Below are 139829 nucleotides of genomic sequence, written 5' to 3'. Positions count from 1 at the left end.
ACCGCAGATATTAACCAGCAGCAGGCAGGCTCACGCCTCTGCCCACCTCGCCCCCCGGCAGCCCCACGGCCCCCTCCTCGTCTCTTCCACGCACACCACATTAGTAAATTGTCATCGGCTTTGCAATGAATCCGTGACGGGTGCTTTGCCAGAGTGAGCTGGGAATAAAGCAATACCCAACACGTGAAATAAAAGCCACTGTGGGGTCCCCTCCGCCCCGCCTGAGCCACCAGCGGGGCTGGAAAGATGCAAGGAAAGAGGAAGGGGGGGAAAAGAGCAGCAATGACCCAGCCAATGCTCCCACCGGGGTGGCTCGAGGGGCTGATTAGGCAAGGACAAACTTTGTCGTGTTGAACCAAGGCCCCAAGGAGCTGGCTCGTCTCACCAAAACCACCCTTCTGCTCCCTCCCCTCCTGGGAGCCGGGCGCAGCACCCAGCAGCATCCCCGGTGCCCCCACGCACGCCAGGAGGAGGAGGTACGGAAGCTGCTGGAATTACTCGATCCAAGCCGGTGGCTGGTATGTCGTTCAAAGGTTCAAAATCATTCTGACAAAGGTGAAAATCTCATTTCAGACCAGGATGTGCTAGGCAACATCTCCGAGAGGCGGTTAACACCTGGACGGCCTTGTTCAGAGAGGAGGAAGGAAAGGGTCTCCAGGCTATTTGGCAGCCGGAGCCTTCAGTAAACACTTATCTCACATCTTACGTTTCAGTCGGAAGTTGAGAGATTTGGTTCATTTTTCACGGGGAACGGGAGAGCCGAGCCTGGCAGCAGAGGAGCTGCCGCCCCCCCGAGCCGTGCTGCAGGAAGGTTGGAGCAGGCGATACAAAGAGGGACCTTCTGCCCTGCCCTGCGGCCTGCAGGCTAAATAAAACCTGCTTTCCTCGAAGCCAGCCCGGTCCACAGCCCGCTCTGAGCACCGGCTTGCTGGATATTTAGCTTCTTTCACCCCTGGGAAATGTATTTTCATGTGACACAGGGGGACACACGGGAGGGAAGCAACTGCACTCGGTGCTAACTCACCCCCCCCCCCAACCTCACAGCGAGGTTGAATTAGCTCAAAAAGGGCTGAAAAGCTCGAGATCAGCCCGGCCCCACAGCAAAGGGCCCCACGGCAGCCGGGAACCCAACGGCCACTGCCCGAAACCCAGCTGTAAAATCGCTTTCTGAAGATGATGCCTGGATTAATTACCCGCACATACACACCGACGTTTTCATGAAAAAGGTTATTATACAAAATTTTGGGGAGCGATAAAAATATAAATAGGCCTAAAGGCACCACAAAATGATGCCATTTTAAGTGCATTTATTTTTTCCTTTAAATCTGCGGGGTGGTATTTAAAGATGAAGGGAGGGGGGGGAGGAATACGTGCTGCTCTGTCCCGGTGCCAAACACCCTACAAAGCTCCGGTGGTCTCCCGAAGCCAGCCAGGGGCTCCAGGTCCCTGCTTTAACGACCTCTCCACACCTTTTATGTGCCACCCCGCTGAAATACATCAAGCATTTCGTCGTGGCTGCAGGCAGCAAGCGGTGGCTACCAGCGCCCGAGGAGCGCCCAGCCCTCGGGCTCCCCCCATGCAGAAGGGTTTCTCAATATTTGCCTTCGCCATATCAAAAGGTGGCCGCAGCCCGAGTCCTGCGGTAGCCGGCAGCTCGCTGGTGGTCCCCAAATAAGCCTCCAGCTGATCTCACACCAAACATCCTCAGGTCCTTGTGGGCAGCCTCCGCGCTGCCCACAGAAACCTTCAAACGAGCCCCGTGAACAGGAGCGCCACAGTTCCCCCCAGCCACCGTCCTGCTCCAGCGGGGTCCGCCCAGGGGGACGGTTCTCAAAGTAAACTCAGTGTTCTTGGGGTTTGCCCAAAATATGAACCAGCCAGGACAGACAGACGCTGGAAAGGCAACCGAGAGGGAAAGAAGGAGAAGCCGCAAGCCCTGCTGCGCCGTCCAAGTCACGAGCCTGGTGAGCTCCCCGTGGCTCCATGAAGGGGAAGAGGATTTTTCCTGGATTGTACAACTCTCAGTCAGCAGCCTTTAGGGACCGAGGTGGCGGACAAAGGTGACATTGTCCCTCGCTCCCCCTTTCCTTCCTCGCCGGGAAAGGTGGGACAAAGCCCAGCACAAGCTGGGCTCCCTCGTGAGATGCTCTGAGCCCTGCCTGGGAAATGCTTCCAGCACCCTGCGGCAGGCCTGGGGACAGCAGGGTGCCCTCCTGGGGACACGTGGCTTCATGGACCAAGCAGCTCCTGCGTGTTCCTCCTCTTTGGGAGAGCCACCCGCATCTATCCCACGGGGACAGAGCTAGGAAAGCGTGAGCAGCCGTGCATCCTGCAGCCGCGGTGACAACAGGCGACCACCACGGGGCTGAGATGTCCGTGTGTCGGGACGGCGAGCAGGGTTCTGCTGGCCAGAGCGAGGGAGAGGGAGTGGAAACGTCTGCCTGGCCCAGGAATGGCGAAAGCCCTCAGGCTTTCGTTGTGGGCCAGTTAATTACTGCTGGAAAAGCCATCAGGAGACCCTGCGAGTCATTCGCCTCTGTTTACCCTGGCACGCGGGGAAGCGGCTGGGGCCTCCACGCCGCACCGCAGCACCCGGAGCACAGCAACCCTGCTGCAGAGCCCGTCTGCTCCTCGGGCACAGCACGGCCACGTCCCCTCATACTGATGCTCTTGTGGATGAAGAGTCTGCTGTCACCTCTGTCCCACGAGGGGGACCAATGAAAGCATCTCAGGATGGAGCATCACCTCCTGTCCTTCGGCTTGGGAGAGCAGGCTGCACTGTCGCTGGGTGGGGGTCCTTCAGAAAGAACCGAGCCACAGCCCAGCAGGGTTAGCACTGTGCTTTAGGGGGTGCAACAAACGTTTTCTCTTACCCACTGCTTTGTTTCCCTCTGCAACGTTCAGTCCAGCCTCCTGCCCTGGTGGGGACTTTGCACCTTCCTCCACCGTCACCAAATTCCCCAGGTTTTCCGTAGGGTGAGGGATGAAGCTCCAGCTCCTCTCCCTGCTTTACAAAGCAGCGGTGTCCACCTCCACGTTACGCAGATGGGGAAACCGAGGCAGGCAGGGGAGGGGGCTGAGCTCTGCTGTAGAGCTGGAAGCACCACGGCATGCGCCAGCCCCACGCGATGGCTTTGTTTGGCCCCAGCTCCCAGGAGAGCTCCGCTTACCAAAGCAAACAGCTTCACCTAATCCCACCCAGCAGCAACAACAACGGTTTGTTAATTAAACAGCCTCCCTGCTGCATCGGGAGCGCTCGCCCGGGAGCTGCACCGGCTCCACGCACGCCCGGGTGCCCTTGGACACCGCTCCTGCTCCCTGCCACAGCTGTGCTTTCTTCCAACCAGTTCTGCTCTGTCATTTTGTGCTTGGGAGCATTGCAGCCACGGCAATCCCCAGGTGACGGCAGGGCAGAAGTCCCACCTGCCTCCCCCGGGCTCCTCCGAAAGCTGGCCCCGTGTCCCCATGCGGGACCGACAAGGAACAAAATAAACCTCGTGCAACCAGGGGGCATTTACCAGCTGCTCAAGCCGGAGGCTTTTTTTTTTTTTTAAGGCCAAGAGAGCGCAAGAACAAGCTGCTTTTTTCATCTGAAGCCTCAGGAGCTGATGAGCCGGGAAACGAGAGAGTTTCTGCACTAGGCGGAGGGGACAGCGCTGCGGTCTTTAAACATCTGGTTTGCAGCACCCGGGAGTCTGCTTTGGCTGCCAGCCGCACGGCCGGAGCACAGGGGGGTCTTAAAGGCGCTGCAGCCTCCAGTGCCGGGCTGGGCTGGCAGCGCTGCTCGGCCCCTGCAGCCCCCGAGCCCCCCACTCCATCCTGCCCCAGCTCGGGGAGCCCTGGGGGTGACACAGATCAGGAGTGGGAGCTGTTCGCATCCCCCAGCTTCTCCTCTGTCCCCACGGGAGCCTCCAGCACCCCGAGCTGCTGATGCTCAGCGAGATTTGCCGCCCTGCTGCCCAATATTCCTCGTTGAAATAAGCTGTCATCACTCGGGGCTTAGCGAGAACTGCAGCCCATGGGGCAGAAGGACCCCCGAGAGCCAAATCCCCGAATTCAGGCCCCTCAGCAGCCAAAAGCAGCCTAGACCTGGTGCCCCTGAAAGCGCACAAAGCCACTGACCCAGGCAGCCAGACCCAGCCAGCCCAGGGACAGGAACGTGCCGAGCTCCTCTGCTCCCGAGAGAAATCGGGGGACAGACATCAACAGACAGGTCCCCGAGGGCAAAAATGCCCGTGTCACAAGCTTTGTTTTCCCCACCACTCCTGGACACACGGAGGCTGCCCAGCTCCGTGCACACACACGCGGTCAGGGGCCAGTGGTCAGCAGGGACCCCGGAGCATCCCGCATCCCTCGGGTGTCCGGATCTTGGTCTTGCTCCTTCCTGGCCTGGGGACAGAGCGGAGATGGATCTGCAGATCCAGGCGCTTTTCCCTCCTCGCATCAGGGAACACGCATGAATTTTAAAATTTCCTTGCCAAGTATCAATTGTGCAGATGTTGAATTCTTGGCAAGGACCACGAACGTGCTCCCTGAGGTAATAAGGAAAACTCTCCTGAGCACGGACTCTGGCTAAAAACATTTCTGAAGCCCTGTACCCACACACCGGGCTTCCAGAGGGGTCCCTGTAAGCAAAACCGTGCATGGGAGCAACCCCCAGCGCGAGGCAGGGCGGATCCTTGCCATCTGTGGGATTTCCATCTTGTACTTTGTTTTCCGAAGGTGTACGCCTGCTAATTATTTTGGTCCTGGCCCCACACGAGCAGGGATGATCCCGAGCCAGAGCATCACCTCCGGGGCTCCAGCCGGCTGGCTGAGATGAGTCACGGACAGCTTCCCAACAGCACCCGTGGGGAGCGCACACGCACGTGAACGCACGCCCCTCCCGGTGTGGGGTGGCCCCAGCCCCGCTCACCGCTGGGATTTAGGACCAGCAGGAAAAATAAGAGGAGAAGCGCTCTGCAGTAAAGCAACCTGCTTGGCCGGGTGACTTAGCTTGCATGGGAGCAGCTAATTTTCTTGAAAAAGCACAGAAAACAAGAGAAGCCCCACAGAAACAAGAGGGCAGAGGCGATGTGGGTGAGCTGCACACCCCGGCCAGGGCTCAGCACCCCGTGGTGGTGCCCGCCGGGTCCTCCCGGAGCCAGCACGCCCGAGAGCCCCGCAGCCATCCGTCGGAAGGGCAGAACCTGATCCTCTCATTATGTCAAAGCCTTGGCAAGCTCCCCCCCCCCCCCCCGTCGCATCCTGTTCGCCGCTTCGTATCCGGCTTGGGAATTCCAGGAACATCTGCACGCGCCTTTCGCCCGGCCGCGCAGCTGCGTGTCCGTACCTGCAGCGCGGGCGCGCTCCCATCCCGCCCGCCGTGCCACCCACGCCCGGGGCCGGCAGCCCCACGCCGGCCCTTCCCCTACATCCCGCTGCCCCCCGGTGCTGTTCTGTCCCCAGCCAGCCCCTTCGGCGCATAAATAAATCAGCTAAGCCGTAACCATCGCTCCCCCTAAAGCACGGCGCAGACATCCGGAGAGGAGCACGTACGTCCACTTTCTTCCCACCCCCTGAAACAGAGCTCGTCCTCCCCAGGCCCATAACTGGCTGAAACATGAGCATCGCCCCCAGGTCGCCAGTGAGGAAGATGAGGGTGGCTGTGGGTGTTGCACACACGCAGCAGATGGGTGCCACCCCACGGCCCCACGGAGCCCTCAGGAGGCACTCAGCCAGGGCGCACAGGGTGCTCGCAGGCCCTGCCCCACGCAGACTTTGCAAAGAGAAGCTGGAAAACGCAACAGACCCCGCGCTGAGCACCCCGTGGTGCTGGGCAGAGCACCAGGACCCTGCAAGTCGCCTGCTGCCGCACCTGGGAAATACTCAAAGGGACCCTGCCCTCCCGTCCTGCTCCTTTCCAAGAGCTCCAGCAGCTTTCTAGGTGGGAAAAAGCTCCCCGTGGAGGCGCTGATGGAAAAGGGGCCTGGACGGGGCGGAGGAGAATGAACAGCCCCCCCCCGACCCTCGCCCGCCGCGGACGGACCTGGCAGGGCTGTGTTTTCCTAGCGCCTGCCTGAGTTTTATGGAGGACCGGAGCTTACCTGGCATGTGCAGGCTGAATAATAGCCCCTCGTGGCGGTGTGCTGCTGGGTGGGACCGCGGGGGAGGCGGGCCCCAAACCCCCCACCCAGACACCTGCAGACACCGCCGGGACCACAGGGCTGTGGTTGCCCCGCGGAGGGGTTCGGTGGCCCACACTGGTCCCGTTCGGAGCTCAGGCTGGCCTCACCGGTCTTCCCCCCCACCCCAGCCCAGTTAGACCAGTGTAGCCCCATGCGGTGCCCAGCTGGGTGGACGGGAAGGCAGGACCCCACAGCCACAAGCAGCGCTCCTTCATTAAACCCACGGACATCCCAACGCCGTCCCTCTCCGTGGAGGTTTTCCAGCTTTTGCAGCCTTAGAGAAAGCTTCACCCCCAGCACTGCCCCAGTTGCCATCCCCCATTCCCAGTGTCCTGGCCCGAGCACGGCTCTAAAGCCCCCCAGCCCCTTGGTCCTTCCTTTGCAGCTGCATCTTGCCCCGCACCACCACTGGCCTGCTCCTCCCCAGCTCCTGCTCCACCACGCACACACATCGCTCTGTCCCTGCTTTTGGGCAGGAAAAACCTAAATTGCACGGTTCCCCTCTCCCCCCGGGTTTCTCCTCCAAGCCCCCATCCAGCCTGCTGACACTGAGCAGCACAGCCGTCTCCGTCCCAAAAACCAGAGAAGCTCAGGGGAATCTCAAGTCCCTCGGGGGTTCTTTAGGAAGGAAAACGTCTCCGTTTGAGATGTTGCAGACTACGAGAGCAGCCCCGTCTCTCCAGAAGGCCCCTGCCTGGATTTGCTGCCACCTCCGTGGTGCAAAGCAGCCGTAAAAGCTGCTCCTGCCCCCGGCTCCTCGCTGGCAGCAGCTCGGCGCAGCTCTGGCAAGCCAAGGGCACGCTTTGGCACCGAGAGCCCTGACCTGGGGATGGCGTGAATGGGGCTAAAAACCGCTGGTGTGAAAAGACGTATTAAAAACAAAAGTAACTACCCAAATGCTGCAGGGGGAAAAGCTGCGAGCCAGGGCATTGGCGAAGGGTTGGGAGCAACTGCCTGCAAAGCAAACGCCGGTGGGTACGGACGGGCTTGCTGTGCATGTGCAGGGACAGACGCCCCTGTGCAGACACACTTCCATACCCCTGAGGTGCACGCCTGCCCCAAAAACCTGACACCGTATTTTCTATTCTCTTTACACAGCAGCTGAGCGCGGCTCCATGCGAGCAGCAGTTACCCTGTGTTTATTTTAGCGCTGCAGCGAAGTTCAGTTTTTAACGGACGGGCTGTTTTTGGTGGCTCCAACTCGAAATTCTGTTTAGCAGAAAAGAAGGGGAAAAAAAATGAGGGAAGAGGGGGAAGAAGAAGGTTTGGGTGAAATTTAAGAAGTCCCGTAAACTTTGCTGAGCCCTGTCGAACATCCCCTACAGCCCCGTGCTCCCAGCGGAGCAGCCTGGGCTGCCAAGCAGGCAAACAGACCCCGATATTTTTGGGCACGGTCAAGCCCTGCAAAAACCTCCACTTGCAAATTGCAAGGGCTCAGCCGGTCACGACGGCCTCATCCTGCCCCAAAACTCCCCAGCAACGGCACAAACTGCCAGGACAGCACCTACAGCCTCCTTGGAAGGAGCTGGATGAAGCCGTGGGGACTGACACGAGGCCAGCAGGCAGCCCAGGGCAGGGCACGCGTTAAATGCCTCCGAGCTCCTTCCCAAAGAAATCCGCCTGGAGCAGCTCAGCACAGCGGTGCAGCCCACAGTGAAGCCACCCGTGTCCCCACCGCGTCCCCACTGTGTCCCACCGCTCACGTGGACCACCGAGCATCGGGCAGGACACAGCACCTCCAACGAGGATGCCAGGGGTAGGGGAATGAAAGGCGAGAGAAACTTCACTTAATTGAGAAACTGTATCCAGGCCTCGCTTGCCTAAGGTCATACAGAGGAACGCGAGGCTCCTTTACAGCGCGTTCATTCCCCTGAAACAAAAGTGAATAGAGAGGACTTCAGGCAGGAGAGGAAAGGAAAAATAAGGATTCAGATGACCTGGGCTGGGATGAGATCTGGTGACTGCCCAAGGACCAGAGCGGGCGCAGGCTCCTGCCCCGTCGCCAGAGCAGCCCCACTCGGTCTGCTCAGCCCAAAGCCTCGACCCCGGCCACAAACCCTCCTCGGTCGGCAGCACCGGGCTGCTCGGGGAGGAGCAGCAGGAGCCGTGTGGGCACCTCCTGGGCAGGCCATGACGGCCACATCGTCTCCCACGTGCTTCTCCTTAACTCCCCTCGTTCACGGCTGCAGACGCTCGGTGCCCAGGCTTGGTGCGCTTGGGGACACCGAATCCCACAACGCCTGCGCCGCATCCCCAGGAGCAGATGGGCTCTTGGCTCCTCCTTTAGCACGCAGGCTCCCAAGGAAATCGGTGAGCTGCAAGGAGCCCAGATCCTTCTGTGGATCTTGGCTTTAGCGACGGCTCTCCTGGCAGGGATTCGCAGGCACGAGGCTCTGCGCCCCGGTGGGGAGGGCAGCGCCGCGCAGCATCCGCCGCCTGCCCCCAGGGCTTCCCAGCAGCAAGGAAAAGCGACCCCAGGCTGCTGCGCTGGGGGACGTGCCCTGAACATCCAAAAATGCCTTTTGCTCCTCGACCTCCTGCCCTTTCCTCAAGCACAGCCTCCGAACCTGCCTGCTGAGACACGGCCTGGGGCTCAGGGTGATGCTAGGAGGGAGGGAGGGGAAGCACGACGCGGGACTGCGTTTTGCTGCCATTTACCTGCCCTCTGTGCTACCGAAAGTCACTTTGGGTCCGTGTTAGCTCATCTGCAGAGATTTCCCTTCTGATAAACCTCCTCGACACCAGCAAGACTCCAGCGCCGAAGGCAGGGTGAGGGCTCTGCCATTCAACCCTTCTGCGCCCTTCCTCATATTTCAAATCCACCTTTTTCCTCCAGGAAAAAAAAAAAAAAAGAAAGTGATCTTCAAAGAGCAAGGAGCAAGGACAAATCTGGCCGTGCACTCCAGCACCAGGAGGCAGGGAAGGAGGGAGCAGCACACGAGACAGCACGGAGGAACAGCAGCACACGGTGACGGCTCCGGGGCTGCCGGGTTTGGGAACGCAGCACAAGCCCCTCGCAGCACAGCAAAGCCCACCAGCGTTTGGCACTTGCAGAACCCTGCTGCCCTGTGGTGAAAACAGACTGGTTTGGGGTTTTTTTTTTTGCCCGTTTTATTCTCCTCGGAGGGCAGAAGGAAGCTTGTGTCACAACAGCCCACCCCAGCCAGTGCTGTGCGAGCAGATGTCACCGCTCGGGACGCGCCCAGCCCCTCTGCACTGATCCTGTTCACCCGTTTCAGTGATGCCCATAGGGACCAGGACCATAATCAAGTCCGTGTGATTATCTGCAGGGCTTCAAATTCCCACTAACGATGCAGTGGCATTCGGGGCTCTCACTGGAGAATACTGAGCTCTTTCCGTGCTTTTGGGTGTAAGCAGCACAAGGGCATCAGCAGCTCTCAGTGCGAGGTCCCTCCCGTCCCGTCTGGATTTAGCTGCTCGCCTCAGCTCTGGGAAAAAAAAATGCAGAATTATCCCTAAAAACGGCAGCTGCCCAGCTGCATTTCGGGGCAATGTGAGCCCCCAGAGTGGAAGTGAAGCCCAGTGGAGACCCCTTGCCCTATCCTCGGCCACACTGCACCGCCGCACACCTCACTCGAACGCCACCTGCACCGGGATAAAGGCGCTTTGTGTACCGCCGATCTCTCGGCACGTTTCCATACGGAACGCAATCACGTTGGACTTTTCTGAGCAGAGCTTTGAAATCCTCCACCCCTCAGCTCCCAGCACGACCGCAGATGTCGGCGTGACACTAACGGGAGGCTGGCACCCGGGCACGGCACGGGACGGGCACCCACCGGTGGGAGCGGAGCAATGAGCACAGAGCTCAGCCCGAGCTCAGCTCTCGGGGCAAGGCAGCGCTGCAGAAAAGCAGCAGGACAGGGGCCCGGGGTGGCACACAGCCCCTCTGCCATCCCTGCAGCAAATCGCAGAGGTGCCAGAGCAAGGAGGCTGCTCCCACCCGTGCTCACACCCCTTCCCCACCTCCCGAGGGACCGGGATGTCGGCCCGATGCGCGCGGTCCTCGCGGCGCTCACGCTAGGCACTGCCTGGGAGATTCGCGTGGATCCCACTCGCAGGGATATAAGGTTAAAGCACAGAAAGAGAAGGCAACCGAGAGTCTATCCAAGAGCAACACGATTTGGAACTTTGTTTGGAAAAATTAATAATTCTGCAACATTTCAAGAGAACGGAAGTGGATGGAGAGAGAGAGAAAAGGCAGTCTGGAAATGCAGAAACTCCCTTCGACTTTCTATCCACAATCAGAAGCGAGGCTGGGAAATAAAGAAACACAACATGTTGTTGATGACTTTTCCATTGAATATGAACATTTAAACCCCCTCTTTGTATTCCAGCCTTTGCTCGCAGCCTCAGCAGGCCCCACTTCTTTTTCCCCTTCCCTCCCTCCTTTTTAATAATAATAAAAAAAAAAGTTATATGACTTTAATTAAATGCACTTATTAAAAGGGTGAAATATTTGGAGAGGCTGTTTTTACGCTGGAGGCACATTTTCCAGCATGCTGCAGAGTGTCTGCATCCGCCCGCCCCAGGCAATTTTTAATGCACAAATAAATCCCCACCTGAAGTGCTGACAGGTTATTATGCAGTGTGGCAGCCAACTAAAGTAAACACAGGGGCAGAGTTTTAACCTCTTGCAGTCGCTGAGCCTCTCCCCCGCCGAGGCGGGCTCAGGTGTAAATGACCAGCAGCAAACCCCTCTTCCTGCAGCTCCTCCCCGCGCTCCCGACGCCTCCGTCCCCGACCCCTTTGCCACCCGGGGGGGGACGAGGTGCGCTGGCACTGGGGCATCGTCCCAGCCCGCCCGCGCTCGCCTCTCCGAGCATTTTTGGCTGGCACATCCAGCGGGGCTGCCCACATCCAGCAGTGGCCGCGGCGCTGCAGCCTCCCAGTGGTGCTGGGCACGTTGCAGGGGTCTGGGGCCAGCTGGGGACCCTCCCACTGAGCCATTTGCCTCTTGCTCAGCACCACGCCAGCCGTACCCAGCCACGCTGCAGAGGAGGGGACGGGCGATGCCCATCCAAGCACCCCAGGGCGAGCCACGGAGGCAGCATTTTCAAATTAGCTGCATCCGATTTGCATTTATGTTTCAAAAGGCAAGCCCGGGGTTTGCATGTGCCCTTATCGGCGGTAAAGATCGAGCAGATAATCGACAAACTGCAAACAAATAACCCTCCGAACGGGAAGGGGAGGGACAGAAAGACCCACGGAGGGCAGGTGCCAAACTTAAGTAAAATAGCTGCTTTTTTGTTAAGAAGACACCGGGGACACCTGGAAGCTCCCCCAGATGCAGCCAGCAGCCCTGCTGGGCTCTTCCCACGTTTGGGAATTAAATCCAAGCGTCCCCATCCAGGCACCCAAACGTGCTCAAATCCCAAGCCTCCCACCACCACAATTAACAGCAACTAATAACTGTGCACTCAAGCCCTGCGAAAGCCAAACCCTAGGGGTGTCTTCAAAGTTGAACTGCCAAAAAAAAAGAAAAAAAGCAACTCTCAGAGGCAGCGGTCGCTTCTTGAAGTTGACGCACCGAGCTCTTCTTTTGCAGGGCTGACAAGGTGCTGCACCAACCCCCTCCTAAAGGTCACAACTACAGGACGCTGGCACAAAGAGCCGCATCCCAATCTCTTGCACGTCACTGCAGGAGGGGCTCTGCCAAATACGTTATTTACACAGAAGAGCGTGAGCTGGAGAGAGACCGAGGAGGCAGGTCAGCCACCTGCAAGGCTTCGTCCCGTCGTCACACAGCCCAACAGCAGCAACTCCTCTTCCTAGGGCAGGCCGAAGGACCTCAGCACCATCCTGCCCGTGGTTCCCGCACGGGTCACTTGGCCAGCCCGCAACGGAGACAGGCTCAAACAGAAACGTCTCCCTTGTCTTAAAAAATTAAGGCTTCGGCTTTGCTTCCACATCTGACAAGACGCCGCATGCTTTGCTAATCCTTGGAGGAGATTAACTTTTTATTTAGAATTCTTTCCTCTAAATGTGGCAATTATGAAGGTGGTTTTTTTTTCTTTCTTTCTTTAAGCCCTTGGCAAAGAGAACACTTTCTCCAAGTTGGCTGCAACAGTTTAGTTAAGTGTGGATCCTGGTCTTGATTTCCCTTTCCGAGCTAACGCGCAGCAGCTTCTCGTGCAAGGGATGCTTGCTTAGGGTTAGCCTGTGGGACAGGAGCACCAAACGCCTCCACCGGCGGGGCCGCTCGCAGGGCACAGCTCTACTGGGGGGGATCAGGTGGGGGAATCCCCCATCTGCAGGAAGGTGCCCACCCCGTCACCGGTGCACAGGGGATCGGGGAGACCCCTGTCCCATAACTGCCGCCTGCCATCCTGCACACACAAATCCACAGCTGTGCTCTGCATTTGCGAGGGGAAGGAAGATGCTGTGCCAATCCCCGGTGGAGGTGAGGAGGCAGAAACGTTCACTGCTCCCAGGAGATCGCTCTGCTGGCAAAAAGTGGAGCATCCTTGGGGGACAAAAGGCACCTTCTGCTCTGGGGGAATCCCAAAATCCCACAGTCACACTGAAGAGAACAGCTCTGCTGAGCTTGGGGACAGCCCTCGCCTCTCCTCTGCCTCAGGAAGGACGCAGAGGAGCTGGGAAACGTGGTTTTTATCAGCTGTACGTACAGTCCCAGTTCTCATAGGTGGTTTTCGGGGCCTGGCATCACAGATTCAGCACTGACGGCTGCTCAGAAGAAGCCTCAATGCAGCACCACTAACGCGGGGACAAACCTGGGAGACCCCTGGGTGCAGGGGGCATTTGGACACATCGGGACTCAGCCAGCACATCGGTTCCACCAAACAACAAAAAATCAACGCAGCCTCCTTAGGCCATATATATTTATACATGCACATAAACCCAAAACCCATGGCGACACCGTACTTTGCACGCAAGCACGGGGCCCACTCCCACACAGACAGCGGGGCGCTCGGGGGGGGGCTCTGCACCCAGAGCCACGCTGCGGGGCGGCTGCTTCCACTCAGCAGGCAGAGAGTGGCTCCAGCAGCGGCAGAGCAGTTTGCACGAAACTTGAGGAAGGATGCCCCGAACGGAGCAAAGGCAAACCCTTACTGTATACACGCACCAAAAAAAAAAAAAATTGTATCGAGCGCCTGTAGCTGTCAGAAAGCATTTCTGCAGCTTTGGCAAGACAGACACAACCAATTTAGCGCGGCCTCACGGAGGTGTATTAGGCTGTCAGTCTGGATGATACGAATTTAATCACTCGGAGCAGATCAAAGCTCCGCAGCACTATCGGTGGCAGGCCGGACACGCGGGGATCAGCAGAGGATGAGCGCGCCCCGGCAGCGTGCGGGAGCACCGAGAAGCCTGCGCAGGGTGCAAAACCACCCCGCTGTGCTCCCGGGATGCCCCCTGCCCACGGGGACCCTCCCTCCGTGGGGCACCGGAGCTCCACCACGTCGCCGGTCCCCGAGTTCCCCTGGGGGGCACAACAGATGGCCGGGCACCACCGTGACCCAGCTCCCCGGTTAACCCACGTGAGCTGCCAGGGAGCACGGACACCCCAGGAGCACGGGCACCCCAGTAGCACGGGCTGCAAACAGGCAGCATTTGTCCCCCTGTGGGCTTGGCGGGTCCCCTGGCTGCGTCCCCACCTTATCTGCGCCGCTGTGCCCAGCCAGACCTGCAGGTTGCACGAGGGTCTCTGCCCCTGGGACCTCAGAAACCAGCCCAAGGGAGTGGTCCTGAGCCACAGCCCATCTCCGTCTCAGTCTCACCTAGATCCCCCCCCCGAGCTGTCACAGGTCAGCCGCTGTCCCCGTTGCCAAATGGATGTCCCTGAGGCCCCCCCTCCCTTGCTACTGCCTGCAGAGGAGGGGGAAAGGCAGCGGGGAACCGAGGGACAGGTCACAATTCAAGCACAGCTGGAAGGAAAGTCTCCCATCGCTGCGGGGATTTAATCTACGTTTCCCGGGGATGGATTAGCCTTCGACTACTCCGTTAATTTTTACCGAGGTTCGCTGGGCAATTTTTTACCAGGGTTTGTTCAGCGGGAGGGAGCGGGCAGGCTGGGCCATCCATCCAGACGCTGCGCGCTGCCTACGGCGCCGGGAAATTGTAATGGCTCCGAGAGGGCCGGGGAAACAAAGCATCTCCTGCAGAAAGCTGCCCCCGGCTGGGGCCCTGGCAAAGCCCAGCAGGACCCCGCTCGTGGCCGGGGGCTGAGCCACCAACCGAGGAGTCCCACCCGTGGGACTGCTCGTGGGCACGTACCAGCACCGCGCAGCACATGGTGCAGTGCCCAGGGCATTTCAACGAACCCAGCAAAAGGAGGAGAAGCTGGCGGGGTAGCTGCCTGCCCCCCAGCACACGGCAGGCTCTGCCCTGCCCTACAAAAAGGCACCGGTGACAGAAGGTGAGAAGTCAGAGACGTCTCCGGTTGCAGCAACGAGCAGAAAACGGCGGCAGCGCGATAGCACGGGGAACATCTCCCGGTGCTGGCAGCGATGCCGTGCAATGCCACCAGCTTTCTGGAACATGCAGAAGCTCAGCCCAGGCTCCAGCGGCCACCCGGGGCTGCAGCGAGCTTCCCCCGGCCGCGCCGGCTCTGCCCCAGCGCCAGGCCAGCCCCTTACATAAACCTAATTAGCAGGGCTCCGCTTTCAGCGCGGCAAATGGCTCCGCTAATCCTGGATTTGTTCTCCTGGAAACAAAATTTAATCGTACAGTGCCAGCCAGGCCGCTCACGTGGCTGAGGGTGAGAGCAGGCCCCAAATCTCTCTGCCCCCAGTAAGGAGCCGGTATAGGTACGGCAGCCTCGCGCACGGCCTGCCCGTACGCATTTGGGATCTCAATCCTCTAAAATGGCTCCAGAAAGACCTGCTGCTAAACAAAAAAAAATAAAAATCTGAAGAGATTTGGGGAGAAAGGCCAGCCCGGTGACTACCCCAGCGCTGCCCAGACTCCGACAGCTCCTGCTTGGGATGGCTGAGGGGTGGCGGCCACCTCTGGTGGCCGGTTGTCACCTCTGGAGGGACCTGTCACCCCTTACAGAACGGGCAGCGCTTTGCTCCTCGCCCTCCTAGCAGCCAGGTTATCACCAGCACCAGAGCGTGGTGACACAAAACTGTCTTTTCAAAGAAAAAAAGAAAAAAGGTGCCAAGAATTGACCGTACAGACGACTGTGTTCACATTCCTCTGCATTTGCTGGCGGCTTGTAAAATTTCAGGGCTGTGTTTTCAAGCCCGAATCTGCACAGAAAAGGGCTACAGTCGCTCAGTAAAAAAAGTGAGACTACGATGAATTGATCCAGCTCCGGTGTCTCCGATTTTAAGAACAAATAAATATCTCCAAACTTCTGCTAAGCGTACAGTTCTAGAAATTGGTGTCACCGTGGCTCTCCCCACTGGGGCTCAGAAGGATGCGGGTGCCTGGACTGTCGTGGAGCAGCGCACCCCGAGCAGTGACACCCTCGGCAGCATCCCCAAGCTTCTGCGTTAGCACCGAGACCCCCATCCACAGCACAGCACCCCCCAGCTGCACCACGCGTGCCTTTGCTGAGACACGGATCCATCCTGCCCGGGGCCGCTCAGCCACGAGGGCACGGACCAGGCTGGTCCCTACTCGCATCGTCCCCGAGCACGGGGCAGGGACACCTCCATCCCTCCTACGGCACCGCACGGGAGCGGGACCAGCACCACGCCGCGTCTCACACCCACCTGGGAAGCCTGGCGCTGCCCCGTGGGGTTAACCAAAGCCCTTGGCCCCCCTTCGCTCCCCGCCACTGCCGATTTCGGAGGCAGGGAGCCAAGCCTGGGCTCTTTGGCAGCCCGGTCACGGAGAAGCGCGCAGGGTGCTGGCCCAACACCCCCGGGTTTCATTTCCTCCTCTCGTTTCTCTGTAGTGGCTATTGAGCCTCCCTGAAGGAGAGCCTTTGAGCCAGCTCGAGAGGTAACACAAGCCCCAGGAAGGACAGACAAAAGGGATCCCGTACAGTCAGCAACTTCATTTCAAGTGCACGGGCTGGGGGGGGGCGGGGGGACTGCCGGAGCTCTGTGCAGGTACCAAATGGCTCAGGGGGTGAACAAAGGCAGCGTTGGCCGAGCCCTCGCCCGTGGCTGGAAGCAGCAGGATGCTGGGGAGCTGGTGCCCCCCCCCCGGGATGCACCGTGCCAGCTCTCGTCCCCAGCCCCTTACCGAGGGTATAAATTCTTCCAAGAGCCGAGCTGCGAGAGCAAAGCCCCAGGCTCCTAAGCTCAAACCCAGGCTCCTAAGCTCAACACATGTAATTATGGGCTAATTATCTTACGGGAGGAGGAAGGGGGATGTGGAAGGGATAAGGGAGCACAGGGTCGCCGTGCGCTTCTAAAGGGTTCCTTTGGAGACCAAGGAGAAAAGCTGCTGGCAGATGCACCACATCCTAAAGGCACGGCTCTGGCATTACAGGACAGACCTTGGCAAAACGACACAGAAATAGGTTTTAACTGAAAAATTAGCAGCTCAGGGGAGAGAGAGGCGGTCTTAGCTAGAGGGAAGCAGCCCATCCAGCACTGCCTCCGATGTGCCCTCAGCCTGCAGCCCCCAGCCTTGGCAAGAGCTGAGCACAGCAGCTCCAGCCCGGGGCAAACCCCTCCGGAGCAAATCCACCACTGCCAGGGCTCAGGATCCGGCCCCAGCATTATCCAGGGCTGGTACCAGCCCGGAGCCAGCTCTGCACACGAGGGGGGTCCCAGTTCCTTGGACTGGATCCTCTCGGAGGTCAGCCCCAGCACCGCCCTCGTGCCTACGTGATGGGTTTCACAGGGCACCAGCTCGCTACTTCGCTTTTCTCGAGCCAAGCGCGAACGTTTTCCTTCCTCGTCTGTGGAAAGGTGAAGCAAGGACATCTGCAGCCAAGCGTCATCCAGACTTGGAGAGCTCTGGCAGCGGCGCTCAGTTCTGCAGCAATTTTAAATTTATAACCGCGCTCATGGTAACCTTGGAGAAATGCAGAAATTGGACTCCTAATCCCCAAAATTAAAGAGCATCCAGAAATCATAATTCGGGAGTTTTCTTCCTTCTGAGCTTTCCACTAGAGGACTTTGTTTCTGGCTTAAGAAGGTTGGCTTTCACAGACAGCCTGAAGTAAGCATTAAATCCAGCACTTATGCACGGCTCGGCATCCCAGAAGGATCCCGAAGGCCTCTGCAAGGGAAACCCCACCTCCCGGGCAGGCTGCGCGGGCTGTCCGCGGCTCCTGGGATATTTCAGACCCGCCTCGCCCATTAGCTAGAAGCAGCAGCAGCTCCGCGAGCCTCCTCCCGCTGCCCGAGCACGAAGCCACCCGGCACCGAGGTGTTTCAAAAAGACCCAGGGGCACCTGAGCCCCGCCACGAGGCGAGGGGCAGGGGCACGCGATGCTGCCCGCTCCCGAGGATGCTCCCCGCTCCCGGAGCCGTGCCCCGAGCTGTGCCTTATCGGCGGCGGCACAGCAAACGGGCAATAAATCGGCCCCCGCGGTGCCTCTGGTGCGCCACAGCTGTCGCCCATCGCCGCAGGTCGGCTCGCTTTCATCCAGCGGCACCGTGTTTTGCTCAAACCCTGCGGCAAGGGTTTGGGAGCGGTAGCGAAACAGCGGGTTCAGGAGGTTGTTGGGAACTTTTCCCTCCCCAGCATCCTCCCGTCGGGCACGGAAGGGCAAGCTGGGTTCTTCGCACGTGCTCCACCTTCGATGTCCTTCCCAACGCGGTGGCGACGGCTGCGAGACCCCATCACCAGCTCACCCAGGTTTGACCAGACCGACATTTCCAGCACGGGCTCTGCAGGGCACTGGGCAGTCGGGGGAAGGAGGGCTCAGCCCTGGCTGCGGCTGTGGGAGCATTTCACACGGATGGAGACCACCCGCCCATTCCTGCTCCCCCAAGACAGGCACAGGGCCAGGTTCACCACCCGTGGCCGCTCCAGGAGCTGCAGCAGAGCCCCACACCCCATCACCTCGCCCCTGATGGGTGCTGGGCTCTGCTTCCTCCACCCAGAGCCACCCGCTGCCCCCGCTCCCAGGGGACACGAGTGCCTGGCCAGCTCTCCCCTCCCCGAGCAAGCAGCGACCCAAAAAATATTAAGCCAAAAAAAATTGAACAGCTTAGAACAAATCAAGCCAAAAAAAAAAAGGGGGGAAATCAGAACCTCCTCTCATGACCAGACCTTTTCCTTGACCAAAGTTTCTGAAGACGCGGCAGTATCAGCATTTAACTAATTCAGCAATAGCAGCAGCCTGTCTGGAGGGAGAGGTCACCGCAGACCCGTCCCCTTCCAAACCCCGGTGGCGGGCGCTGGCTGCGAGCCGTGGGGAGAGCTCTGCCACCGCGGGCAGGAGCTGGCCGTCCCCACGGGCCACCTCTGCCACCAGCGTCACCCCCGGGCCGGTCGCACGCCCCGCCTGGGCACGGGCTGCCCGCGTCCTTGGTGTGCGGAGAGCAAGCGGCGGGTTATCTCCCCTCGGCAAACAACCGGGCCATTAAGCGACGGGACTGAGACAATATTTAATTACCCCCGATCGTGGGAAGGGGGCAGCGAGGGGGAGGCAGAAACTGCAGGGGAAATTCCACGGCCGGAGATTAAACGGAGCTGCAGGCCGGCGCTGACAGGTTAACACACGGGTGATGTGCCAGCCCTGTTTGCTTAACCGGGAGAGCTCCCCGGCAGCCCGGAGGACGGACGGGGGCCTGCCACATCCCGAATGCCAGCGCCAAAACCGGCACGGGACGGCGGGGTGCTTCTCCTGCGTGGGGCCGGACCCCGTTTCCCAGGAGGGCAGAGCCGGTCTGTGCCTCCTCCTGCCCTGCCGGTGGGGATGGAGCCGTCCCTACAGCGCCAACCTTCAGCACCGGGTCCCCCACAGCTCTGCGGGGCCAGCCCAGAAGACTTCCCTCAGACGTGCCCCCTTTGGTTGTGAACACCCCGAAACCTCTCCCAGCAACTCCTCCATCCCCATCAGGCAGAAGAGCGGAGCCCGAGGACGACTGGCGGCTCCCCAGGCTGCCCTGCCCCGCTGCCAGCCCTCCTGGGGTCCCCGGGGGAGTTCGGCAGCCCCGGCTCGCCCAAGCGATTAAGAGAAGCGACCAGGTTGCATCAGGCAGACAGGAACGCGCTACGAGGGGCAGCGAGCACATCGGCCCAAGGTGTTAAAGAGCCCGGCAGGTTGTTTATAACCCGCCGCCAGCGACCCATTACCCCTTTAATCCCCTGCTAGCGCTGCTCTTTATGAGCCAGGGCTCCCACAGCCGGGGTGGCCGCCGGGTCTGCAGAGGGCCAGGGGCTCGGGGCAGGAGACCCTAAAGCATGGGGAAACCCAAGGACCCCGATGGCACTGCCCTCTCCTCCCCCCCGGAGAGGCCAAGCAGCCCTGGTCAGCCCCCACAGAGAGCTGGAGGACCACGTCCAGGGGAGGAATCGACAGCACATTGCTGCTCCGAGGGGGCCTCCTGGTGAAATCCGGGTGCTCTTCCCCAGGTCCCATCCTGGCCAGCCTCAGGACGGTGCAGAGACCCACACAGCCTCCTCCACCACCCCTGTTCGGATGCTCTCGGCAGGCCCCAACACGTTTAAGATCAAGGTTGGATGCATTATAGAAGCAGCTCTGCCTGCATTTTGGGCTGCAGGGGAGCAGCGGGCAGCTGAGCTCCTTGCTGCGCCCAGAGATGGTGCTGAGCCCTCAGGGCAGGGCTGCGGCAGGAGGGTGGGAAGCCCCCCCGCGGCTGCCACCCCCCAGACACCGCGCCCTGTCGCCTCGCAAACGCTCACACCTCCCAGAAGCGGCCAAAACCTCCTGGGACAGGTTCGGGGAGCTGCAGAAAGCAGGTTTTATTTTACGAGCATCCGGATGAGCGCGGGCCAAGAAGGGGAGATCAGCGCAGAGCTCGCTCTACCTGCACTGACATCACAGCATCCCTCGTCCAAACGCAGGAAGGGGTGCCAAAAAACATGGAAACAGAACACAGCCCTTACAGGGACACCCTGACCCGCACGTCTGGGAGATGCCCCAGCAGGAGCACGCAGTGCTGCCGCTCAGCACCCTCCTGCCTGCGTGCTGTCCTGCTGTCCTTTGGTTTAACCCTATAGCCTGCGGTTACTCGCCAGATATTCGGTTCCTTTGCTGCCAGCACCAGCTGCTTCCCCTCAGCCAAGTCCCAGCAAGAGACCACAAACAAAAAAAAGCCAGACCTGCCTCGGCAGCGACGAGCTGAGCCATTCCCATCCGCAGATAGCCGTAAGCAAAGCGCCTCCCAGGACCAAAGGGATGCCATCACCCCATGCACTGCCCGCACCGAGCTCCATGGCCAGCTACTGCCATTTTCCACGCTGACAGCGGATCCCAGGATTACTTTGTTAGGTGCATGCACTGCTCGGGTGGCTTGACACAGCGCAGCAGTCCACACAAACAGGCCAGCTGCAAAACCCAGCACGCGGCAGCCCTGAAAGCAACAGGTTGCATTTCCACGCGAACAAGTGCAGGGGGATCCAAACCCAGCCCCCCCACAAAAAGCAGACCTCAGCAGGGACGGAGCAGCAGTGTGCTGGCTGCAGCTCAGCAAGCAGCGACCGCCCTGCGCAGCAAGGAGGATGTTGTCCCAAAACACAGAGCCCCTTGGCCCTGCTCTCTCTGCTTCCACAAGCCTCACGCTTTGCTCCGAGACGAGCTGTGTCACCACCGAGGGGAACCTGCTCCCCTCTCGGTCACAAATTTGCCCGAATTTTGTTTTCAGGCATTTGCTTATCACCCCCAGCGCGCCTCTTCCAGCCGGGGCCGCTTCACCTCTCCCCAGCTCAGCCCCCAGGCAAACATCAGGAAAGGAGGAAAAAGGACAAAGCCTCGCCAGGTGGAAGTCAGGGAGGAAAAAGTGATGCTGTGAAAGTCAATGTCTTAATGGATTTGTAATCGTCGTGGTGCCTTGCTGTTCTCCTGAAGAGGCTGGATGTTCTGCATTGTCGTAAGACCCGAGCCCGATGTTCTGTTGCAGCCAGAAGTTTTGCACAGGGGCTCTCGAGTAACTTATGCGACTTGCGAGTCCCAGTCTCCTTAACCAGGAGGCTTTAGGAAATCCCACCTCTAATCCCTGTGTTGCACTAGCTGCTGCCCTTCCCTTCTGTAAAAAGGGGATAATGCCTTCCTGCCCCAGAGGACCGTTGCTAACCCAGGCTTGGAGCTGCTCAGACCCTGCGCAGCCACGCGCGGAGCTTTGTGATTGCTGCACGAGCGGCTGCTCCCCAGCCCGCTGCTTCCTTGGCATCCTCTGCCCGAGCAAAAACACAGGGTTCCCGGCTCTCAAGAGGGGAAAATCGCATCCGGAGACACCTGCACACACCGAGAGCAGGGTCAGCACCCTGCCCATCCCGACCACGGCACTGGCACGGGAGGAGCAGCGCAGCCGGCTCGGGCGCCCGGCCAGACCTCGGAGGGGGCAGCTCCCCGAGAAACCTGCAGCTGCTGCCGAAGTTTTGCATTTTTATCTTTGGCTTCTCTACTATTTGCCACGGGAAGTAAAGGCCCAAACCCCAACTCCCACTGTTTCCATCCCCGGGTGGGAACCCAGGGAGCAAACCGCCCCGCCAGCGCACAGGCACGGAGCAGCAGCGCCGCCCCCCCAGCCGACAAAGCTCCGGGGTCCTGCCGGGCACCCCCCAGTAATGCCAAAGGCTCCCTGGGGCTTTGTGCTCTGCCCCCGGTTTCCTCCATGCCTTCGGATAAGTTGCTTCATCCTGCAGAGCCTCAGTTTCCTCTCTTGGAGAACGAAACAGAGCCAGCCACCGCCGTACCTGCCTGCCCAGAGGGGTTACCAGGCTGCCAGGGCTTTGCAAAACGCTTTGAAACCGTGACACAGAAAAGCGTGAGAAAAGCACAACACGAGGTTGTTTTTACGATTAAGAAACTCGGGCTGAGTCACAGAGTCGAGGCGGCGTATTCCCAGAGCCCGGAGCACACATGGGGCACCCACCAGAGCAGTTCCCAAAGCAGGCACGGCGTAACGGGGACCCCGGCACCTCGGGGTTCCCAGCAGCACACCCCAGAGCATCCCCTACAAGGGGGACCCTCACATGAGCAGCACCCCTCAATGCCCATAATGGTCCCACAGATGAACACGCCCAACCATATATACAAAATGAGCTATTTTATCACGGGGGCGTCTCCTACAAGAGATATCCCAAAAGCTCAGCTTGCCCCTGCAGAAAGCTTAGCATCTGGGGAGCGCACAGAATTTTCCTTGCCCTTTAAATCACTTCTTCTGCCTCCCTCCTGCCCACACCCACTCATTCAGCGATATTTATTATTGCTACTGATTTCCTAATCTCCAGCACATGATGCAAGAGCAGAGCTCAGAACAATGTTACATATTAAAACCCAGCCACAAAGCAGCGATGTGGGAAAGCTCCGCTCTGCACAATAAATAACTCGGAAAAGCAGGACGGGGGCAGCAGGTCGCCCTCCCCCAGACAGGGGCATTTGCAGCAGGCACAGCCCAGACGGGGCAGGGAAGATGCCGGAGGTAAAACCCACGTTGCTTCTCCCTGCTGCCCTGGGACCACCTTGCATTAGGCACTGCCCGTGGTTAGAGGGAGCAGCCAGGCTGGACGCCTCAGGGGGATCTCTGAGGCGAGCTGGAGCTTTCTGCCCTTCCACGGGAAGGATTTCACCTAAAATTAAGAGGATGCTGGGGCAGATAAAGGTCTTGCTGCATGCAGGCAAGACCAGCTCTGCTGCTGCAGCCTCAGGCTCCAGCTCAGACACCAGCCCAGCACCGGGCATTTGCACCCTCTAGGTTTTTATTTATTTATTTCGGTTTGGGCATTTACTGAAGTTTGGTCCAAACCCCAACCTGCCCTTTTCTCCAGGGAGAGGTGAACACCCCCGCAGCTGGCCCGACCACGGCTCCTTCCCAAGAGCAGAGAAAAGCCCGAAATCAAAGAAAAGGACCTGCAGAAGATGAGTTCAATAAAAGCCTTTAGAGCCTTGGTGCCGTTCCTGCAAATCCAGCAAAGCTCCAAAAGGAACAGCGAGCCACGGAGTTTGGTGGCCAAAAGACGCCAACAACAAAACCCCTGGAAGAAGCCAAGCACGGCAGATGAAGGAAAACAAAGCAGAAAGAACGGAGGGAGGGAGAGGGCGAGCGGGACGGGCAAGGAGGGCACGGGATGGAAAGAGAGAGCGGGTTCTGCTTGAAGCAAGATCTACAGCCCGCTGCTGAAGCTTCCCGCTTGTGTGCCAGGCACTCAGGAATACTAATCAGAACTGAAAAAATACCAAACAATTAGGAAGGAAAGTCTCTTGGCAGGGTTTCTCCTGGAGACGTCGGGCTGGTTTTGTTTATGAGCTAGAGGAAGTGGTAACCGCTCCTGTTTGTTCTTCTAAAGAAAAGAGAAAGCTTCAGTGTTTTAATTTCTCTGCCGAAAACCCTGGAGATTTCGCCTTAAATGGATCAGAATGGCCGATCTAGATTCACCCTCAGCCTTTTGTTACAAGCAAATATTTTAGTCATTTTCTCCCTCCCCTTCCGCGTGGGGAAAGAAAGGGACAGTGGACACAAAGCGGGCATTTTTGTTCCCGGAAAATATCAATGAAAAGAGCATTCCTGAGGACGAGGGCGCAGCGCAGTCCCGAGGAGATGTCCTTGCAGAGCAGCTGGGCAGATGCACCCCGAGGAAGGGCAAATATATAAAAGCCGACCGCCCTTTGCATTATAAAGGCATGCGAGGGAAGGCACGGAGAGCTGAGATAAAGGTTGCAAAGAGGCACAGAGCAAGGCCAGGAGGGCGCCAGGACGGGGCGGCAGCGCGGGGCGCCCGGCACGGATTTACCCTAGGGCACAGCTTCCAGCTCAGCCGCTGCAGGGTCCCTGCACAACCGCTTCATTTGGGTCTCAAGCAAGTCATGTCGGGAGGGTTTGAGCTCTCATCTAGAGAAATTAAAGTGGGTTTACTGCTGTTTGTAACAGCGAGCAGAAGGCACGAGGCGTGCAGGGAAGGAGCGCAGCGTGGCGGGCAGAGGCATCAGCAGAGGCAGGTCCTGCCTTGAGGACAAGCAGGTCCCAGGACAGAGCCGCAGCTTGGCCTCGGGCCTTCCTCACCCAGCAGCCCAGAGGCAGAGGGGTGCCGGAGTCCACGGCAGCGTGAGAACAAAGCTCGCGAGCCTGTGCCCAGGGCATCGGCTGTCAGGGGCCTTGAAAGCCTCAGTGCTCGGCATGCAGCTCGCCCCAGGGGGGCAGCCAGGGGACTGCCGAGCATCACAGCGCCGCAGGCAAGCTGTGAAACTCGGGGCACAAAAAGCCCAGAGCTTTCGGGAAGTTGGGTGCAGCACCAAAGCACCTTCACCATGGAAACCCAGCTCCGGGGCTGGTAGCACCGGGGGGAATTTGCAATTGGCTCCGGCTGTGGAGGAGGCAGCCCGGACAGCGAAACCTTTCAGTGTGAGTGGTGCCCACCGAGCAGTCTGTAGCTGCTCTGGAAGTGCTTTTTGAGGCAGCCAAACGCGCAGGTTTGTCCAGCAATAACTCACCCGCTTCCAGACAGCACGATGTGGAAGCGCGGAGCCAGACAGCGCTCCCGGGGAGCTGGAGAAGGCAGGGGAAGGAAGGTGAGGAGGGGAGAGGCAGAGCAGGAACCTTTCCAGGGGGGTTTCTCTGGGGGAAGCAGCATGTCAGGCCATCCCTGTGTCAGCCACACTACTCCAGGGATGCTGGGCGGGTGGCATGGTCAAACCAGGTGGGGGTGGCAGATGCCTCAGCATCGCACCCCGAATTTGCTCGTTACCCAAGCACCAGCCTCTTGCTCTCCCAGTGCCCTCCTGCCCCTGTGCAGGACGCCCTGACCCGATTCCCGGGGAAGGTCCCGAGTTACCAAGCGAGGTGCCCTCAGGACCAGCCCTGCCCTCAGCACCCACATTTCCAGGTCTCACTCAGGGATCTGAAGCTTTTCAGACAAGAAATCTATTAAGCGGGATGTGCCAAGAGTTTTTGACTAACGTCAGATTCACAGGGGTCACGCTTACAGCCCCAGATCTGTTCTCTCCCCAGCCTCGTCCCTCATCGCCCTGACGCCCTGCTCTCCGTGTCGCTGCCTCTGGGCATGAACCCCTACAAGCATCCCCGGGGGTTAGGAACTGCTGGTTGCCCCCAGAGCTTGAGGCAATGAGGCACAGGGGTCCCTACATGGCCATTTGGGCACTCAGTCACCGGGGAAGCGCTCTTGAAAGATTTACTTCGGATCTCAAAGCACCACCGAGCACTCCCAGCAGCGGACCAGCCGCTGCCCACCGCCCATCACATCCTGCGGCACAGAGCAGAAGGACGCTCCCGGCCCGCAGTCCCCTTCCGCCCTACCTCGCAAAAAAATAAAAATAAAATAAAAATTAAAAAAAACCACCTTTTCCACCCCAAACCAGGCTCCCGGGGCAGCCTCCCCCCCAGCCTCCGCGGGGCTCCAGCGGCGGAGCCACAGTGCCACCCAGCGGCAGCGCCGCCCTCCTGCTGCGCTCCGAGCCGCCCCCGGGCACGACAGGGGTGGGGGGCACCTCGCTGAGACCCCCCCCCCAACCCCGGCCGGCCTCGTCCCTGGCTGCAGCAGCCCCGGCCCCCCCCGTCCTGGGGATGCTGCGCGCCCCGGGGTCGCTGCTGGGGCGCAGAAGGGGACGAGGGCGCACGGCAGAGCCGGCCCCTGGAAGGGGTTGGGGGCATCGCTTTTCCTGCCCTAATAACCCCCCCCCCGTCTTCCAGTCCAGCCTGCCTCTTGCTCTGAGCATCCGCGAGGAGTTGGGGCTGCTGCGGGAGCGATAAATTCATGCCCTGGGTGTGCACCAGGGGTGGGGGGCGCCCCTCTGGGTGTCAAATGCCCCCTCTGCGAGCCAGCGCTCCTCAGGGGCAGCCAGACCAAATCCCCCGAGGTGCTGCCGATATTTACAGGAGGGGGCAAGCGGCAGAAGAGAAAAGGACCAGGACCGGCCCGGAGATGTTCTGCAGCCACCCAGGGCTGATCCCAGCAGGGGCTGTCTGTGTGCAGCCCCCCCCCAGGAGTTTGGGCATTCAGCACCTGCAGCTCTTCGCCCAACGCGCAGCCGTGCCCCAGCAGGAGCCAACCCAGCCTCCCCCAGCAGAAGGAAAGATCACAGGAAGGAAACCACGGGGAGAAGTTCTCCCACCTCTCAGTCAAGCAAGAGACACAAGCAGCCTTGCTCACACTTTCTCCTAACCTCAGTTTTCTTTGGGTGGGTTTTGTATGCTCTTTTTTTTGGGGAGGGGGAGGCTTCTTGTGGTTTGGTTTATTTGGTTGGGGGATTGTGTTGTTTACTTGGATTTTTTTTTTGTTTGCTCATTTTGAGCAGAGATCCACCTTAGAAAGTTGCTGGATAAAACTAGACCTATGCTACCCTTCCCTCGCCATGGTCACGTCTGTGACCACAGCACGCTCTCCACAGTCACTCTTTTCTCCCACCATCTGAAGCACCTGAAGCAGACTGAACCTAAGAACCCCACATAACACACCTCAGACAACAAGCCCAGGCCCACACCCCACTCATTCCCTCCTCTCCCTTCTCCTCCTAGCCCCCCAGCCCCACACCACCCGTAGCACCCGAGGCTCTGGAGCCACAGAACCCAAAAGGGGGGCGCAGCCGGGGGTGCTGCTGTCCGACAGCCCACGCTGGGAGCCGCACAGCCGGGGGGGGGCTGCAGGACCCGGCCCTTTCTGAGCCTGGGGCAGAGGTTTCCAAGCCCCGTGGGGAGGGGGGGGATGCTCAGGGGGCCCTTGCCCTGCTCTCCGCCACCGGCAGGCGGCAGCGCGCACCCGAGCGCAACGCCAGGGGACGGATCCGGAGTCCGCTTGCCCTGGGATCTACTGGCCCCGGAGCAGGAGAAAGGTGAGGAAGGGGTCAGTGCCCCCCCCCAAGGAACAGGCCACAGGTCGGTGTGGCGTGGCAGGGTTTTGCGATTTAGGTCGTGTTAAAGGGTTTGCGCTGCTCGGAGCTGGAAGTAGGGATCGCTGCAGCAGGATCCCTGTCTGTCCTGCAGGGTGCAGGGAGCGCAAAGCCAAAAGCAGGACCGATGCCACCACGCGAACCATGGTGGCCACCAGCAGCAGCCTCCCAGGACGGTGACACCTGCCCAGGGCAGCCACGCTCCCAGCAGAGCTCAGTGCAGTCACTGCTCACAGCAGAGAGCCGCCGAGCCGACGGCCAGGGCGCTCATTTACCTTCATCCCTCAAAGAGAGGAAGATGCCATAGCGAGGCCAAGCTAAGTACTGAGCCGCATCGTGATAGTTTGGGGTGGAAATCTTTGCCTCGCCTTAGCCCCGGGAGCTCGGCACTCAAGAAGCTGCAGCACTACCAGCAAGAGGGCGTGCGTGCTCCTCCCTCCTCCCCGTGCTTCAGAGGCAGGGACGGGAAGCCAAGGGATGAAGGCAAGTGCTTGGTACATTCAGATGCTCAAGGGAAAACCCACAGTCCCAAGGGCCTGCGAAGAAGCTGAGATGCGTAACAGCACCAGCCAGACACAAGGGAAATTGATTTGAACAGCCCGGCCCCGTTCAGCTGGCTGGGAGTTTGCAGTGTGAAACAAATCAGCCACTTGCCTCCTCCGCTTTGCATTTGCCTTCTCCATCCATCCTGAAAAGCACGCGGCTGGCAGAGCTGTCTCTGGGGAAGGCTCGCCACATCCTCTGGGGTTCCCACTCAGCAAAAGGGAAGAAGAGCACCTTTACATCTCTGCTCCCTTTAACCAGCCACCCCAGCACAGATCGCTGCTCAGCTGCTGCAGAACACATCCACAGCTGCACTGCTCCTGAACGGACCCCGGCACAGACCCCACAGCCCTGCCAGCCCCCATCAGGCTCTTTTTGGACTGACTGAACACCAGCAAGCAGGAACATCGGAGCCCTAGCCCAAAACAGAAGTGTGCTTTAAAAGTCTGCTTTAGAAGTTTTTCACAGCAGCAATTTCCCTTCTGTTCATCACATTTCTCAGCCTCATTTTCCCAGGCCAACACTCCCTCCAGGAACACACACCAGAAAGCAGTCCAGGCAGGGTGAGGCACAGCATCTCCCCAAGAAAGTCATTTCTGCTCTGTGCCCCAGAAACCAGTGGATTGTGAGGCTTGAGCCATCCCTCCAGGATAACACCAGAGGCGCTTTGGGGCGCACAGCCCCAGGGAAACACCAAACTGCACCCGCAGCACCCTCCAGGACAGGACAAACCTCCCCATTCTCCAGCACAGGAGTCACCAGCTCATTCTCCACCCAAGTCAAAAGATCACTGCACTTATTCTTCATCCTCCCAGGCTTACACAAAGCCACTGCTACTCCGCAAAGCCCGTGGGGCACGATGCTGAGAGGAGTGCCCAAAGCGTCAGTGCTGATACAAGCTGCCCCCCTCAAAAAACCAAAGCCCTGGCATCATTTGCTGGCAGCCCCCTGCCTTCCCCAGCACTTTCTGTTTCAGGGAGGCTTACAGCTCCCCTCCGAAGGGAGCGTGGCCACTTCCAGCTCATCCCCTGCACCCGCTCAGGACCGGGAGCCCCCCGCAGTACCCTCGAGACAAGCCGCACATTGTTCCCAGTAAGCCTCACAAACGGCAGCTCCCCTGCACGGCTGGCACCGGCGGCTTCGACACGCTTTAAAGTGCGGAAAAGCAGCAGGGTGCCTCCATTCCGGGGAAGGAAAGAAAGAAAAACCTGCTTGTGGGCTGCCTCCCTTCAACTCCTTTCTCCATTATTCACCAGTAACTCCAGGGAGAAAGCTCTCATTTGGGATGAGATTTCAGGCTTAGATGGCGCTCAAAATTGGTGGTTTCATTAAAGTAAGAGGGAAAAGCCACATCAGCTCTCAGAGCTATCCCGTCTCCTCCCCTGTTTACCCTGAAGTAGCAGGTAACTGGATTTGGCATTTTCCCCAAATGTGGGGAAAATACACCTTACAAGAAGCCAGCTTTAGTTCCACAGGAAGGCTTTTTTCCCCCTTAAAAAAAATAAAGGAAAGCAGGTATTCTTGACTCACCTAAGACCAGCAGGACTTGTCTTACACAGGTGCACAGACTCCGTCCTCCTCCAAAGAGCCACGATGCTGAATAGAGCAGCCCAAATAAGAGGGGGGGCTCTGCAGCCCTGGGCTGTAGCTGCTGCTTTCCCACATCCGCGAGCTGGGCGCTTTCATGCAACAAAGGCAGTTCCACAAGATCCGTAAAAACCGCTGCACTAGCAGGATGATGCCAAGAGAAATAATCCACCAGATTCGAGGCGAAGCAGGTGTCTGTGGCCTTCTGGCAGCAACACTCGGTCCCAGACAGAGGCAGAAGGGAGCATCCAAAACCCTCCGCAGTCCACAAGGGCTCCAGACTCGAGATCCCAGCAAAGAGGAAAACACCCCAGGACAAATCCTCCTGCTCAGGACTGTTCGCTTGGCTGAGGAGAAGTCCCAAGCCTGCACACGGTCAGGTTGTTTGCTCCTTCTCGCTTCTAGGTGCGAAGACACTCCAGCAGCTATTATTGCATGTGCCTCTTTCAGGCACAGAAAGGTACCAAAACGTGCAGAGAAACGAGCGTCAGGACAAGGGAACAGCTCAGCCAGCATGCACCTTGTCCTCCAGGTGCGCCGCCAGCTGCAGGAGCAGGGGGCACCGAGCACATCCCACGCACAGCCAAAGTATTCCCAAATTCAGCGTTCAGAAGCCAGGACTGTGTGCGGATGGAGGCTCACAGCACGGGGCTTGTGGCGGAGAGCAGCTCCTCAGGGAGCAGGCAGCATCAGACGATTCCCCGCTCTCATTTTCCTGTCCCAGTTCTGCCAGTAGTGCTCACGCTGGTTTGACACGCAGGGCTAACACCCGAAATCCACGCGCAGAAGGGGACAAGCGCTTCCTCGCGGGGCACCACGTCTCCTCCACGCCGCAGCCGGGCAGGGAGCCGATCCCCCTGCTGCTGCTAGAGTTTCCTGATGAAATTAGCACCTGCAGCCGGGAGCCAGCCTCCAGCAGCTGTGCTGAGCTCTCCCAAAGCTCAGCTGGAAACCACCAAGAGCCCTCGGAGGAGGCGGCTGAGCACAGCCCCCCGCCGTGCCTTACCTGTGGGCACAGCCTGGCCGCAGGCTCATGGCAGAGCCAGCATCTTCCTCCTCGCTCCCCTCTTCGAAAGGGGAGAGAAATCACCGAGACACAGTCCCGGTGACCGGCGGGCACGCAGGACGGGTAGTGCTCGTTGGGACCCATTTTGATTTACAGCTCGTGCACCAGGTCCACGCTCACAGGGCACCGCGTGTGTGCACGCACACAGCTTTATTAGGGACGCGTTAGCGCGCGCTGCCCCGCTTCGTTAGGGCGCCGCTGTTCTCCGGCACAAAGTCCGTATTTGTTTCCCTGCAGGGGTGGAAATAAAGGGGGTTTTGTGTTTTCTTCCTCTTCTCTTTGCAGGCTGGAGTGAGTTTATTTGACACTCCGGCACTCTTTGTGAGCTGAGTGCCCGAGGATAAATGCTACCCTTAAGAGTTACTTGGCGTTAGACAGAGGGACCCTCTTCAGAGGAGAATGGGGGCTTGTTGGGATGGGGCGGGGGGGGCACGGGGAGGGGGCCTCCGAAGAGTGCCTATGGAGCCCTCATAGAAGGGTCTCTGTCCTGGGCCACAATAGAGCGAATTCTTAAAGATACCGGGAGCTGAAAGGAAGGAAGGAACTTTCCTCCCTTTTATAAAGGATTTTCAGGAACAATTGAAGAAGCTGTAAGAAGGGGGGCATTATTCCCCATCCGGGCTGCCCCCCTCCCCCTCGGCTGGGGAGGTCGGACACGGGGCCACAGGGACACCCAGGAGGCAGTGCCACTGCCACCACCCCGACCCCAGAGCGGGACCCACTCCTCCCATGGGCAGGTGCCAGCTGCTGGAGCCACTTCTCCTCCCTGCATCCTCCCCAGGTCCACCTGCAAGCACGGCTCCAGGCTAGAAGGGATCCCCTGGGAAGATGTGACCCAAAGCGATGGGCCAGGAGCAGCAGGATGCCGCTGTCCTGCCAGTAAATGCACGCACCCTAAGTCCCCAGGTCCCACAGAAAGGGGGGGCACGTCCAGAGAGCTGCCAGGCAGCTCCAGGCGAGCAGCTCCTCCTGCCCAGCCCTGCAACAGGGAGCTGCCGGCTCTCTGCAGCCGTGCTCCATCCTACACAGCCCAGGAAGAGGAGCCAGAGCCCCAGCAGTTCTGCTGGGGAGCTGCAGCTTAGCACCAACTGACCCCAACCGCTTTCAGTGACCGATTTCAGCTCTTTCTACCCCATTTCTGCTGGGGACCAAGCCTCCCCCGAAGCACAGCTGGGCAGGATGCTCACGTACTATGCTGTACATCGCAGCACTTCTGGCACCTCACAGCAGCAACCGCAACCCAGACGGGGATATTTTCCCACCCCAAAATCAGCCCTGCTTACCACACTGTGAGCTCAGGGGCAGGCACCAGCTCCTCACCCCACTGGACTTTGTTATTTCCTCCTTCACCTCCACCTTGCTGAGGAGATGCTGGCACCACACGCATCAAAGTAGGCCACGAAGCTCCAGCTGGCCGCAAGCAGGCTGCTGGAGCTCACGCACAGCCCCTGTCCAGCAGGCAGAGGCCAGCCTCCAAGGCTGCTTTCGGTGGGGGCAGCAGCATTCGGTCACCGGTCCCACCTGGGACACCCAGCAAGAGCCGAGCAGGGCCTCCTTGTCTTGGAAGCACCAAAAAGCTGCCGCCAGCTTGAATTCCCAGAGCTTACTTCCAAGCCCATTGCATCGGAGAGAGGCATTCGGCCACGCCGCCAGGGAACGAGCCCGACGGCCTCTTGGTGTCACTGGCACCCCAGGTCCCAGCCGCTGGCAGCGGGTTCCTCTCCAGCGGTGCCGCCTGCCCAGCCACAGTGCTGGGCTGAGCTGCACAGAGGTGAGCGGGGGGGTGCCACCTGCCCAAAAAGCCACAATCCTTCAACCCACAGATCCTAAAGGAGTGGTCCCTGCACCTCCTGGCTACCAGCGTGAGCCCGCGCACCAGAAGTGCCTTTTCACACCACCTTAGGAAAAGCTTTCCAGAACTGAGACCTGCTCAGTTTCAGTTGTGAGACCTGAAGGAGCCCCAGCAGGAGCTGAAGGGGACTTCAGTGCCACCATGAAGCCTCCATCCACCTGGGCAGGCAGGGATGCTGCCACCCCAAAGCAGTCTCCTCCTGACCTGAGGCATGCAAACCATTCACAGCAGCCCTGCAAAGCCAGACGAGAGCCCTCAGACAGTACCGCGCGCCACGCAACAACCTTTTGGCCCTGAGGACCAATTCGTGTTGCATTAGAGGCTGTCTTGGACCAACCTGAGAACAGAGCCATTGCTGTTTGTTCCTTTTGCAATGCCACGGACAGCTTTGCTGCAGCCGTACCAGCCAGACACGGCTCTGATCCCCTTCCAGGGAGAAGAGCTAGGGGAAAAAACTGCAGTAGGAGCAGGAAGAAGCTTGGCTAGATAACATTTGCTCCTGATCTGAAACCCATTCTGGGCTTCGTTTTTGCAGGAAAGCTGCACAGCCACCCAAGATCAAGCACATTTATTTAAAGGCTTCGGTTTTAGCCCTCCAAAACATCCGTGGCTTGGCAGGCAGAGCCAGCCGACTGCAGGAAAAGCCTTACCTTCCTAGCATGGGTGCAGCCCAGCCCCGGGGCTGGGGTATTCACACCTCATCAGCTCTGTCTGGGGGAAGCCACTGGCAGATGAACCAGAAGGGAGAACAACCTCCCCCCATAACCACATCCATCCCAGCCCCTTTTCCTCTTGCGTGCCGGTCCAGGAAAGCGCTGCCTGCAATTCAGCTGCTGCCACAGGGGGGAAGGAAAAAAAAACAAAAGGAAAAAGGGAAAACCCTGCAGCTCTGAAACCAGGCTACGGAGCGGGACACGAAGCCACGCTGAAGCCAGGCTCTGTCCCCAGGGACTAATAAGGCACCGCGCTGTAAACCCTAATCTCGTGTTAAGAGTTTCCATCAAAACCGAGCAGTATTTATTAGGGAGTTACAGGACATCATAAAAGTGTTTTCACGCAGTGTTTACACCAACACGGGGGGCTTTATGCTCCCATTTGCCCCTTCATTACTTTTTTTAATACATCTTTCTGATGAAATAAGCTATCCCGAACAAGGCTGCCCTTTGTAATGCACTTATAACTTTCTGGCTGGCCTTGGTATCTGGCAAAACGTTGTGCTTCTCTTGCCCTCTCCTTTGTTGCTTCTCTCTTCTGCTCAAAGTTCAAACAAACAAAAACCCCCCAGCAAGTCGCATTGTGCTCCTGGCATTATCCCCCCATTGTCTGGGGCTAAGGGAGCCGGAGGGAGGGGGAGCACTTGTGGCCAAAGACATTTGATCTCCTAAAATTTAAGGAACTCACCATTCCTATTACAGGAGGACCCCTAGACAGAAAAGCCCGAGCCTAAAACCCTCCACAGGCCAGATAAGCCAGCTGCTGCTGGAGAACCCCCATCACCAAGGGGAAGCAACGCTGCTGCGTTAAATATATTTGAAACCAAGCACAGGAGGAATGCACACCGGGGTCCAGCCCGCAGAGGAGGCAGGTCTGAGCCCAGGCTTCCAGATTTCACAGCTGCACTTCACAGCAGACAGAAGCATTCACTTCGGAAAGGCTCAGGTCCCAGCACCAGTCCACAGCACCCCCCAAGCTCCGCACAGAGCAGCGGCGCGCTGAGCCCCGAGTCGGGCACGTGGAGACGAGACAGGTACCCAAGTGTTTCAGAGACTATTCCTAATAACTCCACAGCATGCAGCTGAATTTATAGCTGGTTCTCTATGTGTTTGTGATGCCCGCTGCAATGTCTTTGACCGCCAGCCCTCCCTGTTTCAGGGCATCCCTCCTCTGCCAGCCCCAAAGGGGTGAATCCACTTTCCCCACATACCAGCTCCCGCACGGGGCTCTGCCTGGGTCTTGCACTGGAGGCAGCCCAGGCTGGCTGGGTGAACCTGTGGGCTTAGAATTAGGTCCTGGCAAAGCCCAGGAGATTTGGGGTGGGACAATTTAGGTCACCTCCCCGACACCCCCATCGCTGCAGGCGGGAAGAGCCGTCCTGGACCCACCAGCACTGATTTACTGGCTCAGAAGTGGCCAGCAGCAACACCAACATCCCAACCACTGCCACCAAACCTGCCAGAGCACAGCCCCTGAGCCCTGCGGAGAAAACAGGCGGACACAGACCCCATCCCAGCAGCTGGGGGCTTTCCCCGCACCCCCCCCAGCAAGTTGGTGCCGTGCACCAACGGCAGACCAAACGGCAGCAGCGCAGCCCTCCTGCCCTGCAGCTCGGGAGACACCAGGACAGGAATGCTCCTGGAGATAACAGCGAGTTCACTTCCTCCTGCCCGTGAAAGAAGTGGATTGTACTCCTCTCTGCGGGTGTTAGGCTTGCAAAGTGCCTTTGCACTTTCAGTTACACACCCTCAGCCCATCGGAAAACTGTCTCCCCATCATCAGGGGGCTGCAGAGCCCCTGCCGGAGGAGCTCAGCCTCGCTGCCGGCCAGCAGCACCCCAGGAAAGGCTGCCTCCAACAGCCCGAGTTAAATTTGGGGGTGCCACATCTCAGGCTGGTTTCTGTTTTACAGACTGCACATGGAAAGCAACCGGTGAACAGCTGCCTTTACAGAAAGGGCAAGCCCAAGGAGTTTTAGCCCTTTTTGCAGCAAACCCTTTGAGAAAGGAGAGCCCAAGCGTTGCAACACCCCCCTTAGCCCACAGCTCCGCCTGACCAGCACAGGTGGGACCCCACAGCTGTGGGGGGGGTCGAGGTAAACCAGGGAAACAGGTGAAGATTTTCCCACCCATCCCTTATTTTAGGAGGGAACTGAGAACACAGATATCCCAAAAATACCATCCCAAAACATCACCTGCCTGACAGCAGGCAACGAGCTCGGGGAGGAAGGTGTCCTCACACGCGGTGTCTCAGCCTCGGAGCCGAAACCTGCCCTGGGAAATGCCCGGCAGAGGCACAGCTCCTTCCTTCCCCAGGCCTGAGTCACCGCACACCAGCCCTCTCCCCCCTGCATTCATCCCCCCAGCTGCAACCGTGATTATAAAAAGATGTCTCAATCAGCAGGAGAGCCGAGCGATCCCTCCGGTCTCCAAACCCTCCGGAGGAAGCGCGTTCCGAGCCAGCAAAGAGCAACGCTAACAATGTCTGGGCAATAAAAGCGCCTCTTGTTCATATCAAAGCAACCTCCAACATCCTTTCCCCAAGCAAGCATCCCTCGCCCGCTGGAGGGGCAGCGCTGTCCTCCCCGTGCGGGATCCCCAGGAGCAGACAGCACCGATTTCCACGCGGTGCCGGCCGCAGGTCTGGCCTGGTGTGGTCTTTTTGTTGTAGCGAGCAAAAATAAGGGAGTCATTCATTTTTTTTTTCCCCAGCGTTCGCACAAAAGTGCTCTTGTGCATCACAGGTACCTCGCATCGCCGCCCCCCCGGTCAAGTGCTCCTCGCTCAGGGCAGGCAGCACCAGAGGTTGGGGAGACCCCCGGGGACCCCCGAGAGGGCTGGGGAAGGGGCTGCAGGTCCCCGGGACCCCCGAGAGGGCTGGGGAAGGGGCTGCAGCTCCCCGGGACCCCCCCCACCTTCACCCCTCCGGGCACCTGCCCGCAGCGCACCCAGGGCACGGAGCCGCCGGGAGCCCCTCTGAGGAGGTTTTCCCAGGGAAAAAAATCGTTAGAAAAAAATAAAAAAAATCAGGAAAACCACCGCCCGCACGGTTTTTCTTCGAGAAAAGACAAATCCCCCCCCCCCCAAGTCTTCCGCGATCGTCCCCGAGGGGCAGCAGAAGGGGGGGGGGGCGATGGGGTGATGCTGGGGGGCACCGGCACCAGGGGGGGACCCCCAGCCCGGCTCAGCCCCCCCGGGTAACGACCCCGGGGGGGAGCGCAGGGTTGCTCCAGACGGCTGCCGCTGCCCAGCCGGCCCCCCCCGACCCCCCCGTGCCGAGCAGGCACCTACCTCCTGCGGGCCGAGCCTCCCAGCCGCAACCCCCCCGCGGCTCCTGCTCTGCGCCCAAACCGCTCCCGGAGCTCCGGCATCGCCATCCTCATCTTCATCTTCATCCTCCTCCTCCTCCGTACCCACAGCCCCCGGGGGGGGGACCCCGCTTCCACCTCCCCCCCGCGGGGGAGACTCCGCGGCTGGGACCCGGGGATGCTCCGACTGCGGCGGCCGGGCCATTGCCCCCCCCCTTATAAAGCCCGGCAGCGGGCGGCGCGGCTTCACGGGACTTGTAGTTCCTCCCCCCCGGGCCGGGAGCCGCCCCCCTCCCTCCCTCCGGCCCTCCTCCCGTCTGTCCGTCCGTCCGTCCGTCTGTCCGTACCGGGGGGGGGCCGCTGGCGGTGCCCGTGCCTCAAGGGGGGGGGTCCCGGCCCCAAAAACCGGGGGTCGCATCCCCCCCCCGGGGCTTCTCAGCCTCCCCCCCACCACCACCAAAGCCCTCGTGGGCAGGATTCGGCCCTAAAGCGCTGGGTAAATGAGTAACACACACACACACCCCCCCCGGGGGCTCAGCACCGAGCCCAATTGCTTCACTCGTCCCGTCTATTAGTTATTGTTCCGTTTAATTATTGTCCCAATTATTAATTTAACTTAATTATTAACCCGCCTGGGGAACGAAGGGGCAATTAACCGCGCTGTCGACGTCCAGGCTAATTTAAGGCCCCCCCCCTCTCGCAAGCACACCCAGTCCAGGCGAAATCACCTGCAGGTCCCCAGGGGCTGGCTCCTTCCCTGGGCATTTCCCCGCAGCCCCATTTTGCAGCCCCGTTTTTGTAGGGTGCAGGAAAATGCCCTAAAGGAGACCCCAGGCAGGTGGCAGCGGGAGGGCGAACACCTCCGTGCCCGGCGCCGGACAAATTTTGGTCAGGGGTAAAGGGTACAAAAGGTGCTGGTCGGGGGGGGTGACCCTACACATCCCCCATCCCAGGGGGCTCAATCCGGCTCAGCAATCCCCCCCCTTTGGCTGCAGGGGAGCGGATCCCGGCGCCTCCCCACCTGCACCGAGCCGGGATTTTTCCTCCCGCCCCCCCAGGAGCGAAAACCTTGGGAGTTTTCTAGGACAAGGGAGCAAGGGGGCTGCGGGAGAAGGGAGGCGAGAGAAGGGAGAAAAAAGTCCTCCTGGCAGGTTTTCAGGGCCCGAAGCTGGAGTGGAAACGCTTCCCTTCCCTTAATTGCTTCGAGGCCAGATGAATTTCTTGCAGAAACCACAGCCGAAAGGCCGCACAAGTCACATTGTTGTGCTTGTGTTGGCTGCGTGCTGAAGGAGGGAAAAGGTCATCGTTTATGGTATATTAAAAGGGGAAAAAAAAAAAAATACTATTTTGCCGCTGCGGAGGAGGGGGTTGTGCTGCTTTTTCACCCCCCCCCCAGTTCTGTAAATTCAAACCTGTTTGGCGAGCACCCGGCTGCGACGAGCAGCGGCGCTGGGAAAAGCGCCTGTGCGTGGCTCCGCCGCGGCCCCCACGGCCCCCCGAGTCCCCCCACCCCGTCCCCTCCCGTCCCCCAGCCCTGCGCTGGCCCCGCTCGTGGGGTGCCGCCGGTGCCGAGGAGCAGCTCAGGGCCCCGGTCCCGCGGGGCTGCGCCTCTGCAAGTCCCTGCAGATTCGGGGCCGAGCGGGTGAAGCGTTGTCTGCCTGCCGATGGGGTGGCTCCAGAGAGCTCGCTGCTTTTAACCAGGCGCGGGATTTGGCCGCCCTTCCCCTCTCTTTCCTCGCAGGTCAGTAAAAGGCAGAGGTTGTTTTCCTCCGGCTGGAGCACGGCGATGGTGCTGTGCCACCCGCAGCGAGGAGCTGCCTGCTGCCCTCGGCTCCATCCCCCCGGGATTTTGGGGAATCCTCCAGCTGCCCACACGTGGCAGGCAGCCGGGCAGGGCTTCACACGAGAAACCCACACACGCAGCCTGCCCTGGGCACGCAGAGGGCCAGCAGCGGCTCCGATGGGCTGCGTCCAGCAGGCAGGGTCTGGCCGTGCTGTCGCTCACCTGTCCCAGCCAGAAATTGTCCCCAAAAAGCAGCTCAGGGCATAAAGCCAAGCTGGATAGTGGACGGACAGACGGACACGTGGACCCAGAGCCAGCCCTGCTGATCCGTAGCAAGGACACGTCCTGCTGGGGAGGATGGGCTGGGAGCGCTCATAGGAAGGATGAGACCCAAAGCTCCTGGAGGCGACGGAAAGGCTCTTGCTGACCCCACAGAACTGGAACGGGGTCTTTACAGAGCCAACATCAGGCGGACAGGCTGGGAGCTTGGCAGCACAGGGCCGTCTGTTCGGACAGCCTTGCATTTCTCAAGGCAAATCACAGTTTTGGTGACTTAACTGGGCAGCTTTGCTCCCCTTCCCACCGCCGTTGCCCTCAGAGCCACGTGCAGAGGACGCAGCACTGTCGGGCATCGCTGGCAGCATCGCTTGAAGGGCGGCCACGAGCCCCTACAGCAGCTTCTGCTGGTGGAAAGGAGGGTGAGAAGTGCCCCCGGTGCCCTGCACAGACCCCACAAAGCTCTGCCCGAGGGGCTGGAACGGCGAGCTGAGCTATTCCTCCAGCCAGGAGCTGGGCTTTGATTCACCGCAGGATCCCAGCCCTGGTTTTGCAAGAGCATGACGCGAGTGCGAAGGGTTTGAAAAGCTGCTGAACTCTGCTGTGCCGCTGCCAGGTGAGCCAGCACGCGAGCACGAGCCGGGGCTGCCGGGCTGGAGCCTGCAACACGGGCACGGCCTTGCGTGACTGCAGCAAACACAAAGACATTGTTTTTAGGGGGTGGCCACCTCCCCTCCGAGGCTCCTTGCGAGAGGACAGCATTCCTGCCTCGCATTCCTCAACCGCTGCTGAGATGGGGAGGGGAAAAGAGCGAGAGGGGGGGGGCGAGCACCAAGTTTTAATTAGCAAAGCGGTGGCGGTGGGTGGCGCGGGCAGGGAGCAGGAACAGAGTCGCCCATAAAGCGAGATAAAGTGCATGCGGATCAGGTAATAAGGATAATTACACGAGAGCCTGTAGACTTAAGAATGTCAACCAGATGTTTCCAAGTCACTGCAAATCGGCGGTTTCCCGACAGATCCATTGAGGGCAGCTGAAAGCATCCTTTATCCTGCAGGGGCAGGGACTTGGGGCACCTGGTGAGAGGAGGACAGGGGAGCTTGGTCCGGCGCCTGCTGAGCACGGCTCAAAACGCTCCGCAGCCCCTGGCCACGCTGCCCCTGAGAGCTTTGTGGAAGCTTTTACGCACGGGAAATCCTCCCCGCGAGGGCACACGGAGAGGGAAGGGATTTTTGCGGGGGATGCGAAAATCCTCACCGAAAAAAAATAAAAAATGTGCTCTGTGATGGGCACCAGCACGGATAAAATGAAAGAGAAAGAGATGGGAAGGGAGAGCTGGGAATGAGTTCCCACAGCATGCCTGCTCTCCAGGCCTGGTCAGCACAGAAACCTCTGAAAGTCCTCTGACCTCCAAATACCCTCCCCAAACCGGCTAAATATATATAAATGTAGTGAAATATGGAAACAAAAAGCTTTTTATTCCATTCGCTGAGAGTGCCAAATGGCTGCAGGAGCCAATAAAGAGCTGTTGCTCCAGGGAATGGGGAGCCACGTCTCAGGTAAAACAAAAATGACCTGAATTTTTGCCCAAACCTTGAACCAATCCAAAGTTCAAAAAAAAAATGAGGTTTTATAAAAAAAAGGAGGAAAACACGGTGACATGTTTTTGGTTTTTCTCCCCATCTCTGGACGGCAGCCTGGACCACAAGCGGAGCATCGCTGCCTCCCTGGGAAGAGCTGCCTGGGGAAACAGTGAGCAAGATGGGAAAGCTCCTCGGAGGGGGGTGCAGGGAGCCTGACCCTGACAGCAGCTACAAGGGGGGGGGCCCTTTCTCCTCCTGTCGCCCTGGGAGCAGCTCCTTCCCCTCTGCTCCACCACTGACAGCACGAGTGGGATTTGCCATGGCTCTGGCAGCGTTTCGTGGTCTGGGGACCCCGGTCCATGGGGTGGCTGCCCCCAGGCCAGCAAGCGCGTCAGGTCCTCCGAGGCGCACTGCTGCCCGTGTTAAACTCAAGGGCTGACGGAAATCCGCATAGCCAGAGAATTAAGGGACCGTCGGGAGAGGGTTTCAAGGCACCCAGGGGCAATTCGGTTCCGTGCTCCTGCGCCTTGCTGCGTGCTCGCGTCCCCTCCACCCTCCCCAGCGCTCCCGGCACAGAGGGCACGAGAAAGCCGCTGCCCTGGCGGCTGCGTGGCGAAGGACACGGCCGTCACCTGCCTGCGCGGTGACAGCAGCGAAGCGGGGACGCGAGGAGGTCTCAGTGCCATTCCCGGGGGCACGCGGGAGCCCTGGGGCACAGCAGAGGCTGGACCCGCTCGCACGCGGTCCTCCACCTCCCACCTGGCGCACACCGGGCAGCCCAGCGAGGACAAAACGCCCTAACCCAGCCTGATCTGGGGGGCTGATAAACCCCCAAACGTCTCCCTGGGACAAAGGCAGTGGAAGGGCACAGGTAAAACTAGGAGCCCCCAGTGCCAAATCTGCTCCGCGCGGGGACTGGGACAAAGAAAATCCACCCTCATGTGACTCCAGCCCCATGCCGGTGAATATATGGGCTGTGTGTTTTATGCTTAAGTTACTTAAAAAGAACTTTACAGCTGAAACGCTGTTAAAAGCACATTGTGTGCTCCGCTGCGAAGATAAATTCATGATTTGAACTCGAAAAGGTGACTCATCTAACATCTATTATAAAGAGGAATAAAACCACACACACACACACACTGAGCAAGATTTTCAAGGAGCCCAATGATTTAGTGTCTCTTTCTTTCTCTCCCCACACTTTTTGCCTCCTGCACAAGGATCTATTGAGAAGCTGCAGAACAAACGTTCCCTTATGCAGCTCCAAAAAAGTCTCCGTCAGTTTGTCTGAGACAGCTGCCTCCAAGCACGCTATGGTTACTCATTAACCGGGTCTCCCAGGGCAGGGGAAGAAGGAGTAAACTTAATAGACCCTAAACCAGAAGAAAAAAAAAAATGAATAAAAGAAAGTAAATAAATCAGGTGTCCTGGAAAAGAGAGGGGAGAAAACAGGTGGCACCGTGAGCACCTTGGCGGGCAAACGCCGAGGGTCCCGAGCTACCGAGCAGAAGGGACCAATGGCACCGAGAGCAAACGTATGGGGACAAAAGAGCAAGATTATTAAAGGGAAAGAGAAGAAAGAGAGGGGACAGAGAGGCACTTGTGCTCCGCGGTGCTTTATATGCTCCGGGTGCCGGGGGAGGATTACTTCATTGCGGCACAGCCGCCCGTCCCCGCTCCCCAGTGGCCGGACCCCTTCCCTCCCCCTCGCTCTCTCTGCATGCCAATGAGGGGCTGCGAGGGCCGGGGGTGCTCCCCACGGTCCCCGTGCTCCGAGGTGCCCCAGCTGCCAGCACCGCTTGCACTGGCCCCGTGGCAAAGCCTCGTCCTGCCCGCGCTGCTCCCGCGTCCCCAGCCAGCCCGCGCCGCCTCGGCACTGCCGGCATCGCAGAGCGACCGCTGCTTCTCCTGCTGGGGGCTCACCCCGCACAATTGTGGGCCGGATCCTGCCCTGTCCATGCCAGGGTGCTGCCCTGGCTGTCACCGACCCCTTCAGCCCTGCCCTGATGCCCTGTGCAGGCACCATTTCCCCGGGGCGGAGGAGGACTGCGGGCACCCCAGGGGCTGCTGCACCTTGCGGTCTCCTTTCCCGCAGCCCCCCAATTTCAGGGAGGAAAGCAGCAAGGGGAACCCATCCCAAAAACACGGCCCCATGAATACGGTGGCTCTGCAGCGGGGCAGCATCGCCAGGGACAGCTCGGGAGCATCGTCACCCCTGCGCCCCAGGGGAGCCACCAACTGCGCCAAGGCCACGCAGAGCAGCCGGGGCCGCTGCGCCCTCCGCGCCCGGCAGTGGGAGGCACGGTGCAGGCCTGACGTCTCCGCCAGATCCTGATGGGGAGCGATAATTAGAGATGCAATAAAACGCTGAATATAGCTGCGAAGAGCGGCGGTAAATCAGCCCTTCCTGCCATTCAGAGCCTGGTCCACGGAGCCCCGGTCACTGCCAGAATTAATTCCCCGCGCTTTATTTGCCCAACATGCTCTCCCCGGAGATAAGGGGAGGCAATTGACTGTAATTATCTCCCTCGATTTTGTCATGTGATTTTTTTTTTTTTTTTTTTTGAAACAATTAAGGGATTGCAGTCAAAGGAATGGGGTGGGGATGGAGCGGAGCCAGGCAATCGCTCTCCCGCAGGACCACGGCCCTCGGGGCTGTGCAGGATCTGCCCCAGCACCCGGACCCGCACCCCAGTGCCCCCAGTCCAGCCCCTGGTGTACTGGGGAACCTGCCAGCCCCCCGCAGCAGGCACTGCTCTGCCCGAGGCAGCATCTCCCACCCAGGGGTGCCCGATTCCCTCGATGGGGGGCACAGGCATGGAGCAGACGTTGCACGGCCCCTTGGCACCCTCCGGCACTGCCGCTGCGCCCACAGCCACGAGCCCGTGCGCTCCGCAGGCAAAGCTGCTCTCATCCAGCTCTGCCCAGCTCCCGCACCCCCCAGCAGCTCAGCACCAGCAGACCCCAGGGTCACCACCCATGCGCCCAGTTCAGCGGCTCTGCGGGGCTGGGATCTGCCGGCAGCTGCCTGGGAAAGGCAGGAGAAGGCTGCGAGGCGGCTCTCCCCCAGCCAGGTCAGCTGGTGCGCCAGCGGAACAGGTACCTTACGATTAGATTTTTTTTGTGAAATGCTAAACATCTGGAGCCCAGCGTTACAAGGCAGCCTTTGTGCAGCTGGTAAATTATCTGCAATAAAACAGCACTTGTTTCTGAGAGCTTCAAGGAGAGGGGGAGGGAAAGAGAGAGGGAGGGAAACCACCCCCGCCGGAGGAGGAACCGCGGCCACTTCTCCGCTCTCACCAGGGTTTTCCACGCTCACCGGGGTTTGCCACGCCGTGCGAGGTGCAGGCAGCTCGCTGCAGCCGCAGCCAAGACCTTGCCGAGACCTCTCTGCACTTTAACCCTGCGAAAGGAGCAGCTCCCACCCCGCTCGGCGCGGGGGATTTTGCTGGATCACACTCAGGGTGTCCGATTCCAGCACGGGCCGGGAGCCCGGCTCCTGCGGCACAGCTCTGCGGGAGAAACGAGCCCACGCAGCTCCCTGCACAGCCAACCCTAAAACAGCGACCTGAAAGGTCTTCGGAGAACTAGTGGCGCTTCTCCGAGTGCAGTGCTTTATCACCCCCTGAACGCCCCGCTGAGAACCGGGGGGACCGGAGGGCTGCAGTGGTGTCAGCAAGATTTGCCCCAAATCCTGGGTGGGAGACGGGAGAGGTTCGGGGAGATGCTTCGGGAGCAGGGCTTCACCTCTCTGTGCGGGGCAGAGCAAACAACTGACGCCAGGAAAAAAATGACAGGCTGCAAAAGCATCTCCGCAGGCACCGCTGAGCGCATCCTACCCCCCTGCACCGTATGCAGCACGGTAAAGATCAGGCTCCTCGTGGCAGCGCTGAGCACTTTCCCCTGGTATTGCTATGAAAGACCCCAGAGCTCCTGGGCACAGCGCAGCCCCCCGGCCAGCCCCCCCAGCAGGACTGGGCAGTGCCCCCCAAGCAGGTCTCCAGCCCGGCTCCCAAGGGACCTGCTGGGGAAGGTGCTGAGCTGGTGCTCCGAGAGGGGAACAGCCTCGGAGCTCGGCTGCCCCGGTTCTTGCACCTTTTTCCAGCCCTTCGGAGCTGGGGGACCCCACGTCTCCTTACGCACGGAGCCCGGAGAAGGCTCCCCCTCCCACTCGCAGCTCGCCAAGGCAGATTGCAGCGCTGCGCCTTATCGGCTTGTCATCTTGTCTAAACACAGCGTGCCTAACGCTGTAAACGAAGAGGCAGCTAAGTTCAGGAATTTTGCATCTTTCCTTGGAAAGCCGCCGCCGCTGCTCCTCCCAGGTCACGCTCGCGGAGGTGCAGCAGGCAGGGAGGATCCTGAGCCACCTCGGCGGCGATGCTGGGCCGGGGCAAAGGGCTCGGGGCAGAAGTTCAAAGCCCCGACCTCCTCCCAGGAGCAAGGCAGCAAAGCTGACAACCGCAGCAGCCCTGCTCCGCTTCCTTCTGGAGTCACGGAGGGTTACGAGCCACCACGCTGGCACGGAGCTGGGCTCCGCTCACCTCTGCGAAGAGCAGCAGGGAAAAAGATTTGCCCAGGGAAGAAAAAAAAATCCTCTTCACTCAGCAGCCTTTTCTGCGGCTCTGCAAGGAGCGAGGCAAAGGGCGGCGTCAGAGGCAATGAAACCCCTCGGGGGGTGGGAGCCAGGGTCCGGTTAAAGGAGCGAAGCTCGCCAGGCCTGAGCATCACTTGGGGCTTCCAGCTGCCAGGGTGGCCGAGTCCCCAGGTGCCCCGGGAAGCCCGTCCCGGAGCTGGGAAGCGGGGAGGAGGCAAAAATCCCCCGTGGCTCCTCGGCTCCCTCCCACCCACCAGCGCTGCCTTCGCACAGCAATTACAGAGACCCCCCCCGGGGCTTTCACACCCAGTCACCTGGGCCTCCTTGTTCTAAACAACTTAATTTGTTTAATGACTCGGGAGGCCCTCTGGGGCTCCCTTGTTGTCTGGATGTGTTTCCCTGGTCTCGGGAGGGTTTTTGCACAGCGGCACAGCCTGTCTGTCCATCCATCCATCCATCCATCCATCCATCCATCCATCCATCCATCCATCCATCCGTCCATCCGTCCACCATGCCCCCACCAGCACCTCCCTCCTTTGTTCCCCAGCACGCGCTTTTCCCTATGAGCTAATCTTCCCTAGGCTCTCAGAGGTAATTTTATGGCAGGGAAATTAGTCTGCAGCAAAAGGGAAGCGGATCCAGGCCATTCTCTCCCGTAATATTTTCGTACGGGTTTTGGAGCGGTGGTTTGGTTTTCTGCTTCAGGCGCAGCAGAAGGATTGTACGAGACGGGATGGGGAGAGAGCGTGTGTCAGGCTCTGTAATAGTTTCATTGTTCGTGTAAGAACACGAGAATGCAATAGGCCGAGAGAGATTTAAGCAATTCCCACATGCAAACCAGCTCTGGACACAAAAGCTTTTTAGTTATCATCAGCGTTTTGTAAGATGATATTAAAATAACCCCCCGGGCTCAGTTCCCTGCTCTCAAGAACCCCCTCACGGGATTGTAAAGCACAGAAACGTGGCCCAGAAATCTTAACCAAGGACATCCTGAGAGCCTGACGAATAGCCTCTGCCTGTCCTTGCCCAGATGGCTTTCCCTCTGTGCTAAAAAAGCCTTGAGTTAAGGGAAGAGGCGCTAAGGATGGAGAGGTGCCACACACAGATCCCACACTGCCCCATTTTCTCTCTTTCTCCATCAAGAACAACCCGCCGGGCAGGAGACTTTGCAACAGAGACGGTCTCGGACCGATGTCACTTTACCCTAATTTCGCTCTCTGACCCCTCAGACACCGCACACCGGCGTGCAGGGAGCGGGTGGCAGCGGGACCCGTTCCCATCCGGCCACCCCCGTGCTGCTGGCCTGCTGCCGTGAGGAGTTTTAGCAACGCCAGCAGGTAAAGGCATCCAGGGAAATATTCGAGAGCTACAGCCCGGCACGGACTCAGGGCATAGTTTTTCTCGGGCTGGTTGACCATGCAAGACTAAATACACACGCTTAGAGTGCAGCACCACATACCTAAAAGGGAGGCGGGCATTAGCTCAGCAAACCCCAGCCAGAACCCGATGACCCCAGAATATCTGCCCTAGGAAAAGGGCAGCCTGAGACCTAAATTCTCTTCTTCGCTCTGGTCTCCCTGAAACAAGCTCGTTCCCGAGGCTCAGGGGTCTGTGATGGGTGGGCTGAAGCAAGGCAATGCTGCACGGATGGGCCAGAGACAGGTTTGGGGCGCCCGAGCAAGCTCGAAGCAGGAAGACAAACCCTGCGCTCGCTCTGGAGTTTGGAGACGGGAGCCTGCGTGTGTGCGCGCAGGAGAGAGTCTCACTTTTAATTGCAGCCTCGCTGCCAAGTTCAACAAAGTCTGCACACAAAGAATAGAAGTCATTTTGTTGGAAGGTTTGAATTGTTTCTTTCCTAAGGGGAGGGGAGGGAGGTGAAATCCACTCCTTTATAAGCAATGACTCAGGTGCTGCGATCTACCCCGGGCGCGCATCTTGCAAGCCCGAGTAATGCTTTGTGCCGTGTTTTGTTTTACGGCATGGGCCCTAATAATGGGATTATTGTTCGCTTGCGTGCAAAGCCCTTGCTTGGGGTTTGCCGTCCCCGCCCAGCCCTGCAAACCGCAGCCGCCTTCGGTTCGCCTTCGCCTTCCCCAGTGCCCGGCGAGTGCCCGGTGCCCACGCGGGGGCCGCCCCCCGCCGCCCCGTGCACCATTCCTGCGCCCTGACTCAGCGCGAGCTGGACCCGAGCGGCGTCCCGTTGGGGCGAGCCGTGCTTCCCCTGCCCCGCCTGCAAAACCCTCGCCGAGCAGCAGGAAGAACGGTGACCGAGGCCATCCTGCATTCCTCGCAGCTTTCGTGGTTGTGCATCACTGGGGAAAGCCCCCTGGGGTGCTGGGAGCAGCAGCGAGCAAGGGGGGGATCTCTCCGAGCAGAGCCCAGCGCCTTCTCCTCGCACCCCAGCTCCAGGCAGGACGGAGCAGCCCCGAACCAAGGGGACAAGTCCAACACACAGCCTCTGGACCAGCCACACCAAACCCAAGCTAAAGCCACGGATTTCCCAGCCGGTCCGCGCTGCTGCAGGAAAAACGGCCTCCAGGGTGGTTTGGCACATCCCCGAGCGCGCAGAACAGCTGCGTTGCGTTACACTCGCAGCCCCAACCAACCCCCTCTCAAAGCCCTAATCCCGAGACAACCACGTGTAGCCCCGCACACCTGAGCGCCCGGCAGCCTCTCCGTGCCCCACTCACGAGCACAAGGCGGCGATTGTCTCGGGGCAGGGCCGGTGTTTGCAGAGGAGTTCCCCAAGAACTCGTACGCCGTCTCCTTGCAAGTCATTCACCAGCGTTATTGCACAACGCGCGGCAGCCACCCCGCAGCCCCGCGTCTGTTTGGTTCAGCCTCTGGAAGAAAAAAAAAAACACGAAAAGCAGCAAAAGACACCCGCGGCAGCGCTGCCGTGCTTTTTCTGCAGCAATGCAGCTTGGCGAAGGTCTCCGAGCAGCAGCTCCACAACATGTGCTTGCACCCGCACCTTCCTGATGCTCTGAGCCCCACCTGCTGCCAAACGCACCCACCTGGGGGGCTGTGAAGATTTGGGGATTTCTGCGTTCTTAGCTAAACGGTTGGGTTGCTCACCTTCATCAGCAGTTTGCAAAACCCCAAAACACACATAAAACCTCCAGCAAGCAGGCCACAGACTTCCACGAGGTATTTTTAAACCCAAAGGCGAGAGGACATACACGTGCTATTCGGGAACGGATCTTTGGCTTTGCCTTTTGGGGTCTGAGGCTTCTGGATGGAGCGGGGTCACACTTCGGGTTTTTCTCCAGCCAGAGCAAAAAGCCATTACTGCTCTGAGATAAACCCCAAGGATCTCAGGTTTTTGTAGCGAGGCTTTACTGAAGAAGCAGTGAGATTCTCTCACTGCTCGAAACCCAGGGAGGGGAGCAGCCGGCAGCAAACCTCCACCCCCGCACTCGCTGCTGCCTTGCCAAGCATGCCCCCGGGGCCGGGCTCGTGGTGCTGAACTCGGAGCAGAGGCTCGGTGCTGAACCCCAGCCTCCTGAAACGAGGCTTGCTTGGAGCCGTGGTTCCTCCCCAGTACACAGAGCCCTGACACAGTGTCACAGCCCCCAGCCCAGCGTTGCACCCTCCTGGGTCAGAGCCTGATGCAAAGCGTCCAGAGCCTGGGCTGGCAGCTGGCAAAGTCACCCCGGGGCACAGCCCTGAGTGGCAGTGGCAGGGCTCAGCTGTAGGAACAGCAAGAAATTCAACCGCTGAGGTTGTTTAGGGCAGGCTGAGGTTGTTTAGGGCAGGCTGAGGTTGTTTAGGGCAGGCTTTGCCTTTGCCGGGTACTGCAGACAAAGCTCCGGGGCTCTGTTCTTCCACTTTGGTGCCCTGGCTGCTCCGAGGGACACCTCGACTGTCCCGAAGCAAAGGAATGGAAAGAGAGAAAAAACCCCAACGTGCCCAACACAGTACATGAGCTGAAGTCGCTTGGAGTGCGATGTTTTTACCTCCATTTCACAAGACACGAGGCAGAGACGTGGGACATTTACCGAAGGATGGGGAGGGACCCCCGCTGCCCTCCATCCCCAGACACACAACAACCACCAGGCTGCTGCCAGCCCCGGTGAGCCCCCAGCATCCCTCCCCTGCCCCCGACCAGGGCACAGCTTTCCCCTCTTTCCCCCCAGCCCGGTGCCCGTGGCAGAGCCGCTCCTGCTGCTGCAGCCCCGGCTCCTCTCCGTGCCGTGCGGCTCCTGGCCGCGCGCTTATATTGCATTTGCTCCCAGCTCCACCTCGCCATTGACAGCTATTGTTTCCACGTGTAAATTCCAGGGCTGGCCCCCGGCCAGCTTTTCAGCCGCCGGTGAGAAGCAGATATATAATTTCATTCCCCTCCGGGGTACAAACAGAAAAGAAGGGATTTTCATCTGTGTTTTCTGCATCGCCCTCCTGCCCTCCCCGCTCGCTTCCTTCGGGTCCAATGTACATAATTACCTCGGCTGGCTACATCTAAGCGGGATTAAATGCATTACGCGATATTATCTCCCAGCAATCTGATTACGAGGCTGCCTTTAAACGCATAATGTGTTTTTCGTACCGACTTACACCACACGCCAAAAAATCAAATAAGAAAACGCGGCTTGCAAACCGTCCGCGAGAAATCCCCGCCCGTGGATGCCCGCGAGGCTTTCGAGCCTCCCGGGAAGGCTTTTTGGGCTGAATGCGGCGGGCTGGAGCCTTCCAAAGACATCGAGTGGCCGGGGCGAGGTGGGCAGCAGTGGCGATGGCGATTCCCACGGGAGCCTGGCCCCGCTGCCCGGCTCACCTGCGGCTCCGGGGACAAAGGGCCATTGTCCCCAAACCGCCTCCGCGCCCGACCTTGGGCAAGCGCTCCCGTCCCCGTGCCCGCTGCTCCTCCACTGAGGACCCGGCGGCCACAGCTATTTTTAACAGGAAGAGCCCCAACACACTGCTTTTTTTTTTTTTTCTTACGGGATTTTTTGCGGTCGGGTTTTTTTCTGAGTCATAAAGCACCAACCGGGGTCGGGAGCTGGGGCTGGGCTGAGCCGGCTGGTCTGCTGCAAAACCCCAGCGAAACACACCCGTGGGTGCCTGGATGAGGCACGGCAAAGGTGCCTTTCTTCATCTTTTTCTTCTTATTTCCCTTCCCCATGCTTGCCTTCTGGTTGAGAAGCAGGACCTTTGACAAGCCGAGAATCATCAAAGAAGAAATGAAAAGAAGAGCAGCAGAACAGAGGGAGGAGAAGACAAAGTACGGATTTACTGCATTGAAATAAATCAGTGCAAACTCGGAATTTCCCATTTATTGAAACCAATCACAGTTAAAAGGTCAAATCCATTGGCAAACAGTAGTTTTGTATCATCCAGAGTGACATACAAATGAAGTACAAATGAAATCCGACCGAAACAACGAACTGAACAAAAACGCATGGCTCTAACCGAGTTTACTCGAGCCTCTTCCCCCGGCTGCCCTCGTGCAGCCTTTCCAGCAGGACCCGCGCTGGCCGGCACCCCCTGTGCCCACAGGTACGGCCGCCGAGGGGCTGAGATGCAAGCAGCAGCCCAGCGATCCAGTTATCCTGCTGAAGAATCTCATTAACCCCTTTTTCCTGAAAAATGAAGCAGCCTTGGCGGAGGGCGAGGCGTGCTTTACACCGCCCCACTGCTGCATTTCGCTCTCTACGTGAGCGTGAAAGGGGTTCATCCGTGGCATGGCACGGGGAGGGGACAGGAGATGCTCCAAAGGAAGACGACGAAGAGGCAGACACTTTCAGTGCGTGTTTCTGGCTCTTCGGGCTGGGTAATTAACTCCCACTGATGAGCTATCGCACCCCGATGCCGCTCGGGAGGAGGAGAGTTTCTGGCACTCTCGGGTCCTCGGTGAGGTTAACGCAGCACCGAGCTGGGCAGAGGGGGCTGAAGAGCCCCCAGGGCCACCTCTGGGAGCAGCCCGGCCTGACTCCTGCAGGAGATCACTGGGGAGCTACCGACGATTTGAAGCAGCAGCCAGAAAGGAGCAGTTGTCAGTAATGCCCCACAGCCGTGGGCCCGCGTGGCGATGCGTCCTGCGGTACAACCACGGAGCACAGCACCGACAACGGGGAACCACACCTTGCCTCCTCACGGAGTGCATGCTAGAAAACACAAACATTCTTCTCTCCTTTTTTCCTTTTTTTTTTTTTTCCCAGAAAACCCTCTGGGTATCGGACAAGCCACAATGCACTGGAACAAAGCCCTGCTTAGGAAATAAGTTTAGGAAAAAAACAGTATTTTCCTCTTGCAGAGATACCAAGAAAATTCATTTTTTATTTGCTTGGACTATTTGCATCCGTCACAACAACTAAAGCCCTAAAACACTGCCCAGGACCAGCGGGATATATCAGACCTGCTGTCCCACAGGGTGCTGCACGTGTTATCCTAGCCCTAATTCTTCCACCTGCCTTCCAGAACCAAGGGTGGAAATTGAGTTTACTTCATTCAGATGCCTTGGGACGTAACTGCAGAGCAGCTTAAGCATGCAACGGTGAATTCCTGACCTTCTGCAGAACAAGGATGATCAAAACTGACCTGACTCAGAGAAACCACCCCAGAACTGAAGGAAAAGCAAAGCGGGACCTGCAGCCCGGCCGATGCATCTCAGCCCTCTAGGGGAAACAGAAAATCTGGTGGCGAAAGGAAAGCAGGACCCGCACCGAACCACCCGCGTTTGTGCTTTGAAAACCATCGACGTGATTTTGGGGTGAGCAGGTAGACCGAATCATAGGGAATTAACACCAAACCAGATCCCAAAAAAAAAAAAATCATCATCATCATGTACAAAAAGAAGTCTAGAGGATAACGCGCGTCCAGTCCCACATGCCACCACGGCCGCTGGTGAGAAGCCTTCCCGCGGGGAGCAGCGAGCTGCCCTACCCGAGGCCGACGTCCAGGGACATCATCACCACGAAGCCGAGCACGGAGGTCCAGGAAGCCAGCTTCCCGTTGCCGCTGCAGGGAGAAAACGAAGGCGTGAGCTCCCGGGAGCTGTGGGGTGCTTGCAGGGTGGGTAAAGCACAGCTCTGACCCTCGTTGGGGAAGGGAAGGGATCTTCCAGAGCCCTCGGTACTTCCCCGTGCCGGCCGGGGGCTCACCTGGTCTGTGCCTCGGGGATGATATCGTCCATGACCACGTAGACCATTGCTCCGGCCGCAAAGCCCAGGGCGTAGGGGAGGAGAGGCTCTGCCACCACCACGGCGAAGGCACCGAAGACGCCAGCCAAGGGCTCCACCATGCCGCTCAGCTGCCCGTACCTGCAAGGCAACGAGCCTGAAAGGCGCCGGGCACCCCGGGAAGCCCCCGCGCGGGCACAGAGGGGCTGCGGAGTGGGGCGCGGCGTCCTCCCCGGTGCCACCGGGTCCTGGAGGAGGTCAGACACCAGGCCAAGGTGCAGAGCAGTGCCGCTGCACCGCACAGAACAAGCCACCTGGGTCACTCTCGACAGGTGACGAAGCTGATTTTTCCGGGACGGGAATTAAGACACGATCCGGTTCCTTCCCCCCAAAACATCTCTGTGGGGTTTAGGGATCCAGGTCGCGGGCACGGATGGGTCAGCAAAGGAAATATTTGCAACCAGCACAGCTCAGAGGACACCCGGCCACAGCCTCGCCGCTCTCCCCCCTCGTTTTCTTTCCTTCTGGGGCTGTTTTAATGAACAAAGCTCCCCAAGACCATGGGAGCTCCCTTCCAGCAGCAGCCCTGGTGCAAGTCCCAGCACTGGCTGCGCTGACCGAAATGGAGGTGGGTGGGAGGAAAAGAAAACAAAGCTCGGAGGGAGCAGGCTGCAAGCCCCCCCTGCCCTCCCATCCATCACCCGGCCGAGCACACGTGCACGGGCAGGAACGCGGCCCTGCGCCTGCAGAGTTCATGCCCTCGGCTTTTTCACCTCGGGGAAAAGGAGGAAAACAAAGTGGGTTTGAAATGCGGCCCAGAGCGAAGCGAGAGAAAAACCAAACCAAAACAAAACCAAAAAAGAAAAAAGACTTTTCGGGGGCAGGATCTGGGAGCTAACCGCAGGCACTGATCAGCCGGCTGAGCTGGGCTGGAGCAAACCACGGGGGCTGGGGCGAGCTGGGGGCAAGCTGGGGGCTCGGGGCTGAGCTCGGGGGCTCCGGGCAGCACCCACTGCTCTTCTCCCAGGCTGCTGGCAGGTCTGGAGCACAACATCAGCCCCGGTAAAAACTCTCCACGTCGAGCATCTGCCCCACAAAGACCATGGGTAGCAGCTCTCGGCCGACACGAGCCCATCCCGAGGGCACCCCCAAGCACCCGCTCAGGGGAGCTGCTGGTGAGGGTGCTGGTTCCTGCAGGCTGGGAGCAGCTCTGCTTACCAGAACGCCTTCCACGTCGAAAATCCCGCGCCGCGTAAAGGCAGGCTGACAGCAAGGCCTTCCGGGAAGTTCTGGATGCCGATCCCAATCGCCAGGTTCCTGCCAAAAAAAAAAAAAAAAGAGCACGCGTAGGTACCCGCGGCTACGTCGGGTGGAAACGACGGGCTGGGGACTGGAAAAAGAGCGATGCTGTTAAAGACGTGCCTTTTTAATGGAAGCACAGCTGGCCCTGGGGCTACTCGTGCGAATATTTAACGCGAACACAGCAACGCACGGGGCCTGACCCTGGCTACGGAGCAGCTCAAGAGGGCGGACCGCTGAAATAAGGTGTGCTCTCCCAGCGATGCTGGAGGGCTTGGGGCCAGCAGAGAGGCACCCCAACGGCAGCCAGACCCAAACACAGCTGGGAGAGGGAGAGGGGAGAGGCCTGTCCGTCCGTAAAGTGATCCAGGCTGCTGCCAGGACCATTTCTCAAGGCACAAAAGATAAAAAGCCCGATAAAGGGGGTTACACAGGAAGGCACGGTAAACTTGAACCGCTCCAATTAGAGCCCCACGTCCCCAGAGGCAGAAAACACGGGTCTTTTAGAGTTGAAAACTCAAGGGCAGCCAGGAGAGGTTTGGATGTTCGAGGGCAGAGAGCTGGGTGAGGTTTCTCCTCGCTCTCCGTCTCCCTGCAGTTCTCAGCCCCTGTGTTCAGCCGTTTGCCGGTAGCCTCCAGCTCCAGAGCACCCTGTGCCACCCCGCAGGGTCCCTTCCAGCTCAGTGCAAGTGTCTGATTTGTGGCGAAAATAAAAGAAATCGAGGTATGGGCTTTCCCTTCGTCGTTCAAGGAACGAAAGCGTGGCAAGCACCAAAACCATCCGGGCTCATCCTTTACAGCAACGTCTCCCCCGGGCTGAGCTAGCGAGGAGCTAAGGAAAACCTTTTCCATGGCTGGGGCGCGTGGCGTGCCGTGGATTTGTCCCTGGTCCCTGGGGACACCGAACTCGACCACCCCGGGGGGCTCGGGCTGGCAGCCTCAAGGAGCCCCCAGCCCCTACCCAGCCCCAGCGGCGCTGTGCGAAGTCGGCGATTCCTTGGCCAGCGGCTGAGAGCTCCCTTTGCTGCCTCAAACACTTGTTTCCTATTAGTAAAATAAGACTGGTGAGAAAAGGCTCTCCGGGTTGTTTAAACTTCTACCACGGTTTACAGAAGAGGGGAGGGGAAGGGGGGAGAGGCTGTGGGTTTCCCTAACCAGGACAGGCTATTACAATCAAAAACATTATTCAAGGCAAAGAGAGAGAGAACGGAGGGGGGAAAAACATCCCTTTTAGAAAACACTGGAGCCGCTGTCTGTGTGCTGGTGGTTTTTTTTTTTTTTTTTCCTCCCTCCCTCGCCTTCACACAAAGCAGCTATTACTAGCCCCAACCACAACAAATTAATGGGGTGGGAGAGGGAAGTGTGAACGGAGGGGTCTGTACGGGAAGCGGCGGCGAGCTCCCCCCTCGCTGACCCCTTGCCGCGGGGCTGCCCGGGCAGAGAGGCGGCCCCGAGGGGCACGAGGGAGGGAATTTAACCCAGGGAGAGACCCAGCAGGAGAAACCCAGACGGGTGGGCTTGCCCCTGCCCTCCTCCTCCCCTCTGTCCCACGCACACCCCTGGCGAACCCATCGGGGCTCCCTGAAAGCAGGGGCCAGCCCCAGCCCACGGCAGCGCCGATGCCCAGGGTATCTGGGGTGTCCTGGGGGAGCGGGCTCGGGGGGCACGGGCTCTCCTGCCCAGGGGAGGTAGAGCTGCTGGCAGGGAGGAAGGCTCGGGGAGAGAGGTGCTGCACCCACGGGGAGCGATGGTCACGCACCACGGGTGCTCCAACCCCAGCAGGGACACGCCAGGGCCAGGCCACCCAATTCCACCACCCCTCGGTGGGAAGCAGCCACGTGTCCCCTGCTCCAGGCGAGGTTTTAACCCGTTTTCCCAAGGAACATGGGTTTTCCCGAGGAACACGGGTGCAAAAACCCAAGGAACACGGGCGCAGGCATCGTGCCACGTGGGTGCCAGCCGTCGGGCGCAGACACAGCTCAAGCGTGCGGCACCGCAGGAGGCAAAGGCCACCGGAGCCCCAGCACCTTGCCTTGGGACACCCACGGGGGAGAGAGGACCTTCTGGGCTCAGCTTCAGGGTGACACTGTCCCCACGTCACCTGAAGGCATCTAGTCCCTCTGAAGGCTCACCCAACCCACGCTCCCCACGCGCTGCAGCCCCTCGTTCCTCCAGCACTTCCTACCGCCGCAGCTCTGCCTGAACACTCGGATTTTAGGGCCTCCCGAGCCTTTCCCAGAGACGCTAATCCCATCAGGATGAGAAGGGCTCCGTGACAACACGGGGGCCAGGAACACACAAACCTTCCTATTTGCTTTGCCTCGGTTCGCTGCACCAAGGGCACCTCCGCTCGCCGCTCCGGGGCCACCTCTGTTTGCCCAGCGCGGCGGCGCGGAGATGTCCGGGTGCTCAGGCAAAGAGACCGAGCTCTGATGCCCCAGCCGCGAACAAAAACCATCCCAGGAGACATTCCTCTGGCCCTCGGCCGCCGATCCGCACACACCTCACACCTCGGCAGCTCCCGTGTCGAGCTGCCGGCTACGCGGTTGGGAAGAAAGCAAGCGAGTCGCATAAAGCTGCATTGTGCGCGAGGAAAACAAAGGCGTCCTTATTACGGAAATAGGTGGGGATTCTTGGAAGGCTTCCCCCTGCTGCAAAGAAACACATTGTAAAACAGATGCACAAAGACAGCCTGCAGCAGGCGGGCCGGGGGCCGTGCCCCTGGGTGCCCACGGGCAGCGGGACGCAGAGGAGGTGGCACGGAGACGAGATGCTTCAGCCCAGGGGACAGGCATGAAACGTTTAGAGACGTCAGGGTCCCTACAGGCGAGGAAGGGGGGGAACAACCAGTACTGGGGTGCGTGAAGCTGACCCTGTCCTGTCCGATGGGCCGCCCATGTCCAGCTAAAAGACATCTTGCAGACGGGAGGATAACCTTCAACGTACAAAGTGCATTGACCTGAAGAGAGAGGAAACCACACCGGACCCTGGGGGTGCGCGTGCTCCTTCAGCCACCAGCGCCCCGGCCAATGCAGGGAAGTCACTTGGGTGTCTCTGCCACTTAGGGAACAAGGGCCTCAGGTGTCCTTCAAAGGGGCAAGGACCCAGGAGCCAACACACACCGCAAACGCTCCCTTTCCCAGCAGCTCTGCCCCAGGTTCCCCACCTGTGAAACGGGGCGAGCCCAGCGCCGTGCCCCCGACCCCCTCCACCCGGGAGCAGGCGCGCCACCGCCGGTCCCACGCACACCTCACACCTCTGCAGCTGCTGGCAGAGCCCAGTGCCGTCATTTTAAGGAAGAAAAGGTAAAATCTCGGGCACCCGGCCGAGCGCCGCCGAGGCCCAGCTCCTCGTGGCAGGAGGGGAGCACCCGCGCCCCCCGGGGACGTACCCCCGCTCGCTGCCAAGCGCCGCGGCACCACGCTGGGAGGCTCCGAGTTCACTTTCAAAAAAAAAAAAAAAGTTGGCATCTCTGCATATTTGCAAGGTCAAGGCACAGAAAGCCTTCTATAAGCCTAAACCCTTGTTTTCAAGGGCCTATTCTTTTACAAACTGATTATGAAAGCAGGCTACATATTCTTAACAAGCCCCTTTTCACTCCGGCTTTCAATTCCCTCCAGTGTATAATGTGCATGTGTATTCTTGCATGGCAGGCCCTTACATACTGTTTTGATTGTTATCGTCCTGCCATGAAAGGGCCGATTGTTTTGGGTTCCCGAGATTACATCACGGCTTCCCACTCGGGCTGCCCGTGTCGAGGTGTTTGATCAGGGCTCGCAGGTGGGAAGGAGCCCTGCGGTGTGCGCGGGGCCCTGAGCGTTTCCCCATACCTGCCCTACCTGTTAAACACAGCTGCCTCGGCACGCAAGCTCTGCCTCGGCTTTACTGGCGCCTCTCACGCGAGGCAGGGATGCGGCGCTCAACCCGTCCATCCCCGGTTGGGATGCGGCGGGCGAGCCCATCCGACAACGTCGGGAGCCCAGGAGCCCTGAGCCGTCCTCCTGGCCAGCAAGGAGACGGCGGGGCCGGCAGCCGCCGAGTGGTTCGCCTGTTGTGCAGAGATACGGGCAGGTGGGAAATTATACACGGGAGTGAAAGCCCCCCCAAAAAAATAGGTGCCCTGTTGTTAGGTTGGAAGTCATCAGCAGAGCTCTCAGCCAGCCTCTGCGAGGAGCCTCCCGAAGGGCACCAAGGACGGGCAGCGAAGCTGAAAGGAAGCAAAGGGAAGGGAGAAGTGGCAGGGAATAATTTGGGGCACAAAGCAGTGCAAGAGGCGCAGAGCTCGAGGCAGGGAAGGGCAGGACGGGCGCACGGATGAACATCTCAAACCGAGAGCACAAAAGCACAAGAAAACAGGCCCGATTTTGACAGATTTTGGCAGGTTACAGAGGTTTTGTGCAAGCCACTCTGCCGGCTTGCTGTTGGAGGCAGAAAAGCTCGTTTTGGGTCTCTGCTGGCGCCGTGCTCTGCTCCGACACCCACGGGGCTCCCGGGGCACCACCAGCCCGGAGCGGGGCTGCTCGCAGCCGCCTCTGCACAAACGCGTGCGTGAGCTGATTTCCCTCCCCGGAGGGCCAGGGAAGGGCCTTCACCAGCCCGTGCGTGCACCCAGGGCAGCGACGGGCACAGCCCCGGCCCTGCTGGGCCGTGTCCCCCCCGCCCTGTGCCACTTCTCGCCCCTCCGCCGCCTCTTCCAAACCCTCCGGCCGGGGCTGCGCGCCGCATGGTCTGCATCCCATCTGCTCGCCTGGCCCCCGGCCAGCCTTCGATACACACGGCTCTGGATCCGCACGCAGTAAACATTTACAATTTTAGGAAATTTTACCCTTAATTTATCCCAAAGGCACGCAAGCGAAGTTCAAAGCCGTATAAAACCCGCTCTCTCGCCTCCGAGCGCGGCAACCAGGACGTGAACTTTAGCTGAAGAGCAAGAAATTGCTCAGCTTCCACGAGGCAAATCCCCGCCGGTGTCAGGCAAAAGGGGGGAGGCAGGCGAAGGAGCAGGGCTGCAGGGGGGGGACATGGATGCCACCAACATCCCCTCCTGCAAAACGCCGGCTCACAGCAGGCTCGGGGACCCCCATACCCCTTGCACGGCCGTATCTGGCAGACACGGGCTGTTGGAGGCCGTGGCGAAGAGTTCAGAGCCAGCCCAAAGCTTTTTGTCAAAAATAACACCGCACCGCGGGCTCGCCGAGCCAGGGCCGCCCAAACACTCCCCAAACAACCTCGCTGCTCGCCCAAGGCAGTGCTTGGAGCGGCGTGGCCACGCGTTGTTTTCCTCCAGTGTTTACCCAGCGCCACGCTTTCAACGCGGGTATTATCTTTAGGTTACAGACTTAGCTAAAACACATAGGGTTTTTTTTTTTTTTTTTTTCCCCAGCCCGCTATTGTTCGGGTTTGCTCTGCGTCCCGGTCCCCGCACGGCGCTGCTTCCCTTCCTCCTTGAACCCGCTTCAGCCGACCCGACCGCAGACACGAAGCTCAGCACCCCCAGAACCTCGCCGCATCCTCCTGCCCCCGGCCAACCTCCGAGCCGTCACCTCTCCGGATAAACTGGCCGAGGAAGACGGGGAAGCCCTCGGAGGCAGCCGGCTGGGAACGCAGGAGCATCCCCCGGGAGGCGCTGAGCAAACGGGGGCCGTCGCTCAGCCAAAAGGTGGTGGCAGTGGGCACCCTCCTGTCCCAGCACCGGACACGTCCCACGGCAAGCGGCTGCTGCGGAGAGCAGCTTCCAACCCTCAACAGCGGAGCAGGAGACAAGCAAAGAAGCGGCCGTCGTGCAAGGCTGGCCGACGGCAACTGCTTTGTTACGGTCGGCTCGCATCGACAGCCCGATCGCACCGGGGGGGGGGGCCCGGTGTGTCGGGGCCGTTTATTCCCCCCGGGGGTTGAGAATCTGTGCCCTTATCTGCCCGGTTATTTATGTCCCTGTTTGATTTATGAGTCAGCCTCACGCACGGGGTAAAAGTTCACGTCTCCCCCTATCCGCGGAGCACAAAGCCACGTCTCACGGCTCCGCGCCTTCCTGCTCTCCTCTCTCTTTCGCTGTGTTTTGACCCCGGCAGGGAAGGCTCAGGGAGGCTCGACCTGCACCCCGCTCCCCTCAGAGCCCCTGTAAACCCCACCTGCTCGCTCAGGATCCGGCCCACAGCACCAAACCTCGCCTGGCTGCGGCCGTGCGGGGCCGGTGCTGGCAAAGCGAGCAGGAGACGGAGCCGGGCTCGCTCCCGGCAGCGACTGCACTAATTCTGCTCAGCCTGATGGTGCGTAACGAAATGCAGGATCCAGAGCAGCCTGCACCACCGACAAATCTCCGTTTGCACAGTCAAGGTCTGCCTAGGTAAAAAGTTAAAAGATATTTGTAAGCAGCTCGAAGCGTAACTTCCCGTGCCCAACGCCACCGCTGCGCTGCCGGGCGCAGTGTTAGCTCCTTTCACCCAGAGGTGCTCCCATGTGCACGTCACGATGTGTTACACGTTCAGACAGGGAAATACCTGAAATAACCCAAACTCAGCTCCCTGCTCCAATGTGCTTTGGGAAAAGCAAAATTTGGAACCTTTTACGGTTGCCCTTTCACATGCAGGGTGCGCAGAGCAAAGAAAGAAATGCGTGAGATCACCAAATGCTGACTTCAAAGTGAACAATCTGTTCTCAAATATGTTCTTTTCCAAAATCTCCCTTCAAGATGGAAGGAAAAGCGTAAAAAAAAAAGGAAATTCAGCCCCAGGAAGAGTGGGGGGAGGCTCGGGGCAGGCAGGGCTGCCGAGGGCAGCAGCCACCTCGGGGCACCGCAGCTGCCCCGGCCCCCTAAAGCTGCGCACCTTGACACCAGCACCGCGTGGCACCCAGCTCATCGTGTGGCACCCAGCTCATCACCCCTGCCAACACCCAGGTGCGTCCGTGCGTCTGTTCGGGAAGGGCTGCAAAGCACCAGAGGACGCAGCACCCACAGGAGCACCATCCTGCAGCCTTGCTCGGGGCAGGGACGGTGCCTGCAAGCAGGGGGTGCTCTGGGGGACCGGTGGTGAGGACAGCCTGGGGCAGAGCAGAGCAGGGACGGGGCTCTGGGCATCGTGGCTCAGTTCAAGCTCGTCCCCACCTGGGTTAGGGCCCCGCCGCTGCCCCAGCTGCGCCCCGTTAGCAGCCTCACGGAGCCGTTTGGCCCAAATGTTGAAATACCATCACCTTGGGGCAGAAATCCCCGTTGCTCTTCCCCGTCCCCGTATCCCTGCTGCAACCCTACCAGCCAGCACCCAGCACCCACATGCACCGATCCAGCTAAACAGCACCCTAAGGACGGGAATTCTGCTTGCAGCTGACCCTCAGCTGCACTGCAACGCGAGCCAGGGCCCCTTCCTCCCCTTCGAAATGTTTAGTTTGGGGCTATTTTTAAATACCCTAAGAAGACCCTAACACAAGACCTTGTTAACTCTGTTTCACTCAGCTTAGAGCTGCAGAGATGCCCACCCAAATTTAATTTTTTTTAAATATTCATATAAGTACACACATAAATAGAGTGAATTTAATGATGTGGCTGCACTGATCGCGGGTACGGCTAGAGCTGGAGGGAGATACAGAACCTTATAAAGGCTATTAAAATATTTTTAAAAATTGAACACGCAGAAGCTGGGTGGTCTAAAAGCAGAGCTGGGATTACGGCCCACCTATAAAAATCCCCAATAATACCTGCCAGTTAACGTTTACAGCTTCATACAAACCCGCCAACCCTCTCCCTTTTGTACGATTCCTTAAACCATCAGCACATTTCACACAGACAATGTTACACGGCATGGAAATGTCAGCGCAGAGAGCAAGCTGGGGTGGCAGAGGAGTTTGGGGGAATTATTTAATTTTTTTCTTTGCTCTGTCCTCCAGTTCCCGTGCACAACAAGCTGGGCAGCCGGCGACACGCACGGCCCCGATCGCTTACAGGGAACAAGAGCCTCGAGCACGGCGAGGGAGGGCGGACAAATTGGGTGAATAAAGACCTAATTCTCCTCTTTTGGGGGCGAGGAGAACCTGAGAGATGCCAAAGCCCAGCTGAGCGGAGGCAGGCACGTAGGTGTGTTTGTATCTCACTCGTCGCCTCCTGGACATCTGAAGCGACGCCGGGACAGAGCTCGGTCCCTGGCTGTGGCTGGGAACAGGCAAAGAGCTGACGGACGGACAGACGGACGGATGAGCTGGGCTGGAGGCAACGGGACCCCAAGGGTGCTGCCACCCGCTGCAGGGGGCTCCTCAGCCACAGGCTGCCCCGGCGGGGCCGTGGGGGGAACGGGTGATGGCCGGGGGATGGATGAGCGCCGGGGGATGGATGAGCGCCGGGGGATGGATGAGCGCTGGGGGATGGATGAGCGCCGGGGGATGGATGAGCGCCGGGGGATGGATGAGCACCGGGGGATGGATGAGCGCCGTGTGTCTGCACTTGCATGCTGACGAGGATCAGCACCAGAAGCTACGAGCAAAATTAGAAGGAGGAAAACGTTTTCTCCTCTCCCCTCTCCTGCAACGTCACCACTAAAAGGCGCCGGGGGAGAGAGTGGAAAAGCCCCAGCGCGGCTCCTTTATGCAGCCCCAAAACCTGGAACTAAACAATTTACTAACAGATGTAGCCATAAAAGGCCCCATTATCGCATCTTGTACAGTAACAATGTCTTCATTCAAGTCGCTTCCCCTCCTCTGAGGGTTTATTTTTAAACCGTGCTGCTAAAGAGAGGAACGGGCCACTGCGGCGGCAAAGAGCGAGCCTCTCGCTCAAAGTGAGCCTTGTTTGGCATTATCTTGATAAGATAAACAGGGATAATGGCTTTTTCTTCCTCTGCTCTTTTCTTTGCCCTCTTTCGTTTATTTTAACGCGAACAGGAACTGAACCAGCGCGCTTTGCAGATCAAAGCCGGGCAGAGACCTTCGCGGGAAGGGGGCAGGCGAGCACCAGGTTTCCAGGCCTCAGCCCGGGGTGGGGGCAGGAGCAGGGCCCCGACACCCACCCAGGGCCCCCCTGGGAGCGGGCAGCAGCTCCTGGCACGGCCCCAAAGCCGAGCATCCTCCAAGGGGCACCCCCTCGGTCCCAAAGCGGGGCCAGGAGGCGCAGCGGAGCAGGGCGAGGAGCGGGCTGCGAGGCTCCCCGGCGGCGCTGGGGATTCGCTCTGTCGGGAGTCCCTGACTCCTCTCCGGGGCGAATTTTTGGGGGGTGAGTCCAGGCATCAAACGAGCCCTCCAGGCAGAGCTCATGCAAGAGGAGATGACTCAAAGTGGCGGCGTATGAACAGGGCAGGGCCAAAAAGCATCGGGAGGCTGCGGGGAAGAGGAGGAAGGGAGGAAGGTGCCAGGCAAGCGGGCGGATACAAAGGGGGCCCCCGGGTCTCCAGCGATAGCACGGATGATAGCAAAGGACACAAAGCTCCGTGTCGTCCCTCAGGATCCGCTCACGCAGGGCCCACCACGGGAAGGGAGGCAGGCAGCCGTTGCACAGACTTTCCACAGAGCCAGCCGTCTCCGCTGAGCATTACAAATCAGGCAAAAACCCTCCTCGGTCTAGACACTTAAGTAAAGGAGAAGGAGGAAGAAGTGAGGGAGAAGAGGAGGGGAGGCTGTTTATCCAGGCGGCGGTGTAAACGCTAACAGCAGGCGAGGGGCTCGCAGCCAGCAGCCCAGTTCCCAGCCGCGGTTTGGAGACTTCCCCGCTAAGCCTGGAGCCACAAATACCGGCTGCAGAAGGCACCCGGCCCTGCGAGCATCCTTCAATAAATGGGAAGATTTGGCCCCTTCCTCCGATGCGACTTCGCACAGCGCTCGCAGCCGGCTGCCTGGGGGCTGGGCCATGCACCGAAAACCCACCCCCAGGAGCAGGAGCACCCGGGCTGAGACAGGATTCAGCACGGTGAAAATGAAGAGGATCCCGGGCCTCGCTGGGTCCAGAGACCTGGTTTGTGCTGGGGAAGTCTCCTCCACAAATCTACGTTCACTCAACGCAGGCTCCAGCAATGCAGCTGCCGTGAGCAAACCCAGCTACCAGGATTTTAAGGACCAGGAAAATGTTTGCGCTTTGCTCCCGATCCAAGGACGGGAAAACAAGGTCTCTGCTCCATCCCTGCACCTCTCCGCACCAGAGACTGAGCAGCAAAGTGCAGTAAGACCCCAGCTTTAACTGCCTGGCACTGCAACAGGCTGGAAAGCAGAAGGAGCGGTGCGGGGAGCAGCTCCAGCAGCCCAAGCTGCAGCTCCCCACTTACCCCAGGCAGGCACCAGCCCTGGACCAGCACTGCCCAGGTCCACCCGCAGGACTCCTGACCATCCAGGCACTGCAGAGAACAAACGTTTTCCCGGCGTAGAAAACATCTGGTGGCTCTGAAGGCAGCTCAGTGAGAACACCGCAGGCCACAGAGGTTTCCCTCTGCAGGTTCGCGCCCTGAGCGCCCGTGGAGGTTTCCTCCCTGCAGGACCAACCACGCACCGTAACAAGGAGCTGTTCTGAGAGAGGCTGAGCATGTCGGGGTGCCTGTGAGCACGCTGATTTAATTATTCATGCAGATTTCACTTCCCAGGAACAATTTTTTTTTTGGATACGGGGTTAAGCCAAAACACCACGGTCCGTCTGGCTTCTGCTTATCACCACGAGACCTCGCTGCGCTGCAAACCGAGCGCCTCGACGCAGTCCTGCAGTGCCTGCTCAGGCTCCAACCAACTTTGGAAACTCAATCCGACATGACAAAAGCTCCTGTGAAAGGCATCGAGAGGAGCAAGCGAAGGGCGAGACACTGCCTGACACGTTTCGCACATATTTGTAAACAGATCACCCGTGGGGAACGCGATTCAAGCCTGCCTCGTCTTGCTTTCCAGCCAGAGCTCGCTTTCCAGCCACCCGCCTCCTTTTTCTCATGACCAAGAAGCGGTTTAATATCTGTTTACAATAAAACGCTGTTTTCTGAAGGGCAGAGAGGCGCGAGGATTTTGCAGGAGGGCATTTCTTTGTCTGCTCCGCTGCTTGGGCAGGTGAGCGTGGGGCGTCTGTCCCGGCACAACCCCGCGAGCAAGGGGAGCGCCCTTTCCGGACACCCGTGCAACCTCGTTTAATTAAGCTGAGATCTGCTTTGCTGCAAAAACCATGCATTTGTGCTCCCAAAGCCTCTCTGCACCTTCGCAGAGGCCGGGACATCCTCACCATCAGCACGTCGAGCACCTTCCCGCTGCCACTCACGGCGCGGGGCCGCAGCTCCTGAGCCCTCGCGGTTAATTAGCGGCGATGAGAATTGCAGCCGAGGAGCCACAAGGCACCCGTGCTCGCTCGAGGGACGCAGGAACGGGCGCCCTGTTTAGACTGACGGGCTGCAGCAAACGCTTTGTGGGTCACCGGCACCTTCCAGACGTTCCTCTTCCCCGGAGCGCCAGCAGCGGTGAAAGCTCACCCCGTTGCGTCTCCGTCTTCCCTTTTGGCAAAGGGGAAAACATTCACCAGTCGGAAAAGACCAGCTCCCTCGGGACACCGACCCGGGTAGGTAACCACCGCTTAATAACACACACGTACCTTCGGGACAGGTTAATTAAAAGGTGCTTAATAAGCATCTCGCAACAGTTTTGTTTTGTAACCAGAGGCCCCAACGTGGCGCTTGGGGAAGGAGCAGCCTGGCTGGAGAATGAGCGTTTGTCTTGGAGCTCGGGGGCCGCGGAATTCCCCATCCAGCCCCACCTCGCGCTACCAGAGGTGGTTTTTTTTTTCCCATTAGGTGTTCCCGTGCACATCCTCCATCTGATAAAGAGGCCAGCAGCGAGGAGTCGACCCCACATTTCGATCCCACCCGAGCTTTACGAGCTCCACCGCGGATCTATTCATGAGCAGGAGACGGAGATCGTGCGTGTGCGAACGGCAGAGAAACACCCAGCGTGTCTTCTGCTGCCTCAGCCCACAATGATTTCCATTCATTCAAAGAAAACACAGTATTAAATTTTTTGCCTGGTTTCAATCTCCGTACATTAATCAAGCCTCAGCTTTTTCTCTTTTCCTTTTTTTTTTTTTTTTTCCCCAGCCTGAGAGACACAGCGTGGGAGGCACAGGCTGTCCCATGAAATAATATTTTCCAAGCCGCAGTCAAAGTCTGCCCGTCAACCCGAAGCCTCCTTTCTGTCTGTTTTACCAGAGCTGGACAGGAAACAATCTGCGGGCACAAGAGATCGAAACCCGGCCAGCGTTCCCAGCACGACGCTGATGAATGGGAGCCATTGTGCTGCAGGGGAGGAAACATCCCCATCGTCATCGGGGAAAAACTACAGCTGTCTGCATCGCCTGCACACGCACACGGGTGTCCTGCAGCTGCACGGGAGCTCTCGCGGAGCAGACACGGGGCAGCTCGGTGGCACGGCGTGCTTCACCAGCAAAACCAGGCACTTCTCCCTTTCCTTACGGTGGGGACAGCATCTGAGGTTAGAGAGGCTCGGCTCCTTGGCAAAGCAACACCTGCAGCTTGCAGAGGAGCGAGCAACAGAACAAACCCCGTGGGATTTTGCCCGCCCCGGTGCTGCCGAAGGAGGGATCGGGACCTTCCCGAGGCACTTGAGCAGGATGCGCTCCCTGGGTGACGCAGCCACGGGTGCCTCTGTCCCCAGGCAGGTCCCAGCCCCGGCAATGCCCAGGGGACACGAGGAGGGACACCCCGATCCCTGCTCCAGTGCCCAAGCCCGAGAAATGGGGGCTGAGTTTCAGCCGAGCGATGCAAACCCGCGGGAGAAAGCATCTCCCTGGTTCCTGGAGGTACCCGGTCTCATCCTAGGGCAGTTTTGCCCCAAAGCTGCCTACCCAATTTTTAACCTTTAACATATTTGCATCCCCAGTGCCCTGCTGGGACCTGGTGTCCGCACCACACACGACGTAACAAAATATTGCAAACTATTTTTCAGGTTTTTAGTCCTTTACGTACGCACAGGCTGGCAGGAGCTCGGCTGTTACCACCTAGTGTCAGGCAGGAGAGGAGCAGCAGCCCCGCACGGACGGGGACGGCTCGGGCACGGCTCTTCCCTGGGGTCCCACGGGGCGAGCCCCCAGCCCGCGGGGCAAACCCGAGACCTCCTCGCTCTGCCCACGTGGCACCCAGCAGGAACGGGGGCTTCTGAAAAACGCTGCTGTGGTTCAACTTCTCTCCCCCTTTTTTTTTTAAAAAAAAAAAAAAAGAATATTTTCTGGCACGAACCGTCCCTTGTGACCGGACTTAGCCCCTGGCCACGACAAAGGCCGCTTTCTTACCGAGTTTAAGGGCTGCAGGGCACCGGGGCGCTGGGGCTCCTGCACTGCATGCAGCCCGTGGAAATGGGAAGCAGCCGCGGTGCTGGGCACTCAGCGCCATCCTGCTGCGCGCAGGGGTGCTGGGTCCAGGGCTCCAAGGTGCTCACACATCCTCTGTCCTACACGGGGCAAACTGCAGAGGGCCAAGAGATGGATGTCAAGAGCAGGGAGAGAAGGCACCCAGGCAAGGAGCACAGCGCGCAACGTGTGCCTACAAAGATCCCAGCAAAAAGCTCGCCGCCGTCCCTGCTTCCAGCATTTCCGAGGTTTTCCAGCCTTAATAACAACCTCTCAGCGTATTTTTAAAATTCTACACACCGACAACAATCAAATAGCACTGGGGCTGCAAGATGAAACGCCCAGAAGCTACACGGCACCCACGCAGAACGGGAGGCGCTGAGCGCAGCCGGGGAGGGGGAGCCCCCGGCACCTGCGTTCGAGGTGGGAGCAGCGACACCGCCCGTCGGAGCGCGCGGCATCCCGAGGGATTATCTCCACCGGGGATGGGACGGAGGAAAACCAGCTCCTGGTGCCGATTCCCCAAGGAAGAGCCTCCGAGGAAAGGAGAGGAGAGGTTCCCAAGGACGCCACCTCCCTGTCCTTGCTCGCATTTCTATCCAGGGCACGGATTCTGTGCACATCAGTGGGATTTGGGGAGAAAAAACAAAAAAAACCAGGGCTATGCCCTTCCTCTGCTGCTGGGGGACTGGGAGCGGGATGGTGAAGGGACACGGTGGAGGCTGTGACAGCAGAGTGGGCACACGTCTTCCTGAGCTCCCCTCCCTGCCAGCTCCAGCCATTTCTGCCTGCAAACCCCCACGGGACTGGGCTGAGGATCCCCCCCAGCATCCATCGGCTTAAAGAAATAAACGACGGCCGCTAAAGCAGGTGGTTTTGTCCTCTAAATGCCACGAGCTTGGAGTGGGGGGGACCACCCGGGCTGCACCCTGCACCACGGTGCCAGTGGATGGAGACGCCCAGAGTGCGGCCAGCCCCGGGGAGCAGCCCCGGCCCCCTGACCGTGACCATGACCCTGGCACGGCGCTGCCGGCCGGCACAGCCCCGTGTCCCGCAGTGTGCCCGCAGAGACGCATGGATTTGGCCCGTTTTGCCCTCAGCGGCTCCAGCCCCATCCAGTTCCTTTTAAATCAGCCACATGAGGTGGGGAGATTTGGTCAGTTGTTTTTTTTTTTTCCCCCTCCCTGCTTTATGCAAAGAGAAAAGGGGTGTGGGGGGGTAACAGAGCTTTTTTAAGCCCCGGCTGCCCTCCTCTTTACCTTCCTGCCTGGAGGGCAGCCAGGAGCAGCTCGCTCCTCCCTGCGCGCATCTGGAGGGGACGGGTCGGGTCCCCGTGCCCAGGGCTCACCGCGCTCCCCGGCCGCCCACGCCGGGCACGGCTCCTCCTGCACGGACCCTGCTTTGTCCCGAGCGGCCGTGTCCAGCCCTGGGACCGTCCACGGCGTGCTTACAACCGCAGGGAACGGGGCAGAGCAGCCCCGCCAGCACCGCCTGGGGCTGCTCCGCAAGGCTCAGAGGGACGGGACACGGAGCGACCCGACGCGTGCTGAGGACCAAAACGGGTCCTGGCCCCGCAGCACCTGGAGGCTCCTTCACCCTGCACTTCTGACATCCCCACGCCGGTATCACTGAAAATCTGCCCGGTCCTGGCAGGCCGGCAGCGCTCAGATGTTACTTCAGGCACCTTACACCCTAACAGCAGCGCAACACGCTCTGATAAAAGCCCTCGGCGCGCCGCCCGTGGGGACGCAGCGGGGACAGGCAACCTCCGCCCGACCAAAGGAGCGCAGATTCTCGCACGCTGATGCAAAAAAAGGGGGCTCTGCTGCGGAGATGTCCGGGCTTCCCGCACGCCCCTTGTTCTGCAGCCCCCCTGCAAGCAGCCGAGCCCAACAAGCGGAGCAGGAACGGGCTGCGCACGCCCGGGGGCAGCAGAGCAGCGCGGAGCCGCGGCACCGGGATGCTCCCGAGCCCCCTGAGGAGCTGCGGGGCGCGCGGGAGCCCCGGGGGCCAGATCCTGCAGGGACCGGGCAGGATCCTGCGGGAGCCTGGTGTGGGATGAGGCGGGCGGCCGAGGCAGGGACCCTGCTGTACCAGCCGCAGCAGCTCCGCGCACGCCGCTGCTCCCGCGCAGATCTTGCTCGAGATGCCCAAGAGCCCGGCGGAGCAGCCCAGCACCTAAAGCCTGGCGTCCTTCCCGCTGTGCTTTGCAGAACACCTGGCGCTCTCCCCTTTTTCGTAATTCCCTCTCTGCAAACACGCTTCTTAAACGCAAAGCTTACAGCTCTGGAAACAGCCCTTCAGGAGGCCGCAGGGACGTGCGTCCCCCGAGCCCTATGGCGAGCTGGAGGGAGCCCAGGCTCCCCACGAGGTTTCGCCCCGCTGGGGGAAATGCGATCAGTCAGCATCCACGCGGTGCCGGCAGCGCTTCCCGAAGCCAGCCAGCATCTCTCCATCCAGCAGGGAAAGTCCTCTGGTGGCACGGGAAGCCGCGGCGGGCCCTGGGAACATCCACCCGCCACCGCGTCCCCAGGCGCTTGCGTCCTGGCGGGCTCCGAACGCGTCAGAGCCTTCAAAAACGCTCTCGCACGATCCAAGGTTTGAACTAACAAACCCTCCTGAAAGGCAGCTCACATCAGCCGCGGCTCAGCGCGGCAGTAACGCAGTTACTGTCACAGCCGGGGGGAAGAAACGACGGCAGAAGGGAGGAGGGAAACTGAGTCACGCATCCATCTCGGTACGACGCTATTTTTAAAGTAATGGACACGAGGGAGATCGTAGCTGTCACGGCCCCGAAGCGCCGGGGCTGACCTGGGGCAATTTCCTCTTCAAACGTGTCAGATTTCCCTCTGTTTCTCACATTAGAGGTGGAATCGCGTCGGGTCTGAGCTGGTTTTTAAGCCCGTGTAACGCGGCTGGGCCATCTCACCAGGTTTCCAAGCCGCGACCCCACGCGCTTGGTGCTCGCACTGAAGTCCTGGAACAACTCGAGTGCTGGGCAGAGAGGGGCAAAGCTGGGCTGTGCCAGGCGACGCAGCCCAGAGCTGCTCTGCTCTCCTGCAGTTTTGGGGCGCTTACGCCCCCGGCACATCTCTCGTGGCCCCAAGGACCCTGGGGCTTTGTCCCCTTTTGTCCCAGGCACCACCGGGACCCCACACTGCTCCCTCCTCCAAGAGCCCGCGACAAGAGAAATCTTTATTCCTGGATATTCGCAAGTGGCTTCCCGGAGGAGAAGCCACACGGAGCGGCTTTTGTTCCGCCCGCAGCTGACAATGACAGACAGATTGATGGCAACCAAGTTATTTTGTCTCCTTTCGCAGCTGACAAAATTCGCGCTGGTATTTTCCTGGTACAGACCCCACCTTTCATCTGACATGATTAATGCCGTTGTAAATACAGAGAAAGAGCCAGCTGCTTCTGCCTTCTGAGCTTTCACCGAGCAGCTGATAAAAAGCGTCCTTTTGTTCGAGCATCCCTGGAGTCTCCGCAGACTTTCTGAGCAGCCTTTTATTGCAAAGAGGTTAGAAGAAACGCGGTCGCTGGGGCTGGCGTACCGTGCCTTGCTCAGCGCAGGTCTGGATGCGACCTGCTGCAATCAAAGCGCCAGCCCCTGCCCTCGGTGGGGTCCCCCCATGCGCAGCGGAGGTGCCACGGGCATCACCCACAGGCTCTCTTTGCTCGTGTCCCTTCCAGGCTCTGCCTCTTTGCTTGGTCAATGTGAACGCGGCAGGGGATGGTGGCAGCACGGGGGGGGGTGTGAGGCTCCCCACGCAGCCCTGGGACCCCTCGGATCCCACCTGGCAGCACCGAGGCGGCTGACGCTGGCACGCAACTGTGCTTCCATCCACCTGCCAGAGGGGCTGGGAGGGGTATTGCACAGGCTGAACGCACCGCATCCCCCCCCCCGCTGAATATATTATAATGCAGGTCTAGGAAACAAAGGGCAAGCGTGGAACAAGCCTCAGATATCAAATTCAAAGAGAAAAACAAAAGCATTCGGTGAGAGAGCGCTGAGCACTGCGCGCACCTCCCTGCCCCTGCACGGCGAGGCCAGCAGCCGCGGGCAGCCCCCCGGGGTGGCACAGGGTGACGCACGCTGCCCCCACCTCACTCCTCCCAATGAACCGAGCTCAGCAAGAGAAGCGACGCTCTGAAACACCACGGTCCCGTCCCGGGCGTTTCTGTGTCCCCGTGACCGGTCCCGGGCACGAGCCCAGCTCCTGCAGCCCCCAGCACCAGCCCAGGTCCCTGCTGCGGGTGCAGACAGCAGCCCCCAGCCACGGCAGGCGAACGCAGCAGCCCCTCAGCACCCCCAAACTCACGGAGAGGCACCCGCAGGAGGGTGCTGCGTCCGAGCCACGGGGTGCCAGCAGCGGTTCCAGAGCCAAGCAGCTCCTGCGGCTCCGCTTCTCACCAGGCGTCCTCATTTCTCCCTTACCTGCACCACCACCGCTCGTTCTTGCTCGCTACCGCCTTTAAACTCTCGCTGCTGGCCCTACGGCACTTGCCCGGCAAACATTTCACTGCGCCCTTGTGCCGGTTCAGCCCCCAGAACCAGACGGAACGGAGCTGACACAAGCTGCCCCCTTTCCATCCCTTTCCCTGGCACCGTTTATCTGCCCAGCGATGCAGAAACAAAACCGTTTCACAAGCCAGGCATCACTGACGGAAGGGCTTTTCCCCATCTGAGACAAGCACAGCAGCTACAAAAATTCAGCTGCAATGGGAACCCTTCCTGCGCCCTCTGCCCACACGCGCACTTCAGTCGATGCACCGGCAGCAGCGTTGGACAGGGGACAACCTCCCGGAGACGAAGACGCGCAAAACCCCCGACACACGGAGCAGGAGCAGCGTTGTGCCTTACCTGGCGCTTTGGAAGGTGGCAGACGCTGATTTTCCAACAGCCCCGAATCCAACTCCCACGGCCAGACCCTCTGAAACGGGAAGGAGAAAAACACCGCGGTCAGATCCTGCAGCAGCCCCGAGGCCGTGCCTCCTCCTGCCCTCGAACGGAGCTCAAAGCAGCGCCGCCAGGGGAGCAGAGCCCTGGGGCAGCCCACCACCCCTCTCATTTTAACCCAAGTTCTTTGCAGATCCTATTTCTGTTCCCATTGCAGCTCACACACCGCAGCGAGGGGTGCCACAGAACCGTGGGCAGGGCAGCACCGCGATGGGAAGCTCCGGGCACACAGGTTTGCTGCCTGTTGGGAAAGCGCCAGCCCAACGCTGCCACTGCCATGGGACCTGCACGCGCTCCCACTGCGAACCCGACGCAGCGCAGCGGTCTCCTGGGGAGCTAACACACAGGAGAGACCTTTGTACTTACATGGGACGGGAAAAGACCCCAACCCCAGCAGCTAAAATGGTATTTTGATAAGGGGTGTAGCGGTGCAAAACACCCACGTAGAGATTGAGGCTGGGCAAAGCCCTCCGCAGAACCACGCACAACGCGGTGCCGTGGGGGAGCTTTGCAGGAGAGAAAAAACTTCTCCTTACAACCCTGGGGGCCACGCTCGGCTGGGACCAGGCTCCCAGCAAGAGATTTCTGTGTCCTGTGCCACAATTTGGGCACGACGCCTTTACAAACAGTCCCAAAAGCAGGAGGAAACCCAAACTCTGCAAGACATCATGGCCAGCCCGAGAGAAAAGAGCCAGAGGTGGAAGCAGGTCACAGTGCAGGGCAAGTCCTCCACGTCCTCCCCGCTCCCTCCCTGCCCTTTCTCCTCACCCTCTCAAACTTTTTCTGGCCCTCCTGCTGCTGGAACAGCTCCCTCGTACCTTCCAGGTACCTTCCACCTCATTTGAAGGAGGCGTCAAAACCGCTGCCACTTTTGCCTTTGTTGGCAATTCACGCTTTGTTTCTGCAGCTTTTCTGGCATCGCTCCCCTCCAAGTCAGGCGGGGCGGGGGGGGGAACAATTCCAGGAACAAAAGCAAACCTGCTTGCGTGGCTGGATGCTGGGGAGGGTTTGCCAGCCTTCAAGGAGGCGATTGCCCGCTCCGACAGCCACGCAGGGGGCAGCGGGGGCTGCTCAGAGGCACGTTCAGATAGGCTGAAAAGTCCCACGGCGTGTGCCTGTGCGCTCGGGGATGAGGTCTCAGAGGAGCAGGCCCGCGTAACGTTTGTGGTCTTCTGAATTTCCAGTTGCCTTGGAAACACCCCACGAAAGGCAGCGCCAACTCTCGTTATCAGCATTTGCATCCTCTGCTCCAGGCGTAGAAGTCGGAGCACGCCACGAGCCCCCAGAGCCCTGATCCGAGCTCCGTGCCAAGGCTCAGGACGGAGACAGGGAACGCGGCCCCAAGAACCAACCCTGCGCGCGGGTCCCTGACCCCTGAGCGTCCCTAAAACACCGTGGCTGGACGGTAACTCCGCCAGTAAAACAGTCAGAGCAGCCCAGGCACGCGGTGGTGCCAGGGGAGATCGTGTGCTTGTGCAAAGTGCTTGTGCAAAGCGCTCGTGCAAAGCACAGATGCAAAGTGCCAGTGCAAAGCGCTCGTGTTCCCCGACAGCGCCCTCCTGGAGGATGCACGAGCAGCCCCAGAGCCACGGGCAGGCTGCGAGTGCCAGGAGCTTTGCACCTGCAGCTGGCGATGGCTTTGCACGCTCGGCGTTCACACAGCGCGCAAGCATTAAGGGAGGGGATAGGGGAAGAGCCTTTTCAAGACATTTAATGGCTGCGGTGAGGACACAATGAAGCGCTGCACAAAGGAGTCTGGCACCGCTCCTCCACAACGTTTCTTTTGAAGTGAGACTTGCCCAGAGAGCGAAATTCAAAGGACGAGAGCGCCAATTTGTGTAAATAACGAGACGGAGCGGAAAAAACTACAGCGATTTTCCCTGCTGTACGGCGAACCTCACGGAATACGCGGCTCAGCAGCACAATTAATGGAAGTACAAATTACATACATACGGAAACAAATTATGGGCAATGAAAAATCAACAGATGGTGCGTGGGGAGCCGCCTATTCGGAAAGGGAGAAGCGGCGACGGTGGGAGCTGCAGCACGGTCGGGAAAGGTGACAGAGCAGCGTCGGGTCCTGGGCTCGCCCGGCTCCTGCTTCCCAGGAGAGGGGCGAGAGCTGGGGCAGCACAAAAACACCCAGGCATCAGCAAGGGGATGGTGACCCCAGGCCGCCACGAGCCCCAGACACCGCGCCAGCCAGGCTACGGTGACGAAATTAACTGTACCCCGCCAGAGACGTCAAAGCCGGAGCCTTGCGGAGCAGCGAGCCCGCTCACAAACCTAACGGGGAAGCCGCCGGGAGGCTCGCTGCCAGCCTGCCCCACGCTCGGAGCTCGCAGCAAGCTCGGCCCCCCCCCGGCTGCAGCCCCTCTCTCGGGCGTCCTGCACGTACCCAACTCATAAGCAGCCCGAGCGGCTGCCTCGGGGCGGTAAAGGCACTAAAAGGGAGGTGATGCTTCTGCGCCGACCGGCACGTGGTGGTCGTGCGAGCGGCCGGGGGGACATCGGGGCGCTGATGGGGCTGGGGGAGAGCCTCCTCGTTACCTGCCGGGGATTCAGACCCGAGCCCTGGTTCGGGGCATCGTCAGGCTTTAAATATTACCTGTCCGACCGCCGAGGCAGAGTTCCCAAAGGAAACAGATCCCAGACGATCCCCAACGACTGAGGGACGTGATGGGCCACTGCTCCCCGCGGGGCGAGGCAGAGGCCCCACGGCATGGGGTGTCCCAGGGTGGAGGCAGGCGCGCGGAGCCCACAGGGGACCTCTCCGTGCCGCAGAGGGATTTGCAGAGGCTTCCAGGGCCCGAAGCTGTCGTCGCCCCTCTTGCACCCATCAGACGGGGACACGCAGGGGCTGCAGGACCGCGGGGAACAGGCCCCAGGCTGCGGCGCGAGCTCAGCACCGCTTCGTGGGGTCGCAGAAAGCAGGAACAAAATTGTGACCCATCCCAGCCCCCGTCAGGAAAATGCTCCTATTTCAGCTGAACGAGGGGATTTTGCCTCTCTTGGACCCCCTCGGCTTTACAATTCAAGACGCTTTAACCTGATAAGGCATTTCTCAGGGATCAGAGACTAATCCTGCGCTAACGGAAGGATCAGCACAAACCTCTCGGTTTGCGGCGCTCATTGCACGAACACGTTTTCATCTCCGCTCGTTACCCTCTGCTCATTCTCCCACAGCTGACCTCCCCCCCCCAAAAAAAACCCTTCAACACCTCCAGCAGCAAAGCCCAAGGCCCTAACTGTGCTGAGGGGCACTACAGGGCCTCCTGCTGCTTCTCCTGCTTGACTTCTGCCCCGGCACCGAGCAGCATCCCTCCCGTGCTCTCCTGCTCTCCAGGGTCAGTTTCCCCCAGGGAAAGAAGCCGCAGCTCTGCCGTGGGTTGTGTGGCCGTGCAGAGCCCCCAGCCCTCATCCTCGGAGGAAAAAGCCACGGCAGCTTTAAAGTTCAAAGGATTAGCTTGAAAGCGGGATGGCTTACTGCATCCGTCAGACCTCTCCCTTATCACCCGCCGCACAAGCCCCGGTGAGCTCATCAAGCTGAAGGAACCGGGTGAAATGAAACCGACCGCTGTTTTAAATCCCATTCACCGCAGCTTACGAGGCGGGACCGGGATCACGGCTCCCTCCGAGCGGGACCTGGACCTCTCCTCGCTGCTCCCCGGAGCAGCCCCGCAGCGCCACACGAGCGCAGCGCCAACCCAGGGACACCTCGGGAGCTCGCTCAGCTCCTGCCGTTTCCAGCTTCGTTTCCAAGCGCGAAACGAGCTTCGCAGCACCGCGGGAAGCCACGCGTAATGCCCAGGGGAAGGCCTGCTCACAAAGAGCAACCCAAAAGCAAAAGCCCTCCGGATCCCCCAGAAACCCAAACTACCAAATAGCGAGCAGCGCTCACAGAGCCTTCATAAATTACAGTATAGAGCAAATTAACCCCAGTTATTGTTACTCTTATATGCCTTAAAGAGCAGAAAAATGAGCATAGGCTGGAGATAGGGAACAATATCCTATTGCAATGCTAAAAAACAAAAAAACTCCAGCAGACCGAAGGACATTCCTGGTTCAACCTTTGTCTCCCAGAGGGCACCGGCCGAGGGACAGAAGGGGACGGGGCAGGAGATGGTTTGCAGGAAGCTAAACCTGAGCTTTGCGACTGCTCCAGCCCCCAGCCCGCTGCTGCTCAGGACGGGAGCTGCTCCCCTGCGAGGTCTCTGCAGGACCAAGCAAAACGCCCCTGGAAGCGCCGCCCGGGGCGACAAACGCTCCCTGAAACACCGAAATTTCCTTCTTGTTCACAAGGAAACACGGAGCACAGGCTGCGGATTAACATCACCGCCTCTTCCACTCGTTGTTTTATTACTAGCGCGGCAAGCACCTGTTTTCTGCTCCTTCCTCCCCGTGCCTTCCGCTCCCCAAGAGGATGCGCTCGGCACGGCGCCTTCCGAAAAACGCACCTGCAGGAAACTGCCGGGGACGTAGCGCAGAAAACTGCCGGGGACGCAGCACAGCCCCCCCGGGGGAGGGAGCACGCAGGGAGCCGTGAGCGCTCTCAAACCTCTCCTCCTGCCGGGGCCGGCGAAGCAAATCCTCCTGGGTCAGCGCACGAACGCGCGTCCTTTGGGAAGGTGCCACGGATGCCGACACGTCGTCAATTATTCATCCCGGCCTTTGAAGAACTGGAAGCTCCTCGTGGAAAATTGATCTTGCTATAACGAGGTTTGTATTTCTAAGAGAGTTTAAGCATGTCCCTGTCTCCGCTACTCAAACTCTCAGTTTTTCTCCCCGAGATCAAATTCCCGTTCCCACTAGAGAACATCTTTTTGCCATTACTGCAAAAGGAAGTGCAGAGATTACCAGATTTCAGTGAGTTTCGCATCTCCACACGTTCCCCATCGTAAGAGTAGCGAGCAGGAGGTTAAAGCAGTTTTAGAAAGACTGCCTTCCTTTTTGAACTCGAGCTTGAGAGCAGTAGATCTCCCTTTGCATTTGAGACACAAACCCTGCAGCTGCTCGGAGGCAGCCTTCCCTAGCCCCACGCACACACGCAGCGCTGCTTCCCACCCCCTTCACTCCTCAGAAGCCGTGTTTTTCCCCCAAAGCCCGGGCTGTCACAGCGGGCACGTCTAGCACAGACCCCAGGCTCCCGACGTGGCTGTCGGAGCGCTCTCGGCCCTGACCTTCTGCTCGATGCAGGCGCCGCAGCCCCGCTCTGCAGCGTGCCCCTCGGGCCGGGTTCTCACCCCCAGGGGCTGCTCGGATCCACCGATGGTTTTGCTGCACCAGGAGTTTGCTCCCGGCTGACAGCAGCCGCAGACGGCGTGGCCGAGCCACCTACCGACGCTCGTCATGCGCTCGAAGGACACCGAGGGAAATGAAGACCAGCTTGCCAACAAATTAAAATAAAGAAACCAGCAAAAACACAGCGCATGGCACAGTGAGTCAGTGGCAAATTATTCAAACCACAGCCAGATGAACCCGTAACCACCTTCAAGTGGAGCAGGAAAATCCATGCGTGCAAAACATCCCTCCGTGCCCCGCGAGCACGGTGACGCTAAGGCATCCTGAAAGACCCCAGCGCGGATCTCCAGCAGGAAATCAGAAAATCAGCATTGCAGAAACCAGACTTACAGCAGGCCGGGATGCGCGCAGCCACCCTCCAAAGCGGGAATGGACAGGGGAGGGTGAAATAAAAGGGACATAAAAAGGGCGGAGTGGTGCAGAAGGGGATGGAGCCGGTCCTCAGCGGGAGAGCAGGATGGGGACGTGGGGGAGCAGCTACTCAGTACCGACCCAGGAGCTGCTCAGCCTTCTTGGAAAGCTAATTATCCTCTTGCTCCTCTTCTGCTCTCGTTAACACCTTTGTGACACCTCCCGGCTGCGGGAGCAGGGACTACTGGCTTTGGCAAACAGGGAGCCGGACCCCCCAGAAGCGAAGCCCCCCACGTTTTCAAGCCCCCCACGTTTTGCGTGAGGTGCAGGCACCGAGCTGCCAGAAGCTGAAAAGCGCCCAGAGGGCTCGGTTCCACCGCCTCCATCGCGCGGGACGAAGCCCAGCGGCGCGGCTTTGCCTCCGGGGACCCGCGGAGAGGTCTGATCCGAGCCGCACGTGGCTGGCAAGCAGCAGATGGGCGGCAGGACCGAGCCTCCCATCACCTGGAAAAACAAACAGCCGAAATCCCCGCTGCTCAGGTGCTTAGTGCCAGGACGGACGAGGAAATAAAACCCGCTGCTGCGCGCAACGCCACGGAGCCACCCTTCATTAAAGGGGGGTTTAAGCTGCAATCCCATCCCAGCGCCTTATCTGGGGGATGCCAGGCAATTTCACAGGAGCTTTGCGTGAAAAAAGACTGCAGAATTGGGTCCTGCCGAGTGTAACCGCACCCACCCGCGTAGAACCGCTCAGGCTGAAGTGTTTGGTTTAAAGCAGAGGAACAAGAAGGGACCCACGAGGCTGAGCTTGGAGAAAACCTGGTGGGATGTGACACGGGACACCCAGGGGTGCCTGATGACGACAGATAAGGGAAAAAGCAGCCCGAGAGAATATTAAATGGGGTCACTAAATAGGGCAGAATTTGGGTAGGATGAGGTACTTCCCCCATGCCACCTGCTGAATTACCCCACAGGAGCCAAACCATCCCCATCGCATTTTACTCCTCTTTTCTCCCCGCTTTCCCCAAAGCAGAACAACTCGGAACAAATCCTCCTTGCAAACCATCGGGCAGCAACGGGTAAAAACGTGCTGCACGCGGCCCAGCGCTTACAAATGAGGGACCTCCTTTTAAAGAATTAACTGCCCGACGTCCTAAAGCTCCATCACAAAAACATGTCCCTGGATGAACGAACCTCTTTCCGAGCTAATAACCCAGAACTACCCGAAAAGCAGGGACCGACCACACACCCTGCCTGGCACCGCCAACCCGAATCCATCACCGGTATTTAATGTTTCATTTGCTAGCACGCAAACGATTTCTCAGGCTGCTGCTCACAGATATTTAACGCAACAGACCTAAAAGATCTGATGGGGATAAGAAAGAAAAAGAGCTTCCACATGCATATTTCTGCACATTTTCATCCCAGCTGGTGAAAGTACTGTATTTAATTGGCTTTTGTCACCTTTGTGGCTGTTACCTTTCACAAAACGCTGATCGTCAACTGAAAATGATGCCGCAGAGATAAATGTACATTATCATTCTCCGCTGGCTTTCCAGGTGTCTGCCTACAAATGAGTTTTTGAAATATGAGCTGCTGCCAGCGGGGCACCAGAGACCTGCGACTCACTGCCACCCTGCCCACGCGCCCCCCATCCTGCAGGGCCGCAGCCCCCCTGACCCCCGCGGGGCGACGAGCTGCCTCGCAGGCTGCACATGAAGTCTTACCGACCGTGTCTGCGTAATACGGGGAATTCCAGGGAAGTCGGGCTCGTCTCCGCACGCTGCTTCCCCAAGGCACTGTGCTGGTGGCACGGCACCACGCGGGGCGCAGCAGGGCACCCCCGGCACCCTGCAGCCCCGTGCCTCCCCACGCTCCCCCCCCCCTTGCAGAAGCATAACGACCCCGAGCAAGTCCTTCCCATTCATCGAGGTGCTTAATCCGTGCCAATGTCAAAGCACTGCTGACGAAGCTGCAATTACCAGGGGGGTTAATGAAAGGTTCAAGCAACCTTTACCCGAGCGAGCTGTGTGGGATCGCAGCTGAGTCACGGCCGCGAAATGCTGTGGGTGCCTCCGGCACGCGGCTCTCCCCGCACCGGGTCCTGCCTCTCCTCTGCTCCCCTGGGCAGAGCTGAGCTCCCCCGAGCTGCTGCGGGCGCAGAGCACGCACGAGGTGCCACCCGTGCGCACGGGCACCTTCCCTCGGCCTCCCTTTCACCCCGTTCTCAGGAATTCAAGCTCCGAGCCAATCTCCCCCTTTTCTCCTTTTTCTTGCCGCAAACAGTGCCCCTCAACACAAAACCGAGGTGCTCCAAGAGTCATCATCGAGAGGAACGCGAGCGGCACGAGCGGCACCGGGAGGCGGCCGTTCGGAGGGAAGCGTGCGCAGCGGCTCCCTCCCAGCCTCACGCTCTGCTGAAGCACCGGGAGCGCCGCACGCGCGTGAAATTCAGCAACCGCAACACGTCCTCGGTGCCAACGGACCAACGAAAAGCCCTAACGCAAAGCGAGCGTTGCAAACTCCGAATATATCTCAGAATTATTCATATAAACAACCGCATTTCCTGTCGGTTTAATAATTGAGCTGCGGTACCACACTCGTTGCCCCAGCCTCCTCTCCAGAGGCTAGGCGCACGGGAGCTCCTGTCCCAGGAGAATGAATTCGATCAGGTTTGTTAATGACAAAGTAACCAGGCTGGAAATCCAATCGTCCCAGGGAACACCCCTCTGACGGCTCAGCACGCAGCCTCTGCACTGCTGCAGCTGCCCACAACCCCCTCTCTCCATACCCTCCTCTTTGGCCAAGGGCTACCTGTTCGCATCCTCGCACCCACCCAACGTCTGCGTGCGCCCCAACAGAAAAACCCGCCGCTGGTTTGGGTCTGACAAGCTCCAGGTGGAGTTTGCTGCCTTGGTTTTAAAAAGCCGCAGCCCCCAGCACCCTACCTGGCACCCTCCCGCGGAGCACGTCGGACCCGGCCACCGCAGGTAAGGCAGCATCTCGTGGAGGGGACGCCCGGGATGTGTCACGCCACCCTGGGGGGACACAGGGACAAACCTCACCGAGAAGCTGCCCGTGGCCGTGCTGCCGCTAAGCGGGATGACGGCGGCACTGCCTGTGCTCGGGGACGAAGCTGCCACTCGCGGTGCAAGCGGCACAGCAGGCGCGCAACCACCCAGCAGCCAAGCGCCAGAACCGAAGGACACCGTCTGCTCCTCTTCCCCCAGACGGTCCTAAAGCAGGAGACACATAAAAGGATGGGGAAAAACGGCTCAAACTGTTGGGAAGCCATAAAGAAAAGAAAGCGCCCTGGGTCGAAGCGGGCAGCTCTCGCTCGCAGGGCTCTCCCCAGCCAAACCCCACCCTGCAGAGGGCGGCGGGAGGGTTTGGCACTGGCTGGCCCGCAGGCTGCACCGTTCTCCTTCCCAGGTGAAGCTGCAAACAAGGACATTTCAAATCATTTTGACGTTTACCAGGCCTTGGTGCAGACTTCCCTCCTAGCCCAGTTTCCTCAGGACAAAAGGAGGCGGCAGCGCTCGCTGCCAGCCCCTGCGCCTTCCTCGGGGACGGGCGATGACGCAGAGCAGAGCTCCAAAGCCGCGTCCTCTCCTCCGCCCTGGCTGCGCCTTCCCTCGGTGCACTGACCTACAAGTTTTGGGGCTAAATCTCCCCTCCTGTGCACGCAGGGAGAGAGGGACCCCAGGAACCACTGCCCGAGGGCTGCTGTCCGTCTGTCCGCAACCCCACGCACAGTCCCAGGTGGGGACCAACCTGGACGCTGTCTCCTGAGGGTGCAAGGAGCCCTCCCCAACCCAGTGCAGCTCCTTTGCAGGCTCATTTGTCCTTCTAGATGTCACCACCTAAAAGTTTTTCCATTTAAAATCTCTCCTCTCTCGCCCGTAGCGATGCCCCGCTGTGCCACTGAAATAATTCCTCCCTCCTCTGCTCGGTGCCTTCACATTTGTTCCATATTTAGCTCCCAGACTTCACTGCTCCTTACACTTCTGGGCTTGCTTTTTTCCTTCCATCAAATAAAAAAAAAAAAAAAAGAAATCCAGCCGGTTAATTGGTTTCTGGTACTGGGAAGTGGAGAAAAACCTTCAGGTGGCTCCACGTGAGGTTTGGGCACCGGGAGGGCGAGCAGGGGATGCTGTCACTGCGGGGGCTGCTCCCGCTGCCGCCTCCAATTTGCTTCCTCGCAGACACCTCCGCTTAACTCTGACACTTGAGGCAGAAACATTGCAGAAGTCGAATTAGGCAGCAAACGCGGAGCGAAGGGACTGCATGCAGAAAAGCAAGATGTTTCAGGGCACAAAGGACAGGGCTGGGGCAAAACCGACTCCTCTGGCTCCGCGCGCAGCTCCTGGGGAGGGACTGGGTCCCACCCCGCACGGTGCCTGCCTGCTGCTCTGGCCCCACGGCATCGCAAAAAAAAAAAGAAAAAAGAAAGAAAGAAAAGAAAAAAGGAAATTCAGGCTGGGTTTCCTTGGCAACGTCACCCTGGCTGGAAGCATCCCCTTGTGCCTGCCGATGCCCGTTTCCCGAACGTCGGAGCGAAGCAAGGCGGAGCACCGCTGCCCGTTTCCACCGCCCGGCAGAGCAAACGCCTGCCGCTTCCCCTTGCTGCCCACACGTGCCCGCTGCAAACTTTCAGACGCCCGATGGAAAATGCCTCGGGCTGCAGCCGAAGCCACCATGCACCAGAAGCTGAAGCCACCAGGGGCCCCGTGCACCAGAGACCCCCGAACAACGTGGCTCCACGCAGCGCCCTGGGTGTGCGGGCGGCTGCAGAACCTGGCTCGGTCCCGTCCATCTCCCCTTCAACGTCAGGGGCAGGCACATGGGCTCCTGTGGGGTTTCCACGCTGAGGATCACTCCAACCCCACGCACCCAGGACATCCCTTTCTGCATGCCGCCACGGCCAGCTCAGAGCAGAGCTGTAGGAAGCCCAGGGGCAGCGCTGAGCCCCTGCTGTAGGACTGCATTTGCCGGATCCCCACCCAGCTGAGCGCTCAGCGAGTCCTCAGGAATCTGCGGGGCACGCGAAGGATGCATTCCCCTGCAGAGGAGCAAAGTGTGAACACCAGCACGTGCTTTTCTTAGCACCTGCTCACACAGCAGAGCTTCCTGGGGTCCCCGTGGCGGTGGAGAGCAGAGCACGCAACGGGCAGAGCCAGCCGAAACAGCCACCCGAAAAACCTGCCAGCAGCCGCCGTGCCTCTGCGCGGTGCCGAGCAAAGCAGGGAGCCTGCCCCCCGAGCTCCGTCCTGCAGCCTTCCCTCCTCCCTTGACAGTGAGAGCACAGAGAAAAAGAGTTTAAACTCACACCTCGCTAATTGTTATTTGCGATACACCAGTAACATTTCAATTAATTTCGAGTCTTCGGCATAACAACCACCTAAGGTACAAAGATGAACCAGAATAAACAGGGCTTGATTAAATGCATAATTAATGTTCCACTAAAGCTGGCATATATGAATATTAATTAGCAGCAATGTTCTGCAGTTTGGCATCTCTTGTCATTATCAATTTATTCTTTACATCGCCAGCCCCAGCTTTGGAACGGATTAGCAAACCTTTTGCTTGCCTGCCGAACCCAGCAAGTGCAAACGGCGTGCAGGAGGCTGCTCCCGCCATTCAATTACCTCACCCGCACATTAACTGGCTTCTAGCGTGTTTGCCTGAAATGAAAGACAGAGCAGTGCCAAAAGTAAAACGTGTTCATCCCTAACTGGGGCTCAGAGCAAATAAAAACAGCGCTCTGCCGGCGATGGCAAGAGGGAGCACGCCCGGCACTCAGAGCTCCAGGCTGGGCACCAGCAGGCTGGGGTCTGCTCCCCAGCCCTGCCCAATCCCCCTCCGGCACGCTGCTCACCGCGACGGGCTCCAAAGCCCAGCCCCTGCCCGTGCTGAAGGAGAGCGGCTGATGCCCGAGGCGCAGGTCTCACGTCGTGGGCAAAGCCGTGGCCGCGGTGCTGGTGCTGAGCCGCCTCCGCGCCGTGCCGCAGCGGGCAGCAAAGCGTCCCGGGGCTCCCTGCGGTGCTGGGGAGCAGGGGGAAATGCTGGGGGGGGACCACAACAAATTGCTCAGAGCTTTGGTTTCCCAGTTAAACCCCACAGCCCGACGCACATCGGTGCTACGAGGAGCCACGTGCCTTGCTTTTAGCACCCCAGCAACGCGTTGGTGCCTCCCCAGGGCCAGCCCTTGTCCCTGCGGGAATTTAAACCACAAACAGGGAGGTGGCAGGGCTCAGGCTCAGGGGTGAAACGCTGCGGGTTACAAGGGAGCAAGCCCCAGGTGACACAGACAGAGCAGGAGAGAAGGGCTCCGCCACATCCTAGCGCTGCGGTTCCTATTTATGGTCTCTCCTCGCCCCCACAGCTCCCAGCCCCGAGGGGCACCGACCACCTCCCAGCCCGAACGTGGCCGGAGCGGAGCAGAGCTCCTGCAAGGCGAGCGTGGCCGCGAGCAGCCCCTTCCACCTGTGCCCTCCTCACCGCAGCGACCAGACCGTCGCTCGCCCCCGGGGGTTTGCTCCGCAAAGAACAGGGAAGAGCAGAAAGCCCTGGGAGCGACGGAGCCCTCGGGGGGGAGTGGGGGCAGAGGTGGGAGCGTGAGCCCGGCCGGGAGGCACCGAGCATCCCCAATTCTGGGCTTGCACGGAGCAGCTCAGCCCGCGCCCTCCCAGCTCCTCCTCCGGCACAGCCCGACACGTTAAGCACGGTGCCATTACGCCGCGGGAGCCCGCGCTAATTACAGTGTCAGCCTCCCCGCTGCTGAGGACGGTAATTGAGGGAGAGCATTACAGTGTTTCCAAACCCCGCGCCGCAGGCAGAGGCCTCGGCGGAGCCGGGGAGTGCCGCCGGGAGCTGGTGGCACCGGCAGCGCAGAACGGCACCGTGCCGGCAGAGGAAAAGGGCTTTAACGAGGGCCTGGCCCTGTCCCACAGGACCCCGCAGAGCACCCAGAGGCCGAGACCAGCACCTGGCGCTTCGTGCAAGGCAGCCCTGCTGCGCCTCGACCCCGCTGCGCCCCCGGCCCCGCCGCGCCGAGCCCCCCGCGGGACGCAGAGCAGCAGCGGGTGAAGGACTCGGCTCAGGACCCGGCGCTCACGCAGCTCCCCCGCACGTTAACTTTTAATGCCGTGACCTTTAAGATGCCAGAAAAATTCTGAGGCTCTGCGAGTGTCCGAGGGTGGCTCTGCGCTCCCGCTGGGGACGAAAGGTCAGAGCGGCGCCGCCGCAGCGGGCGGGGGCACGCTGTCGTTAGCTGGCTGCCGCGGGTGACACTTTTTGTTCGCTCCTCCTCAAAACTTGCTTCTTCCAGTGACAGCGAAAGGAATCCCCAGCCAACACAGCCCGAGGCGGCGCGACGCGCTCGCAGCCCGGCTCCTCACCCCGGGCTGCCTGGCACTTCATTTGCAGGATGAAATCCAATTACCGCTCTCTCGGTGCGGGCGCTTCCCCCTTTTCTTGTGTTTGCGTGCGGCTAATTTAAAGCTCCCGAACTGTCTTCGGCAGGTGCACGGCGGGACTGTAACTCTGTAAAGAGCCTGGGCAGCATGCGGGCTAAATGCGAGAGGAGCAGGAGCAGCCAGAGGGCTTAGGGACAGGGACACAGCTCAGCACAGGGCTCCTCTGGGTGCTCAGCTCTGCTGCCGAGCCCCCCGCATGCAGCCCAAAGCGGAGGCTGCCCCTTGGTGAGCTCCCCGGGCACCCATCCCATCCCCTCCAGCCTCACAGCTGGCCCCACACAACCTCACCATGCCATGAAAAGGAGCAAGGAGCCGCTCTGCTCTGCTGCTTGCAGCCCTGCTGGGCATGGGAAGGGGTGAGCCCTGCTGTGGGCAGGGGCCGAGCGGCTGCCGCGTGTTCGCAGAAGGCTGAGGTTCTCCTCTGCCGTGCCCCTGCCTCCCCTGGCAATACACGGAGCTGAATTAAGGCAGCTGAGCTATCCACACGTAATTATAAGAGGTTACTCCAAGCTTGGAGGTGTACCCCTGCCCCCAGGGCTGCCCACAGCAATGGCTCTCTCCTCCTCCTCGCGGCACGAGGAGCTCCGGCACCCGCAGGACCAAGTCCCACCGCAGACCACAGCTCTGCCACCACCACGGGCTCGTCTCCCAGCTCCTGGCACCGCTGCCGGCACGGCTGGGCTGCAGCTACTGACAGCTTGGGAAGGGACAAGGTATGAAAAGAGGAAAGCCGCGGTGCTGGTGCCGACAAGACCGGCAGCATTAACACGCAGAGCAGCCCGCGTCGGCGACGCACCGAGATCACCCGCAACGTAACGGCAGCGAAAGCCACGCGGGCAGCAGCACCAGAAGCTCCGGGAAGCGCTCACCGGCTGGAACGAAGCAATTATTGCCAAGAGACCGGCAAGGCACAGCAAGGCTGGAAGGGACGGCGGCTCCTGAATGCTCAAGGAGAACGAACGCCCACGCGTACCCCAGCCCTACGGAGCAGGCAGCCCGCTTCGTCTTTGTTTTGATTCCCTGCCGTCACTCAGAGCTGGGGGTGCCCCTGCAGGGGGGAAACGCAGAGCTGGGACTGCAGAGCGGGAGCCGAGCCTTCCCACCGCGGCTAGAGCAGGGGGAGCTGAGCCGCTGGCAGAATTTAAAGCCGATGCCCTGGCGCTGAGCAAAAGTCACTCTCGAAATCTAAAAGCACACGGCAACAGAAGGCAGCTTCCACCTTCCCTGCGCTGACGGAGAAGCCAGCCCTGTTCCAGAGCAGCTTGCGCTGCTAGCGAGAGCAGCCTCTTGGCCAACAAGCCACGCGGTCACGCCAGCTAGGAAACCACGGCTCTTCGGAAGGCCCTCGCCGTTCTTCCCCGAGTTTGCAGACCCAGGTTACAGGGAAAAGCCTCTTCCTACGCCCCCTTCCCCTTCAGGCTACAACCTGAGAGAGAGCTGAGAACGGAGAAAGGAAGAAAGAGGGGGAAAAGTGGAAGGAGAGCAGGAGGGATGGGAGACAAACCCAGGAAAGCAAGCATTTGAACAGGCTGCCTCGCATTGCTTTCAACATCACCAAGAACTGGAAAGCGGCTGAGTGTTCTCAGCTGTTATAAATTTATCTCATCTTGCACCGCTTTTTGCAGTCTCGAAGCCCAGCAGCCCGAGACTCCTGGCTCTGCAGTTTTCCACCTACTGGCGCGCTCCATCCCTCGAATAAGAAAGCCGCGACTGTGCGGGTTCCCGCAGAGAAGGAGTGCTTTAAAATGCATCTCTTGCTGGTACACAAACCAGAAGAGAAATAACAGACCAGAATTTTATTGTCTTTCGGTGTCATCTTTCTCAATATGCTCTCAGATTTACAATTCCTGCCCACACCAGGCTGGCAGTGGAGAGCGAGGCTGCAGATGTTCGGGACGCACCAGCAAGCCCGCAAACCCTTCCCGAAGCCCCTCCTCGCGCGGGGTTTTGCTGCCAAGGCCCTACATCGCTCCAGCCCTGTGCAAATAGCACAGCTCGATGTGACAGATCTCGGCAAAAGGCACCCGAGGCACCCAGGTGCCATCTGTGAGCAGCGAGGAGGAGGAGGAGGAGGAGGGAGGAAAGCAGGCGGCCCCGTGCCACCCTCCCGGGGCGGCACCCGGCTCAGCGCCCTCCCTGGGAAGGGGCTGCAGGGACAGACGGACGGACGGACGGACAGCTGGGCCTCACCTGGGATGTTGTGGATGGTTATAGCGAGGATCATCAGCAGAATCCGCCTCCAGCTGCTGCTGCTGCTGCCCGTCGGGGCGCTGTCCTTGGGCACGGGGAACGGCGGGGGGCCGTCGGGCAGGCTGCTCCCTGCGCCCTTCCTCCTCTGGTACGGCTCCCCGTTCTCACCTTTGTCTGAGGGTACACAAAGACAGAGCTGGGTCAGCCGAGATGGACGCCTCCTGCCTTCCCACCCGAAAGGAAAAAGCAAAAAGAAGGAAAAAACACCCACCAAAGCAGGGCCGAAGGAGCGCGCAAGGTGTCCCCCCGCTCTGTGTCAGCTTAGGGCAGGGGGTTTGCCCCCGCACAGACTGCAGAGCCCATGGGCCAGGGGACTTTGAGACGGAGCACAAATTTCTCCTCTTCCTACAGCTCCCCAGCATCGCCCCAAGGGCTCGCACCCACCTGCAAAACCAGCAGCCCCCATCTCACGGGGACAAGGACGACAGGGACGGAGCCGGCGGGCAGCAGCTGGGGGACCTGTGGTCAGACCGTCCCCCTGCCCTGTTGCCCCCAGGCCAGCACCTCCATTTCCTCCACGGACGAAGGAGAGCCCCATCACTTCGTTCTGATTTCACCCTGCCCGTGGAACGGGAGCACCGAGCCGCATCCGGGACTGTTTGTACCGCTACCAAAAGATTTGTCGCTGCTGTTCGCGGACACCTCACCACGGGCTTCCAGCCCCCCCCCAGACCTCTGCTCCCAGCAGGACAATTACTATCAGCTCCGTTTCAACCAGGTATTTAAAATTGCCACTTAAATCCGAGCCCCAGCCAGGACTGGGAAGGGAGGAAGAAGCCCTGGGCAGCACTGCAATGAAGCTCGCACAGAACGAAACCCTCGCCGCTCACCTTCCCCTTGGAGAGGCAAAGGGAGCAGCAGAACGATGCGCACAAGCTCCTTAACCTCACTCAGCACAGCTACGGCTACGTGTTAAAGAAGATCTGACACTTAGACAATATAATTCCCCCTCTGCGGATTTATGTAATTCCCTTCCCCGAGTGCTCCCCTCCCGTCCCTTGGCTCACCCACCCCAAGCCTCCTTTCGCAGACGCGGTGCAAGGAGCTGCCTGAAAGCATTTTGACTGAGTGCCCCGCGCCTCTCCGAGGCAGGAGAACGCCCCGCTGCCACGTCGCGCTGTGCACAGCGTGCCTTGCGGTGCCCATTAAAGCCTTAGCGCCAAGCGCCCGTGCAAATCGGCACGCGGGGTCACCTTGGGAGGGCAGGGGGTGGCGGCAGCAATTCGCGTCTCGCCATCTGAAACACAGGAACGGACGCTTGAAGGCGTTCCGAAGCGGTCCTCGAAACGCGGAACACGAAACGGCAAACTTCAACCAAGCGAGGGTTTATCACTTTTTTTGGCGCTGAGGAAACGGGGCAAAGGCTGAAAAACCCTGGGTGACGGCAGCAGGAGCTGGCGTGGCTGCGCCGCGGCACAGCAGACCCCCAGCAAGGGGACAAGCAAGGCTAAAGCCACTTACAGACGAAATTTCCTTCTTCTGCCAGGCCACGGGTCCTTGCACAGCTCGTCACCCATCCCCTGGACCCACAGCAGAGCCCCTGGGGTCAAGGACTTTGCAGGGGGGAGGCAGAATGCTTCGGGTGACGTCCGGAGAAGAGCGCTTACCAAAGTGCCACCCTTTGCAGGGTTTTCTCGGCACGGGAAGCAGAGGCAGGAGGAGGCAGCCAGCATAGGTCCGGGTGCCCAGAAGTGCTCCGTGCCCCCAAGCAGCACCCAAAGCCCCGCGCTGGGGCACAGCTGCCCGGCGCTGCTGACACAGCCGTCGAAACTGAGCCCTGCCAGCACACAGGAACGATGTGCGCCATCACTTAAACCCCCGGCGCCTGGAGCTGGTGGTTTATGGGGCTTTCTGCTGCCTTTCCTTATCCCCGGATTTGATGGGTTCACCGCTAAACCGAGCTGTCCCCAAGGGCTCCCGCAGCAAGGCAGAGCGGGGGTACTGCCGGTGTTTAACCACCGCAGCAAAGGCTTTCCAGTTCCCTCTTCCAGGCTTTGATCTCCGCTCCCTGGGTGAATTTGCACTGAGAAAAAAAAAAAAAAAAGCAGGTTTTGCTGAACACGTGGCCAGGAGCACAACCCGACAGCCAAAAGCACCAGAGAGAAGTCAGCAAGAAAGCCAGAAATCAGCTCTGCTGGGCTTCGGTGGGCTGGGGGCCCCAGCGGCGAGCGCAGGCAGCTTTGTCCCGCACCTCCGGGGGCCACAGGGGACCGAGAGCATCGGGAACACAAAACCCAGGATGCTGCAGCTGTCCCCATGTCCACGGAGGAGCAGCGCAGGGAGCACACGGCCAGCACGTGGCTCCTCGTGTAGCGTCCCCGGGGAGGTTTCAGCTACTCCTGCTCCGTTGACAATTCCCGTCGAGTTTCTCTCTCTCACCATTATCGAGTTGCCAGAGGAGATTTATTTCACGGCTCTCGCTAAGGAAAGCCAAGGCCCGGGCCAGCTCCTTTGCTTACCACGAGCCTGCCGCCTGCTAAGATACTAATTCATTCCCAGCACAGAGCTATTACTTGCATTAGGCTTTTTTCTTCCCCCACTTGGAAGCAGCCTGCGTGATATTATTGAACAAAGGAAAAAAAAAAAAGTTGATGAAAATTAGATTTTATACACGCACATTTGGCGTTAGCTGCAAAATGGGCGAGGACCCCAGCCCCTTCCCTCCAGCCAGCCCCAGGCAGCAGAGAAAGGCTCCGACCAAGCATCCGGCCCCTTCCTCGCACCAAAGTGTGACAAAATCACACCTGCAGAGGGAACGTGGCCCCAAAGGGCTCGGCAGAAGCCGTGGTGCCCAACGGGGGGCAGCAGAAAAAAGGGGAGGTTTACGGGAAATAAACAGAGCAGACCCAGCTTTTGCAGGAGAAGCACAGGGGGCAGTTTGCATTCACCATCTGAGCAGCAAAATGACTTGATGCAAATTATCCGTGCATTAGCCCGGGAAAAGGCAGCAATGCCGCAATCAGGGAGACGACCTGAGCACAATTTTCCCCACTGACGAGTAACAGCAGGACCACAGACTGCATACGGGAGAAACCGCGTTTTATTTCCCATTGCAGCAGGGAAAAAGGGCTAATTACAGAGGGCTGATGCTAAGGGCTCGGTGTCAGCTCTGCGCCCACGGGTCGGGGAGGCAAAATACGGCACCCAAAGCGCTGCCAGCTTGAAACACTGCAGCTTGGGCAGGCTGCGGGGAAGGGGAACAAAACAGTAATCACGGCTAAGCGTGGGCTTGGCTGGAAGTCAGGAAAGCCTCAGCAGCACACTGGAGCAGCGATAAGGGTGGACCGAGGGGGGTTTTTCAAAGAGACACAAAGCTGACACTATCGGATCGGGGTACTCGCAAGGACGGCGCCAAGACAATTATACGGCAAATAATTATCTGTGCCACGTCCATTCTAAATCTTGTTCACAAAAACTCCTCTATATATCCTACTCCATTTATCATTATTGAATTTCTTCGTAAAGCCACAGGGCAAAGATTCTGCCAGAAGTTTAATTACGTATGTGCAGCCTGCTGCATTTTTCATATCCTCTGCAGCCAGCACCGGAGAAAGATAAATGGCTTTGAGTACGACTTAAACTGCTGGCAAAATACAAAATCCAACTGACTCCTTATCAACATGTGAAACGGATTTTTATTTTTGATTATTTCTTAATGAAAACTGCTCGCATTAGCAGCAAGCTCAGCTTTGTTGCGCTTGCGAGCAGCGCACACCCGGCTGAACGCACGATTCGCTCGCCGCACTCAGAAATCTCTTCGCTGCGCTACTTCAGCTCCTGAATTAAAATCAAAGCCTACGGAGGCAACAGATTCCTCTAGCTTTTCACATCTGCTTGGGAGACCTCCCCCTCTTCCTCCTCCCCAATTAGGCCTGGATGTAGCCGTGCTGCTCTCTTACCGCAGCTCTCAAATGCTCTGCGCAAAGTTGAGCGTGCCTGAACGAGGACGGCTGCACAAAGCCCCCCCCCTCTGCCCCGTGAGGTTTCTGTGCAAGGACCCAGCGATGCAACCCGTTTTGGTCTTGATTCAGCTGAAAATGAACCTGCAGCCTGGGCCCTGGATGGCTCTGGGCAAGAGGCAGAGGGACCCCGGGGAGCAGCACCCCCGGGCGGCGTGCCAGCGCTGCCTTCCTCCTCCCAGCACGAGCTGATGCGCTGGTGGGAACCCAGGGCGCTCGGAGCCCCCCTTGGCTGCAGATGCCGGAAGCCAGATCGCTCAGAGCACCAAAACCCTCTTCAATCCTTTCCCCATCGATTTCCCCATCAAATTCTTGCAACGAGGCTCTCTGCCTCGCCGGGCAGGGATCTATAGCTGTCAGCGGCCGGAGCGCCGCAGACAAAGGAGGAACGGCTGCGCTTCCACGGCACCGGCGCGTCCCTCGCTGGGGGCTCCAGGGGCTTCTTCCTTCGGATTGAACTTGCATGAGATAAATCAGCACCCTCAGTACAGCTATTTATAAAGATTCCTTAGCTCCCGTCTCAAAACCAGCGGGAGAAAGGAGGGAGAGACGGAGCCAAGCCCAGGAGAACCGCAGACTCATGGAAGCGGTGACCAAGTGCCACTCGCAGGCTGTTCGCACAAGTTGTTTCACGCGAACCTGCGCAGGAACAGGGTGAAGGGAGAAAAGCACCAGAGGAAAGAAACGCTCTCCTTTCAGAAGCCTCCGCCCAGCCACTTCTCCCTTGCCGTTTCATTTACCGCTACGATGCCCACCACAACCACACCTGCACGAGCAGCACACAGCAGCCCAGCCCGACCCCCCGCGCCTCTCGGTACTGCCGGCACTTGTTCTGCTGCGTGAGCTGGAATCGTGTACCGCGTGCTAGAGCGGCTCTGTTAAAACCAGGAGAGATGAGCAAGCTTGCTCCGACCCCTCGTCTGGGGGTGGCCTGGGAAAGAGAGAACAATTTGCTAAAGAAAACAGTAACACAAGCAGCTGCCACCCCTTCCCGAGGTGCAGGAAATAACGGCACGTTCAATTCTTCCCCCCTAACGGCTGAGATAAATCCAAATTACTTGCAAATTTCTGAGATTCCCAAAGGCCCGGTAGTCAATCCAAGCCCCTTACAGAAACGTTTGCCCGTGGAGCCATTAACATCCCTCGCTCCCCAAAGCCCAAGCGCTCCCCTTTGCACCCTCCACCCGTCTCCACAAGCCCTGGCTGCTCCATTAACTTTAAGCACTTGCAACGAACGCCTGGCAGCAGCTGTGTTTAATTCCGTGGCATATGGGCTCCATCGATGCTTCCTCCCACGCCGAGCAGGTTCAGCCCCTGGTTTGCTCGGGCACAAATGGGACAAATTCTCGGGGTGCTGGGAGCAGGGGTGCGAAGCACAAGGGCTGTGCCCGTGACCCGCAGCCAGCCGAGGGTCCCTGAGGGTGGCACGCGTGGGAGCAGGCTCCCCGTGGCCCCGTGGCCACCCCAGGAAGGCACCCAGGGCTGCTCAGCACCCTCGGCTCGCACCCCACGGGCGAGGACGGGGAGCGCAGAGCCGAGCAGTGCTTCCCGAGGCTGCCCATGAGGTGTCAGCAGCTCGTTAGCAATTAGCAGAAGCAGGTCGGGCTCACCACTTGTGCGAGGCGATGCCGGCCAGCGCAACCCTTCCTTCCCCCGACCGCCAGCTCCGGGCGCTGGGAAGCCCTCGGCGGCTGGCTTCAATCTGACATCGGAGGCCGCTGCCCTGCATGGTGCGGCACGGAGCAGGCAGGAGGGCAGCTGAGACAAGGCGACACGCACATATACACACGTACACACGCACATATACACACGCACATATACACACGTACGCACCCACCCAAGACCAGGGACCTGGCGCAGGGAGCTCTGCCCCACCACCACACTGCCACCGGGGCAGACCCGTCTCCAACCAGCTTATTTCAGGCACATCAAACTGGGATGGAAAAGAGAACAGGGATGAAACCACTCCGCAAAATCAACCCCGGGCCCCACCTCTTGTGCGACAAAGAGGCAGTGAGTGAGGGCCAAAAGCAGCAGGAGCGGCTCTGGGGGGGGTCCCAGCACCGCAGAGACCCGCAGCGGGGGGAGCACCGCAGCACGGGAGGCGGGCGGCACCGCTCCCCAGCACAGCCCTCCGCACCGAGCCGCCGGGTGCCAGCCCCTGCTGCCACCCTCCCGCCCGCCTTCCTGCGATTTCTGACCACGAGGAAGCCCCAGAAGGGAAACCGCATCAGAATTAACAGCCGCAGCCCTCGGGAAGCCGAGCCAGACGCACGCTCAGAGCAGCGCCCACGCATCGCTCGCGGTACAGCAGCGGCACGCTCTGCCTTTCGAGGACACCGCCATCAATCTTTTTTCATCTTTTTTTTTTTTTTTTCATTGTTTCAGGCTCTTTTCGAGGACTGCTGCCAGCACCTGGCTCTCAGTCCAGCTGTTCCCCCCGGCACAGAGCTCCCAGCTGATGGCGAACACCAGCACCCGGAGCCCTCCTCGCTCGCCCCGCACCTCTCCGCTCCCGTCCCCCTCCGGCTCCTTCTGCCGGCACGGCAGGAATTTCAGGGAGCCCCGAAAGGAGCAGATGGGTGTCAGCGAACAGCTGCTCCCCACCGTCGCACTGGCACGCTGCTCTTATCTGGCACCTCCATAAGAGGTTTTAATTACTGTGAGTAATTAAGCACCGCACCTCTGCTGGGAGGGCTGCTATCCCCCCCTCGCCGGCAGGTACGGGGAGGGCACCACGCGCCGCAGGCTCCCGGCGAGGCGGAGGGGAGCGGGCAGGGACCTGAGCCGCGTGTCTGCTCTGATCAGAGCCGCCGGCAGGGATCAGGGGAGCTGGAAATGGAAGTGCAGAGGGAGAGGGCTCGCTTTTAAGGAACGAGTCCCCAAACGCCAGGGAAGCCCAGCTGCCAGCAAGACCGCACGCAGAACAAAGCCGCTGAACGAGGAGCTCCTTGCGGTTGCCTGTGCTCTGAATAAGGGCGATTTTTAAAAATATCGTTAATTTACCGCTAGCAAAAGCGGCAGAGAAGTGCAGGGATCGACCCCACAAAAAGCAGGCAGGGAAGAGGCTACAGGAGTGCGATGCTCCCCGTGCCACCGTGCTTCGGCTCCGAGCAGCCGGGCGGCGAGAAGCAGCCCCACAAAGCGCTCAGAGATGGTAGCACGGGCTCCTCGCCCCACATTCCCCAGCACAAACCGGTGCCATCGGCCACGGCACCGCGCTGGGGACAGAGAGGGCCACCTGTGACACCCATTCGCACGCTGCGGGGACCGTGAGCCCAGGCTGCTGGCAGGATCTCACCCCACCCCCCCACACACATAACAAATTCATTTCCAATGTTTCTGGCAGATAAAAGAGGTCCCTGCATCTGCTCAGGCTTTCAGCATGGAAGATAAATAGAGAGTGTCATGACTCACTGTCTATTAGGAGCCTTCATTTATCCAAGCGTGCACAGGAGCTTTCATAAAAGGTTGTTTAATTCAGCATGACTGACTACCACTTGCTCTCAGACACACGATTATTGCCGGGATCCGTCTCAAGTTTGGAGTCAGGAGGATGCTGGAGCACGCCAGCGGGCCCCGTGCTGGCACCAATCCCCGGTCCCGCACCTCCAAAGGGCGGCAGCTGCCGAGCAAAAGGGGAGCCTGGAGCCCGCACCCACAAAAACAAAAAAAAGCACACAGGGAACAACCTGAAAACAGACCCCAGAGTAATGGGGGAGAGGGGAAGGAAGAGCAGGGGAGCTGCTGGCTGGGTCTGCCCACCCTGCTCCAGCCAATGTCACCCCCACACCTTCCCCGATTCCCTCTCCAGGCCCAAAAGCACAGCGTGCTCCCACTGCTCCCTCGGGACCCACGAGTGGCAACCCGCTGCCTGCAGCGCTCGTGGCGCGTGGCGCGTGCCCCGGAGCGGCCCTGCTGGCCCTGTGCCCCACTTTACGCGCGCCACCTCCGTCCCCGCAGCCCTGATCCGGGCACAGAAACTTCTCCTCCCCGCAATCCGTCACCGGGGATGGGCGAAACTGGATGAAATTACTGCTCAAGCCCTCCGTGCCATCCTTTATCTAGGGCGGCCCGAGAAGTCAGGTAGGGGCAGCCAGGCGGTACGCGGACCTCCCGTGCTGCCCCCCTTTATCTCCTGCCGCCGGTGATCCTTCAGCCTGCCACGCGATGCCTGTGCTGGTCCCAGGGAGCTGCTGCTGCGCACTTGGGCGCGCTTGAGGACGGGAAAATGAATCCATAATGCGGCTCTTAATTCAGACAAAGAGGCACTTGAGAAACGCAATAAAAAAAGGGAAGAAACAGCAGAGCTCGTCCCAAGTTTGTCCCGGCCAAACCAAGCCTCTGGAAATCTCAACCGCGTGCGTAAAGCCAGCGCCTTGCTCCTCCACAGCTGCAAAAATTCACTCCCATCACCCTCCAACCCCTGTCCATGGGGAAGATGATGCCTCAGCAGCCGCTTCCACGAGGAGGTGCAGGACGACGGAGGTGGCCCGAGTTCGGAGCAGGGTCCCCGGAGCGGGGGGGAGCAGCAGGGAGCGAGCGCCTGGCACGGGAGCAGCCTGGCCCCATCCCTAAAAAACGGCAGGATATCTCACCGGGACAAGAAGCAGCGACGCGGCAGAACTCATCGCGGTGACCTTGCTGCCACCGGAGCCGTGTCCTGGCGAAGCCCCGAGCCACAGAGGTGACACGGCACCAGGCGCACACGTGGTGGAAACCTGCAGTGAGAATGAGGCCAAGGTGTTGCTCGCCCCTCGGGGTGACACAGCTGACTTCGTGTCAAAACAGAGGAGGAGAAGTGCCAAAAGCCTCGCCGCTTGACGTCGGCGGTGTTTAAAGATTAATTTCGTGGGGAAGAGCAGCAGCACGACGTTAGATGTAATTACATGCACCAGGTCCTTTTAAGCAAACTAATTCATGCTAACTTCCAAGAGCTCTTTAAAGAGTTCCCAGTAGATAAAGCGTATTGCTGAATCATTTTATGCTGAAATTTTACACATTGGAGTTAATTTAATCACTTCATTTCAGAGGGCTGAGCTATGTTCACATCTCTGATCTCTGGCAGGGAACAGCTTCTGATCTTAGCAGGACCAGACGCGCCGAATTTCTGAAGTAAGAAGGAAAGGAACCCCACTACCTGCTTAAAAGGACACCGGGCTCTTATCAGGAAATGAGACGGGCCCGGCCCGGCCCGCAGCGGGCTCAGACGATGGTCACAGAGCCGTGGAGGCAGCAGCAGGATGGGGCCGAAGCCGACCTCCACCAGCAAGCCCCAGAGGCACGTCTGCAGCCACGGGCTCGCCAGCGGCGCAGCACAACGGCCCTTGCTGGGGGAGCTTTGGCATCGCCCCCCTGCAGCCACCATCACCCCACAGAGAAGCACAGCAGCGGCTCTTGCCACCTGCTTGTCATGAAGCCTTCTCTTTACATCGCTTCCAAGACACCAGACTACAGACCGCCGAGTCGCGCTGCTCAGTTCCTCCCCATTTTTCCCCTTATTCTTCCATTCCCGTGTGCCCCTCATTCAAAGTCATCCGTAATTCTTTCATTGCATCCAAAAAAGGGGCCTCTGCGGCTTCGGCTAGGGAAATTCTCTTTGCAAATTAATTAAATTTGTTGGAAAATAAGAACCCGTGAATCGACGCATGAGGGCCCAGAGGCTTACACCGACACGAGAGCCGCTCTGCCCACGCCGGCAGCGCAGCCGCACACGCAGGGTGCTGCACGCAGGAGCGGTGCAAGGCGACGCGTTAGCACCCGTGTAGAGGCAGGAGCTGCCCTGCTCCGAATGCAACGCTCAGCAAAACTGCACCTTTCCAGAATTAGCAGCTTTGTTTAGCACCAAAGCCTCCAGATCTGCCAGTTCCCCTGCCCGGTGGGGCAGCAAGGGGTTGCTGGAGGAAAGGGGCTACGCTCACAGGCTGAAAAGTAAAATTAATACCTGGTTTCTGAGAAAAATAAATGAAGAGCTCTTTGTTCTCAGCAGCTCAGCCCTACAAGGTACAAAATCAATCCGGATCCCCCCACAGGGACAAGCTGATTGCGTTTTTGCCCCCTCTCCATCCAGCAAGACCAACCCATCGGGCTGCTGGCGGGAACGCGGCCGCCCTGGCGCACCGGGATGAATTTCGGAGGGCCACATCACGAGGGGATCGCGCACACAAGCCGGACACCCCCTGGTCCCCAGGAACACCTCCCAGCAGAACAACGACGGTGGGTTTTGCAAATAAAGCAGAACGTGCCCTGTGGGACCCCCTCCCTCCTGCCCCGGGGAAGCCGTTCCTTGCGGGTGGCAATGCCCACGGGGAAGGAAACGCATTAAACTGAGCCTTGTCCAGAGAGCAGGAGACACCTTCCTATGCTAACAAAGGGATCCCAGGCTTTTCCTTCTGCGTGACAGCACCTCCCAGCCCACGGGTAACTTCCTCATGTTCCTATTTTAGGCAGTCCCTAGGAAAAAAAACGAAAAGCGAAAAGGAAAGCGAAACCAGGGCTTGACCTGCAGCTCACGTCAGGTGGGCAACGGCAGCAAAACCCTCTCAAAATCTTATATTAAAAAGGGCTCTGAACCACCAGCACCATATATTATGGGGATTAGCGAGGCTACTTTTTCTTTTACCCTCGAATCCAAAGCAAATCGACGTGTCCCAGCCTGGGGTGAGGAAGCTGAGGATGACCCAGCCTGCAGACCCACATCGGCCCTCCTTCCTTCCTTCCTTCCTTCCTTCCTCTGCTGCGGTGTAGGAATGGAGCTGGGAAGCACACACAGGCAAAAAATCCTTATATTTTCTTCTAGTATTTCCAAAAAGGACCCTTTTAAGTAGCTTTTATCTGTGTTTCTATAAAAAAACCCTAAGCACTAAGCCCCAGAGCCAACTCCAGTTTCAAGCCGAAGGTATTGCTGACTCCCGCACGGACAGCACTCCATCGCTATTAAAATTTTAAAAGCCAAATTTCTCAGACACCTCGCCACGGTCTCGCAAAGCTGCCGAGGTCCACCCGGAGAATAACGCACAACTTGAAAGAATTTCACCCAACAAACTGCATTCTCCCAGCTCTCTCCTTGCCCGTGGCGGAGCCGAGGCTGGGGCAGCACCGGGGCCACCAGCTCCGGGAGCATAAAACTCAGGATGTGGCACAGGGGACAGTCCCCGCGTGCACACAAGAGACGCCTGGGCAGAAAGAGCACAGAAAGTGCCTCAATGACCGCTTTTAAACCTGAGCTCTGCCCGCAGATGCCACAAAGCGCCGCCTTCTGCTTGCAGGGAAACAACCCCGCCGCGGCGCCCGGCCGGATCCCCTCGCTAACAAAGAGGAGCCACCCGTTGGCAGCAGAAATCAATAAACAAGCAGCACTTTAATTACACGTAATTGCAGATTCAGTGCGATTCCGTAATGGCTTTGAGGCGGTTCGCACCATCTGCTGCGGCAGATCCGTCCCGGGGCTTTGAAGGGGAGCAGCCGCCGCTTTGCTTCGTCGCCGCAGCTGCCCCGGGGCCCGGCGGCACGTGCGGAGGGTGGCGAGGGCGCAACGGGGCCGGGGGCGAGCAGCCCGCTGCCGTGCCGAGGCGCAGATGGCAACCAACAGGCTGCAGCTTCAGGACTCGCAGAGACACACGGTTCGGAAAAAAAAAAAAAAAAAGAGAGAGGCTTCTTTTGAGCTCGTAAGAAAAAGCGACGAGAAACCACCAAGCCTTAAAAAAAAAAAAAGGGGGAAAAAAAAAGGGGGGGAAAAAAACGCCGCGCGGGGCAGAGCTCCGCTGCTGAGCAGGCGCTGCACCAAGCCCGGAGAGCTGCGGGGTACTTTCAGCCAGAAATATCAACATTTTTTTAAATCCATTTTGTAGGACAAACACTCAAGCCGTGGGCTTCAGCACCCAAATCGAGATTAAGCAGCAGAGAGGGGAGGAGCTGGGGGCACGGGGGGCTTGGAGGCAGCAGGAGGGGCCGCATCCTGCCCCTGCCCGAGCAGCGCCGTGCCTCCCGCGCAGGCAGGGGCTGCTGCCAGCACGCGGCTTGGCTCCCGCTCGAGGTGCTGGGGCTGTTCCAGCCCCAACAGCCCTCCTGCTTCCGTGGCCCACTGAATAAAAAAAATAATAATAAAGAAATAAAAACGCAAAAGCATCACTTGAGCTCCCTGCTGCAGCTATTTTGCACGGGAACAGAGATGGAGAGATTCAGGGCGCAGTCTCCAAGCGGGGGGCTGCGAGGTGAGGACAGCCCTGCTCCCTCTGCCCTCGCCCTAGCTGGGAGCAGCCTCCTCGAGCACCAAGCAGCAGAGGACACGGAGAAAAACAGCCAGGAGGCCAACAATCACCCGCCCAGCCGGGCTGAACGCCGCTCGCACCCCACACGGGGATGAAATAAAGCCCTCATTTAAAACACACCGCTGAGAAGGACATTAGGCGACGGGCAGGGTGGCTAAGCGGCTAACCCATTAGACAGGCACAGCTTGAAACCAGAAGTCATTTCAGCCCAGCAGAGCCCATTTAAAAAGCAGAAAGACGCTCGCTAATTGGGGTTATTTATTCGGCAGCTCTCCCGGAACAACAGGGAACTCCCGCGCAGACCTGCCCCGGGCTGGGCGAGGATGGGGCCAGGGCCACGGCCACTGGGCACGAGGTCGCCCGGGTCCCCTGGGCATCACCGAGCGGCTCCGGGATGGGTCAGGAGGTGTCAGAGGGATCCGAGGCAGGGCGGCTGCTTCAGAGCCCTTCTGCTTTTGAAAAGAGGCAAGATGAGAGGGAACCTCTGCCGTTAGGGTCCTCTCCTTGGAAAAGCACCAGCAGGAGCTCGCTCCCTTCAGACACCGGCAAACTCAAACGAAGCAGAGCCAGGGCAGAGGTCCAGGTGCCGACGAAGCCTCAGCCGCAGCGCACACCTTCCCAGGCAGCAGGGGCTCGGCGCGGTGCAGGACCCGCAGGAGCACAGCCCCTGCTACCTCTGCCCCTCGCAGAGCTTTCTGAGTACTTAAAAATCCCCCCGTTATCGTGCTGCAGCTCCTGCTCCAGCCCCTCTCCAGCCTGCCCAGCCCAGAGCAGGGTCCCCGGGCTTCCCGGCACCCCTGGGATTGGGGAAACGCAGCCGGGGCGGGCACGCGCCCGGCCGCACCAGGCACTGCTTTCGCAGGGTCAGGGACAAAACAGCTGCGGAACAGCAGCCCAGGATTTTAATGGTAAAACCCACCCTATGCGAAGACCCAAATATCTCCTTCCTGCACGGCTCCGCAGCCCAGCACCACCCCAGGGCCGGCGTCCTCCTGCACCCTGTGGCACAGGGGAGCCCCCAGCACGCCGGGGGCCGCTCCGGGCGCAGGTCCCCCGGGAGGAGCGCGGCTCCGCTGCACGGCCCCTTCTGCTGCTTGCGACGTCGCTTCCCAGGGTAGCCCCGCGGAGCCAGCTGTCTCCTCACCAGCCTGTCGGGACGCACAGGCACTAAAAATCACATCGAAAATATTGATAGTGCTGAAGTCACCCTGATGTCACTGAAGACAGGCGTGCGCTAGGTGATGGCTGCACTGCAGCAGCTCTGGGATTTGCATAGCGTGACTAACATCAGAGCCTTCTTCAAAAAATACTGTTCGAGTGCTCTAATCCTTCAGCTGACACGTATTCGGCTTGTCCCTAAGCATCTTTGTCCAACGAGAGGCTGTGAAAGCCCCCGGTAAATGCTGGCCCACCGCTGCGGTCACCCCGACCCGCTGCCAGGTGGCAGGAAAGCAGAGCCCACGTGGCCGGCCCCAGCAGGGCACAGCAGCTGCCGAAAGTCTTGAAAAATTCTTCCTCGCACCAAATTCTTGAAAGCAGACTCGCCATCGCATCCCACCTGCCTATGAGCTCTGAAAACAGAAAGATACGGACAGAAGCAGGGATGCGCAGGTCAGCGGGCACCGCGCAGGTCGCGTGGCGGGGTTTGCGTGGTACCTGCGCCCAGCAGCAGGGCTGGCCCTCCCCAGGCTCTGCAAGCCCCTAAATGCATCACTGCGGGCAAAAACTGGCTGCTGTCACCTCCACACACCTCCAAAAGCAGCATCTCTACCCCTCTCCTCTTGTCCTGCTCGTCTCCCTGCAGAGGGTGACCTTCCCCCGTTAGGGCGCACGGGGCGGAGGGGTCCCTGCCACCCTCTGCCCCCAGGGCTTGCCAGGGGCACGGGCACAAAACCTGCCCCAAGCACGAAGGGGAGGTCGTGGGGGAAGCACCCCGAAGACGTTCAAGCAGAGGCAGCACAAGGTGAAAGCCAGAGGGAGAGCGGCGCCGAGCTGCTCTGCCTGGGGAAATCCAAAAGCCTCCGAGGAGCTGAGAAGTCTGAAGATCCAACCACGTCTGGCACTGCTCGGTTAAACAGCCAGGGAGGCTTTTTAGTACCAAAAATTATGCTTGTAAAAGCACATTAATAATTAAACCCCCGTCTAATATATTCATGCAGTCGTTGCATACCGCAAGTAGTAATTAACATTTAAGTACCAAGTACACGAAAACAGATATGGACAGGTTAAAAATGAAGTTCCATCACAATGGCTCTGGAAGCTATTTTTCCCAGGGCTGCAAGCTAAAAATAAGGAAGCCAGCCAGGTCCGTACGGAGCACACGCTGTGTGTTTGCATGCAGCACACGCTGGACGTTACAGCTATGCAAACGGATGTACCCATAAAAAATTCCAGCACACGTTTAAGATCCCACCATCTGCCCTGTTTCACCACCAGACCTCTTTGGTCACCTTCACTTCCCAATTCCCACGTGCGCCTGCGGTGGCTGCCAAAATGCCCAACCCCAGATTCACAAAAAAAAAAAAAAGGAGGAAATTGCAGTAACCGTACAGCACCCTGCACCAGGGCGCACCGACGCTGCGCTCACAGGGTGCACGGCTGTGCCAGGGGATCACAGGCTGCCGCGATGTGCACGAAGGACACCCCTGATCCCCCTCGGGAGCACGGCGGGGCAGGCACCCCGTGCCTTTAGCCCCGTCCCCGCAGCCCCATCCCCAGCACCCGCACGGTGCAGGAGCTGCAGGGTGCCCCACAAAGGACACCGGAGACCCCGGGCAGTGCAGTTGCACCTCTGCACGTGGCCATGGGGTGAGACAACTCGACCTGGGCAAACAAACTTTTTTTTTTTAATTTTTTTTTGCACTTTCTTTTGCTGTTTCTTACGAGCTGAGCGCTCCGAGGTGAAGGATGACTTCTCTGCTGCGCCCTCCCCTGCGAGGCTGCAAACAAACCCCGGGGAGCCAACCCCACAAGGTGCTGCGGGGCCAGCAAGCGGAGGTCTGGTTCCACCACCCCGAAGAGCAATTAGGGCATGAGCGTGGTGTTTATCAGAGCAATCAATGCTCGCAGCTGGGAAAGCTTCCTGGGGGGGGGGGAGGAAACAAAACATCGATTTTCAGTGAAAAGGCATGTTCCGTCATCCTGTGCCATATACCACACGGTGAAGGCTGCACGGAGAGAGCCTGGACATAAACGACTGTCTCAGGCCACCGTCACCTGAAATGGAAACGTGCTGGAATTGAAATCAGATAGGGGCGGGGAAAAAATCAGCACCACAAATCACACGAGTGCTGCCATGATTAGGGAAACGAACCCGCTGCCCTCAAAAGAAATACAGGTTCCTGACCCTCCGCACCAGAGCCTCTCTGCCCGCTCCACGGCGGGGACACCTCGCCGAGAGCTCCCGGCCGCAGCCCACCAGCTGCAAATCAGAAATAGGGCCAAAGCCTCAATTCCCCATGTTTTAGGGTCACGGGTTCAGCCCCACGAAGGCATCCCAGCACCCAATCCCCAGTCTCAGCCGGCACGCGCGGCGCCTGCCGGACCTCTGGGCATCTCTCGGAGGATCAGGACACGTTTGTGCAGCCTTGCAGAGACAAAAAGCCTTGCACAAGCGCCGCAGGCTTTTGTGCAATAAAAATTCGTTGTGTTCCCCCGTGCCCCTTTGCGCACCCAGAGAATCATCATTCTGATTTTGGAGAGGTTTGCGTTTGCTCAGAGCTGGCTTGAAGCAAAGCGGAGACTGGAAGCGCCCAGCACCCCCGAGCAGCAGGCACAGGGCAACAATTAAAAATCCCAAAGCAGCACAGGCTCTCCTATAAATAGACCCCGCTGTGGTCACGTTGCAAAGTGCGCAGGTCACCTGGAGGTGTAAGAACCACACAGCAGATCAGCAAACTGCCTATAAATACACACACGGGGGGCTGGGGACCGCTTCAGCTCCTCTTGGGCAGGTTTGGGATTGTCCAAGTTCCCAGCCCCCCAGTTACAGACCCCACCAGATGCACTTTTACTCCCTTGAAGACGCATCATCCCTGATGACACAGCCGTGCTATGTTTTTATACACTGCTACCCTTAAAATCATTAAGTTTTAATGTGGGGAACAACCCATTTCCTGATGTAATTTATTCCATTTCCTTCATACACTTCATGGTACGTGCCCCGGTATTTCTTTCTCCTACTGCTGCAACACGCAGCGGCTGCTGGAGATCCTGATTTTCATCCCACTCCCCTAAAGCATCCTTAGGGTGAACGAGAATTACGCCTGTCCCCACTCAACTGAAGAACCATATCAAGAAAATAAATGAATTATTGTGCTTATTGAATGAAGGCAAAAAAACATCCACTCCAGAGGCAAGGATGCTGATTGCTGGTTCAGTTCAGTTTAATAAACCTCGAGATTTAAGGGTTTCTTGGAGGCAGCTGCAGGGGAATGGTGCTGCTCTCCCCAGCCTCACTTGTGCCAATCCCCTTCCAGCCCGAACCAGGGCTGAGGGGGGATTCCAGCACTCCAGGCAGCTTCCAAGCCCCGGGACAACCACTCCGGGACAACAAGTGCTGGAGATATTCCTCAAGGGATCTTCTAGTGCCCTGTTACCTCGCTAGGTCAGGAGATTTCTAGCTCGAGGACCGGTTACGGCACCAGGGTCCCCGCCGGCACCGCGCTCACGTGTGTGTGCGCACGCTTGTCCGAGCTGCCAGAGCTGAATCACCAGGCAGAGGACGGAGATGAGGTTGAACAGCCTATTTTATAGGGATGCAGCACTAAAAATCGAGTGAAAAGAGGCAAGGGATTGTCAGGTGTAGCCAGGAAATTAAAGCTCCTCGATAACGTTGCACGGAGGTAACGAGGCTCGATTTGGGAAATGACTCCTGCGGTTACGAGCCCAAAGCACCACCGACAGCGCCTCTGCTCGCTGACAGGGCTGATCTCAGAGCACGGGTCCTAACCGGCACGTCACTCGGCAGGCTTTAATGAGTCTCCTGGATTAACGGATCGCGCTTAAATGGAACAAGAGCGGAGCAGCAAGCACGGAGCAGAGGCTGCGCCGTCCCTGGCACTACCTGAAGCCTGAGGGGGGCTGCGCAGGCTGGGCACGCTGCAGCGCCTGAGAACTCCTCGCTTTCAGGGCTAAGAGACAGCTGGACTGCAGAGCAAACAGGAGAGCAGGAAAGCCACATCCTCGCCCTCTTAAATCTGTGCCTGCGTTGACACAGGCGGGATGAGAGGTTTACAGGAAAAGGCACTTCACCGACAAAAGCCTTTCCGGCCTCAGGTAGCAGCTGGTCCCTTCCGCGCCCGTGCGGGCAGCGCGGGACGCACGAGGCATCGCGGCACAGCACGCACGCTGCAGCGGTACCTGCGGGGCACAGACACCGACGGTGCCAGCCCACACCTGATGCCGAGCAAGCTCAATTTGTGCCGTCCTCGTCCACCTGCGCCACCGCTCGAGGGGGCTGAGCGCTCCCCCACGTCTCACCGAGAGGGAGACGACGGAAATATCGCCGTGGCTCTCCTGCGACTCCGGTATCCGAGCAGACCGAAACAGAAGCTGGGAGCGAGGCTGAGCCCTTCTGGACACGCTTCGCTCGGGAGCACGTTGGCTGCAGCCCAGGAAATGAGGAGGCGCTAAGGAGAAGCCACGAAAGGCGCCACTAGCGCGGAACGGCAGGCAGCGGTGCGAGGTGCCAGGAGCACGTCACACGCAGATGTCCTCTGCGGAGAGGGCCGCTTGCTTCCCCTCGGCACGGCGCTCCCGGCTTTCCAAGCGGCCGTGGAGGCAGCTCGTGCCTCGGTGGGCGGATAAAGCAGCTGCCCGTGCCTGCCAGCAGCTCTCACGCACATCACAGCTCTGTTCAACCCGGAACGAAACAAAGGACACAGCTCCCGAACGCTACCCCAGCCTTACTCGGAGCAGCTGTTCCTCAAGGGCCCAAAACCTTTGACAACCTTCCAGCTCCAGCTGAAGACTTCTCCGCTCCGAAGGGCGGCTGAGCTCTCCGAAGACCCACCAACACCCCAAGAGAACCTAAGAAAAAAAAAAAATAGAAAACCACCCAAGGAATTTGGGAGCCGTTTTGCTGGTGTTGCCGCAGTCTGGTTTTCCTCCTCCTCCTCCCTATTAGTAGCTGATAATAGTAACTGATAACTGATGGGTAAAAACAGGCTCTGCTCCTCCATAAAGGAGAGCAAGGTTCTGACCAGGATAACAGGGGCACGAGCCTACGTTTGAAGGAGGCTGTTTATCAGTTCGAGGCACTGTGTGCCCCGAATTTTTATAATTTTGAAGCTCTGGGTGTATAAATCCACATTTAGTCACGACCATAAAAACCAAGCACAGAGCCCAGCCTGACGAGGATGGCCAATAACGGCTCGAAATGCTCCGGAAAGGAGCATTAGGAGGTTTTTAGATCAATACAGACATAGCCAGAGGCGTTCCTCATCAAGGCCGGCTATTAACATGCAAAATGAATTGATGCCTTCGCAGCGCCGCCGTTCTCCGGGCCAAGCACGGTGTGAGCGTGTCAATGTTACTACAAATGCAGCGGGACCCCCTAAAACCGGCAGCCGTCCCATTTTGCAGAAGGATCCCCGTGTAGGAGAAGTTGTAACGACTTAACGAACCTCTCGGCTGCACACGCGAGGCTCCGGCTGAATATTACCGCGATGAATCACGACGGGCTCCACGGCCGGAGAGGTTTACGCGGCAGCGCTCCTTCGCGGCCCCTGCTCCTGCTCTGGGAGGAGGGAACAAGGAGGAAAATTACGGGGAATTTACAGCAGCAAACCGCCCCCACAAGGGGCACGGGGGGCTCCTGGGGAGGAGAGCTGCCCCTCGGTGCCGGGGCTGCTGGCGCAGAGCTGGGGCTGGAGCTCGGTGGGCAGGAGGGCGAGAGCAGAGGGCTCTGTGGGGCTGGGACCCGTTTCCTTCTGGGTTCTGCAAAGCCCCTGCTGCAACGCTATCCCCAAGCCACACCGAGCTGCAGTTTTCTGAAATACCTCACTATATCCCAGACCAGTACATGGAGGCTTCCCCACCAGCTGCGCAGCAGAGAACAGCCCCTAAAGGCAGTGGAAATGGCACCAGCTGCTGCTCCCCGAGCAAGCGCTGCGCAAACCTGCCACAATTTCAGAAGGAACGGGGCAAAGCGGGGATTTTCTGCCTGGAGGGACACAATGAGATGACAGAGGCAAGCGATAGCCGCACTGCTGCATCGTACAATTCAACAATTCAACTCATGTCCTCTCTTTTTATTGCTCTCTAAGAGGTTTTGGCTCTTCTTTTATCTCAACAGCTCCTTTCCTTCCTTTCATCAGAAGTTTATTACATCATTACGGGATTTTAACTGCCTGTGCCCTGATGAAAGAGACGCTGCATGGACAAGGTCTGCTTCTTCTCTCGTACAGTCGGCGGCAGCAGCCCCGGTACAAAATAATTTCCTTTGTAGTTGAAAAAATGAAACAGAAGTGGACAAAATGACAGCCTCAGAAAGGAGGCAGAAAATTAAGAGCAGAGACTGTGTGATGCTACCGAAACGGGCCCAGAAGTGGGGTCTGGGGGCAGTGCTGGGGCTGGCACTGGCGGCGCCACCAGCACACCTGCCTGTCCTACCCAAGAGCCTCCCCAGCCAAAACATCACGGGAGCCTCGGCCAGAGAGGCCTGCACAGCACTGCAGCTCAAATTTAAGGAAAAAAAATAGAAATTTTATGTAGCAAGGCATGTCCGTGACGTCCCCAATCAGCACGGCTCATTAAAGTAAGCCGTTTAATGAAATTTCATTTCTTAACTACACTATTTCCAACACCAGCTTTTTTCCCCGGCTACTGTTCCCATCTGGGTTCACTTACTGAACATCTGTGCGGGAGCACCACAGTGCCCTTTCCTAAATCTCGCCCTTCCAAAAGTCAGCCAAGCCGCTAAAGCAAACGTTGCTACCCCTGAATATTCGGGACTGAACCGCGTTTGGAGCCAGATGTGCACCACGTGGGTGCACCGCCGTGCCCTGGGGCGGGCGATAGCTGAAGGTGCTCCCAGCCCCTCGCTGCCACGAGATTTAGCCTTTTCCTCCAGGCACCTGCCAGCCACTTTGCGGTAACCTCCTCCGCCACAACGCGCCTAGAAAGCATTTCCTTGGACGCAGGAGCGCTCTCACCTGCGGTACAGCAGCAGGAATATTAAAGCGAGAGCGAGGGAGGCTGGTTGGGAACAGCGTTGCCCTCCCACTCGGCTCCGTAAGCTGATTTGGAGCGACGTGAATCATCCCGCACCAGGGCGCCGGGGAAGCGACGCGCCTCGCTGTTCAATATCCAGCTTGTGGAAGCGTGAGTCACGGCTCGGATTGCGAGGCGCGATGCCGTATGTAAATCCTTTCTGAGAACTACCCAAGCACACCGCGCACGTAGCTGCCATTTAAGGGGCCAGACGCAGGCTCCCAGTCCCGCAGAAATGCCAAGAGACCGCAGCCTTCGGCGAACCTGCTCGAAGTTTTTCCCCCGGTTGAGCGGATCCGAGTGCGCCGAGATGCCTGAGCCCTGGGTGAGGTTGCGGGGTGGGGGCGGCTCGCAGCACCCCGCTGCCGGCGGCACAGCCCCGTCCCCTCTCCGCGCACCAGTCACAAAGCAAACGCGCAAACAAACCCTCCTCACCTTTATCGCAATCTGTTCCAAGGGTGGGAGAAAGGAACACAGATTACGTCCGCTTCCCGGCCAGGTACAGCAAAGACAAGGCTGGATTCACTTAGGTTTGTAGCAACGAAAGCCTAGCGGTGACCCCAGTCCCTAAATACCGAGTCTGGACACACATTTTCACAGCAATTCACGCCAAACCCGCCCATACTCCATTTCGCACGGACACATGCGTTACTCCGTGCACCCAGGAGAAGTCAGCCCCCGGCACCTCCCGTAAAATCCCGTTCGGAGCCACATCGGCACCTGCAATCGGGTGGCAAGGAGGCCGTGCTCTGCCCCACCGCAGGACAGCATCCCCGGGGAGCCCCCGGGAACAGGCAGGGCACCGGGCACAGCAGCAGCCTGCGGGAGGGAACCGGGGGCAGGAGGAGCAGAACTGCCCCGGCCGCGCATCCGCAGAGCAGAGGGAGAGAGCAGGAGAGCAGGCGCCCAGCCCGGGCTGGATGGCGCCGTGCCTCCCCGCTCCCCGCAGCCTGCACGCGATGGCAAACCAAGGGATTCAAGTGGTGGGGAGGAACAGAGCCACCCCAGACACGCTGCTGAGAAGAAAAGCAGCATGATTTTATTTTTTTTCCTCCCAAAAGAATGGATATGGGATAGATCTAGCCATTGCATTTCCTCCATCTCCCTTTCTACGGGTCTAAACCAAACCTTCTCGCTTGTTGGTTACCCTCAGCAGCTACACAGGTCCCGCTAACCAGGCACGACCGCAGTCGCTTCTGCTCTCTCACAGCCAAGTTCAATACGTCCAAATCTCCAGCAGCAAAGACACACAGGGCTCTGGGGAGCCGCGTTTTTACGCTTCCTCCCCTCCCTTCAACAGCAGTCCCCCTGCTCCTCTCCTCACCGCCATCCCCAGGCAGTAAAGACAACCGCAAAACAATGCCGCTTTGGGATTTTTTTGTTTTGTTTTGTTTTCGCAGCTTTAGCGATTTTAAAACACGTAAATATGAAGCAAGGGTCAATGATTCAGCAGTGATTAAGTATGAAACATTCCAGTTAGTACCCATTAGGCTTGGAAAATACCCATTATGTTCCCAAAGCATTCCCAAGAGCGCAGCCAAGCAGAGCCCAAGCTGCCTTCTTGGAAGGCCTGATGTATCTTGTGAAAACACCGACTTCATTTCGGTAAGCAAAAGAATAACAAGAGACGATAAAAGAATTAACGTATTGTAGATTCTTAATACCATTTCCCCAGAGAGTGGAAAAACAACTGAGCCTAATGGAAATTTTCTGTTCTCAAAACCATTTGCACTGTTATTGTTTGCAACTGTGAGAGAAGAAGAAAACATAAAACCCAGCAGTTTAACTTTCTGAAAAATCACAGGGCTACCTACTTTTTTCTTGAAGAATAAAATTAAAACGCATCTGGGCTGTAAAGTTTCCACCTTACAAAATCACAAATAACCTACAACAGCCTTACAGACTGCAGGGCTAGAGCAGCCTTCAAGCGTGAGCTTGTCCCAGGAGCTACGAGACGTCACGGACCTGAAGCCCGCTGAGTCTAGCACAGAACTTCCTTTCATCCCTTTGGAAAGCTCCAAGCTGATATTTCAGATCCTGAAGAATCCTGAGGATTTGAAACACTTTATGAAACATGCAATTAAGCAATGCAGTTAAATAACAGAGCCTGGTTGCATCATTCTTTGCAAGAAGAAGGATCATTTCTGCGTCTCAATCTGCTCCCAATTATACTCGAGATATTGTAAACTGCTATTTTAGTTTCTCTCCAACCAAGAAAAAGCAGAGGAGCAATAAGATTAATTCATCAAATTACATTTTCTTTGTCTACTGAAAAGCTGCCGTTAGGCAGCAGGCTAAGAACCGTGCTGCCTCCGAGGCAGGCAGCGGGGCGCGACGGGGGCCGCCACCGTCCCCCACGAACACCCCGGAGCTGGGACACCCGACAAGGCGCCACCACCTCGAGCAAGAAGTTCCTTCTTTAAAAGCTATCTGAAGAGGAGATAGCTGCCAACAGGACATTTTATATTCCACGCTTTGGCAGCTAAAATTCTATTAACCTCTAAAAATAAGGAGTGATGGCACGATGGCCGGTCCTCATCTATAACTGGGGAGGGCCACCGAAGGTCAGCACTGCGGGGCACCTTCAAGGTGGCATTACTCGGAGAGGGCACGGTTACTGCTCGCTGCACCCACGCTCCAAATAAACTTATTTCAAGATAAGCTGACGATTTCATTTCCCTGGTGAATGAGATATCTAATTATCAATAATTCACAGGCACAGACAGACGTGCAAGTGGTTTTGAGAACCGAAGGAGAAACAGAAGTAATGACTCCAGGAACGAGAGCCAGCACAGAGACAGATCCAGAGAGGGGTGAGGAGGCGCGCTCCGCATGCACGTGTCAAAGCCGATCTAATTTCAATCACATACGTTACAGTCTAGGTGCCAGCTTAACGGGGTATTTTCCCCCGCACACTCTGCGGTTGGTATATGACAGGATGCTTGCCTGGATGGTGCCCAGCTCTACCTATCCGGATGGACAACTCGCTCTCGTAGTCCGGGCGAGAGGCAGGGTCGTGCTCGTATTTCTCTTTCGCCGCTCGTGGGTCGTAGCTCAAGGCAAATGCCGCGTGGGGGGGTCCGCTGAAACCCTGCAATGCAAGAGACAAATTCAGGCTTTCCCCGCATCTTCCCCGCAGCCTTCTCCCAGCCCCATCCTCAGGGAGCACCACGATCAGATGTTATGTGCACAACCACGGTGTTATTTCAGCGGAACCTGGACAGAGGCGCCTATGAACTTCAGTCTCGTTTGGAATATGTTCCTGTGCCATTCGTAATCCCAAGAAAACGGAGCGGAATGGCCAAAACCAACACTGCCCAGCTACGCGTAACGTCTGCAGGGAACTGGGCAGCAACCTGCAGCGAGAGGCATCCCACGAGCGAGTCCTGCCAGCCTGGACACGGCTCACGAGAACCTGCTGCGACTCAAGGACGTGCCAGAGCCTCCAACTGCATCGGCCAAAGGAAACCTGCAAGACACCAGCTCTGCCCTCCCCAGGGCGCTGGGACACGCAGCGGGAAGATCTGCGGTGCTGGGTGCCCCCAGGCTGCTCAACCCAAATGCAGCCCAAAGTTTCCGACCCCTGGCAGGGCTGGGGCGTTTCCACCAGCACCAGGACGGATATCTGGATTGTGCCCGGTGCCACTGGCCAGGAACACGGGCTTAGGTGCTGGGCTGCTGGCAACAGAACAAACGGACGTGCCCCGAACAGCTAGCGGCAGTAACGGGAGACTCGTCGGGTAAGGTCACGTTAAACAAAAATAAAGGTTAAAGATGAATAACTAAACTGTCTATTCTCCCATCATTTGCATAATATCGTCTGACCAGCACTATTAATACTCATGACGGATCTGCTGCCTGCTCTCTCCTGCAGTTTAATCAGGGTGCTTTCACCTCCTTTAACCCAGCACCTGCACGAGGTGCTCGAGGCTGAACCCGCCGGCAGAAGGGAGAGACTGCCCGGGGAGGAACTGCACAGCTCGCTTCAGCAGCTGGAGGAGCTGAAATACAGAAATACGGGCTTTATCCAGCAAAACCTGGATGGTTTGTCACCGAGAAAAAAGATGGGGATTTCAGCATCACGACCCAACTGGGCTCAGACGGGAAGGGACCAAGAATGAAAGCTCCTGGGCACGTCCTGCTGCTGGCACCCCTGCAGCTTGGTCTCCTTGTGCTCCTGAGGAAATACCAGGAAATACCAACACCACACCAACCTGAGGAGAAACAAGGACAGGCATCTTATTAAAGATGCTACAAGCACCGTGACGGCAGCTTTGCATGCTTTGTCGCCACCAGATTCGTGGCTTCCCCCAGCCCAAAGGCCTCTCCCCTGGGTCTTGTCGGCACAGAGGGGCACAGCCAGAGCCTGCAGCACTCTGTGCACGACAATAACCCAGCGAAGGGGATAAGAAATCTCTCGTACGAGCCCAAGCAGGCTGGCAGCATGCAGAGTGCCCTCTGTTACCATCACACAGCTACAGCTGGAAACAAGCGGGCTCCTCCTGAGGTCGAGACCACTTGCCCCAAAGTTTGCAGCCCTGCAGAAAAGCCGCCACCAGCTCCGTGCCGCGCTCTCGGCACACCGCGCGGTCACCAACGTGGTCCCCAGGGATGTGCTTCCACGGAGGCAAACCTGAAGACATTTTGGATTTCTGTTGTACGGTTAAGTCACCTCCCCGTTGGCGGGCACAAACACACAACTCCATCAATTTGGAAAAATATTAGTGACCTTCAGCGAGGCACGCGATTTATTCCAACTGTGATTGCTCTGAGTCATTTCAGTCCGGTCCCTGCATGAGTCCCTTAATTGGAATGTGTCAGTGGGTTAAAAACGCATTAGGAACAGAAGAGGAAAGTCAACCCACATTAATTAGTTCACGCCACTAATTAGTATTAACTGAAATAACCACGGGGGCTGATTATTTCAGAAAGCCTGATGCAACGAGAGACTTGGACAGGAAGACCTGGAGAGCTTGGAGGAAAACTATTCTGGGACAAGGGAGTCCCCACCGTGCTCGTTTCTGTTTGCAGAGCTACAGCAGGAAGGTCGTTAGGTTTCCATAGCCCTTTTTAAAAAAATAAATAAATAAAATAGCTCTTTTTTTTTTTAAAAAAAAGCATCCTTGCAGACAGCAAAGAAAACCCCACCCCACGCAGCACTTGTCTAAGTAGGCACAACATGCTTTTGCTATCGAAAAGCCAGAGCAATCCTGAATTAATTTGTAGGGAGACATGCCCCTCTCCTGTTAGCACCCCGGGTGACACAGCAGTCACCGGGGAACTGATTTCCTCCTCCTCTGGTCAAACACCCCGGAGCTGCCCTTATCGATGGCGCACCACCCGGCACAAGGCAAGCTTTCACGGCCCTGCCCTCTCCTCCCACACTGCCTCCGCCCTGCTCTCGGCAAGCTGTGCCGTGTTAAATACCCAATAAATCAATCGGGGCATCCATTTCCACCTTTGCACATGCCGCCCAGCCGAGGAGGTGCTCGAGGTCCCGCAAGGCAGGAGGCAGCAGGAGGCGGTGCCGTGCCTTGCGAACGGCAAATCCAAACGGTGCCTCATCCTGCTCCACCATGGCACTCACCACCCCAGCCCGGACCCTACCAGTGTACCAGGAATATTTGCTGCCACCCGCACAGACAGGGGGCTTTGACCCCCCTGGGTTTAAATCAGAAGGTGTTTTCCCCTGGGGGAGCAGTCGGTGGGTGCGGGGCCCCCGCGCGAGGCAGAGTTTTGGAGAACAAAGCGGCCGCTGCCCTCGCCATTCCGCAGCCCTACCCCTGCACCCCGCTTTGATCAAAACCGAGCACGTATCTCTACTTATATGGTCAGCAGCGCTAAAAAGGGACGCACTTCAAAGTAGGAGCAAAGCAGCCAGCTGTAAAACTGAGATATTTGGGCAAGCAACTCTCTGAAAGACAAGAAACAGGCGTGTGCGCATCTATCTCTGCTAGGGCCGGGCCGGCGCTCCTGCGGGGCTGCACGTAGGTGCTCAGGCCGGAGCAGAGCAAGGCCCAGAGGTGGCGTCAGCAGCAGCGACCTGGGGGAAGCCAGCCCAGGCCTCCAGCTCCTGGCCCACAGGGCCAAAAAGCCACCCCGGCTGGAGACCTGAGCGCAGGACTCATCCTCCTGGAGGCAGGCTCTTCCCAAAGTGCCCCGTGCCAAGGACGTGCAAACCCTCCTCCCGACCCCCGCTGTATGGGACCGGCTTCTCTCCTTTTTCGTGTTCTGCCTTCCGCAGGGCAAAGGGATAAAACAAAAAGGATGAAGCATCTGCTGGCTTTTAGATGAAGCAAGAAAAGCCCAGCCCTATCGGCCACGTCCTTCCCCAGGGAAGCGGCAGTGAGGAGAGGAGCCCCTCGGCGGGGTCAGGCCCTCCTCGGATTCCCCTCACTGCCAAGCCGGCCTCCTGCACAAGCTGCTGGCTGAGCTGAATTTAAACCGAAAGAGGAATGACAAGCGGGTGACACCTTTCAGAAATAAGCTGCTCTTCCCCACCCGACGAGCGAGAATAAATGAATAAAGAACTCGGGACGACAAGCCCCGATGCTCCGGCTGGGTGCGGGTCGCTGAGCGCCCAACGTGAAGGTGCTGCGGAGGCGCACGGCTCGGGGAAGGTCGGAGACACGGCGCTTCCAAGTCACTCTTGTCCTGGCTTTTCGCCCAGCAAGCATCCTGGCAGTCCTGCAGCAGGCTCCTCCAAGCCCGAGGAGACAAAGACGACAGCCCACCAGCTAACAGCAGAAAGCGTTTCGAGGGGGAAAAGGAAACGGAATGAATTGTACCACCTTATTTCGTGAATAAATAACGTTGCGAACTCGTCCAGGAGCTAACACAGAGAGGGAAATAAGAGGCAGCAATAAGCCACGCCGCGATGGTGCCCGGAGGCTCTCATTTCACGCTTATTAAAAGAGAGAAAGTGGTAACAGAGCGGAGGCCAGAAAGCGATAAAAGGAGAAGAACAAAGCAGGGCGGGGAGCCAGGAGAGACGGGGAGAGCTGGCACATCTGCAGCCCCGACGGACACGGGGCGGTCGTATCCTGCCTGCACCTCGCTCAGCTTTGCTGCTCCTGCACAGCACCAGGAGCGGTACAAAGGCTGTGCAGCAGCAGAGCCACACGTCTCCACCTTCTCTCAGGCAGATTAAAGGATGCATAGTGAGAAACGTGAAATAGGGTCAGGTAGAAAGGACAACGGCTCCCTTTGAAAGCGCTCAGTTATCAGAGAGGGAACTTCCAGGGGAGCTCAGCTGGCGGGGCGCAGAATCCCCCCGTCCTGTGCCTGCAGCACCTGCTCGCAGCCCACTGAAAGCTAACACGGGGTGAATTGCCAGGGGTGGCTGCGCCCCCAGCCCTCCCTTGGCACCCACCGATGCCCATCCGACGGGACATCGGCCGGTCACACCGCTCCCGAAGTCACCCCGAGGTGTCCCAGGGGTTGTGCCACCACGGGGCGCAGCACCTGCGGCAGTCCTGCTCACCGCCTACACTCTGCGGAGCCCTGCTCGCTTAAAAATGCATTAAAAAATAAATAAGCCGACGGCCACCTGGCTCTATCGATCCCCGTCTCAGCGTCGTGCCAGGACAAACACGGAGCCAGGGCTCCTCACAAAGCACGACGCGCCCCCGCGCTGCTCCGCAGGGACCTCAAGTCACCGCTAACCGGGGACGGGCGCTGCCTGAGGCTGGGGACGTGCCTGGGGCTGGGATTTGGTGCTGCCAGGAGCCTGCCTGCCTCCAGGAATGTCCCCAAAATGCAGTCAGACTGCTCCGAGGTCTCCAGCACAGCCTCGGAGCCTGTCGGGCACAGCATCCCAAAACCAACCCAGACGAGCCCCTCCTCGAGGGAGGCAGAGTTATCGCAGCCAGCGTTGACCCGGCACAAGGGGACGGGGCGAGGGGAGCTATCGGCGGGGACACGAGGAGGCCTGGAGCCGCAGCTCCTTCCCAAAGCCAGGGACCGCTGGCAATCCGCCACTCAAAACACTGAAACCGACAACCCGAGCGCAGCCTTAAATACTCCCTGCCACGAGAGAGAGAAAAAAAAAAAAAAAAAGAAAAAAAAAGCCTTTCTCAACCCTGAAGTGGGTGCAATCGTATTTATCATTGGCAGCAGCTGACGCGCAGCTTCGGGACATAAGCAAACAGCTCGCCCTCGTCGCCTGGCAGCCCTGGGGAGCGCAGCCCAGCTGCTCGGGGTGGCAGCGGGTTCACCCCACACCCCGCGGGATCTCCTCCCCGGTGCTTGCAGCAGCAGCACCCGAACCCTTTGCGTTACAGACGGCATCCCCCGAGCCACTTTTGGCTGCGGGAGCGGGGCCCGAACAAGCCGGGGGGTACCCGTGGACAGCAAAGCAGGGGCAGCTTGCTGCAGCAGGCAGGGAAACGCACCGTGCCCCCGTGCAGCAAGCGGGGCCACCAGGAGCAGGAGCAAGAGCAGAGCGAGGCCGTCCTCACCAGCTGCCCCCTGCAGCGGGGTAACAGTGCTTAAAGCGAGTCAACGCTGCCGTTCTCTGCCACAAAAGCCCTGCATTACGCCTCAAATTACCAGCTGCTCGCTAAGACACTGAATTTTTCCCCCCCACCACCACCGCCCCTGGAGCAAGGGCTGCAGCTCAGCAGCTCTGAAGCCTCCACCCCGTGCATTTTATGGCGTTTTGTTACCTCCGGGGTCTCGCTGCAGTTTCTCAAGAGGCAGTCCTGGAGCAGCGGGTGCTACCCCAACGCGTGGCCCCACCGCAGGCCCCAGCTCCGCTAGGGACAGGGAGCAGCCCCCGGGGACAGTGGCCAAGCCCCTGAGCCCTGCATCACAGCCTCACTTCATCACAGCCTCACTTCATCACAGCCTGGGCTTTCCGTAGCCTTCAGCCCCGTCCCCAAGCCCGCTGCCCTGCCCGGCACCCCCCTCCAGGGCACGTCGGAGGAAGGAGTTTAACGAGGGCCAGGGCGTGAAAGAAACCCTCCCCAGTAACCCCACATCCACAAAGCCCCGCGCAATGAAGACATCTTCGAGGCAAATTTATTTCCTTACACGAGATTAAGGGGGCGCCGAGCGTTTCAGGTACGTCTCGCTTCGCATTTTAATTCGGAGACTGCTACCGAGGGACCCGCGATAACGGCGGGACGGACAGGAAGGCATTTCTTAGCCAATTCTTCTCAGGCTTGCTAATGAGAGCCTGGTCAGCGCTGCAAAGCAGTCAGGTGTGGCGAGATTCCTTCCACTTCCCCCCAGAGTTCAACAAAGCCTCGTAAAACCTAAACCAGAGCACATGCAGTCAGGGGCAGGAATCAGAACCGTCCCTGTAAGTCTCGAAGAGATGCCAAATACAGTTTAAAGAGAACATGAGCTGCTCTAGAGAAGATAAACGCAAGGAAAAAAATAATGCGTGGACGACAGGGCACGTGCTCGCGTGCTCCTGGCAGGCACGAGAAGAGCTTGGGGTCTACGAACGCAGCCCAAAGCCCCACTCCCAACCGGCAGCTCCCATCCCAGCGGGGATCGCCTTCCTCACCTCGCCACCAGGGCTGGGAGGGAACGGCTTCTCCCAGGCCTCGCGCCGCGCTCCTCGGTTAAAGTTGGAGCCCCCGGGAAACCCAGCACCACCAGCTTGTTCTGTTCGGGGCCGAGCCCAAGCAGATCCAGGCTTTCAGCCTCGAATAAAAGAGCTGGACCATGCCCCGAGGGCCTGACCCCGCAGCACGCCGACCCCGCAGCGCTCCCCGGGGCCAATTTGGGAGCTGGGCTGCGGGAGCAGCTCCGACCCCATCCCCACTGCCTTGTGCCGGGCTCACCAAAACACTTCCCGGAGCCGCAGCAGCCGGCGCGGGGGGAGGCCCGGGGCTCCCTCTTCCCACGCAGAGCATCTTCCATCTGGCTCCTCCGGCACCGCGTCCTCCCACGGCCCAGCAGCCGCGCCTGCCGCAGCCAGCCCGTAGCTATGGCAGCGCTGCTGCGGGAATTGGAAAGGAGAGGTTTGTCCACAGGCGCACACACACACACAAAAAGAAAAAAAAAAAATAATCAGCGTTTTCACATCGGGTTTGCTCCGGCAGCGCCTCGTGAGCCGGTAACACCGAGCTGGAAGGCGCTGCCCTTACGGAGCAGCCGGCAGCAGCGCGACACCCAAACTTTCCCCTAATAACTGGGAGCAAGGCAGCCGGGTACCGGTTTATCTCTAACTGACGGAATATCACTGCAAGTACATTTTATTCGCCGCTAATTATCAGCCGCTTTGATAACCCGTAATTCTTCTCAGCTGCAAACAGCAGCTTCAATCACCGGCCTCCGCTGGTGCGCCGCCAGAATCCATCCTCCTCCTCCTCCTGTGGCAGCGGCCGGCGCGTCCCGCGGGGTGGCCCCGCAGCACCGCAGCCAGGTGGGCTGCCAGCAGTAAAAATCAGTAAAACCGATCTCCTTGGCCAAAGCAACGTTCGTATTAAAGCCAAGCGTCCAGATATTTTCCCCGTCGGCGCGTCTGGCGCTCCAGGCTTCGCGGGAGGAAGCAGGAATGTTGCTGGCACCCGGCCCGGGAGCGGGGCCGGCCCCGCCGGCGCTGGGCTCGGGGCGAGGGCTGCAGCCCGTGCCGGGGAGCGGGGCCGCACACGCGATTCCCAAGCCGCCGAGGAAACCCGGGAGGTTCGTTACGAAACTTCTCGTTTTGTAACGGCGATGTTGGGCACGGCCGAAGGGAGGCGGTTTGGGTAACCTTCGCCGTTCCAAAAACGGAGGCGCACAAGTATTTTTGCCTTTTCCCCTGCAATCTAGCAGAAAATAGCTTGCTAAACAAGCAAGGCCCACCTCCGTGGCAGGAAAGGAAAGGTTCCAGGTCACCGATCTCCCGTCCACCGAGGAGCTCAGAGAAACCTTGAACCCCCGCCGGTAAATTCGCCTAGCAGAAGACCGGCTGCGCGAGCACGCAAGCTTCGGATGCTGTGCGCTCACCTCCTGCCCCAGGACAGTGAAGGGGAGAGCTGGGGGTAGGGGATGGCATCCCCCTCTCTCTCCTCCCAAACAGACGCTCGGAACAAAAAAAATAAAAATAAAAATACAACAAACCGTCCTTAAACTCCTTCGGCTCCAACCAGGGTGAGCGCTGCCCACCAAAACCAGTTGGGACGAGCCCACGTTTCCAGTCGCTTGCTGGGAGGAACCTCGCCGGGCAGAGGCAGCCTCGCAGCCAGCCCGAGCAGGAATCTCCCTCGGGAGAAGGGATGTCCCCTCGGGAGCAGGAAGGGAGCAGGAATTTCCCTCGGGAGCAGGAAGGGAGCAGGAATTTCCCTCGGGAGCAGGAAATTCCCCTGGGAGCAGGAATTTCCCCGGGGACAGCTCTGCCCACCAGCACCACGCAGACGCGCCCGGCAGGACGCAGCGAAGAGGTCCGTGGCACCAAGTCAGCGCTACAATATGAGATTTTAATTGTTAGCAATAAACCTTTAAGCCTCCGAGGGGATTAACAAGAGCTTTTTCTCCACATGCTTATTAAAGTCTAATGGAGAGCAGCTTCGCATCTCTTCTCCCTCCCTGCCCCCTCCCCACCTCGGATATCCGTAACGTGGCAACACGGATTTTTACAGCCCTTATTATGCAAGGCTTTTTGCAACAGTAAGAGAAAAAGCAAACAAAACTTCAATTAACAGCTCATTTTTTACACAATATACTTCTCAGGAATGATTTGCTAACAGCGCAGATTGAATTAATGGGGGGAAAGGCGAACAAAGAGGGGGAGAGGCCGCTGCTGCTGCTGCTGCTGCTGCGCCTGCGAGGCCAGGAGCCCCGGGAGGGGGTAAGGCAGCAGCCACCAGCCCCGCTCCCCCTGGACCGCCACAAACTGCGGGGTGCCAGCCATCAGCCGAGCCCTGCAGGACAGTTCTGCCCACAGAGAGAAACCCACAGGCGAAGAACGAAGGACTTGGGATCCTTCAGGGACCGAGCGGCGACACGTCGACAGCGTGCCAAAGCTGGGCGCGCATCAGATGTGGTCGGCAGAGCCCGTGAGAAACGGGGAGGGAGAGCGGCTCGGCTCGCTATCGATCGCCCCTCCGACAGCGAGATGCTGTGCAGCACTGCTCAGCTACACCCCGTTCAAACCCCATTTCCTTAAGGCTCTCAATTACCAGCAGAAATCCCCGGTACAGGGATGGGGAAGCGTCACCCCTCCGACGCGCCCCCTTCTCCCCGCACCATCGCGCCCGAGCCCAGAGGCACCGGCGCAGCCTCCAGGGACCGAGCCCGCAGCAGGCTCATTTCCAAGGCCGGGCTTTCTGCTCTGTTTTTCTTTCCGCGGGTCTCGCGCAGTGCATCAAACAATTACCAGCAGAGCGTGTCTCCTGGGCTTCGCTGCTAACCGCCCCGAGTGCCTGCGGGAGGCCGGGCAGCGCCGGGGGAGCCCGACACCTTCCTGAAGCGCAGCGCAATAAACCCACAGGAGAGGCCCTTCATTCCCTTCAGCTAGTCCAATTAATTTGTTAATTCATTACAGAAGAGAGGCGTAATGAGGGACAAGGCACTTGCTAATTACCACCACCGAGAAGCTAACCAATTTCCCTTCCTCCGGAGCTCAGGAAGGGTCTGGCCCAGCGCTGAGCCCCAGGGCTGGTCCCGTGGGGCACAGCTGAGTTCTGAGCCGGGGAACTCGCCGCTTCCCCTAAAACCTGCCGCCGAGCAGCACTCGTCCTTCGCACTCAAGGGTAAGGCGGCGTTCAGGCGCTGGATTCCAACCAAGACAACTTTCAGCCCAGAAATCAAGCTCTGAAGCCAGCCCTCTCCCCTCCAAGGCGCGCAGGCGCTGCTGCCAGCACGGAGCTAACGCAGCGGGGCTGGTGCCCAGCGTCTCTCCCCTCTTTGTGCTCCCTGCTGATACATCGGGGCAGCATCCACACTAGCAGGAGAGGGGACACCATCCCCATCTTCCCTCCTCTGTTTATTCTGCCAAAACCCGCAGGAACCACTCCTGGGGCCACCTCACCCATCCTTGGACTGACCGAAAAAGAGAAATGCCAGCTCTGCATTTTGAGGAGGGAAACAAACACGGGCACAGCACGACCACGTGAGCCAGGCTTGTTTTTCTAAACCCAATTCCGGGCAAGGACAGACAAAAGTAGCCCAGAGCAGCAGCCAAAACCACGAGGACGCTTTGAACCTGGAAGCTTTTCATCACCCCAGGCTCTGCCAGCCGCCGGTCGCTCCTTCGCCATCCCTGGCACGAGCAGTCCCTTGGGGACGATCCGGCACACGTGTGTGCCACGCTGCACCGCTTTTCGAGGCTGAGCCACCTCCTATGCTCGCACCAAAGGCCAGGGGCAGCTTCCAGGAGGGGTGGCACAGGCTGCAGTCCTTGTGCAGGGTCTCACCGAGCCGAGCAGAAGGCGCCACTGCAGCAGAAGTCAGCGCGCTTCCAGCAGGGCGCTCCATCGGCGGCCACACCGGGCTGTAAATCCCTGCAGCGCTGCTCCCCTCCTGGCTGCATCTCGTTCCCTGCAATCTAAACGCTCGTTAAATATCATTTATTTATACGTGCAGTATTTACCTCACCTATAAAGCCGTGACAGGCCATAAAGAAAAGCACGCAGAACGTAAACCAGCAGCAAGATGCCTTCGTGAGCCGGTAAACCAGGAGCGGACTCCTGCAGCCAGTTCTTCAGTTTGCGTTAGCTGTGAGGCCCGAGGACACCAGATTAACATCACGTCACCGTCTCGTTGATAATTAGAGCATGAGAGGAGACAGGCAAACATCACGCAGATTTCCCCACCCCAACCGTAACATCCCAAGGCACAGCCGAGGGACAGGGCGCACGGCCCCAGCAGCCTCACAGCCCTCTGCAGCCCCACACTCCCAGCCTGGAGAGGAGAGGAGAGGCATCCATGCGCCCAAAACACCACGAGAGGAGCCTCGCGCTGGCTGAACGGAAATAACCAAGCCATTTTTCCCCCCCCACAGTTCTCCAGCGGCGTGCCCCTTTCCCGTGGAGCCGTCAGGCTATTAACAAGGCACGATGCGCCGCCGGATTAGCCGTGGACGCCTGTTTTACAGCGCCGAGCTCCGGGCCACCCCCGCACGGTGGAAGCCAGGAGGTGGTTGCGTGGCTGCACCTCTCTCATCCCGTGGCTGCCAGGCCCCCACCTGAGCCGGATGCGGCCCCGAAGCCAAGCACGCGGGGTCAAACCGAGCCCTTTAAAGAGCTGGGGCCGTGCAGCGGGACGGCGCGAAGGCACATTTCTCAATCCGGCTGCACAAAGGGAAGAGAAATCCCCTCCGCAGCCATCTCCGTGCTGCTGGCTCAAAGCAGGAGCACGTCGCAAGGCAGCGGCACGCCGGCACCCGCGGGCATCACCCCGGTGGCCTCTCGGGGGAGGCACAGGCAGAAGAGGCACCGAACTGACTCTTCGCAGCTCGTCTCCGAAGCAGGCAGCACGTCAAGCAAACCCGGGTGAGTCACAGTTTGCTCTGATAGCAAGCTGACACGGTGCTGCATTTATAGACGGATGCATATATATTTTCCGCGAGCTGCGTGAAAGCTGCCTTCCTCTCCCTGACAGTTCGCCACCCAGCCGATTGTAACCTTCTTCTCCTCTTCTCTGTCGTTTTAATGGCAGGTTTGCATTTCACAGCAGAGGCATTAATTTGGGTTCTGCCGGGAGCACATTCAAAGGCAAGATTTGAAGCTCGAGGAACAGCCCGTGGCGCTCACCGTGCCCGCAGATGAACGGGGCCTCCTTCAGGTGCTCGAATCAAGCACATGAAGGTTACAGGAACAAGTCCCGCAGGTGATGGAGACGATGCTTCCCTCCACCACGGTCCCCAGAAAGGGGCACGGAGGGTTCCAGGCGCCCTCCCTGAGCCTTCCAGACGCAGTCTGATGGCAGGCAGGGTGCAGAGGGACAGCCTCGCCACAGCAAGGAAAGGAGCGTGGAATTTCTCCAGCACCCCCACCACCTTTTAGAGCCTGGAAGGCTCCGTCGGCAGCCCCCTAACCCCGCTTTCCGCACAAAGGTTTTGGCTGAACTGCAAACCGCCCAGGCCCAGGAGCTGCAGCGGCGCCCTCTGACACCGGTACCATAAAGCAGCGGCCACAGGACAGTCACAGCACTTCAGTCCCATGCCCCAAAATTTAATAAGCCAGAAAACGCATATACACAGACGAGCACGTCCTTTGGTTAATATTCAAAAGGAAATGCCTCTACCTACTCCAGCAATGAGGATGTGCAGCTAATTAGCTTTCTAGGAGTCGCAAATGAACAGGAAAAGGCGCATTAAGAACGGGAACTTGCGCTGGGCATGTCTCAGAGAAATCAAATTGCATAAGAGGAACTTTTATCCTGATTGTAAATTAGCACCGGCAGCAAGCCCCGGCACATTTTCACCGCCTCCTGAGACAATTAACCCGTTAAATTCGGCCTGGGTAAATCGGAGGGGAGAGCTGCGCTAAAAGCTGGCAGAAGGAAGCGCGCTGCAGCCGCTGGGTTCGGGGGTCCCCAGCACCCTCCGATGGACACCCCCCGTCCTCACAGCTGCTTCTTTTCCGTGTACGTGCCGCACGTGTACCTACTGGCCCAGGAAAGATGCTTCCCACAGTCCGATCCAGCTGACTCGGAGCCCAAAACAGGGCAATTTTAAGTAACGTGCGTCCACGCCTCGAGCACGCACAGAGGTCTTTGCCTTCCCCCCCCCCCGCAGCTCGCCACCGCCCCCCGATTCCCAGCCGCCCCCCCCCCCCCGGCTACGTGGCTCGCGCAGACTGGGAGCAGCGCGTCCACCCTCCGGGCACGTCCTGAGCCAAAGCGCAGGCACCGCCGCTATTACACGGGAGAACGTCCCGTGGATATCTGAGCTCTCGAGTCCTTCCCAAGAGCGCTCGCCAAAAATAGCTTAAAATTTCCCTGTGCAAAGTGCCCGACCCCGGACCGCGCTCCAAAAAAAAAAGCCTGTGAACGTCTCTCCGCTTTGCTGTGTCAGCCCAGGAGGCCGGCGGCACACCCGGACCCCGCCATGGCCTTCAGTAAACACAGGGATGAGGGGGCAGGAGCACAGCACAGCCACGTTTCGAGAGGGTGAGCAGGATCCGGCCCCTCCTGCGACCACGCACCCCCGTCACCTCCTCCACATCAGGCTGCTCAGCCCTCACCACTGTTAAAACCGTGAACGCAGCTGCGAACGAGAGCCTGGAAAGCCCCAGCCCAGGTACAAAACACCGGGCGCTGGGCACGACCCAGCCACGCAGGTCCCCTCCGCGGAGCACCTGCCAGCCCGGGAGAAAGGCTCTGAAAAAGCTCGGGAGATGCTATTTGTTTTAAATCCAAGGAGCGGTGTGTCCCCCCCCCCCTCACCCCATCACGTGCGGCTTTATCGATTTGCTCCGCAGCCAGGAGAAACAAACCCTGCATCTAGCTGACAAGGAAATAAAAAAAAATTCGACCGAGACGGCGTTTCCAGGACAGATTTACAGCCCTGGCTCTCCGGACCCCCTTTCTCCGATCATCCTTTGCCCAGGAGGCAGCAGAAGGCTTCCAGACGGGTCCGAGCAGCTGCCCACCGGCCCCTGCTTGGGTCTCCCGTTAGCTCCTGGCCGTCCTGCAGCGCCTGCCCGGACCCCCCTGAGCTGCCCAGACCCCCCCACGGGGCAGGAGCCCACCCGCAGCCTGGTCCCAAACCTGGGCAGACGTTTCCAAGCCCGACAAAGCCTTGACGTCGAGGAGATGAAGGCAATTAAGGCTCGTTATCCTATTTAGCGCAACGATCCCAAAGCAGAGAGGACGTCAGGCAGACGGGGACGGAAGGAATAACGTGGTTAATGGGAACGGGTGCGCACAAGGAATAACGCGGTTAATGGGAACGGGTGCGCACCGCTACGGCGAGCTGACGTGCAGCCCAAGAGGGTTTCACCCCTGTGGGATTTATCTCCTGCTGGGGCCAGCTTGCTCCTCTCCCCTGCCCACGCCGCCTTCCCTATTCCGCCAGCATCAAGTCTTCGAACCCCTGCTCGCTCCAAGGAGCGTTTAAAGGGCAGCGATCCAGACGAGGCACAAATTAGGGAGTTCCTGCGAGCCACAGCGTTAGTGCAGGCGCTGTGCTGCGCCCAGACCCCCAGCATCCCACCCAAACCCCATCTACCCGGGCACGGGAGCACCACTGGGAACTCAACCTGCCCGCAGCAGCTGCCAGAGACCTGCTGCGAGAGGCTGCACAGGACCAGCAGCCCGAAGACGAAGGCAAAACGCAAGCAGGCGAGAATTACAGGGCGAAAGCAGCCGGGGACTGTGTGAAAAATCAAAGGCAGGGCTGGATGCAGCCCTCCGGACTCTCGTCGTATTCCTCGGGGAAAAGGGAGGCCTGAGCAAGAAACCCGTGGTGGAAGCACAATAAAACCCCACAACACAACACAGTCAGCAGAGCTGCGAGACAGCTTTGAAGGATGAGAATAATACTTCTTAATTCCAGCCTTCTCACGCACTGCTGCAGACCGAAGGCAGCCACTCAGCCATCAGGGACCTATTGTGCCGGGTGCTGTGCAAACAGTGGTATTTTCAAGCAGGTTCTCCTTCAAAGGCTTTGATTATTAGCACCGGAGACCCTCAGGCCCAGAGCTTTTTGAGTACAGGCAGTAGCTTCTCGCTTGCAGCCCCCCACCGGCTGCCCTTCTCCTTCCAGAATCCTCCTGGAAATACCAAAATCTAGCCGTATCGCTGAAAACCAGCTCAGGAAGGAGAACCACGCTGCAGCATCACCAGGGCCAGGGGAGGGAAGAGACAGAGAGGTCATCTGTTAGTGGTTCGTTAGTGGTTTAACGTGTTCCCCGAGACCACAGCAACATCCTGCAGCAGACCCAGACCTGCCCCCACCTCCCAAACCACCGAATCCAGCACGGCTGGTAAAAGCAGCTTGGCTGAACAGAACGGAGACAGTTAGCAAAAGGAAGGCGACACCCACTTTTAAAGCTCCTGACGCCTATTTCTTGCTCCCCAAGCACACCCAAATGCCCGACTCCTTTTTCTTTTTAGCCTGGGGCCGAGGACAGTTTTAGCATTTAGGCAGGGGACAGGCGAACTGCCCTCCGCCAGCAGAGCGGAGGATGTCTCACACTCTATAAACTCAGCTAAAGGATGAACAAACACGCTAAAGGCTTCCAGCAGGGAAGCCGCGAAAAGATAAAGATGTAATAGATTAAATCTGTCTTTTGTAAGGAATTTAATGACTACAGCTGTTCAGCATCATTAACCACTTTGTCTTGGAGGTTTAACCCTCCCACCGGCCCCGCTCTGCCGTTGAGCAAACATTTGGGTACCAGCAGAGCCGCTCGGCTCCTGCCCCTGCTGCCGTGGGAGCAGGGGAGCAAAGCCTTGCTCCAGCCCCGGGAGCAGCCCCGGGGAGATAAGGGCTCATTAAAAGCTTTTACTACCTGTTGCCATATAGCAAAACAATTACGGAGGAGTGCCAGGCACGGGGAGCAAGAGCAGCCTATGGAGAACAGACCCCCCCCCACCTTCCTGCCCGCCCGGCGTGCTCTGGGGTCTCACCAGCATCCCTCCACCACCTGATTTTAAGCGGAGGAAGAAAAATAAAAATACGAAAACATGAGATTTTAACTGATGTAGAAAGAAGCAAGGCTTGCTGGAAGCGAACTACAACGGCTTAATCCTCCAATTCCAAGAGCCATCGCTGCCGCGCTGGGCTGGGGGCGCAGGGTCCCCCCGCTGTGACCAAGGACACGCCACCAGCCTGCCACGAGGTACCTGGGGCAGGACCCGTGCAGCTGCTTTGCATTTGCACCAACGCTTTCAGAGCAGCTCCTGCCCAGCTGGGGGACGCCAGCCCCGGCACAGGGCCGGCCCCCTCACCGCCTGCCGGCTTCCGAGCAGATGTAGGAAGCGTTCCTAACGCGCAGGCATTAGGCACAGGGTGTAAATCCTCTCGGAGCTCAGCATCAGCACCTGCAGCAGCTATCAAAGTCCTGTGGGAACAGCGCAGGGCCCACGTGCTCCCCTGCGCAGCACCAAGAAGGCAAAGCAGGGGAGGCAGCAGCTCCTCTCCCGGTGGTGTTTGTGCTCCAGCGCTGGGGACGGCTGCGAGACCCCCGCGTTTCCATCACCCCTGCAGCTGCCGCCGTGCACCCCGGCCATTTTCCCTCCCCTGCCGCCCCTCGCCGCTCCGTCCCGCTCTTTGCAACCCAAGAATTTCACTCCCCAGCGCTCTTTCCCACCCCGCACAATTTCAAAACGCGCCAGCGAGCAGCGTCAGGCACCAGGAAGAAGCGGGCTCCGTGGTGCAACTGTTTGTCCATTCTGTTGGGAAACGGCAGCCCCGGGCAGCTGATCAAACACACGGCCCCATCCAGCGCCTCGGAACGAGGACAAGCGTCGCTACAGCCAGCGCCAGCAGGAGACCTCGGGCCGCGGGGAGCGGGCACAAAAAGGCAGGGCTTGGCTGCGAGCGTCCCCGGGTGCTGCAGCTGCCCCCCGGCCAGGGGACAGCAGCGCCGCTGCAAAAAGCTGCTGCTGAGAGGTGCTGAGCCCCACAGCCCAGCAAAAGGTTTGGGAGCCCTGAGAAGAGCCAGGGAGCCACCAGCAGCCCGCGGAGGGGGCCCAGGCTTTTAGCAGCCTGACACCGGCGGTGTTTCATTTATTTGTTCTTTGCTTTAATGCATCCATTTACACCGGCACTGACACACGGTAATATCAGGCCATTTTCTCCCTAACTGAGGACACGTTCGGCTACGCCGCTTAGGAGAGGCTCAAAAAGGCAGGGAGCAGGGAAAATTAACACAGCGGCTCCCCTGGGAACGGGGCTCACCAGCCCCTGCTGCTCCTCAGACAAAACGCCTCAGCCCCCTTGCTCGTAATCCCACCTGCCACTAAAATAAATCAGAAATTTTTAAGAAGGTCTTTGGAAGTTTTTGAAAACATCCCTACAGACCAAGCCGTCCTTACGCTCTCAGCCGTGGCAGTCCAACAGCTTCTGACTTTTATTTTTTAATAATACTCTTAGACAGTGGGATGGTTCATTCAATCCTGAGATGCTTAAAGGGCTGGCAGCTCCGCAAATCAAACCTCGGGGCTGAAACAGAAGGTCACACCTGAACTGTTTGCAAAGTGTTGCCAGTGAAAAGAACAAAAGCAGAAGCGTGAAGAGAAAAAAAACAGCGCAGAGCCTGAAGCTGCCTTCGGCACAGGCAGAGCCACGGGGTCTTGGGGGAGAAAACAGTTTCATTAAAGCTCTGATAGAAACCGAGCTGTATCTGGCTCCTGTCGCGGCAGAAGCCGGAGGAAGCGGAGAAGATGCAGCTTTGCAGAGAGAGCCCAGGCGAGGTTTGGCTGCTCGGGGCCACCAGCAGGGACATCGGCGCCCAGGAGCCAGCAGAGCAGCACCGGGTCCGGCACCAGTGCCCGGCGCCTCCCCGCCACCCACAGCCAGGGCGACATCACCCCAAAGGGTCCTGGGAACGCCCCGAGCTCCCCAAATCCCACCCCTGCAGGAAAACGAGGACATTTTATGGGGTGGGTCACCTCCACCGGGCACAGAGCAGGCAGAGACCCGCGCGCACTTACCAGCACCGGGATGAGCAGGTCGGCCCCGTACACAAAAGCTGCTCCCAGAACAAAGCCCACGGCCACGGGGAGGAAAGCAAAGGCTCCAAAGGCGCCGGACTCCTCAGCCATCTCGATAGCCGGGGCCAGGAGGGACCAGTAGGAAGCGGCCAGCATGACCTAGGAGACAGAAGGCGAGCGGTGAGAGCCTGGGGACCGCAGCCGCCGGGGGGGTGCCGAAATCCCCGCGCTCACCGGCGCGCTGCCTGCCCGGCCTCTGCCACCCAGCAGGGCCACTCGCAGCAGCTTCCCGACCAAAGGAGTCGCTGAAGGATGGAGAAGCGAGGTTTTCCCATCGGCTTGCACCAAGAGCATTTCTCTTGGCTCAAGCCTGAAGGAGCTGGCAGACCACACGGGCTCGGGAGGGTAAATTTCTGCAGAATTAGCACAGCCACAACCGTCCTTCCAAAGGACGGCAGGAAAACCTCCCTCACCCTGTTTTGTTTTGTTTTTTTTTCAGTGGTTGGTTGGGTTTTTTTGGTTCTCCCCCCACCCTCAGCTGCAAGACCAGATCCGTGACCCCTACCTGTTGGGGGTGAGGCAAATCCTCCCACCCTGTGCCCAGCTCCGGGCTTCAGAGCAGGCTGGGGAGGAGGAACACATGCAGGCTTGAGCTCACAAAATTAAAAAAAACATATATTGGATAATGTGCAGAGCCAAAGAGCCATTTCCAAGTTAGATGAGGCCAGGCCGGGGCTTTGCTGTGAAGATCTCAGCCCGCTGCAGTTCAGCTGCCAGCGTCCCCCACCCCGCTACCCAAAAATCGAGGCAACCACAGCAGAGGGGGCGCTGCAAATCCTCCGCCCCTGCACAGCACCGGGGCACATCCAGCGCCCGGGCACTGCCTGCTGCGGTCACAGCAACCCGGCCAGAGCTCCGGAGAGCCAGAGCGAGCCTTGCGCATCGCTTACTGCTCAGCTGCGGCTGGGACGGAGAAGGAAGCACCCAAAAGACCACTGGAGGAAGAACGTGGGATTTGTGGGGCTCGGAGCAGGGCAGGTTTCACTGCAGCCAGGTGTCCTGGGTGGCACCCAGCTCGGAGAACAGCAAGCCGGGCAAGGCACCGGTTCCGCAGCCTTACACCGAGGAACAGAAGGTGCATTTTATCGTCTTATCTCTTCCCCTCCTCTGCTGTGTGACACACGGGGCTGGGCTAATTAAAAAGCCACCAGCCCGGCCCCGGCGCCTCTCCCTGCGGCTGTGGGAGCTCACCGGGACCAGCTCCAGGATCAGCCCCATCGGTCCCAACGTCAGACAAGTTCCTATCAAAAAGCCAAAGCTTCGATCCGGAGGGAGGGCAGGGGAGGGAAAGAGAAGGAAGGGGAGAGCAGAAAGCACCTCTCCCACAGCCGCCTGCCCCGAGGGATGGACGAGGCGATGCTCAGCCCTTCCCGAGTCAGGCAGCAAGCTGGGGAAAGCTTGGGGTGCACAGGGGGTGCATGACCTGATGTGGGGGGAGCGATCCTGGAGCTGGCAGCGGGAGGGGTGCTGAGGGATGCTGCTCTGCACCCCACGGTGCCCGCAGGAGATCCTGCTCAGCTCACGCGCGTCCGCCCGCAGAGGAGAGGTGCGTAACGAACCTCCTCGCTTCCAACCGTCGTTAAAGGAGCGAGATGCCGATTGCTGCAGACACCAGTCCCTGAGGGACTGCGTAACTCTCAGCTCGCTGTGAGTAAGAAGAAAGCAGGCTGTCAAGTTAAACTTAACCACAGCTGTCAAACTCCGTATTTCAAATGCCACCTCCTCTAAAAAAACAACCACACACCCCAACGTGGAAACACGAGCAACGGGGAGAGGCTCTGCGGGATTATATTGTCATCTCACGTTAAGCTATCGCTTCCCCACAGAAAACAGAGACCTGGCACCACGCAGCCTCCAGCTCCCGCTGCCACTAAGTCAGCGGCAAAGCCCCCACCAGCTCCGCCGCTCACAGCCCCCAGAGGATGACACAGCTTCGGGCCCCCCCCGGAGCCTCGCCAGCTGAAGGAGCAGGCTGTCAGGTCGCACCAAGCAGCCTGACTTGCTGGGGAAGGAGAAATTTATTCCTGCGCACCTTGGTGAGGGAGGGAGCGTCCTGACCCCGCTGTCCCGGGGCTCCTGCCCCGCGGCAGAGCCAGCACCGTCAACCCCCCTGGTCCGGCAGCATCCCTCGGCAGACGACGTTCCCGACGTACCCAGAGGGCTGGGATTTCTGCCAGCGAGCCGACCGAGTGACAGAACCACACTCAATTACGACGACTTCATTTGTGCTGAGCTTTGCCACAGCTCCTGGCCCCAGTGCGGTTGTTCCACGCGTGCCGGGAGGGCACGGGGCACCTACTGCCACCCCGGGGACGGCAGGGACAGGTTTTTTTGGTGCAAGGGACGTGCAGGTGACCCTCCCAGCCTGCTGCCCCCCGTGGTCACCAAACCTCTGCCTCCAGGACAGCCCCGCGCGGGGCGGTCACAGCTGTGCCGGGTCCAGGCTCTCCGCCTTTATGCACCCAGAGGCAGGACGGAGCCCCACCGGCACCACGGGGCAAGCTGGTGTCGCAAGCAGAAATAAGAGCTTGATCTCCCCTTTCTCACTCGAGAGGAAGCCCGCCTGGGTCCTCCCCAGATCGATAAGACGCGAAGCCCTTTTGGCAGAGGACACGAGTTCCTGCACAAAGCCTTCCCGTCGCACGGCGCAGCAGCACCCACGCTCTGCTCCGCTCAGCCTGGAGCAGGGACCCGCAGAGCCCCGGCTGGCGCGGGGACGGGCTCCTCCTGCCAAATCCGATCCGGGCGTTTCAGCAAAGAGCCTTCATGCCCCAGAGCCGAGACGCACCACCACCGTAAACCCACCGGCTCTGGGAAAACAAATCGTGGTTGAGGAGGGGGAGGAGGAGGAGGCAGCGGTGGATCGAAAGCACCCCTGGGCTGCAGGGAGCCCAAACCCTTCCCTGCGACACATCAGCAAAACCAGAGGCAGCGGCTTCTCGCAGCCAGCAGCAAGCAGCCCGCGGACAGGGAGAGGATTTGTTTTAATTTCCTTGCTCCATAACTCAATCGCAACGGTGCTGCAGGCACACACGGGGCTGCCCTAGCCGAGATTCATGAGGCTGAGCGCGGAGAAGCGCGGGCTCACGTGGGCTCAAAACCCGGCTGCCTCGTGCCAGCACAGCCTTGCACCACGGAAAACCCAGGTCTGTGTCCTCACACCGATGATGGAGCCTGAGGGGGAGCCCTCCAAGAAGCACCAGGCAGCAGCGCCTGCAGCCACAGCACACCCCGGCAGCACCGCCCCGGGTCTCCATCCGGCGTCCCCGCGCACCAGCGTCTCCTTCCAGGCGAGGACTCAGTGTGGACAGGAATGAAAAGAGGAAGATGAGAGAGCGGCAGGCCGCTTCCCCTGCCCAACTTCTTAGCCTGACTTCATTAAGCCTCCACCAACAAGAGCCAGCCTCAGCAGACCCCTGTAAATTACCGATGCTGTTTTAAGCGGCACTGAAAGGGAATATTCAAGGCAGACCTGCGTGGCGCGGCGCAAAGAGCGTGTCTTTATGATTTTCTGCTTCACCTGGGACAGAAGAAGAAATCAAAGCGTGACCCAGTAAAAGGAACAGCCAGGCGAGGCGGCAGGGAAGGAGGACTGCCAGCGGTCACACAGGCTCCGGCCCCTGGATGTTGGAGGGGGGCACAGCACCCCCAGGACGATGCAGAGCTAACAGGGAACACTTTAAAAAAAAAGTCTCATTTAAGAATATCAAGATTTAAGAGAAAAAAAAAACAGAATTTGCACATCAGATGCCCAAGGAAAGGCTCGTCTCCATGGAAACATCACCTCGGAGGCTCCCGCGTGCCAAACCCGCTGGTATCCGCGACTTCCAGGGAGGGAACCGAGGCAGAGAGGGCTCGGCACTCGCACACCCAGGCGGAGTTACAGGGGGAAAGGAGCTGAGCATCCCCTCCGCCGGAGGAACCGCCTGTTCCACCAGCTGCAGCCGGCCATGCCGAGGAGAATTAAAGGAAAGTGCTGCTGCACCCCAGCTCGCTGCAATTCGAGCGTGGTTCCGAGTGCGCAGCGGCTCACCCAGACCTGTTGGCGTGCCCGCAGGGCTGAGCTGTGGCTCCCCAAACCCCCCCGGCACGCTGGGTGTCCCCGTCCCTGCCCTCCTCCGGGCTCAGCGGCGGCAGGCAAGTTTTTAGTTCAAGTTTTCAGCTCGTTCGGGCGTTCTCTTGCTGTGAAAGCTCCCAAGGTACAAGCAGGGAATCGTTACCAGCAGTACAGGGAACTGCCGTAACCCGGTTCCACAAGGAAACCTGACCTAGGAGAGCATCACGGACCCGTGGAACCAGGGGCTCGCGGGGACCCCGTGCTGAGCACCGGCACAGCACCGCGCGGAGAGACCGCGGGTCCCCACCGTGCCCGGAGGTTTTCTGGCTCCAGGGGAAGTTTCTAGAGAAACTCCGCAGGCCAGATTGTGGAGATCCCGTATCACAGATAAAGAGCAGGTTCAGTTCTATCCCCCCTACCCCAGTGCTCAGAGAAGCAGCCCGCATTTATGTGTAAGAGACCCGCATCAAAGAGACTTTAACAGAAGCGTCAGCGTTTAACAGAAATTCCTTACAGCAGGAGAAGCAGCCCGTGATCACAGCAGTACCACTGGCTTTTTACAAGACAGAAAAGAGAGAAAACGGTACAAAGAGCTTTCAAAAGCGGCTGCTCCATATCCTGCTCCCCTCCACGCAGCCAGCCCACCAGAGCATCCCGGGTGCCCGTAGCCCCCCGGCTCCTGCTGCTCCCCGCCGGGGCTTCGGCATCCAGCACGGCCCCTCTGGGCTTCGCTCGGTTGGGGAAGGCTCCAGCTCCTCCACGGGGCTCTTTGCAAAGGCACCAAACACGCCAGAGGCAGGAAAACACTTGTTATTAAACCTTTCGGGCAAGGACAAGCCGGAGACGTGGAGCGCAGCAGCACCGGGGGGCAGTTTAACGGCGCGGGGCCGAGCACAGCCTTTGGGACCTCAGCCCCTTATCGGACAGAAGGCAGAGCGCCACGGGCACATCTGGAACAAATCTAGCTTTAAAAAAAAAAAAAAAAAAAAGGAAGACAATTCTTTTTGTTCCACCCTCCAGCGCTTTTGCCACGTCACTGCTGCCCGAGCACTCAGCCCCCGGGCGCGGAGCCGCTCCCAGCCCAGTGCCCCAGGGGCTGCGGCACGGCCACCTTCCTCTGTGAGGGCTGGTCCTGGCGTCCAAGAGGGGCTGCACGGCCCGTGCTGGGCGCAGGCAGCTCCCCTTGACCATCTCCAGCAGCTCAGGGCTGCGAACGTGACCTAGGAACGGCCACAAGTCACAGCCCGCGGCAGCACCTTCTGCCGGCAGGACGCTGCCGCCCATAGAGGTCCTGGCCGACGTTTTCCCCTCCGGACGCCGCAGCGATCCCACAAAGCTTTCCCTTTTCTTCCTCAGCACGGCAAATACAAGGAAGGAAAGCAAATAAATGTTTGTAGGACAGCTGCTGCGCCGGGCGGGCCACACCTCTGCCACGCGGGGATGACTCAGGGTCCCCCTGGGGCTGCAGGAAGGCGACGGCCCCACAGCGCGGGGCGGTTGGTGCACGGCAGCACCCACCCAGCCCTCGGCCACAGCAGCACCCACCGGGGTCCAGCACCCCCCACCCATGGGGACAGCGGTGCCACAGCCTGGGGAAGGGGACAGAGGAAGCACCCAGCTCGCGCTGTCCTTGTCAGCACCTCCCTGACCTCGCAGCAGTGGCTCTGACCTGCTCGCAGGGATGAGGGGGCCTCTGGAAGACAGCTCGGAAATTAAACTGTTAAGCTCCAGAACAGGCAATTCCTAACACAAGTGATGAATTTATCAGAGGTGACCCGAGGAACTGCTACAGCAGCCTGACTGAATTATTCACGTCTTCAGCAGGTCACGGCCGTGCTCCAGGAGAGCTCGCTAGGAAGCTAACTGAGTTCTGCATTGTCTCACCTCACCCGCCGGGGCATTCGGGTCAGCCTCACCTGACCCCGGCGCAGCCGGGTTTGCTTCAGAGACTGGCAACAGCAGAAAACCTGCGGGCTCCGGGGCTGCAAGCAGTTCAACCCCACGTGGATCAGTGAGGTTTTGGTGTTTGGGAACACGCAGCAAGGAGCCCGGCTCCGCGCACAGCCCTGGTGCGAGCGGTTAGGGCGCTGCAGGACAGACGGCCCTGCTGCCAAACGGGCTCTCGGTCAGCCCGGAACCCGGCCGAGTTCCCCCTGCTCCAGGTGCCGCCGGTTGCAGAGCCAGGACCCCGCAGAGCCCTTCACCTTGTGGCCAGGGGCACTGGGAAGGTGTGGGTCAGAGGGAGGAGATGCAGGGCTGGAAAACAAACCTGGAGCTGCCTCCGACCTGTGCTCGGGCAGGGGAGGATTTCACGGCACGCAGGAGGGGGCTGGCACGCAGGGAAGCCCGGAGAGCCGGAGCCCAGGCGCTCCAGAAACCATCGTTGGGGCCAGCTCCCCCACGAAGCCTCCTGCAGCACGTCACAGCCCAGCAGCCTCCGTGTGCCAGTGCACGAGGCCAAAAGCTTTCCTCGGGGCCTCCTACCAGGGGCTGCGCGCCCTCTGAAAGCCTGCTCAGGCTGGGGACAGCTATCTCAGCAGGTCACCCAGACGCAACCGGCACCGCCAGCGGAAATCTCACCTTCCACCGCGCGCCGGCAGCCGGAGAACATCCCCAGCTGCCGGCTCCCCGACGCAGAAAACGAACGGGATTTACCAGGGCTGAGCCTCCCCCCGCACACAAAGAGCCCAGGGCCCGGGCAGCAGCAGCTCCGCGTTCACAAGCCCCGGCACGACTTCAAACCACGGCTGCCACCAGAGCTTCGGCTCTCCCCTCAGGAGGCAGTGGGCGCTCCGTTTGCCCACCGCGTTCGCCACGTGCCCTTGGTTTTTTACCGCGTGCCCTTGGTTTTTTACCGCGTGCCCTTGGTTTAGGGTTCGTTGCCTTTCCTCCCCTCTTCCCAAGAGCTTCGGCACCCAAACTTTGCAGGAGATCAAGAAGCACGAAGTGAGCTGCGCACGTTGCCTCCAGGACAGACTCTCCGGGCTCTCCTGCCCGGCCGAATCGCACCAGGACAAAGGATCCAGGAGGTGACAAGAGTTTAACTCCGGAGCCAAACCTCGGGCAGCTCAGCACCTTCACACCTTTGTCTCTCTCCGCCTCCACCCTCGGCAGAGAGGCACCAAGACGTGGCCAGCACCGTGCCCCTCCGCCGCCTCACGCCTCATGTCGTTACCCACGAAACGCCACCGCGAGCGGGGAACCCAAGGGAGCCCGGAGGAGCGGGAGAAGGCAGGCGGGGGCGCTGAGCAGGAGGGGCGCTGTACTCACCCCCGCAGCAAAGCCCAGGCTCCCGTCTAGGATCCGCCTCTGAAAGAAGAAGGAACAACAGAGCACAGCGCTCAGTGACGGGCACGACGGGCGGGGGCACCCCCAGGGCCGTGCTGGGGTCCCACCGAGGGCTGTTTCCCCATTCCTGCCACCCACCAAGCGATCGCCCCGAGGACGTGGCCGGGCTTCAACGCCCGCAGCCGCGCCGCTGCCCCCCTCCGGCATCACCTGCGGGGCGTCCCGTCTGCACCCTAACGCGTCGACCCCCCAACATTGCCCCTGCTCGCCCCAAAACGCCCCGAGGGTGCTGAGACCCCCGGCTACCTGCACCCCACAGCCGTGCATTTCCCCCCCACCACGAGGATTTCGCCTCCTCCAAGCCCGGGCTGCTCCAGCGGCGTTTCGGGAGCCCGGCACGCAGCCCGCCCGCCTCGCCCCCATCGCTTCTATCGCTTTAGCGCACCGCCCTCCCTCCCCCAGGAAGAAAACCCGCGTGCTGCCGCACGAGGAGCCTCGCTCTGCAGCGAGCTCCTGAATAAATCATCACAAGGCGGCCATAAATAAGAAACCCAGCGGGGCGAGCCTGAGCACAGCAGCGAGGGGCGGGGGGGGGGGGCTCTAAATTCGGAACGGGAGAGAAGTTAAAGATCAGCTCTCTGCTGCTGCTCGGCGCGGGCTGAGCTGGGAGTTGGATTTCCTCCTGCCTCGTGCTGGAGGGGAGCAGGCCGGGTTCTTTGCTCTCCCTGCCCCGGGGCTTCTCGGAGGCCAAAAACCAAAGCCCCCCCCGGAGGCCAAAAACCAAAGCCCCTCACGCCCAGCACCCGGCTCCCAAAGCCGCAGGCGCCCACCTGCCCGCTGGAGAAGACGAAGACGAGCGCCGAGCCGGCCGCCGTCAGCCCCCAGGTGAGGAGGGTTCCCAGCACCGCCTGCAGCACCGGGCCCTGCCCCGGGAGCATGCTGACCGCAGCGGGACCGGCCGCCTAGGAGAGAGGAGGCGCATCACCAGGAGCCCACGGCGTTCGGGGATTCCCCCCCCCCCCCCTAAATTTGGGGGGATTTAGTCCCAGCTCAGCGCAGGAGGGACCGCGGGCAGCCCCCCCGAGGATGCCGGGCTCGGAGCCCAGGGTTTTTGGTGAGGAGCAGGAGTTGGGGGGGGGAGGGCACCTCCTGGGACCGTGCAGCCCAAAATCTGCAGCCCGGGGGGGCTGCTGGTAGCCCGGGGGGGGTCCCACAGCAGGGACAGCCGAGGGGTGGCACCGCTTGGTGACGGGCTCGCTGGGGGCACAACCCCCCCCCCCCCTCAGGGCTCGCACAGCCTCCTGCCCACCCAAAGGGGCCTGGGGGGGGGGGGCTCTGAGCCCCCAGCCCCATGCAGACCCCTCAGTGCTTGGCCCAGCCCCCCTGTCAGCTGGGTCAGTGCCCCCCCAGGCCCCAAACCAGAGCCCCAGCCCCCCAAACCGGCCTCCCTCAGCCCCCCCAAACAGCCCCCAGCCCCCCATATTGTGTCCCCCAAGCCCCCCAAATTGGGTCCCCAAACCAGGGCCTCCCGGCCCCCCCAAACAGCCCCCAGGCCCCAAACTGGGTCCCTCAGCCCCCCCAGACAGGACCCCAACCCCCCCAAACAGCCCCCACGCCCCAAACTGGGTCCCCCAGCCCCCCAAACAGGCCCCCAGCCCCCCCAAACAGCCCCCAGGCCCCAAACTGGGTCCCCCAGCCCCCCCAAACAGGCCCCCAGCCCCCCCCAAACAGCCCCCAGGCCCCAAATTGGGTCCCCCAACCCCCCCCCAAACAGGCCCCCAGACCCCAAACTGGGGCCCCCAGACCCCCAAACCCGGCCCCCCAGCGCCACCTCCCCGCACTCACAGGCCCGGAGCCCCCCGGGCCCGGCCCCCCCCGCACCTGGTCCCGGCCGCCCCGGCCCCGCCGCCACTTCCTGGTGCCGCCACACGTGGCGCCGCCGCCGCCCCGCCCACCCCGGCGGCCGCAGCCAATGGGAGCGCGGCGGGGGCGGGCCGCCCCGCGGCTCTGCGGTTCGGGAGGCGGCGGCGGGGCGGGTGCGGCGCGGGCGGGCGGAAAAGGGCGAAAAGGGGCGGGCGGGCGCGGCAAAGGCGGGGATGCCAAAATTAAGGCCACGAAAAAAATAAAAATAAAAATAAAAATAAAAATAAAAGGTGTCCCCTCGTGTCCCCTGCACAGAGGTCCTTCCATCCTGCTTATTAATGACCCTCTTATTAACAGCCTGAATATTAATGACCCGCCTATTAAAAGTCTGCTTATTAACATATTGCATATTAATTATCTGCTTATTAACTTTCTGTACGTTAATGACCCCGGTATTAACATATTGCAGATCAATGACCCTGTTATTAATGGTCTTCTTATTAATTACCAGCTTATTATTATCTTGCTTATTAATGACCCGCTTATTAACATCCTGCATATTAATGACCTGCCTATTAACAGCCTTCTTATTAACAGCCTGCATATTAATGATCCTTTTATTAATATTCTGCATGTCGAGGACCCGTTTATTAACATATTGCATAGTAATGACCCAGTTATTAGCAGTCTGCTTATTAATGACCCACTTATTACCATCCTGCTTATTAATGACCCGCTTATTAACATCCTGCTTGCGTTAGCACGATCTATATTAATTGTTTATTAATGAACAGCTTATTGTTATCCTGCATGTTAATTATCTGCTTATGAACAGCCTTCTTATTGATGACCAGCCAATTATTATTCTTATTAACGACCCACTTATTAACATCACGCACATTAATGGTCTGCTTATTAACATCCTGCTTATTAACATCTTGTGCGTGTTAACGACCCAGTTACTAACATATTGCATATCAATGACCCAGTTATTAATAGCCTGCTTATTAATTACCAGCTTATTAACATCCTGCTTATTAACGACCTGCACGGGAGCCGCCCCTTAACGAGCAGCACCCCCGGCCTGCTGCAGGACCCGAACGGGAGCAAACCCCAGCGGGACCCCCAGGGTCACATCCTGCCCCCAGCACCCGCGGGGCCGCAGGGGGACGATTCCCCCCCCCCCAGTTAAGGGTTCGGGGCTCACACCGAAGGTGCTGGGGCAGAGGGGACCCCCCCCAGCGGGGTCTCCCCGGTGCCTCCTGCGCACACCGCACCACGAGGACGCCTCCGGCTCCTCTCCTCCTCCATCAGCGTTCGGCTTTTATCTGCCTCCGATCCGCCTCCCCTGCTGCAGCTGGGAGAGGTCAAGGCCGTCCGAAACCTCCCTGCTTTAGGATTTAATCAATTTGCCCCCCCCAGTAATTGCGTGCGTCCTTCGTTAGCTCCCGTAACGAGCCAGATGATGCGGCACGAGGTGGCAGCTGGGGGGGACGCGGGGACGGAGCCAACGAAGCTCCTGCCCGCGGCCCTGGGGTCCCCAGGGAGCCGTGGCGAGGGCGCCGGCAGGGCTGGGGACAGCCGGGGACAGGCGGGGAGCTGGCAGGGGACAGGCGGGGAGCTGGCAGGGGACACCGCTGGCACCGGAGCCACCGCCCGGGGGGGCGGCTGGCGGGGACATCCCCGCGTGGGGACGGGTGGGCAGCCCCTGGGCAGAAACGTCAACGAAATCGGCTCGGGCGGTGTTTCTGCCTGCACAGACGCCACCGCGGTCCCTTCCCGAAGGGTGACCCACAGCAGCCGCCCCCCCTGCCCTGCCTGCCCTTTGCAGCCTGGCCCTGTTCGGGGACAGGGACGGGGATGGGGACAGGCACCGCTCCCGCGGTGCCCACGCGTGGCGTGGGGCTGCTGCCCGCAGTGACACCGGGGGTGAGACCTGTCGGTCACCCCAGTCACCGTGCGTTACCTGGAGACCCTAAAGCCCGCTTTATGGCAGCGGAAGGGGCGCCAACCCCGTGCAACGCCCCCGGTAAGGCGCGTGAAGTGCTGCCGGGGGCACGGTCCTGGCTCCGGGGAGCGCCGGGGCCGCCAGCGAGGCAGGGCCCGAATCCCTTCGGTGCGTTGGGATAAAGCAGCCCCGCGGTGATCCCGGCGGGCTGGGGTGGCTGTGGCAGGCAGGAGGCGTGGGGGCAGCACCACCAAGGGCAGCTGCAGGCTGGGGGACATCCGCAGAGCCCCCGGCGCGCTCGGTGCCGGGCGAGGCGAGCGGGGCCCCTCCGTGCCCACCCCCCCAGGACACCGCGTCCCCTCTGTCCCCGTGGCCTGGCAGTTTCACAGCGCAAACCCATCAGCGTCAGGCCAGCCTGGATCCGCCCCAACGCGGCCGCCAAGCCAAGGGGACGAGGACGTCCAGAGGAGCCAGCCCCTCTCCCCGGGGACGGGGGCGCGGGGCTCCAGGCGCTGCCAGCCAAGCAGGACCAGACAGGGACCCGCCGCCTCCATCGCATCAGCCAGAGCTAACGTCACCTCTTAGTCACAGGGCGCCAAGCGACAGCTTTATGCTTCTCCGCCGGCTTTAGGGTGGCTTCGAGAGGCATAAAGCACCCGGAGAGAGGCCGGGGGAGCACGCTGGGGAGCGGGAGGCCAAGCTGGTCCCAGCAGCTCAGCTGGAACAAGCTGGTGGAACAACCCCCGGGGAGCTGCTGCGAGCAGCCCCGTCACCGACCCTATCGTCAGGACCCGATTTAACGCACCCGCCCCTCCAAAAAGCCGGCCGCAGCGGGGAGAGACGCCAGCGAGAGGAGAGGTCTCAGCCCCCGGCTGCCAAAGGCTCGTTAGCATCAGGGGTTCCTCGTTAGGATTCACGGCAAACGCGCCGTGCGGCGTCTTTCTTTCACCGCGGCCCGGTCCCGGTACCCTCGGCGGCGATCGATAAACTAATTACGGAGGCAAATAATGGCAGTGGGAGAGGAGGGAGGCGAGGAGCCGGCTGCGGGGAGCTCTGGCAGGAGCTGGAGGCAGCGGGAGAGGAGGAGGAGGAGGAGGAGGAGGAGGAGAGCCGGCCGTGGGGCTCAGCCCCTCTGCTCCCCAGGGCAGGATGCGACCCGCTGGGGCTGCAGAGGCGGCCGCACGCC

The 139829-nt window shown here is 59.3% G+C and overlaps 1 protein-coding gene across 6 annotated transcripts; it reads right to left on the bottom strand.

Annotated features, from left to right (window-relative positions):
* Window positions 1-49650: 49650 nt before the first annotated feature.
* On the bottom strand, window positions 49651-136867 carry SLC39A11 (solute carrier family 39 member 11). Of its 6 annotated transcripts, XM_080561087.1 has the most exons (12): window positions 136714-136867; window positions 135663-135794; window positions 134815-134853; window positions 129047-129132; window positions 127428-127586; window positions 109833-109977; window positions 95001-95123; window positions 86384-86557; window positions 70968-71037; window positions 52729-52827; window positions 51493-51651; window positions 49651-51349 (listed from the first exon to the last, which is right to left on the bottom strand). In XM_080561087.1, the coding sequence occupies exons 5-12, from the start codon at window positions 127581-127583 to the stop codon at window positions 51271-51273; spliced, it is 1005 nt and encodes a 334-aa protein (XP_080417213.1). In that variant the 5' UTR covers window positions 127584-127586; window positions 129047-129132; window positions 134815-134853; window positions 135663-135794; window positions 136714-136867; the 3' UTR covers window positions 49651-51270. The 6 variants fall into 6 exon arrangements, with proteins under 6 accessions (XP_080417213.1, XP_080417211.1, XP_080417212.1 ...); XM_080561085.1 differs by lacking the exons at window positions 95001-95123; window positions 129047-129132; XM_080561086.1 differs by lacking the exons at window positions 95001-95123; window positions 129047-129132 and having other exon boundaries at window positions 109854-109977.
* Between the last annotated feature and the right edge of the window lie 2962 nt (window positions 136868-139829).

Source organism: Anser brachyrhynchus (assembly GCF_964034855.1).
Source record: "Anser brachyrhynchus genome assembly, chromosome: 18".
Taxonomy (NCBI): Eukaryota; Metazoa; Chordata; class Aves; order Anseriformes; family Anatidae; genus Anser; species Anser brachyrhynchus.
Note: the sequence above shows the minus strand (reverse complement) of the source record. Positions and strands in the feature narration are given on the sequence as shown.

Excerpts from the sequence above, each read along its gene's own strand:
- SLC39A11 (XM_080561085.1), bottom strand. The coding sequence starts at position 135,770 with ATGCTCCCGGGGCAGGGCCCGGTGCTGCAGGCGGTGCTGGGAACCCTC. Across the intron at positions 109,978-127,427 it reads ACCTGCTCATCCCGGTGCTG|GGTTTCAGCGGACCCCCCCA; the intron begins GTAAGTGCGCGC and ends CTTGCATTGCAG. Across the intron at positions 51,350-51,492 it reads ATCCCCGAGGCACAGACCAG|CGGCAACGGGAAGCTGGCTT; the intron begins GTGAGCCCCCGG and ends TTCTCCCTGCAG.